The sequence below is a fragment of the Megascapheus bottae genome, chromosome 28, assembly GCF_031878675.1.
Source record: "Megascapheus bottae isolate mThoBot1 chromosome 28, mThoBot2.hap1, whole genome shotgun sequence".
Classification (NCBI taxonomy): Eukaryota; Metazoa; Chordata; class Mammalia; order Rodentia; family Geomyidae; genus Megascapheus; species Megascapheus bottae.
Genome location: NC_143536.1, coordinates 14,144,531 through 14,276,762, shown reverse-complemented (window position 1 = coordinate 14,276,762; position 132,232 = coordinate 14,144,531). Strand labels below are relative to the sequence as shown.

Genomic DNA, 132,232 nt, shown 5'->3' with positions numbered 1-132,232 from the left:
GGATAGATGAGGACATGATCCTTGCCATTTAGAAGTGGCTGAGATGAGTGGGAAGATGGACTATGCCTCGAGTCCAAATGTGGGTTTTGGTGATAGTGATAAACTTGGGATTGCAGGGCTTAGGTAGTCCTCAGAGAAGGTCATGTGGTGGGAATTGTAAGCACTGGGTAAGAGGAGGGTATCTCTAAGAATATACTGTGTCCCAGAGCCCTGAAGTTTTATGCAGAATGAGATGATGGTACTCAGTTTTGTCAAGGAAGGAGCAGGGATGTGCATGCCCAAAACAGGGAGCAGCCACTGCTCATTCTCAGCTATACCTTTACTACTAGCTCATTCAGTTGCCTAGATCAGTAGTCAACACACCCTGTTATACATCTTTCTCCCCTGAACCAAGTCACTATGAATTGAACAGACTCCCTTGACCTCATTAACCAAATCTTCACCCAGAGATGGGTAGTCAAAGACTGAGCCAATTCTTTATGGTCATACCACTTAAGTAGGTTGTCTTGGAAAGGATAGAGTTTTAGGGAAAGTGAGATCCAAGAAGACCTCTGGTTTTTCAAAGATTCCCCTGAACTCAACGAGGCTCATTTGTTGCAGTTGATATATGTAAAGGTGCTGGTGGGAACAGGGACCCAAAGGGTGGTGGACTCTTCTGGGCCTTCAAGGTTTTCTGTTTTTGTTTTTGTTTTTTGAGAAAGTGACAGCTTTCAGTCAGGGTTGAAATGCCGGAGGCAGGAAGTGGGTCAGCTCTGTGTCCTTCTCTTGGTTTGAGTCAGTTGGGTCAGTTACATGGCAGTTACTGTTCCTGCATAGCATCCATGGTGTGAGAAAAATTGGGAAATAAGAGTGCTTGGCTCTGGAGTGCAGACTCTGTTACTAAAATCCATCTCTCTGGAAAACCAATGATAATTTCTGTCAGCATTTTCCCTCAGTGTGTGACTCTGGGCAAGTCACTTCATTTGACGGTAAAAATAAAGGTCCCAGTAGGACCCCACAGGGCTGATATGGGGTGTGTGTGTGTGAATATGGAGCCTCTTTATAACCTGAATTCATACCCCTTTTCCATGACTTGCAGCCACCCAGATTTCCTCCCCTACATCTAGCTCACTCCTGCAAACAACAATACTTATGTACACTTAGCAAACACTAGCCACTTTTCCTCATTTACTATATTAAGCTTCACAACATACAATTATTTAGTAGTACTATGAATAGTCCCAAAACACTGGGCCAGAAATTGAAGCAACAGGGTGAAGTCTCACTCTCAGACTGATGTGGCCCTAAGTGGGACCTGGCCTTCTACTACCAGCATGTCAACCGTTGTCCAATTCTTCCAGGCTGCTCTGACAGTGCCTCAGACAAAGGCATTAAGGAGACCCAGGTGCCCATAGACTTTGAACTATCAGAGCCCCAGCCCAGCAGCCCCCTTCCCAGCTGATCTTGACTCATCCTCTAGATTTGACAGTTAAGGTGCTCGTGTTGGAATGTTGTGAGTTCTGAGGCAGTTGACAGTTAAGCAGACCACAGGGACTCAGGGCTTGGAGGAGGGGAAATGTGGGCTCTAGGCTGTTCAGCAGGGCTTTATCTGGAACAAAGGTGTGGTCATTTGGACCAGAGAGTAAAATTTAGTGCCAAAGTTAAATCAACATCTGGACTGTTCTGTAGGGCAGGGTCCTCTCTGAGTACAATGTAGATCTATTGCTAGTTTAGGGCAGGAGATTTGGGGAAATGAGAATCTATGGATTTAGTGTCAGGCTAGTCTATTGGTTCCAGGTGTTCAGAGACAAGGAACAAGTGTTTTTTTTGTTTGTTTTTTGCCAGTCCTGGGCCTTGAACTCAGGACATGGGCACTATTCTTGGGCTTTTTCAAGGCTAGAGCTCTACCACAGCACCATTTCTGGCTTTTTTTTTTTTTGGTATGTATGTGTTACCGAGTAATCGAACCCGGGGCTTCATACAAGCTAGGCAACCACTCTACCACTAGGCTAAACTCCAGGCCCATGCTGTTTCTTTTTGGTGTGGGCTTGAATTCAGGACATGGGCACTGTGTCCTATCATTTTTTTTAAAAACACTTTGAGCTACAGTGCCACTTCTCATTTTATGATGGCTAATTGGAGATTAGAGTTTCACAAACTTTTCTGCCCAGCATAGCTTTGAAGGACAATCCTCAGGTGTTAGTCTGCTGAGTAGTTAGGATTACAGGTGTGAGCCACTGGCACTGGCCAAACTGTTTCTTACTGTGCATTTATTATTGTCCATTGGTGTGATTTTGAGCTAATCAGTCTAATTCTCAGTGCCCTGAATAAGAGTCAGAACCCTGTTGATCTTACCTCACAGAATATATCAGATTTTTCCTTGAACTATAAAGAATGACGTTATGCTGTTGAGGAAAAATAAAGATTATGTCTTCCCTTGATTTGTCACCTTCCATGTATCCTTAAGACCATTACTGCTGACTGTTCCCCCTCCTTCTTACAAACACCTAATCATCAAAAACCTTTTATAGATGGCACTTATATGGTACCAGTTAACTACCCTCATCACACAATATTAATAAGTACATTTTAATAACCACTTAACATAAAAGAACAAAGAATTGAGAACATTGACATTCCCAGCACTTCTTGGTTTTGATCTCAGAACATCAGTTAATTATACTGCACTGTGCTGGCTTTCTCTTATTGGTCTTTGGGATATCTGAGTGTAAACTCGAATAGAAGATCTATTTTTGAAGCCCTACGGTGATTTTGGATGGCTCCCCTAGGCAGCTAGCAAAAAAGAGATGCAGTGGTTGGCCAGGAAATAAATTAATATTTTTACCAGGATGGTATCACAGCTTTCCTTGTAAATGTGCTTTCTAAGACTCCGTGGTATGGAGATGAGGAAAATAGTAATGATTCCTACATATGTTCAATTCATCTTGTATGCCGCAACTCTTTTCATCATTTCCCCCAATTCCACCAACCAGATCCCTCCACTAAATGACCACAGTGAGCACTGAAAAGGAATTTCTGGTTCAGAATTTTGTCCAGAGTTTATGTACAACTGAGGAAAAATAAAGTCAGCTGTGAGTGATCCCAATGGTGATATTGTCAAAGCCTGAGTGTTCTGTCATGTTGATTTCAAAAAGAAAATTAAACTGAACTTCAAAATTCATGAAAGGGACAGAGAAATTAGGGTAAGATGTGTTACAAGGAAGCAGAATAAACAGGGACACTTAGAGGTGTGATGATTAGAAAAAGGATAAACTACCTACAGCATAGACAAAGACTAGATATGAGAATGGTCAAGGTAGTGTCAGAAGGCCTGGGGTTGTCCCCGAGGGTCTAGGGAAAGTCCCATCACCATAGTCTTGTTCAAGGCTCACTGTGTTCAGTACTCTAGCTTTTGTCCCTTCCAGAGACTCTGGGGTGCCTCATTCCAGATTAATGTCAGGAAGACCGAGGGTTCACTTAACATCTTGTTCTTCAGGATACGTCATCCTATACACTGGGTATCACAGGGAAGTGAGCTGCTTGTTTGAACCCTTGGATCTCTGGAGAGAAGTCTCAGGACTTCAGGTGGTATTAACTGCCTCTGGTGATGGCCCTCCAAGTATGTCTTTATTGTCCCTGACACAGACCCATTGTAGGCATCTATTAACATAACTTTATCTTGTTACTCGAAGAATGTAGAACTGAAATCTTCAATAGAAATCTTTGAAAGCCTAACTTTGGAAATGACTACAGGAAAAATTGTGGGGAAGGGCCTTTGATTTTCTGCAAAACACATTATGCATCACAGTGTTAGTGAATGGGTGAAGAGTCTTGGGTAGTTGTGTATCAAGGTCATGTTTCACTTCCTCTCTTCTCAGGACACAGGAGCTTTTACAGTGAGTTGAAACTAAATATCTTCTAATCTCTCTCTCTTCTCAGGACACAAGAGCTTTTACAATGAGCTGAAACTAAATATCTTCTAATCTATCCCTAGAAGTGGCTTTTAATTAGATGTAATATGAAATGGGAGATGGGCAGGGAATTTGGCCTAGTGGTAGAGCGCTTGCCTTGCATGCATGAAGACCCTGGTTTGATTCCTTGGTACCACATACATAGAAAAAGCCAAAAGAGGTGCTATGCAAGTGGTAGAGTCTGGCCTTGAGAAAGCCCAAGGACTGTGATCAGGCCCTGAGTTCAAGCCCCAGGACTGATGAAAAAACAAAACAAAACAGGAGAATAATGAATGCTGCTATTGACTCTGATCCTGAGTGAAAAAGGGCATTTTTCCTACATCTTTGGGTCCACATTAGAACATTGTCTCCATGATCAAATACATGTGTGAAAAAGAGTAGTACCCAGCAGATTCCATCACAGCAAAGAAATGGCGCATAGAGGCCTTGACACTGCAAGCAGTGCACACAGAATGTGGTTATGGGAAAGATACGAGCCCATGAAGAGGTACATCATTACTTTCATATTTCAAAATGTTATGCCCTACTAGGAAACCACGCAGACACCTAGGCACAAAGAACAAAGACAGGTGTCGAGGTCCTTCATCCCTGGAACCTCTGGACTAGTAGGAGGGATGGGGAAAAACACGCCCTGAGCAGGATGAGCCACGAGAGGAGAGGGCCCACTGTCCTCCTGCGCTCAGCCTTCCTTCCCCAGAGCACGAACAGAGACACCACGAAGCTTCATCAAGGCAGGAAAATCTCTCTCCAATAAAACCCCCCCTCCTGAGGAAGTCCCTCCAGCTAATATCCCCTCACTCTAGGTCCCAGCAGAGAGTGATAAACAATAACTCATTTGTAATCAAGTCTTGCGCCCTGCCTCTTGCGCTTTGCCTTGTTTCAGCAGAAAGTTATTAGACATGGCGTTACTTGGCCCCCAACACTTGAACTCAGGGCCTGGGCTTTCTCAAGGCTAGAGCTCTACCACTTGAGCCACAGCACCATTTCCAGCTTTTTTTCTATGTATGTGGTACTGACGAATCGAACCTGGGTCTTTGTGCATTCTAGACAAGCACTCTACCACTAGGCCGAACTCCTGGCCTCAGGAAGCTTTTTTTTTTTTTTAATTGTATTTTATTGTCGGGGTAATGTATAGAGGGGTTACAGTTACATTCATCAGGTAGTGGGTACATTACTTCTTGAACATTGATACTCCTCCTCATGTTTTTCTCCAATTCCCCCCCACCATCTTGCTTTTCCCCTTCCTGTCCCTATTTCAAATAAACATCTATACAATATACCAGGTAACAAAATCAAATACAGTAACAATGTGAGATTAACCATAAGGGGAAAAAAAGAGAAAATAACTTCACATAGTACATTAAGAACAATAATCACAAAGTTAAACCTCTTGTTTCCATTTCCTAAAGTTCATTTCCCTTAGCCTCATCCTATATAGCCAAATGTACATAGCTTTTGAGCTATTATGATCCTCTGCTAGGAGAATCCTAGATGTGTACTAATTATTACAAATGAGGGAAACCATGGAGCCTATGTTTCTTTGGGTCTGGCTTAATATTTTTTCCAAGTCTTTTCATTTCCTTATGAATTGTGTGATGTCATTCTTTCTGATGGCAGCATAGAATTCCATGGTATATTTATATCACATCTTCATGATCCATTCATCTACTGAGTGGCATCTGGGTTGGTTCCATATCTTAGCTATGGTAAATAATGCTGCAGTGAACATGGTTTAGTATGACCTTGTTTGTGGACATTTGGGTAAATGCCCAGGAGTGGGATTGCTTGGTCATAGGGGAGCTCTAGGTTTAGCTTTTTGAGGAACCTCCAAACTGCTTTCCAGAGTGGTTGAACAAGTTTACACTCCCACCAATAGTGTAGTAGTGTTCTCTTTCTATGTCCCTGCCCGTATCTGTTATTGATCATGGCCATTCTAACTGTGGTGAGGTGGAATCTCAAAGTTGTTTGGATTTGCATTCTTTTATGGCTAGAGATGTGGAGCATTTCTTCGCGTCTATTGGCCATTCTTATTTCCTCTTCAGAGAAGTCTCAAGTCTTCCGCCCACCATTTAATGGGATGGTTGTTTTAATGGGAAGATTTGTTTTTGAGGGATTCAATTTTTTTGATCTGTAGGTATATTTTAGATATGAGGCCCTTGTCTTATATGGCCAGTAAAGATCTTCTCCCACTCTGTGGACTTCCTATTTATCTTGCTGGCTATGCCCTTTGCCATGCAGAAGTTCTGCAGTTTAATGCAACCCTATTTGTTCAAACTTTAATTTGTTGTCTTTATTAAGAACGTTTCGCCCTGTGCCAAGGAGCCCTATTCCTTCCTTGAAGTTTTCAGGGTACCTGCTTTTACCTCAATGTCTTTGATCTGTTTGGAACTAATTCTGGGGCAGGGTGACATATAAAGATCCAACTTTAGTTTTCTGCAGGGGCTTAACCAATTCTGCCAGCACCATTTGTTGAAGAGGCTATCTGCTATTTTTTTTATTCCCTTATCAAAGATTAGGTAGCCATAGTCTGTGGGTTGATTTCTGGGTCTTCAGTTCTATTCCATTGGTCTTCAGGCTTGTTCTTGTGCCAGTAGCAAGCTTTTTTTTTGTACTGTAGCTCTGTAATAGTGTCTGAAGTTTGGTATTGATATTCTCCCAGTGCTGTTCTTTCTGCTAAGGATTGTTTTTGCTATTCGGGGTCTTTTACTATTCCATATGGATTTCTGGATTGCTTTGGGAAGCTTTTTTTCCTGTCAGGAGCCATTTGGCAATTGACAGTATCCTTGGGCCACACAAAATTATCAATAGATGGCAGGGTTTTCTAGTGAGACAATTCTAGGTGACTTATAAGATGTCAAGCAAGGCCTAATTTCTTTTCCATCATTACAAAAATAAGCCTATAGGAAATGACCACAAAAGTTATTAATGAGAAGTAGGAAGAGGAGTCAGGTAAAACACAAGCCTATAGTTTTGATAGTAAATTTTTAATTTTGTCTGAGTACCTAAAAGTTTTGGATTGCCCAGAGTTCATACAGAACAGAGGCAAATGAAAGTGAGCTGTGGGTGATACACAGGTGATGGTCTTGTTGAAGGTGGTGCTTTTCATGGATTTCCTATAGGAATGTCTTAGTTTCATCAAGCTGCAAAAAAAAAAGAATTAAAACCGACTTCAAAATTCATGGAGGGAACAGAGAAATTAGGGTAAGATGTGTTATAAGGAAAAATAATCATGGACACTTAGGGTGCTGATGAGTAGAGGAAGGAGTGTAAACAAAGATAAGATATGAGAATGCTCAGGTAGTGCATGGAGGACTTGGGTTGTCCCTGAGGGACTAAGGAAAATCTCGTGATGACAGCCTTGGTTAGGGCCCACTGTGCTCCATCCTAGCTTCTGTCCCTCTCAGAGACTCTGGGGTACATCATTCCAGGTTAATGTCAGGAAGAAACCAGAGTTTACTTACTATCCTGGTCTTTAGGATTCTTATATTAGTTACCCTGGGGTCATACTTGCCTGGGAACTGGAGCTGCTTAGTGAACCCTTAGATCTCTGGAAAATACGGCAAGGACTTTGGGTATTATTCATTGCTTCTGGGGACAATGATCCTCCATATATCTCTGTAACATAGTCCCACTGAAGGTGTCTAATGGCATACTTTTATCCTGTTGCTAGACTAATCTAGTCTAGAACTGAAATCTTCAATCCATAAGTAGAAATCTTCTAAGGCCTAACTTTTGACATGACTACAGATGGAATTTTGGGGTAAGACCTTTTACTTTAAGCAAAATTATATAAGCCATCCTCATTGTTCACGGCTTTGTGAAGAGTCTAGGGTTGGATGTGCATCAAAGTCATTTTTTACACCCCTTTACTAAGGACAGAGAAGCTTTCACAATGAGCTAACACTAAATACCCTCTCATCCATCTTTAGAAGTAGCCATTAGTGAAAGCAGAAAGGGAGAATAATTAAAGTGCTGGAAAGATCAGGATGAAAAAAAGAGTATTTCTCCTACATCTAGAAGAACATTTTCCCAGGATGAAATATATGTGTGAAAATGAGTAGTGCCCAGCAGATTCCATCACAGACTGATTCCAGAGCCAAGCATGAAACTTCTTGTGCAGAATCCCCATGGAATGCTTATAACCTGCAGCATAAAATTTGATTTTTGTCAACAGCAGAGGCAGAAAAGAGTAGGTGTTCTAGGAAAGATCATCTTTAAACAGCCCACCAAGACATAAAACACCCTCAAAACCAACAGTCACAGCAACTCATACCATTTTGCCACTAAAATGTAAAAAGAACAACACAGAAGCCCCACATTTCCTTTTTGTCTATGATTTCTTTGTCCCAAGCAGAGGGTATGACTTCACTGTTCCTGAAACACCCTCCTATTGGATTTTACCTGGAACACAGCTGCCTACCCTCAATTTCATCATCACTGTAGACAACTTCTAAGTGTAGTATCTCCACCAAGAGCCCACACATCTGGAAGAAAATCAGTAGACAGAGTGGTTCCCTCTTCCCTGACTACACCAGGTGAAGGCACACTGCTTACAGAAGACTGACCTTATTTTTCCTCTTGCTCAGGACCCTGCCTACAGCCTCCATGGCTATAGTTCTGTAGTAGCAAAATAATTCCTTTGCATCAGAGACTGTCTCCTTACACAACCCGGAATAAGACTTACCTAAAGTCAAGGGCATACTTCCTGGGAAATCTGTGTATACTTACCACTTCTACAAGTTACACCTGCTACCTGTAATTATAGAAAACACTGGGGATTTGAATAGGTTTTACATTTTACCAAGGTTAGTTTTGTGTCACTAGTTTAGAAAACCAGATAGGGAATAGTGTTTCAATCAATGGTCACAACCAAAGCTGGTCCAGAGGACACCAGTAGAAAAGGCAACAGTGTTTCTCTTGAAGCATGCACTCCTCAAGTGTGGTTTGAGTGCCAAATACATTATCCTTTATTCAATAAGGAAAATTAATTCTGAGGGAAATGTTTCTACTATGCATTTTATAGTGGATGTGAGGACTTTGTCTTACATAGTGTATGTAATTTTCATCTTTCACAGAATAATATCCATGGTTAATTGTTCTTTCTAAAGTTGAGTGAAAGTAGAGCTTCATTGCTATTATGTAAGACACAGAAAATTGCTCTTGCAAAGCCCAGCAGCTGATACATGTTGTGGTCCTGTGTGGGATCTAGGAGGAAGCAGGAAATGTCAGTATGGAGGTGGAGCTTTCTTGCTGTGGACTAGGGGCTGGAGTGTGTGGCAGTGGGTGGACAGCAAAGATGGACTGAGCTGTTGCTCTAGAAGAGGAGCAACAAAGAAATGACACACAGAGGCCTTGAAATTGCAAGTAACACTCCCAGAATGTGGTTAGGGGAATGATATGAGCCAATGAAGAGAACATCATTCTTCTCTCCTGCCCGAAAACTCTTCCTAAGAGTTAATTATTATTATTATTTTTGGTTGGTCATGAGGTGTGAACTCTGGGCCTGTTTGGATCTGTCTTTGAAGACATCATTCCAGAACTTACAGATAATGAACCACAATGGGCTACATCTTCATGTGGTCTTTTCCAAGAATCTATGAGTTGGTCAGAAATACCAAGGGTAGGTGTATTTATGTGCATTTCAGATGAATGAAGATGCCAAAGTCTGGGTGAAAATATGATCTTGACAAAATATGATCTTTGGCAACTAAAAACATAAGAATGGTAAACTCTTTACACTAGGGCTAATGAACAATTTATGAATCCTTAAATTCATTGCATTAGCTCTGAGTGACAGTACATTCACTCCCAAGTACTCCTGAGTTGTCTTTCAAAGTACAATTGTGGGAGGTTTGGTCATCAATATTGGTATGTGAGTTACTGAAGAAAGCAATCAAACTCCTGGTACAATTATGGTGAGAATTAGATGACGAAACACATATTCGGTGTGTGTTTGTGATAGATTTTATCTTTAGGAAGTTATTGAGGCTCTGTTTATTTGTTATATACAAATATGTTCTAAGACAATTGTAACATATATACAGATTCACAGATAGATTCACAATAATGAAACACAATCACATAAAGCTCCAGCAACCTAAAAGACTGATAGGGAGCAGAAACAATTGATGCAGGAATCAAAGACATCATGAGTTTTCACCTAATCAACTTTTTTTTGCAGCCCTTGGACCATTTTTGGCTCATTCCAGTATGTAGAACTAGAATGGCATTTCAAGAGAGAGACTACCATATATATTTTAGTATCTATATCATTTTTTTCTCACATACTAAGTGAGGGATACTTAACATTTTCCAATTCTTCTGAGGCTGCCTGGAACTATATAGAAAGACAGGGTGAGGGCGCTGTTGTGCTGTGACTTGCTTACACAGTGTTTTAGTGATCATCAGGTGTATGAAAAAGATTAGAAAAACATTGACAAGTCAAAGTGCCTAAACAAGGAAAGGATGCATGTTTTATAGATGCTTTTCTCAAAGAATATATGTCTCAACTCCATTTTGATAATCAAGTCATAAATAATTTTTTCCAAGTAAGACCATCATTTCCAAAGAGGATGACAGCAAGCATAAGGTTTGTAACATAACACTGCCATTTACAAGCATACTGGGCAGCCAGTCGGCTAGGCTACCTACTGCTTTATTGTTTATTGTTAGCGGTTTACTGTCTGCATTGTTCATTATTGGCGGCTCTTGAGTCTGACCTCAGGCTCATATATTGTGAAGTGGATATGTATCACACCAGGAGCTCTATTTAGTTTCCTTATATTTCCATTGAGGTTTTGCATTTTGCCTGAGCTTGTGTGGACTACCATCTATTTATTTACATTTCCCAAGTTGCTGACAAGACAGGGAAATATCACCATAGTCCTCCTTTCATTGGCCAACATGACATTTCATGAACATTTTTTTTCCTGCAATGGCCTAGAAACAGTCTTCTCACCTCATTTCAGCCTCCTGTGTAGTTAGGATTACAAACAGGACCTGGTTTTCCTGGTTTATGGTTTAATTGCTGATCTTAATTTGATAGAGAAAGATGAAAAAAAACACTTCTATTTCAGACAAAGAAATATTGCCTTACCATTTCAGAGTGCAGTAACTCCTTGAGTATATCTTCTTCTAGTTTAAAAGTTGTCCTTTACACTAAGCTTTCCAGGACAGCTAGGAACACAGTTCACTGTTAATCATTGCTAATGCTATTCATAATTGACTAAAAAACCTGATAATTGGTTTAGCAGGCGGGTGGTGTGTGAGTGATTGCTCTAATAAGTAGATCTATTGTTAAACATTTTCCTCAATGAAAGGCAAAACTAAATGAGAGGTACGAAAGAAAAGAGAAACTGATTCCTGCCATTATATGAATGGCAATGTAATCTAACAAGAAATTGTCTGTAGATGTAACAGCTACTCATTGTTCCGGTTGATTGCTCTGGAGCTGAGATGAAAAATGTTCTAATACCATGAAGCAATCTAAACTATCATTATTGCTGAATGGCAATTAATACACACTGTTGAGGATATTCTGGCGTTGATTGGCAACCAGAAGCATTCAAATGAATAGTGTTTATGGAATGACACCAGTGAACACAACAGAATACAGACTAACAAAAATGTTCTCTTCCTCAATACATCATAAGGTAGTTTAGAATTCTAGAAATTCACAGACTTTCTGTTTGTACAGTTTAGGAAGCTATTAAAACAAAACAATTATCTGAACTCAGTAAAAGCAGCCAGCTTGGTGGCATGTTATTCTGAGGTTGTACCATGTGCTCTGTGGTTCTGTGGTCAGAATGAAAAGTAGCAATCACATCAGTGATGCAAATGGAAACTCTGACACCAAGTGAATAGAGGCAGGACTGCAATGAAGCTAATTCAGTAATGAAGCTGGACAATCATTTTTTTTGTTATGACTGATCTATATTTGTTTGTCTTGAAACATTTCCAACTTCCTCAGTGAAAATGCATTTTCAACTGACATTTCACAAAAGAAACTACGTGCAATGATTCTCTTGTAATTACCTGAGGTGAAAGAAAATATTGGGGCTCATCATACATAAAATACATAAAAGAAAAAGTAGCTGCTAGCAGTGCTGATTCATATTCCATCTTGTGCAGGGCTTTCCACATGTACATGTTCTGAGCCTCATTAAAAAAGATCTGGGGATGCCCTTGGAACTCCACCTGCAGCTGACAGGCAGGAATGGAAACTTCCAAGAATTGTAAATAGTCCCACAGTTGAGGCATGTCCTCATAAAATTAGAGTCCCATGAGAAAGACTTGCATGGTTACAATATTAAAGGAAGCTCAAAGGGCTGGGAATGCCTCAGTGGTGGAGTCCATTGTCTACCAAGTATCAGCCCAGAGTTTAAACACCAGACCTGCCCCACATAAAAGAAGAAAAATTAAGAAAATTCAATCCTCTTCATAAACACAAGTAATTTCTCAACTCAGGTAGAAATAAGAATAGCATTCATTCAATCAAGAATTTAAGTCTTCAATTTGGAAATAGTGTAAGTAGAGCAATGCAAAATTAGAAAGGAAAGCAAAACCCACAAAGGTCAATAAAAGTTTTTCAACAAAACCAAAAGATGGTACTTGAGATGATCAGGCAAATGGAGAAGCTTGGTTTATCCTGGCTACCTATGATGATTAGCTTAGCTAGTCTACTTCACCCAATTGCAAAACACCAATGACATTAACAAAACATACCTAGAAGTTTGCTTCTCAGTGTTTGTAGAGAAAATAGGATCAGGAGTGGTCTAAGCTAATGGAGTATTGATCTACTATTGGTGGGTTCAAAGGACAATGGCAATGGGGGAAAGGTAAAAGATAAAAGCTATGAGGTGGGATCTAGTTGAAGTAAGTAGATCAAGAGGGTGGAATTAAGCAGTAATGAATGTAATGGGAACAGCCCTATTGTGACACTTAAGACTCCAAAATATATTATAAAGCATAAATTACCAAACTCTTAAGAATGGAATCATTTGTTAATGTGATCCAACATTTAATTCATTAGCATGAAAAGTTAAATTTATACCAATTGTTCTACATGAATGCACCCAGCCACCATACTGGAAACAAACATATTCCTTGCCAGGGAAGTGGACTATTTTCATTTATCCATATGGGCTGTATATAAAGGCAGTAGCTCTGATACGATTACAACGACATGATGGAATCTCAAATGGACACTTATTTGTAAAACAGGTTGCTGTTCAAATAGCAAGAGAACCTATGATCCCAAACTGTGAGTAAAATATCTAGTGGGACAGATATAGGAATTTGGCATATTATTTAAAGCTGATGTACAGAGGGGTTACAGTTAAATAAATCATGTAATGAGTACATTTCTTTTGTACAGTGTTACTCTCTCCCCCACATTCTCCCAGTTTTTCCCCCTCCTAATCTGATTCCCCCAAGTTGCATGGTACATTTCCAAAATGGCGACTAGTGAGTATCACTGAGATTGTTTCACTCTTTATCCCACTGTTTCTGTGTCCCCATCCACTCATCAAATCAGATAAACTCACATGTAAGATAACGAGTACAGTAATCAAAAACAGCCACAAAGAAAATAAAACAGAAAAAAACTACAAACAGTACCAAAAAAACCCTTGTTTCAATTTCTTATAGTTCATTTTGAATAGCATGATTTAATATGCTAATGAGTCCTTCTAATAATAACCTCTTTGGGTCTCTCTCATTTAATTTGCCATGTCCAAGAAATTTTTGATTTTTTACTATTCATTGGGTTTACTTGTATAGGCACATTCTAATTTTTATAAATGAAGGAAATCATGCAACTTATGTTTCTTTGAGTCTGCTTTACTTTGCTTAAAGTTATTTGTCTTTCCACAGATGATATTTTCCTATCTTGGAGAATAGGTTCTGAAAGTAGATCTATATCAAATGAAATATCCTGTTCAACAGCGTATATCTCAAGAAGAAGATTCTTACCTAATATCACTGATTTCTGTATTCTCTTCTGTCAGAGATGATAACATTAGTTGATGGCCCCATTTCTTCTTTGAAGCTTAAGGTAAATGGCTGAAAGGAGGAAACAGAAGAATAAATAACTGCTATGGGAAGAGGGTGAAGGGCCCGACTGCTGTGTGTGTAGGATGTTGCTGACTTTCAGCCATGACAGTAGCATATACATGAGTCACTAGACCCACATAAGGGTCATCCAAAGAACACCAGCACTGGCTTCCTGCTAGCCAGGGTAATGTGTAAAGAGAGCGCCATCTTGGTGTGTGGACTTTTCCTCCCCGGGAACTTCTTTAGGATGCTGTTATTAAAAATGTGGGGAAAAGTGGAGCATTGCTTGCTCATATTTATAATCCTACCCACTCAGGAAGGAGGCTGAGATCTGAGGATAGTGTTTTGAAGGAATCCTGGCAAGAAAGTCCATGAGATTCTTATCTCCAATTAACCATTCCCCAAACTGGTGTGGCACTGGGGCTCAAAGTGATAGAGCACTACCCTCGAGCTAAAGAGCTCAGGAATAGCACTTAGGCCCTGAATTCAAGCCCCATGACTGGCAAAAAAAAGTTAGGGGGTGAGGTCAATATGGGACTGAATACACTCGTGTGTGTGGTAGCAAATAAACTTACAGAACCTTTTTGCTCCTTGGGCTACTCAGCCAACATACCCAACTCCACAGTGTAAGATCCTTTATGTTTTGGATAGATGGACTTTGAGTTTACTCCCATCTCCCAAGTCTTACATTCATCTGCTTCTACATCAGTATTTCTTAGGATCTGGAATGTATCAGTGTACTAAAGGGATCCCCAAACCAAGGCATCTCACTGGGTCTGAGGTAGCCTAGCACTTCTGTGATAGAGATGCAATGGCATCATGTGGTGGGAAACTCATTTTTTTCATTGGTAGGATATCTTTAAGGATGTCATATTTTTTCACGTGAAATGCAAATGCTAAGTATCATGTATTTTATTCTGCCTGTCCTGAGGCTTGAACTCAGAGCTCCAGTACCCTCCCTGAATTTTTTGCTCAGTGCTGTGCACTACCACTTGAGCCATAGCTTCATTTCTAGTATTTTTGAGGTTAATTAACTGGAGATAAAGAGTCTCACAGACTTTCCTACCCAGGCTGGCTTTGAACTGTGGTCCTCAGATATCACTCTTCTGAGTAGCTAGGATTACTGGTGTGAGCTGATAGTGCATAGGTCCTGAATTCAGTCCCCAGGACCAGAACACAAAGGCACAGGTATGTGTGCATGTGTGCACACATGCGCACATACACATGCATACACACACACACACACACAACTGAGGTGAAAAAAATTTTCCTCATTGTACCTTTAACTTTCTGGTTTAACTATTTTTGTAAAACATGGACTTCTTTGCTAAGTAATGTTCGACATTTAGATTCACTATTTTTACTCTAAAGGTGCACAAAATAAACTACAGTTGAGACTCTTGAACCATCTTCACTCCCAGAGGCTTCACTTGCATAGGCTATATGGGTGTTTGGATATTTGGTACTGTTTCTCAGTTGCTCTTTTATTTCCCCTAGGATGTGGTATTTGAACTCAGGGTCCGGACACTGTCTTTGAGCTCTTTTGCTCAAGGCTTGTGCTCTACCACTTTGAGCCACAGCAATACTTCCAGTTTGGGGTTGGTTAACTGGAGATATGGGTGTCATTGGGACTTTTCTGCCCAGGCTGGCTGTAAACCTTGATCCTCAGATCTCAGCCTCTAGAGTAGCTGGGATTACAGGCATAAGCCACCAGTGCCCAGTGACCGTTACACATTTTGATTCCACTAAACAGCTGCTGGGAGAGGCAGCATATTTTCTGTGATACCTGGGGGTTAAATTTATTTCACAGCCAACCATTGCATCTATTTTTTGCTATCTGCCTAGAGGAGCCACTCAAATCAGGGTAAGGCTTTTTTTTTTAATTGTCTGGGTGATGTAGAGAGGGGTTATACTTACATTCATCAGGTACTTGGTCATTACTTATTGCATATTGATACCCCTTCCCATGTTTTTCTCCCACTTTCTCTCCTCCGCCCCTCCCAATTATCTTGTTTTTCCCTTTCCCTTCCCTATTTCAAGTAAACAAATAGGCTTATATACAATATACCAGGCACCAAAGTCAGATACAGTAAAAACATGAGATAAACCATAAGGGAAAAAAAGAAAAGAGAAAATGTTACATAGTACCTTAAGAATAACAATCACAAAGATAAATATCTTATTTCCATATCCCAGAGTTCATTTTGGTTAGCCTCATCCTATATGGCCATATGTACATAACTTTTGAGCTATTGGATTCTCTGCTAGGAGAATCCTAGACATATACTAATTATTACAATAAGGGAAACAATAGACCTTATGTTTCTTTGCATCTGGATTAATATGATTTTTCCATTTCCTTACAAATAGGGCAATGTCATTCTTTCGGATGGCAGCATAGAATTCCATTGTGTATAAATACCACATCTTCTTGATCCAATCGTCTACTGAGGGGTATCTGGGTTGGTTCCATATCTTAGGTATGGTAAATAATGCTTCAACACACATCATTTTGCCGGTAGGTTTAGTATGGCCTTGTGTGTGGACATTTAGGTAAATTCCTAGGCATGAGATTGCTGGATCATAGGGGAATCACCATACTGCTTTCCCGAACAGTAGGGCTTTGAAAAATGCATATTCCACTTGGCTTTCAAAATATCTAAAAGACCAATAATAGAAAGTCAGCAAAACACAGTGTGGTTGATTGTATTGATGTCCTGAGCTGGGAACATCCACCACTAGGCATTTATCTTTCTCAATTCCTTCTTTTATTTTGTTTTGTTGGTCATAGGGCTTCAAGTCTGGCCCTGGGCACTGTCCCTGAGCTCTCCAGGTCAAGTCTAGTGCTCTATCACTTGAGCCACAGCACCACTTCAGGTTTTCTGGTGGTTAATTGGAGGTAAGAGTCTCATGGACTTTTGTGCCCAGGCTGGCGTTAAACCATGATCCACAGATCATGGTCTCCTGAATAACTAGGATTACAGGCACGAGCCATCAGTACCTGCCTCAGTTCCTTGTTTTTTAATGTTAAAATGTTAATAAAAACTGAGTATTATTGTTATATGGTAAAACAAATAAAAAATGAAGAAAAATCACTACCATCTACATGCTATCTATAAAAGGTTTTCAATTATTAAGTGCCTGTTAGAATCAAAATGATCTATTTAGAAGTAATGGTCTTGAGAAGCTGGTACATGGAAGGTGACAAATCAAGGGATGACATCTTATTTTTCCTCATCAGCATGGGTGCCACTCTTTACAAGAAAAATCTGATATTTCATGTGATGTAAGATAACCTAGGACCTCTGATTCTTATTCAGGGGACTGAAACTTAAATTGATTTGCTCAAAATCACAGCAGTGGACAATAATACATGCAAAGTAAAGAAACATAGCTGGGCCGGGGCACTGGTGACTTACACCTGCAATAGTAGCTACTCAAGAGGCTGAGATCTGAGGATCATGATTTGAACCCAGCTGGGGCAGGTATATGTAAGACTCTTATCTCCAATTAGCCACCAGAAAATGGGACACAGTATTGTAGCTCAAAGTGGTATAGTGCTTACACTGAGTGCACAGGCCCTGAATTCAACTTCACAACTGACAGATTAAAAAAGAGCTCACAGTTTGTTCCTTGGGGACAGGGATCTGTCTGAATACCTGGGACCATTAGATCCTGGCCTGGACACTAAATCCATAGATTCTCATTTTCCCAAATCTTCCTGCCCTAAAATAGCAATAGATCTTTGATATATTTACTGGAAGAGGACTTTGCTTTACTGAACAGTCCAGATGTTGACTCAAGTCTAAATTTGGCTCTAAATTTTAATCCCTGGTCCAAATGACCAAACCTTTGTTCCAGATAAAGCCCTGCTGAACAGCCTAGAGCCCACAGTTGCCCTCCTCCAAGCCCTGAGTCCCTGTGGTCTGCTTAACTGTCAACTGCCTCAGAACTCACAACATTCCAACACGAGCACCTTAACTGTCAATCTAGAGGATGAGTCAAGATCAGCTGGGGAGGGGGCTGCTGGGCTGGGGCTCTGATAGTTCAAAGTCTATGGGCACCTGGGTCTCCTTAATGCACCTGTCTGAGGCACTGTCAGAGCAGCCCGGAAGAATTGGACAATGGTTGACATGCTGGTAGTAGAAGGCCAGGTCCCACTTAGGGCCACATCAGTTTGAGAGTGAGACTTCACCCTGTTGCTTCAATTTCTAGCCCAGCGTTTATGGGAATAGAGTATGTACTGACTACTCTGTTAGTGAAGCTTAGCATAGCAAACGAGGGAAAATGACTAATGCTTGCTAAGTGTACATAAGTATTGCTGTCTTCAGGAGTGGGCCAGATGTAAGGAAGAATGGGTGCCTACAAGTCATGGAAAAGGGATGTGAATCTAGGTTACAGAGGATCTGTATTCATACACACCCCATATCAACCTTGTTGGGATCTACTTGGCCCTGTATTTTATAGTCAATGAAGTGACTTGCCCAGGGTCACACACTGAGGGAAAATGCTGACAGGAAATATAATTGGTTCTCAGGAGAGATGGATTTCAGCAGTTGAGTCCCTTATCTCATTCTCTGCACTCCAGAGCCAAGAACTTTCCCCTCTCTATTTCCCAATGCTGTGGTAGTGGTGGTGGGAGTGAGGTGGGGGGATTTGGAGACAGTTACAGTTATTGTCATAGAGGAGGCACAAGCCAAGAAAAGGATATATAGATGACCCAACTTCCTGCTTCCCAGGAATTCAATCCTGGTAGAAAGCTGTCAAACAACAACAACAACAACAAAAAAAAAACAAAAAAAAAAAAAAAACCACAACAGGACCAGGAGTTTGGCCTAGTGGTAGAGTGCTTGCGTAGCATGCACGAAGACCCAGGTTCAATTCATTGGTACCACATACATAGAAAAAAGCCAGAAGTGGTGCTGAGGCTCAAGTGGTAGAGCTCTAGCCTTAAGAAAGTCCAAGGACAGTGCTCATGCCATGAGCCCAAGCCCAGGACTAGCAAAAAACCAAAAAAAAAAAAGCAAAAAATAAAACTCTGAAAGGGCCCAGAAGAGTCCAGCCTGGGTCACTCCTCCTCTAGTACCTTTATAAAATATCACCTGCAACAACTGAGTCTCCCAGAGGTCAAGTGTACTTTCCTTTGAACCCTATCCTTTACCAGGCAACCTACTTAAATGGTACAACTTTACTGAATTAGTTCAGACTTTGACTAACCATTCTTAGATGAGGACTTAGTTAATGAGGCAAGGTGGTCTGTTCAATTCATAGTGACTTGGTTCAGTGGAGAATGATGTGTACCAGTGTTGACCACTGCTGTGAGCAACTGACTGAGCCTGTGGTGAAGGCATAGCTGAGAATGAGAGGTGGCTGCTCCCTGTTCTGGGCATGGGCATCCCTGCTCATGTCCTTGCTCAACAAAACTCATTCTGCGCAGACCTGCAGAGCTCCATGTCAGTGTAGTCTTAGATCCATCCTCTCCTTAGCCACTGCCTGTGATTTCCCCTACATGCCCTTCTTTAACTACCACCCAGGCCGTGCTATACCAAGTGTACCACTATCACCAAATGCAACCTCTCCTGACATGAGGCAAAGTCCATCTTCTCGCTCTCTCAGCAGTGCACCATTGGCAGGAATCATGTCCTCATGAACTCTACGGTATCCATTCTGAAATCCTTCTCTCCTAAACATGGCTAATTCTGTTTCTGATGATTGGGTCAAATTTGAACAGATACTTTCAGGATGCATTGGATCTGTAATTTGCTTATAATTGTAATATCTGTAGCTGGAGTGGTATCAACATTGTTCTGATGCAAAGGAAATGGTGTGATGGTATTTCACACAGAGCTATGCACTAGAAGGATGTAGGAGATGGTCCTCATGTCTACTTGAATTATTCATAAGAAATATTCAGATGAAGCTCCCTGGGCTTGAAGTTGGCTTTGCAGAACAATTTATATACTTGTCTTATCCCCTGAGACTTACATATCCATTGTATCATATACAATGTGAACTCCTAAAAACACTAGATTATGGTAAATATGGGACATAAAAGTTGCTACTCAGTCAATAACTGAAGGTCTTAATATCCAAGGCTGCCTTCTGTGAATGGAGAGAACAGTGTTTGACTAATGGGTGCTAACAGTGAAATCACTTGTCCCAAGTATTTTCTGAATCCTCGTGCTCACACAAAATTAGCACAAATGGGTATGGCAGTGCCCTCCCAGGTAGAAGATCCACGAGGGAATCACCAAAGATCTTTCTGCTTCAGAACAAACCAGGAGGCAAGGGAATAGGCCAAGAGAAATCGCTTGACAAATATTCTTTTATTCTATATGCATTTTAGTTGATGTACAAGTTCTTAAAAGCAGTAGATGCACTTGATAAGACTTCTATCATTCGAGAATATACATAGAAAGCTAAACTTAAGCCTGCACAATGTAAAATAAACTTTCTAGGTTATAACACGGGGGATAAGGAGGCTCTGTCCTTTGGCCTCGAAGCTTCATTTGAGCTTCTCATTTTTAAAAAAGTTTCCTCATCTGAGGCTCAGGACCTCAGGTCACTATCCTCTCTGGGGTCACTATGGAAATCTACTACATGTACTCTCATGGGAGATATGGGGGGAATTTACAGAGATGAAGGACAAGGGTTCATTGCAGAGGTGGGGAATTTTAACCCAAGTGGAAAACAAATACAAGTTAGCAATACTTGTATTTTAGATAGACAAGTGAAACTACCAGGGAATGAAATGGGTTCTCCTCGCTTTGCTGTCCTTCTCAAGTAAATCCAGCAGCTCTGCACAGGAATTTTAAATATAGAATGATACTGATAGTATTCCTCATGAATTATTCAGGAACATTAATAGATGTGGATAACGAGGGAAGGTAAAGGAGAGAGGCAGACAAAAACCAGTGTCCTCAGCATTGGAAGCTAACCTAGGACCTTAACCTCCACAAAGGCTTGGATCCAGGGGGAACTCAGGCCTGTCAGCCACCCTCTGCAATGGGTGTTTACTGTTTGCAGATTGACTCCTTGCTCCTCTTTTAGAGAAGCAGATGTCCCAGCACACCTAGGCAGTCTCAGGAGCTGCTTTCTTGACGGTGTTCATGAGGCAGAGAAGATGGTCATGGGAGGCTGTCTCTTTCTGGGGTAAAAAGGAACACATGCAACAAGCCGGAGCCTTGTGAGAAAGGTGAAGCTCTAAACTGCCCTCCATCCCTCCTCTCCATGTGATCCATGATACATCCCCTGTGTTAAATGTGACAGCTTCCTCCAGCTCTCTATTGCATGCGAATTATTCTCAACCAGCACCAAACCTTGCCTGTGCCTCTCAAAAGAAAACCACAGTGAGATGGTATTGATACTAATTCAATGATATTATTATGAAAACAACACTATTTCTTGGTTTAATGCACCACATGCTTTTATGAAAACAATATGGGAAACATTACTCTTTAAAATGAAAGAGATCGGGGGAAGGGTAATGGGGACCAAGACATGTGAAAGGGTATCAATGTATGTGAATTAATGCACCTTCTATCTGGCAAATATCATGTAACCCTTTTATTAATTACAATAAAAAATATAAAAAAAGTAAAATAAAATAAAATAACAGTAGCCCGTGTTTTAGAAAATACGCGTGAAAAAAAATAAAATGAAAGAGATCAAATGGCATTTGTTTTCCAATGTAAGAAAACATAATATACATAAATAAATGATATTCATAATCATAATACATCCCCAAGTGACAACATCTCACATTGGAATTGCCTTGCATTTCCACTGATTTTATTTTATCTGTGCTTGACATTTACATGCATATGAAAAGTGTAATCAAGCTCATCCTATATCCCCACAGGGCTGCTTGCAGGCTTGAGCAGTCTCATCTGGTCGAAACAGGTCTGAAGCAGTGTACTCTCCTCTACTGGATGTCACAATCCATTCAGTCTCCACTAAGCTGCTAAGCTGAAGTAAGTGGGCTACTCTGCCTGCATCCCATGCTTTTCCAAGTTGGCCTGAGAAAAAGTGTTCAAGCCCACCCCACATATATCTGCCATGCACAATGATAAAGGATCATTTTCCTGGCTTTATCTCTCATTCACATTGTTTTTTCTTCAAAACCATTGAAATTCTCAGTGCTTTCTATGGACTCTAAAAGCATAGGATTACTTGAGTGGTGATAAGAACATAAACAGTACAAGAGAACCTTATGTGAGGTGCTCAGAGGAGAACCCAGAGTCCCCTGCAGCAAGTGGCGACTTGCAGCTCAGTGCTCCAGGTAACAATTCAGGCTGCTAGACTAATTCAATGGCACAACCTGGGATCCCAAACCAAGGCTCAACTAAAAAGGATGAAAGTTGAAGCGGTCAACCGAAATGTTACCGAAATGATAACAGAACCTTCAGGGAGAGACTCATAAGATGGAAAGACGTAATTGCAAGAGCTCAAAGTAGAAGCTCAGAAACAACAATGAGAGATTAAAACAATATGACCTAAAGAGGAAACCAGTGGCTCGCAGGTGAGAGCTGCTTTGTTTTGTTATTAGAGATGACATCTTCTCAGTGACCATGAACACTGGTAAGGATGAGGCTGATGTAGGAAAGGAAAGTACTGAGGTGAAAATAAAGCTTCCCACCCACCAATTCATGGATGGATCACCCTCTCTGTTCTTTCATTTACACACCCTTCCTAAAGCCTAGAATGCTTCTCTGCTATGAGGGAGGTAGACTCTAATTTCCAACATACTTTCCTGGCCATCGAGTCCCACCAATATGACCAAGGGAGAACAAATGTGACATTCTCTTCCTTCAAGTTGCCCTCTGTCTCCATGATTCTTCTTACTTCCAACTTCCTCCACTAATTACTTCCTTTCTCTGAATAATGCCTGTTTCTTTCTCCCTGTCAAACAACTGCTGTCATATCATCTGCAATATTTCCATTTCTATTCATGCAAATATTCTTTCAATATAATATATAAACAGAGCAAGGAGCTATGTTTCCACAAATGCGAATCTTCATGGTGTCCTGCATCTCAGGATGGTGTTTCCATTTGGAATGGCATTCAATTGGCATGATATTGACTCAATAGGACTGAGTGTCTTTGTGGGATAAAGAGCAGGGTGTAGGAAAAGCATTTTGGCATGGCCTCCGGAACACTGAGCAGACAGCACCTGAGGAAGGGCAGGTCACTATCCAATGCCAGTGTCACTTTGACATCAGGATAGATGTGTGCCTCGATGATTCTCAGTACCCTACCCTTGAAGTAAATATACTATGACCTGGGCAACTCTAGTCTGTAATTGCTTATCCTCTGGCCAGCCAGACCAAGGAAAAACATCCCTCGGTGGAATGATTACATTTTTTACCCCTATTTCTAGACCTGGCTCCAGGCTTCATCTTTGACTGCTGGGGCAAGTTCCACTCCTGGAATACAAAATTGTAGTTGACCATAGAGTTCATGGCATGAAATATTAGCATTTTCAGAGAAGTTCAGACCAGAGCCAGGCACTGTAGAATACAGTGTGGAGTCACCCAACACAGGCTCTTGTGAGCTCATCACAAATCTGGAGCCCTGTAGACGCGAAAGACAAGGCAGGCCGGCAGCTCCAGTTTCTTGCTCCTTTGCCTTGCAGCAGACCCTGCTTTACTGAGAGACCCTTTTGATGCATGCAGAAAATCCCAGAATGGACAGGGAATGTACAGAGCAATGATTCAGAGAACTTCTGAGTCCAAAGCAGACCTGAAATGAAGACACTTTGATTTCCCCATAAGATTGCTTCCACAGAATGTACCTAGAGAGATATCCAGGGAGTCCTCTCTTTTTTCAGATGATTGCCAGAGGTGAAGTCTGGGAAAGTAGTCTTACACAAGAGAGAGAAGAGAGAAACCTCTACAGGGTTTCCAGGTTCTGATCACTATGAGTGAAAGAAGGATACTGGGTCTAACTGGAGCCATCCTGGCAATGTGTCGACCACAACCAGCTACAGTAGTTTGAGCCTTGTATTACTTTAGGCAATTCTGGAAAATACTGAATGGACTCCTCACACCAGTGCCATATGTCTGAATCATTAGAGATGAAAGACACAAGTTTAGAGCTAACACGACTTGTCCACGTCCCCTTTATCAGTGGGTGAGACAAAGACTTGGAACTATTTCATTACAAGAGATTTCTAAGGTTCCCACAGACCCATGAATAGACTGAGACATGAGGCCACTGTGCTGATGCAAAGACAAGGAACAGAAAGGTCGGGCCAGCTGGAGTAGGAATACACACTGGTGTTTCCTGCCTAGTGTGTGGATCTGAGCATAGCAGTGACCTGGGCCTGCTGCACAGAGAACCCCTCCTCCTGGAGCTGGTCCAAGAGGAGATTTGAGATTCCAGTGGAACAGGAAGGCAGATGTGGTAGAAGCTCCAACACAGCTTCCCACAATCCTCTAGCATTGCTGTGTGAGCACAGAAGGGCACAAGGCATTGCAGGGCACAGGTGACACAAATGCCTTGGGTAAGGTGTGCAGGGTGACAAAAGCCAAGCTTACATTGCTCCCTCACTTCTCCAGAGTGCTGAGCACACTCGCTAATCCCACAGAAAACAGCTTCAATCCCCCAGCTCTGGCAGTACCCTGTAGTCTAGCACTAGTGGGGAGGAATGGGAAGGAGGAGCAGTTATAAGTACAAAGAACACAGAGGGTGAGGAACTTCTCCTCATCCCCTGGCCCTGCCAGGGAGCTTTGTCTGGAGGCTTGAGATTGTGAGTAAGCAAATCTTGTTCCACCAGGTCTGGTAATAGCCAACTCGGAATCTCTTGTGCATCATTTCCAGAGAGTGCTGCCAAAAAAATCCCATGGCTTTGATGTTTGTGTGGTAAACAAAATACCTAGTCTTCTAGGAAAGATAACCATTTTCTACTACCATGGAAAGAAAAGACAATTACAAAGCCAGAACACTCAGAACCTCTTACTATTTGGTCACTGAAATGTGAGCCAGTCAGACTTGTGTACATCTTGTCTTTTTCTTTCTGATTTCATACCATACTTCCTCAGTCTCCAAAGTGGCAGCTGTGACCTGACAGCTCCTGTTGAGTCCTTCCTGGATTATGATCCTATTTCTGACCATCTTCCTTTGATACTGTTGGAGTCATGGATCTTCTGTATAAAGTCCTCTTTGGAAACATAAACAGTAAGGTACTTGGAAGTGATGCTCCCGTTGGTCCTGGTGGCACTTGTGGTCAGGGTGGCTCTCACACTGTCTTGCTTATTCCTCTGGGTTCTCACACCCATACTAGATCTGTGGAGTCAGAGCCTTCAACAGAACACTGCAGATGGTTTCATACATACATATGGGGAGGGGAACTTTTGAGCTCACCTGATATTTATGTGATCAGTTCAGCCTTCTCCTCAATTTCATCCTATTTTAATCAAAATTCCAAATACGATAGATGTACTTCAACTCATATGAGTTCAATGTACAGATCTTAGTTCAGATTTAAGTGGGAGGCACATGAAAGTGTTCTCTGGGGATGAGAATGCTCACTCTACTTTGTTGGATAGGAATTTCTGCTGCTAACTGAGTCCTGTGTTTTGGGAGCGCTGTGCCCATCTCCACATCCCTCTGTGAAGCAATGCAGTGGTAAACACTGGATTGGGACAGAAATCCCTGACATAGTGACTAGGAATGGGGTGATGATGACAGCAAACTTAAAACTAAGATTGTCAGCACTGGGACTAAGCCTGGCTTTATATTTTTCTTGTCCAGGATCAATCACCTAGCGCATTTTGTTTGTGTTGTAACTACATGAGGAACATCCGTACTAATCTGAGCTTTAGATTTTACTCTGGTGAGAACTGAAAGACATAATTTTGTCCAGAATATATTGGTAATGGATTCTTTTGCAAAATGTTTCACTGGCACCACATATGCACACTGACATTGTAGTGAAATGGACCCTCACAAATATATTGCCTGACAATTCCACATCTGTGCACTTCCAGGCACCTCCCAGATCTCACATTCACAACCACACACTACCAATATGGCATAGTAGGTGTGCGGAAAAACTGAAATTGTCATAGATTTTTCTTTTTTATTATCAGTCCTGCTCAGGAAAGCTCAGTTCTCTTTTCTACCAGGAAAGGTGAAATGAAATGTATTTCTGAACAGAACTTGGTGAGGAAGTCCAACCTTTCTCAGCTCTTTTGTTCTTTTTAGTGAGTTGGGAATATGTACAGTTCAGTGTGCTATGGAATCTACCTGCAGTCAGAGAAGAAAAGACACATTGATAAACAGGTCATGTCAAGTTCTCTTTGTACAGGGCTATCATTCACTATGGTGAGATTAGAAAATGAAAATGAAAGAGGGGGACTTGTATGCCTGGAATAAAAGTTTAGAAAAGAATACTACTTGGGAACACAAGAGAATGAGTCCAAATCAGGCAAAAGCACAGAGTTTAGAAAAGTGTTAGTAAACCCTCATCTTCCTAAAACCAACTTTATATCACAAGGGGATAGTATCATATTGATATGACTCTGATTAAAGGATATAATAGGGAAAATATGAGTCAGCACAGATAATTAGCACTAAAACCATGAAAGTTTTAGGCCAGGAATGTCATGTAATGGTCAAGTGCTTGCCTAGCTTGCACAAATCCCTGGGTTCAATTCACATACACAGAAAAAACCAGCAGTAGTGCTGTGACTCCAGTGGTAGAGCACTAGCCTTGGGAAAGCTCAGGGATAGTGTCTAGGCCCTGAGTTCAAGCCCCAAGACTGGAAAAAAAACCCATGAAAGTTCTGCATTTAATGGATAATGTCATTTCTGGAACACAAGAAATACTCATACAATGAGACAAAGCTGGGAAGGGCATCATTAACCAGAATGACAGAAACTCAGAAGTAAATGAACAGAAGCAGGAGAGAAAAGCAAACACTGAAATCAATACTGTAGTGAAAGAGAAACAAGTGAAGGGTTGTGTCTGACAAGACAAAAGAAGGCAAGTATTTTCAAAAGAAACTGAACAGGAGATAGTAAAAAATTGGGGACAAATTTGAAAAGCTGACGACAATCATAGAATGCTTCATGGATATAAAATGAAGTGTCAGAAAATGAAAAAAAAACACACAAAACCTCAAAACACCAAGAAAGAACAAAACTTTAAGTAACACGTAAAACATGTAACTCCATTGGGCCTCCTGAAAATAAAAGTGATTTGCAGCTGAATCTTCAGCAAACAATTCATATAACTTAAAGTGATAAATGAAAGCAAGTCATATTCTTTTGAATTCTATTTTGGCATATCCTCATAAAATTCTGGACTTAAAAAGAATCCTTTGTAATTTTGGGATAAACTAGTGAAAGACATACAAGAGAATGAAAAGGAACTGCTGACATTCAGAAAGAATGTGCTAAAAAGGACACAGAGCACTGAAGAGGAGCTCCTCCACAAGAGGAGACATAAGAGTTATAAATGAGGAACCAGCCAAGCTGTCTTGATACCCAAGCTCTCAGAAGGTAGGCCATTTTAGTCATGTGATCCCTTCCAGTGCAACAAACAAAATTCTGTCCACAAAATACCTAGAAAAGATCAGAGCTACAAGCCAATGGCAAGTACTAAGTGGGTAGTAACTGCCTTCAATAGAGTCAACATGAGAGAATGGAAATAGGGGACGTTACTAGGGTGACTGGATAGCAATAAAGTGTAGGGGTTTGTCCTAACCCAGTTGTGTATTAGAAAAAAAGAGGGAATACAAGTTATCATAAAAACACATGAATATATTTACACCATTAAAAAGAAGAACAAGAATTTTTAAAACCAAATTTAAACAATTTAACTATAGAATGATTTATAACATGTGTAGGACTAGTAGGATGGCAGCTTCAAGTTCAAGATTTTATGCCTTGGCTCTCCTGATTTCACTTGAAGAATCAGCACTATACATCCAACAGGGTTCCAAGTGGGGGGAGAGAGAGAAGAGACTATGAGGTAGCCTGAGTAGGTTAAGGGTCAGAAGTTTATTACCTGGACTTGAGCCCAGGTAATTTCTGATTTATGCTTAGAAGCACTAAGTCCTTGCCAGGAGGAGACTCTGATCTCAATTGGAAAATAACTCACATCATATTCATGTATGTTATGAACAACATACATATTTATGTGATCATATTGTAATCCACTGGGAAATGATATAAAGTAATCCTGTCTTTCATACCAAGACAGGAGAACTTACCTCTGCCTTTGTTTGGTCTTCCCTATTTGCCCTGGGCTGAGGAAGAGAATGATCGAGGTCCCATAGGCAACTAAGATGCCACAGATTGATTAATCACAGTGTTACCTGGGATTACTCACGATCATTAATTGGTGTAGACATCGGTCAAGAATAGAGAGGAAAGGACAGAGGCAGCAAAGGAATGATAAGTCTGAGAAGCTTTAGCTTCCCAACTAAAATAAATGTCATGAGTTTACAATTGTTGAATCCTTTATGAACACCAAGGTGCATGCTTGGCTTCAATGGCCAAGCCCAACTCCTCCCCTTCTCTGCCAACAACTGAACTAGATTTCCACTAGTTTGTAGATCACTTTCAAGATCTTTTCCTTCCACCAGCATGCCCAGATTCGCTCATATGTTTACTTCCCTCGTGGATTCTTACTTGATTAAAAGCATCCACTTTTAGAAGACCAGACTTTAAAGCTAGACTTTGTCTTCTAATTCCCAAATGCCCTTTACAGGATATTTTGTAAGTACAGAAGGTCTGAAAAAAACATTGAAATGTTACCATTTGCAAATAATTACTACTAACAGGAGTTTTTCCAGTCCTGGGGTTTGAGCTCAGGGCTTGAACACTGTCCTTGGGCTTTCCTGAAGGCTATCACTCTACCACTTGAGCCACAGAACCATATCTGTGTATGTGGTATTGAGGAACTCAGGGTTTCCTGCATGCTAGGCAAACACTCTATCAGTAGGCAAAACATAAAACTCAAATTTTCCATTTTTGAATTTTCTAGTGAAAACACAAAGATGTGCTGCTCCTGTTGACTTCTCTTCCACTCCTGGTGGCTACATTTTATGCCAAGTGCCAGGCCTGGGGTGCATGCCACACTAGCAAGCTGCTCCACCCCTCAGCACTCAGAGACAGCAGCAGCAACAGCTCATCTGAAACTTGGAGGTCTTGCGTGAGGACTTGAAGAGGAGACTTTTCTTCTGCTTCTTGGATGAGGTATATTCTGCAGGTGCTTTCTATCTCGGGAAGGAAGGAAGGAAGGGGGAAAAGATGAGGCTGTCTTCTTCCAGACATCCTGGCCACGAGTCAAAAATCCGTTCTATTTTTGTCATCTGCCTATTCTCTTAGGCAATTCCAGGTCCAAAGAAATCAATTTAAAGACCATGTTTAAATATAGCTATTCTATCACCAGATCGTTTCTCTCTCCCACCTTCTATTCCTTCCTTTCCTCCTAAATTAGTTCCTTGTTCCCAGGCATGGGGATGTCTTTGCAATAGTAGGACAAACATACCACATAGGTCACCATAGCCTGTGTTTGAGATTAGAGATCCTGGGATGGTAGGGGTCCAATCCCAGAGCTCTTTCAATCCTCTACTGCTCCACTTTGAGTAAAACACAGATTGTACCACTATGGAAAGCAGTATGACGGTTCCTCAAAAGACTAAACATAGAGCTCCTCTATGACCCAGCAATTCCACTCCTTGGCATTTACCCAGTTGTCCAGAAACAAGGACATACTAAATCCACTAGCACAATGATGTTCATTGTAGCACAATTTACCATAGCAAGGACATGGAACCAACCCAGGTTCCCCTTGGTAGATGATTGGACCACAAAGCTGTGGTATTTACACACAATGGAATTCTATGCTGCCATCAGAAAGAATGGCATTGCCCCATTTGTAAGGAAATGGAAAGACTTAGAAAAAATAATATTAAGTGAAATAAGCCAGACTCAAAAGGAACATTGGCTCAAAGGTTTCCTTCATTTGTCATAATCAGTAGAAACCTTGGGCTCTCCTAACAGAGATTTTACAATAGAGCAAAACCTAGATACATAAGGCCATATAGTATGATACTAAATGAAAGGACCTCCAGAATATAAAAACAAAAACCATATAATGAGTGATTGTTGTCCTTAATGTACTATGTTATCTCTCATCTCTTTTGCGGTTCCTTGTTACAGTATTTTACCTTGTTATCTGACATATTGTATGTATGTGTACTTGGTTATTTGAAATCAGATTGGGAAGGGGGAAAACAAGATGAGGGGAGGGGGTTGGGGGAGGGAAATGGGGACCAAGACATGAGAAAGGGTATCAATGTATGTGAAGTAATGCACCTTCTATGTGGTGAATATAATGTAACCCTTCTACTAATTACAATAAAAATATATGAAAAAAGATAAAAAAAGAAAAAATCATATTAAGTGAAGTAAGCCAGACTCAAAGGAACATAAGCTCAATGGTTTTGCTCATTTGTCATAATTAGCATAAACTTTGGACCCTCCTAGCAGAGGTTTACATTAGGGCAAAACCTAGATACATAGGCCATATGGAATGAGGCTAAATGAAAGGACCTCCAGGATATGGAAACGAGAGCCATATAATGCATGATTGTTTTAATGTACTATGTTATTTTGCATCTCTTTTGTTGTCCCTTGGTTATTCTCACATTGTTACAGTACCTTACCTTGTTATTTGATATATTGTATATAAGTTTATTTATTTAAAGTAGGATAGGGAAGGGGAGAAAACAAGATGAGGGGAGGGGTGAGGGGAAGGAAACGGGGACAAAAACATGAGAAAGGGTATCAAGGTGTCTGAAGTAATACACCTTCTATCTGGTGAATATAATGTAACCCTTCTATTAATTACAATAAAATATATTTAAAAAAACACAGATTGTAGAAAATAAGTGTTAGGTACGCCTGGAAGAAACGACTTCTTCCCTTGGTTCTCTCCCTACTGCACTGGGGAATTCCCCACTCAGCACCTGTAACCCTGGCAACTGGCATGCCTGGGGGCAGTGGTAGGTCCCCATCTGAGGTATTTCCCCATCCTCTGAGATCACATCCACTTCCACTATGGCCACACCCCTTCCCTCCATAAGCTCTCTTGCTCTTCCCAACTCCATCTTGGGCAGTGGCAGGAAGTCTGCTCTTTCCTCACACAACAAACCCTCTTTTCCTGAACTACATGGAGTTTCCTTTTGGCAGACCTTACAATAAGTACTTCTCAGACCTGAGCACGGAAACTAAAAGAAAATGAGTTCCAGGGCCTATGAGTGAGTGTTCTTGAACTTGTCCCCCATTTTGATGGTAACTCATTCCCATCTCTTCATCACAGAAGGACCATCCTCAGTCTGACTTGTCTCCCTCACTCTCAAAAGAGATTGAAAAGGTAGGCCCAGAAACTCACAGGCTTTGCAGACTATCCCAGACATTCCAGTGCCAACTACTGGTCCCAAGTGCAACATCCCCCACCCCCACCCTGACCCCTGACCCCAGACAGAAGATCTGAATTTAAAAAAGCAGAAGCTGGAGTCTGTCAAGTTGGTGGAAAGGTTAGAAGTTAAGCAGATTAAAAACTTGGAAGCTGAGGCAAGCATGGAGGGAAGGCAAACAAGGGGCGTACAGCTGCATTGCTTTGTCAGGGTTACCTGAAATGGTTCACAGTACAGGAAGCACGGACTGTCTGCCCAGGCTGGTGGCTCATACTATGAGAAGGAGGTGGAGGGATGACCCTAATTCAGGGGAAGAAGTGGGACACAAATGCTGGCAGTACAAGCCCCAGGACAGGTCCAAGCTGCACTTACACCCCATCCCAGAGACCACGTCCTCTATACCCCATCCACACCTTACCTCGACCCCTCCTTTTCTATCACGTATTTTGGGTGCTCTTCCTCTCCCTCAGATGCCCCCCCCCCTGTCCACCTTCCTCCCCCCCCCACAAACTCCTGCAGTCTACATACCGTCCATTCCCATTTCTTGCTTTGCACTATTCCAGTCTCCTCTGGCCTCTCTCCATTTCCTACCATGACATTCCCGGTTTCTTTTTCTTTTTCTTTTTTCTTTCTCATTGATATTTGTGCCTATTGCCTAAGGAAAGTAATTTATGCTTGCATTTCAAGGGGAAAATGGCCTTTGAGAGAAACAGACTCTTCTAGTTTTCCATTTTTTTTTTTTTTGGCCAGTCCTGGGCTTGAGCTCAGGGCCTGAGCACTGTCCTTGGACTTTCTCAAGGTTAGAGCTCTACCACCTGAGCCTCAGCACCACTTCCGGCTTTTTTCTATATGTGTGGTACGGAGGAATCGAACCCAGGTCTTCATGCATGCTAGGCAAGCACTTTAACCACTAGGCCAAACTCCCGGCCCTAGTTTTCCATTTTTTTTTATTATTTTTAAATTATTGTCGGGGTGATGTATAGAGGGGTTATAGTTACATTCCACACCCCCGTTTTCTATTCTACCTTGTCAGCTCCTTATCCTCGGAACACATCACACTCCTACTTCCGTTCCCTACCCCTTGCCGTCCTGTTGGGGTGACCACAAACACCCGAGTGTCCAAACCCTTCTTTCCCGACAAAGCCCTCCCCCCATAGGCTTCCCACTCTGGGGATTGGTCCCCCAGGGCCCTCGATCTTGCGAGATTTCGCCCACCTCCCTGGATCTCGCGAGATTTCGCCCGAGGCAGGCCTGGGAAGCCGGGCTGGGGATGTGCTGAGTCATCCTGGCTTCTCTTCCTCAGGTCACCGAGGCCGCTGCTTCGCCAGGCACGAGGCGCGGGCCGAGGGAGAGGTAAGTCACGCAGACCCTGTGGTGGTCACCACGGGCCCCCCGGGTCCCCTTTTCCGTGTGGGCGTGGGATATGGAAATGTGGGGTGGAAGCCGCGGAGCCCTGGCGACCACGTGCGGAGCGGGAGGCGGCCTCACGGGGAGGCGCCCCGAGGCCTCTGAGCTCAGCACGCGCCCCCATTGGCCGGCTGTGGGTGCCTGAGAAGTGGGGCGGCCGCCCCGGCGCCCCTGCGGGTGCTGGCCTCGCCCTGCTGGGGTCCCAAGATGGAGGCGTGGGGCGGGGGTGGGGTGGAGGGGGGCAGGACAGAGGTCAGTGCGCCTGGGGAGGGGACACCGTGACCAGCCCAGCCCCGCCACCTCAGATTGTCCTCAGGTCCCGCTGAGAAGCTGGGGTTGGGATTTGGAGTGCAGAACCCGACAGTCGACGCCTGAAATCCTGGCAATGAAGAGACTTTCTGAGCAGGAGGACCAGTCCGAGGGCAGTCCGGGGTACGTGGAGGGTGCTTCAGAAACCAAAACAGCAAGCAAGGAAAACGAACGTGATCCCAGTAGTGTAAAAATGTGTCCTCCTTAGGGCAGGATGGAGTGTGCAGTGTTTGGCTTTTTATTTTTCTAGACAGTTCTTGCAAGACTTTCTACAAAAGTGAATGTATAATGAAATTTGAAGAAGAAAAATGAAGGATTATTGTCCCTGGGTGCAATCTTGTCTGGATAAAGAGAGCCTGAGGTTGAAGAGTCACTGGCCTTAGGTGTAGCCTTTGGGCCTTTCATCATCTTAGTAAATCTCTGAAGCCCAGAGTCTGGGAGTCTTTTTTAATTGAGAGCCCCTTTTGTACCCATTACTGTAAGACCCCCGACTCAGCGGGATGTCTACAGATGGAGGACCCTTCCCAGGAAGCAACGAGACCACGCAATCGGATGCAAACAGCAAGAGGTTTATTTGAGTACACGGACGTCCGGGGCGACAAAGTCTCCTAGAAGACTTGCGCGCCGAGGCTGGGGAGAGGGGAGTATTTATGGGTAGCTGAAGCGTGGTTACAGAAGCAGAAGCATAGTTACAGTGTAGGGATTGGTTAATTCAAATAGGGCGGGGGGTTTATTCTGAACAGCGGTGGAATTTTCCTTTTTGGCTAGAGAAAGGCCTAGTGTCCTTCCTCTGGTCACAACATGTTTTTCACATACTCCTTATCCTACTCCTTATCCTGGAATTTTCTTGTTTATACAACTCCAGTTCTCGGTCACCCTGACCGTGAGCATCTTGCTGGTTATTTTTCAATTTCTTTTTATAACTGAACTGCAGCTGCTGCACAAAATGGAGTCACTCCTGCTAGCCTGGGAATTACAATTAGAGCTGTACATTTCTCAGAATTACAGTTAAAGCTATACATTTCTCATTCCCCCATTTTCTTCTGGTTCCTTGAATGGAATCTTTCATTCAACGAGGACTGTCTCTTTATCTTTTACTTGCTGATATTGCTGGGTGAGTACTAAGGCTTGAACCACTGATACTCTGTCTTTTACAAACTGGACTAACTTATTAAGAATACAAGGGCCAAAAGTGAGAATCAAAATGAGTATAATGAGTGGACCTGCTATGGTGGACAAGAGGGTTGCAAACCAAGGGGACTGATTGAACCAGCTTTCAAACCATCCTTGTTGGGAATGGAATTCCTTCTCTCTTTCTGCTAGTCTTTCTCTAAGTTTACTCATAGTTTCCCGTACAATTCCTGTCTGATCTGCGTAAAAACAACATTCCTCCTTTAAAGCAGCACACAGTCCACCATCCTTTAAGAAAAGTAGGTCTAGACCTCTTCTATTTTGTAGTACTACTTCAGACAAGGATGTTAAAGACTTTTCTAAGGCCGTAATAGACTTTTCAATTGCTTTTAAATCTGCATTCATAGCAATCTGTAAATCCATTAATTTGTCATTTTGAAGTAGGGCAGTGGTTCCGGTACTGATTCCAGCAGCTATTCCTCCGACTCCCAATAATAAGGCTAGGGTTAAAGTAACAGGCTCTCTTGAATATCTTTTCCTATTTTCATACAAATTTAGGACAGTTTCTGAGTTATGGTATGTAATTCTAGGCCAAATCTGGACAAGGACACAGTAATCTGAAGTCTTATTAAAAATTTTAGACTGTACACAGGGAGTCAGACCCGTGTTGCAGGCCCAATAGGTTCCTTTGGGGGCTACAAGGTAAGAGTCCCCGTTTATGATGATAGTCCGGTTACACAGGCCCTGATGGGATGTTGGTATTTGGCCAAGGCACGTACCCTGCCCTGATACCTCCGGAAGGGTCAACTTATAGCTGGGGGTAGATTGGCAGAGGTCAGGCGCCGTGGTTAAATTAGAGAAGTTGGCATTTAGGGCAAGTCCCTCATAATAAGGGGGGCTAGAGACCAAACAGAGCCAGCAATCTATGGCTTGGTCAGGGTTGGAATAATTGAGGGCTGTATAAGCCCCTTTTACTAAATTGATAAGTCTTTCACTGGTTCCCAGTTGGTGGGATGAAGAGGGCGAGGGCTCTGCTGAAGGGGAGTTTAAGGAGACTTGAGGCTCAACAGATTCCTTTAAAACAAGCAATTGACTGGGGGTTTTCTTGACCGGCAACACAGGATTAGGCCCGATTGGCAGAGTTTGAGTCTCAAAATAGAGTCTGATTTTGAATATGGCCCCCAGGTCACGTCCCCTTTTATACCAGCGAATTCCCCACGTCCGGCCCTCTATCCATTGGCTCGTGGGAATGGCTTTTCCTATTGATGAGAAGGTGATATTAAGGGGCATGCAGGTGGCATTTTTCTCACATTTGGTAGCCCAGGGGCGTCCTTTCTTTACACTAATCCAGTCTCGAGAATTTCGGACCCAATAATTATCCCCCGTAGTCTCACAGCCCCAAGCTGCACAATAATAGGATTCTATGTGACCGCATGTTGCCTGCTTACTCCGTGATCGGCCTTCCCGTGGGCACACATAGAAATCATTGGAGGCAAGGGCCTCCCTATTTTCCGGGCTGCAACATCCAGAAAATTCATCCGCCATACTGAACTCCCATGTACTAGGGCACTCGTTGATGGGAAGGGAAGCTGGGGTATAATTGGGGACATCCCATCCATTACCACCTATTCCAGCCACCAATTGACAGAAATCGGGAGTGAGGCTAGGCCACCAGGTGCCAGGGGTGTATATCCCTGTAGCGGCCCAGACGACGTCTCCCGTCTGGGATATTACCTGCCAGGTTTGGGCTCTGGGAGTATAGGGGCTCCCAGCAGCCAGAGACAAGGGGAATATACAGAGAGATATTATAAACGGGAGAGTCTTATCTTTAAAGGATTCGGGGTGCGCTGTAATTTCCATTCTGAAGTCTGGCTGGCAGCGTTGTCCTGTTGAGCCGCTTTTACATGGGAGGCGTGGACCCAGGCAGCGATCCTGTCGACTTTGAGGGCGGTGGGAGTTGTCAGTAGGACTGTGTATGGTCCTTTCCAGCGCGGTTCCAAATTCTTGATTTGGTGTCGTCGCACCCACACGGAGTCTCCAATTTGGAAGGGATGCGGGACGATAGGCCTGTCCTGCTGCTCCCGATATGCCGCCGCCAGGGGTTTCCAGACTTCCTTCTGGACTATCTGAAGAGCCTGTAAATGGGCCTGGAGAGAGAGGCTATTAGCATAATCAGAAACATAAGGATGGAGGAAGTTTACAAGAGGTGGGGGTGCTCCATACATAATTTCAAAGGGAGTTAGTCCATGGGGGCCCGGTGTGTTCCGGGCCCTATACAAGGCTAAGGGGAGTAGGGACACCCAATCCTTCACGCCAGTTGCTATGGCTAATTTAATTAAAGTCTCCTTTATGGTTCTATTCATTCTTTCTACCTGTCCTGAACTCTGGGGTCTGTAAGCACAATGCAACTTCCAATCAATCCCCAATAACTTGGCCACCAACTGACTTACCTTGGAGACAAATGCTGGCCCATTGTCTGTTCCTAATACTTGGGGCATGCCATACCTGGGAAAAATTTCTTCCAGTAGTTTCTTAGTCACTACTCGGGCTGTTTCATGCTTGGTGGGGTAGGCTTCTACCCACCCAGAAAAAGTATCTATGAATACTAAGAGATATTTATAGCCATACTGTCCAGGTTTGATTTCTGTAAAGTCAATTTCCCAATGAACACCTGGGCGGTGTCCTCTCATTCTGACTCCAAGTCCAATCTTGGCTCGCCCTGCGTTAACCCGAGCGCATGCAGAACACTGATCAGATACTCGCTGCAGGGCTTCATCTTTTCCCAAGAAATGGCCGAAGTTTTCTTGCCGGTCTATGAGGGTCTTCATTTTATTCTTGCTTAAGTGGGTTAAAGTGTGGAGATTAGAAATAAATTCAAAAGTCCACTTTTTAGGCCAAACTGTTTTCCCATTAAAAGTCCATTGTCCTTGTTTGGAGTCATAGGCCGCCCCCATTTTCTTAAGACACTCAATATCCTCTGGAGTGTATGGGAGTGGAGGAAGATTGCAGACAGATTTTTCTGTCATTGGGAGGACTTGCACTTGTGGAATTCTCTGACCCTGGAGTGCAGCTTCCCGGGCTGCTTTGTCTGCTAGGCGGTTGCCTCTAGCCTCCATTGATTCCCCCTTCTGGTGGCCCGGGCAATGCATAATGCTCAGTCTTTTGGGCAAGAATAGTGCAGTCAACAGGGCTATAATTTCTGCTTTATTCTTAATGTCCTTTCCCTCTGAGGTCAGTAAGCCCCTTCTTCTATAAATTTCTCCATGTATGTGAGCCGTAGCAAAAGCATATCGGCTATCCGTGTAAATGTTGAGTCTCTTACCTTCAGCCATTTGGAGGGCCTTGGTCATGGCAATGAGCTCGGCTTTCTGAGCTGATGTCCCAGGAGGTAGCCCTTCGGCCCAAATTACCTCAGTCTCGGTGGTGACAGCCGCTCCCGCCTTCCGCTCTCCGTTCTCCAGGAAACTGCTGCCGTCTGTGAACCAGGTGAAGTCTGCGTCTCGGAGGGGAAGATCTGTTAAGTCGGGCCGGGCTCCATGGACTTCTGCAAGGATCTGTGAGCAGTCATGAAAGTCTACTTCCCCGAGCTGGGGTAGTAAGGTGGCTGGATTGAGGGTGGTCACCGGGCCGAATCGAATCCGTTCTTTATCTAGGAGCATGGCCTGGTAGTGGGTCATTCGGGCATTGGAAAGCCACCGATCAGGGGGCTGTTTTACCAAGGCCTCCACGGCGTGTGGGGCCAGTATTGTTGTTGGTTGCCCCATGGTCAATTTACCAGAGTCTTTAACGAGGATGGCAATAGCTGCCACCATCCGGAGGCAGGGTGGCCAGCCGGAGGCCACTGGATCTAATTTCTTAGAGAGGTAGGCCACTGGGCGTCTCCATGGGCCTAACTTCTGAGTCAAAACTCCCTTGGCATATCCTTGCTTTTCATCCACAAATAATTCAAAAGGCTTGGTTAGATCAGGCAGGCCTAAAGCTGGGGCCCGTAGCAGGGCTTCTTTTATCTGGTCAAATGCCAGCTGCTGTTCCTGCTCCCACACATAGAGAGTTCCAGTCTTAGTAAGTGGGTATAGGGGCGCAGCCATTTCTGCAAATCCCGGAATCCATAGCCGGCAAAACCCAGCCGTGCCTAGAAATTCTCTCAATTGTTTGGGTCCTTTTGGGGCAGGAATATTCATAATAGCCTGCTTCCGTGCCTCTGTTAGCCACCTCTGCCCATCCTTTACCAAATACCCAAGGTAAGTTACTTGCCTTGAACAGAGTTGAGCCTTCTTAGCAGATGCTCTGTATCCCAGGTCCCCCAGGGTCTGTAAAAGTCTCTTAGTTCCAGACTCACAGTCCTGCTCAGTCCTTGCTGCTAGTAGGAGGTCATCCACATACTGGAGGAGTATTAAGTCAGGGTTCCGCACCCGAAAGCTGGCCAAGTCCCGGTGCAGCGCCTCATCAAACAGGGTAGGGCTGTTTTTAAATCCCTGGGGTAATCTAGTCCAAGTTAGTTGCCCCGAGATTCCCAGCTTGGGGTCCTTCCATTCAAAGGCAAAGAGAGGCTGGCTATTGGGATGCAGCTTCAAACAAAAGAACGCATCCTTTAAATCTAGTACAGTATACCAGTTGTGCGTTGGAGGCAAGCCACTTAGTAAGTTATATTGATTTGGCACAGTAGGGTGAATGTCCTCTACTCTTTTGTTAACTTCCCTTAAATCCTGCACTGGTTGGTAATCATTAGTCCCAGGCTTCTTTACAGGTAGTAGAGGAGTATTCCACGGGGACTGGCAAGGCACCAGTATCCCCTGATTTAACAGTCTCTGGATGTGGGGCCTTATTCCCACCCTGGCTTCTTGTGACATTGGATATTGCTTTATGGAAACGGGAGTAGCGTCAGCCTTGAGCATAACGACAAGGGGCGCTTGTTGCTTGGCCAGTCCCATTCCTCCCGTTTCTGCCCATGCCTGGGGAAAAGCTTGCAGCCAAGAGGCGGGTAGAGTTTTCCCACTTACTTCTTTTTCATATATTCTGTATTCATCTTCAACATTGAGGGTAAGTACATATAAAGGCTGCCCTTGGGGGCCAGTAACGTGGGCCCCATCTCCTTCAAAATGAATTTGGGCTTTTAATTTTGTTAATAGGTCTCTTCCCAAAAGGGGATATGGGCAATCAGGAACATGCAAAAAGGAGTGAGTCACCTTACCCGTTGCCAATTGTATTTTCCGGTCAGTTGTCCACCGATACCTCTTCCCTCCAGTGGCTCCTTGCACCCACGCAGACTTCTCACTTAGTGGGCCAGGTGAACGGGTCAGCACGGAGTGCTGAGCTCCAGTATCTACTAAAAAGGTGACCGGTTGCCCCCCTACAGTTAATGTTATCCTAGGCTCAGGGGGGGGGCTCCTGGCCTGGACCCCCCTAATCTTCCAGGGTTAGGAGGGAGGCCTGAAGTTTAGGCTTCCGAATTCCCTTAAACTTCTTCGGGCAATCACGAGCCCAATGTCCTTTTTCCTTGCAATAGGCACACTGATCTTTCTCAATTCCGCGGGGGCCCCGTCTGTCTCCTCCCTGTCTATCCTGCCGCTGTCCTGTCACTACTGTGGCCAGTAACTTACTCATTTCCCTACTTCTTCTTCTATCTCTAGCACTTTCTCTGTCCTCCGCCTCCTTTCTTAGTCGCTCATCTCTTTCTTCCTGAGTCTCCCGCTTGTTGTAAATACGCTCCGCCTCCCTGAGGAGTTCTTGGAGGGACAGGTTTTGCAAATTATCATGTCTCTCCAGTTTCTTTCTAATGTCCGGTGCAGACTGCCATATGAAAGACATGGCAACATTAGTAGCCTGTCCAAGGTCCTCAGGGTCATATGGAGTGTACACTCGATATGCCTCTTTCAAACGCTCTAGAAAGGCTGCAGGAGACTCCTCACTTTTCTGAGTCACTTGCTTAACCTGTGCCAAATTGGTGGGGCGCCTGGAGGCCCCATGGAGACCCGCGATAAGCAACCGGCGATAAAGAATTAGATGGTTCCTACCTTCAGGAGTGGTAAAATCCCAATTGGGACGCTCTAGAGGGAAAGCAGCATTTATCTCATTGGGCAACTGGGTGGGGCGCCCATTGTCACCCGGCACATTTTTCCGGGCTTCCAGGAACACGCGTTGTCTCTCTTCCGATGTTAGCAACGCCTGCAATAACTGTTGGCAATCATCCCAGGTGGGTTGGTGGGTCACTAGAATGGACTCAATCAGTGAGGTCAGTCTGGAGGGATCCTGACTGAAGGGAGGATTATTATTTTTCCAATTATACAAATCTGAGGCAGAAAAAGGCCAGTATTGCAACTGATTATTGGAGCCCACCCTTAAGGGGAATGCCTGGGAGGACGAGGACACCTGATCGGTCTGGAGGTCGCGGCGCCCTCTCAGTCTTCCTGCCACTGGGGAATGTATAGGGTCCCTAGGTGGGGGAACTTGCGGGAGTTCCCCTTCCACTACCGGAGGAGGAGGAGATCCCTGCCCTCGGTAGGGAGGGGGTTCCTCTGTCATGAGGTCCATCAAAATTCCCTCATCTGGGGGTAGGACCTTAGGCTGTTTCTCAGGTTTCTTTTGTTCTTCAGAAACGAGGGTTGGGTATAGAGAGGACCGTGAAAAAAGAGGAGGAGAAGGAACTGGGGAAGGGTGAGGGGGAGAGGATAGGATGGGTGCAGAAGGGGTTACAGCAGACGTGGGTCCGGTAAGAAAAGGCTTTACCCAAGGGAGAGGGTCAGAAACTAAACCCTCCCAGGTGACAATATAGGGGACCTGGTCCGGATGGCCATGGGGTCCAGGTTCCATTATTTTAGATTTGACCTGTAAAATAACAGACATGTCAAAAGTGCCATCTACTGGCCAGCCGACTTCAAAAGTTGGCCACTCAGAAGAACAGAAAGTCATCCATCTGTTTTTGCGGACTTCCACTGACAGATTGCTGGCCACGGTCCGCACATCCTTCCAATGCTGTAAGGTTAAACTTAGAGGGGTCGTCACAGTCTGTCCCATGTTAGTCGTCAACTTCAGTCCCGTCACAATTAAGACAAGAAACAAAAATACACAACAGACAAAAATCTTCACAATACGGCTTCTTTCCAAAACCGAAAGTAAACTGGTGTTTGGAAGAAACCCAGACGTTTCCCTTATCAGCTGGACTGAAGAGTCCTCAGACTGGGGCGAAGCCCCAAAAGGGGAAACCGGACGGGTCAGAAATCTGACCCCAGATGCCTCAGGGACGTCTCCCAGGGCTGCGGTCGGGAGTACGAGCTCGTCAGCTCCTCCACGGGTCCGCCAGATACAGATTGACACGGCCGAGTCTCAGATTCCAGAAATACTCTTAACATAAGACAAGACATACAAAAGACAACAGAAATTTGCTGGCCAGCTTACCTCCCGGAGGTGGGTCGGTGGTCCCTGGGTGGGGGTCTCCTATCCCGGACGAGCCCCCAATTGTAAGACCCCCGACTCAGCGGGATGTCTACAGATGGAGGACCCTTCCCAGGAAGCAACGAGACCACGCAATCGGATGTAAACAGCAAGAGGTTTATTTGAGTACACGGACGTCCCGGGCGACAAAGTCTCCTAGAAGACTTGCGCGCCGAGGCTGGGGAGAGGGGAGTATTTATGGGTAGCTGAAGCGTGGTTACAGAAGCAGAAGCATAGTTACAGTGTAGGGATTGGTTAATTCAAATAGGGCGGGGGGTTTATTCTGAACAGCGGTGGAATTTTCCTTTTTGGCTAGAGAAAGGCCTAGTGTCCTTCCTCTGGTCACAACATGTTTTTCACATACTCCTTATCCTACTCCTTATCCTACTCCTTATCCTGGAATTTTCTTGTTTATACAACTCCAGTTCTCGGTCACCCTGACCGTGAGCATCTTGCTGGTTATTTTTCAATTTCTTTTTATAACTGAACTGCAGCTGCTGCACAAAATGGAGTCACTCCTGCTAGCCTGGGAATTACAATTAGAGCTGTACATTTCTCAGAATTACAGTTAAAGCTATACATTTCTCATTACCTTGTATTTTCTCATCGTTCATCAGTAGAATTGGAAAAGATAGCTTTTTATTTTAAATTTTATTTTGGTCTTTAAGGTTTGCCAAAAGGAAACTCCATGTGGTTCAAGAGAAGAGGGTTTATTTAGGGAGGAAGGGAGGGAGAAAGGGAGAGGGAGGGGGAAGGGGGGAGGGAAGGAGGGGGAGGGAGAGAGAGAGAGGGAGGGAGGGAGGGAGAGAGGGAGAGAGGGAGGGAGAGAGAACAGACTTCCAGCTGCACAAGTTGAAGTCATGCGGAAGATCTAGAGATGCCTTCTGCTAGAAGCGAGAGATTATATATGGGGGGCTCACAGAGGAAATTCTTCAGACTGGGGTACCTCACACTGCTTCCAGATATGCCAGCTGCCAAAGTTACAGTGCTGGGCCAGGATTTCCAGGGTGCACAGGAGAGAGCCAAGGGAAGGAACCATTTCTCCCAGGCAGACCTAACATTCCTATCTTCTGATAGTTATAAAGGGGCGCTGACACTTTCTGGCTACTTCCTGCTGGCAAGGGTCATCGGGGAAAGGTGCCCCTTGGGGGAAAAGGTGAAGATGTTGTTCATGCAGGAGAAGGCAGCAGTGACTGTTCCCTGGTAGTGAACCTGTATCCCTGGATGAAGTCTTATGAGGCCAAGTCTGAACAATAAGAAAGAAAAAACCTGTGTGATTTAGAGATAACGAAAGTAATGAGGTGTAGAGGAACACAGAGGAGAGCTCATGGAGAGGGAGACAAGGGAGAACATTACTCACTCTCATATTCTTCAGAGATACGGAAAAGCTTTACCTTGGTAGGTCCGGGAGGAGAGCAGTCATACCTTGGTGTCAACATTGGTATAGGAGGCGCAGGAGCAAAAGCAGTAGCCCTCTTTACTCTTGACAGATGAATCCACTGTGGATGTCCATTGAGCTTAACTGCAGTAGGAGTGGTCAGTAGGACCTGGTGTGGGCCTGTCCACTTAGGACATAAACCAAATGGATTAAGGGTCTTAAGAGAGACTTGATCCACAGGCAATATTGGAGAAGGGAAAGGGCCTTGGAGGGGCTGCGGAAAGCATTCATCAGCATGTTGGCATAACATGCGTCTAAGAAAAGTTAGGACAGGAAGATAATCCATTAGTGGAGCCTTTGTGCCATCAGTGAGGAAATTTCCCAGGAGAAAAAGTCTTCCATACATTAGTTCAAAGCGGCTAAGAAAGGTAGGGCTGCAGGGGGAGGCACGTAAATGAGTGAGAGCAAGAGGTAACAGTTCTGGCCAGGATTGCTGGAGTTCTAAAGAAAGTTTGCTAAGTTGTGTTTTAAGGAGAACATTTGCTCTTTCAGCCTTTCCAGAAGACTGGGATCTATAAGGGATATGAAAGTTCCACTGGACATTCAAAGAGGCTGCTACCTGCTGGGTCACTTTGGAGACGAAGGCAGGTCCATTGTCAGGTTGAAGTGACCTGGGTAAACCGAACCTAGGAATCATTTCTTTTTTTTTTTTATAAGTACAATACATCTTTTTATTTTTTGTTTTTCTGGTCGTGGGGTTGGAACTCTGGGCTTGGGAATTGTCCCTGAGCTCTGTTTTTTTTTAATATTTGAAATTATTTTTGTAATGTATTAATGTAATATATTAATTAAATAGAAGGATTACATTATATTCGCCAGATAGAAGGTATATTTCTTAACAATCAATGCTACCCCTTCTCATGTTTTTGTCCCCTTTTCCCTCCCCCTCCCATCTTGTTTTCCCCTCTTTCCCTAACCTAGGAATAATTTCTTTTAGTAAGACAGAAGTGACAGTATCAGCATTCTCTGATCCATCCTGAAAAAGTATCTACCATAGTTAGAAGGTGTCTTTGTTGCTTACATGGGGGCATGTGAGTGAAATCTATCTGCCAGTCTTCTCCTGGGGTATGTCCTCCGGAGTTGGTGAGTGGGGAATGCAGCCGGTGAGAGACCACCCTGTGGGGAGGTAAGGGAACAAGTAGGGAAGGTTTGGATAATAGTTTCTAGTCATGTAATTAGGCCAGGACAATAGATAATGATTTCAGAAGGTGGGAAAGAGGCTTGTGTCCTATGTGTAGGGCCTGGTGAATCTGAGACAGGAAGCTGTCTGCTTGTGTTTTGGGAAGAACTAGTCATTTTCCCAGGGTCCTCCATCCCGGCACTTCCTGGAAGGCTCCCCGTTGAGTAAGTTCCTTGAGCTCCTGTGGGGTATAAAAGGGTTGAATCAGAGGCAGTACCAGGAGTAGGGGAGCTGGAAGTTGTCTCTGGGCTGCTGGTTTGCCTCCTGCTCTGCCTTTGAATTACCTACCCTGATGATGTCTGGTCCTGTCCCATGACCCCGGCAGTGAATGATGGCTACCTGTTGGGGAAGAGAACCTGCTTCTAGGAGCTTTAGAATAAGTGGAGTATTAGTGAGAGGGGTCCCTTTTGTAGGCAGGAAGCCATGCTCCTTCCAGATGGGGAATGGGGAATATGACAGGCATATTTTGAATCTGTATAGATGTTAATCCTTTGACTCCTAGCTAGGGTTAAGGTCCTAGTTAAGGTTATAAGTTCTGCCTTTTCTGAGGTGGTGCTGGGGAGAAGGGGGCTGCTTTCAATAATGGTGCGATTATTAGCAATAGCATAGCCTGCAACCCGACTGCCCAGGGAGACAGATGTGGAGCTGCCATCAATATACCAGGTGTCTTCAGGGTTAGAGAGAGGTATGTCCACGAGACCTGTAAAGTGGCGTGTGAGTTCTGCCAAGGATGGAAGTAAAGTAGCTGGATTAAGAGGAGGGCAACTTTCCAATGAGAAGTTGGGATTTTCAATGAAAGTGGCATGAAACAACTATAAGCGGGAAGGGAAAAGGGAGGACAGAGCTTTATGAGATAAAAGGTCCTTTAGTCTGTGGGGAGAACATATGGTGGTGGGCTGGCCAAAAGTGAGTTTTGTGCTTTCCTGGGCCAGAGTAGCTGCTGCTGCCAGAGCTCGAAGGCATGCTGACCAGTCTTTTACCATTGGGTCCAGCTGTTTTGAGAAGTAGGCCACAGGTTTAAAAAATGGGCCTGACACTTGTCCAAGAGCCCCAAGGCCAATTTCCTGTCTCTCAATGACATAGAGTGTAAAGGGATTTTTAAGGTTGGGTAGAGCCAGTGCTGGAGCCTGAAGAAGTGCCTGCTTCAGTACTTTAAATGGGGTGTCGATGGGATTTGTGTGGTTTAGTAGGCTCTTGTTGGGAGCCTTTGGCTGCCTTATAAAGAGGTTTGGCCAAGGTAACAAAGTCAAATACGAAGAAAGAATGCCAGTCCCAGGAAAGAATGTCCTTGGTTTGAGAAACAGAGAGAGATTCAATGTAGGCTTTTCTGTCAAGAGTAATTCATATCTCTGTGGGAGTTATGGACAGACCCAGATATGTTACCTCTGGCTTTGTTATCTGGGCCTTGGAAGAGGAGACTCTATATCCTTTGGACAGTAGAAAGTTAAGGAGGTCATCTGTATGTTGATGAGCCAGCTCAAAGGAGGGGCTGCAGAGCAAGAGGTCATCCACATACTGAAGGATGACACTAGGAGACACTTGAAGAGAAAGAAGATCTCTTGCTAATGCTTGTCCAAAAAAAGTGGGGGGCCAGGAGTTTGGCCTAGTGGTAGAGTGCTTGCCTAGCATGCAGGAAGACCCAGGTTTGATTCTTCAGTACCACATACATAGAAAAAAGCTGGAAGTGGCGCTGAAGCTCAAGTGGTAGAGCTCTAGCCTTGAGAAAGTCCAAGGACAGTGCTCAGGCCCTGAGCTCAAGCCCAGGACTGGCAAAAAAGTGGGGGCTGTCTAGAAACCCCTGGGAGAGGACTGTCCAGGTCAGCTGTTGTGCCTTAAGAGTATCCGGATCTGCCCAGGTAAAAGCAAAGAGGTCCTGGCAATTGGGGTGTAAGGGGATTGTAAAGAAGGCATCTTTTAAATCCAGTGCTGAGAAGGAGGTGGTGCCAGTGGGTATTTGTGAAAGAATATATGGGTTAGGCACTACTGGATGGATAGGAAGGATTGCAGCGTTGATAATGTGCAGATCCTGTACCAGACGATAAGTTCTTTTGGGCTTAATCACTGGTAAGATAGGAGTATTGAAGGGGGAGTTAGCAGGTCTGAGAAGTCCTTGTTTAAGAAGATGAGGGATGATGGGCTCCTCCATTGTGATGTTTGTGGAAGCCAGTGGCCCTGGGCACCATCAGTCTTCCACCAAGTCGAGTACCTTGAATGACTTGGGCTCCTCCCTGTGTAGATGGCTGGCCCCCCTTGTAGAGATGAGGAGGGGCAGTCAACTCCACAGTATCCCAGCTGTCCATACCTTGGGCAGGGTCCAGATAGTGGTTGTGGAGTAGGGCAAGCTCTTGCCCAATGACCTTCCTTGCCACACTTAAAGCATGGTACATGTGGTATAAGTTGGGTGTCTCTTCTTTGAGGAGCCCAGAGAGCAGCAGCCAGGAGCTGGTAATTTTCTCTATCATTGGCAGCCTATCAGCTTTTTCCTAATCTTCTCAGTTATTGAAAACCTCAAAGGCCATGCTCATCAGATCTGGTTGGGAAGTTTGAGGGCCATTCTCAGCATTTTTAAACTTTCTTTTAATATCAGGAGCTGACTGGGAGATAAAATACATGCTAAGGACCATTTTGCCTTCCCTTGACTCTGGGTCAAGCTTTGTGTAACGCTGGAGTGCCACTGTGAGGTGATCGAGAAATTCAGCTGGGTTTTCAGTGGGTCTTTGAGTAACCTCCCTTAATTTATCATGATTGACCGCATAGTGAGCTGCTTTCTGGAGGCCAGCTACCAGGCAGGTTACCATCCTATTTCTCTTAGCCCTTTCAGGGGCATTATTTTGGTAGTCCCAATTGGGCTCTACCTTGGGCACAGCTGTTGCCCCTACTGGGAAAGTATTGTCTAGATGGTGGGTTTCATCAACAAGTGCCTGGGCTGTGGCCCAAAGCCTTTCCTTTTCTTCAGAGGTAAGGGTGGAGGACAGGATTGCATATAGGTCATGCCAAGTGAGGTCATAGATCTGAACAAGATATTTAAATTCTTTCATATAATTAATAGGGTCTTGGGAGTATGATCCTAGTCACTTTTCAATCTGGAAAAGATCTGTCATTGAAAGGGGGCATGCACACGAATAACCCCTTCTGCCTCTGCCACCTCCTGCAGAGGATATAAGGAGGCTGGTGGAGGCTGTGAGCTACCAGGCCAAGATCAAGTGTGAGTAGCAGGTGAATAAAAAGGGGATGAAGGAGGAGGAGAAGGTGCAGAAGGCTTAACAAGGGGAGGAGGAGCAGAGTCTTCAATGTCAAATGAGGGATCGAACACTTCAAATCCAGAAAGGAGGCTCCAGGCTCTTAGGCGATTTGGCAGAGACAGGTTGCCCTTGTGCCAAGAGGATAGGGAAAGTTGGGCAGGACTGACTGAGAGAAGGGCAAGCACAGAGAGCAAAGAAAGCCTGAACATACAGAACTTCTGGCCATTTCAGAATTTCACTGGGGGTAGAATTTGTAGTAAATTCTAAATGAGTCATTTAAAAAATTTTTCCTGCATTCTGAGACTCCTGAGTTTTAATTACCTATTTTTTCCATAGGAGGTGGAAAATGAAAGTTCTAGATTTGTGCAAGAATGCTCAAAGGGCCAAAAAAGAGAAGAGAAATAACAGTACATTAAGAACAACAATCACACAAGATAAAGCTCTTGTTTCCATATGACTTTGTTACCTGGTATATTGTACATATGATTATTTGTTTATTTGAAATAGGAAAGGGAGGGGAGAAACAAGATGATTGGGAGGAGCTAGGGGGAAGGAAATGGGGACAAAAACTTGAGAAGGGGTATCAATGTGTGAGAAGTAATGCACCTACTATCTAGGAAATGTAACTAACCCTTCTATACATTACTCGGACAATAAAAAAAAAGAATGCTCATGAGAATTTTCCTATAAGGTCTGAAAACAAGGCTGATCAGTGCTTATTGTCTGAGGCCAACCAGCCCAAGACAAAGAAGAAAAAATGTAAATGGTTCTGGCATTCATACAAAACAGTGTTTGGCTCCTTTGGAGATTTTCACAGACTTCTGCCATGAAGATGGCAAATGTGGTGAATTTCCCATTTTCTCATTGAAAAAGTTAAACAGAAAAAAGATGCAGCACAACTCTGCTGTATTTTAGAAACGCCCAGGAAAAACACTATGATGTTCCTAAAAATGGTGCATCGAGACTCTTACAGCTACTGGAAATGAGAGATACTTGAGAACTGTCCATCCTCAGGAAGTTTGCTCTTGCCCTGGGCTGGATGAGGAAGCCACACAAACATCCTCTACAACACAGCCCCCCTTTCCTCCTTGGAGGAGTAGGAACAGTGGGTCAAGCAGTTCAGTTCTCATTTGCTCAATCTGCATTATTTCCAGGAATTATGACTTGTGTTTCCTCCCTCAAAGGCCTTTTATAACACAAGCTCATGTGAGTGAGGGTGTGATTGCTCTGTAGGCAAGACCAAGCCCTTTTTCGTGGCAGGAATAATAGTTGTTAGCTTCTCTCTGTCAGCCACAAGCAATTCCAGAGTGAACAAGTCCTAGAAGCATTCTCTTCTTCCCAAATATAATGTCATATATCCGTGAAAGTAAAGATTAGAAGTTGTCTTTAGTTGCTTTTGCATGACTTGTTATAGAACAGCATAGAATGTAAATTATAAAGAAAAGAGACTGATTGTGCTTTATAGTTCTGCATGGCAAAGGACGTAGCTAGCAAAATAGCCCACAGAGCAGAATATCTTCACTAGCCATACAACAGACAAGAGTCTTATATCTAAAATATACATACAGCTAAAAAATTAAATATTTTAAAAACAAATCCTCAAACAACCATCCCATTAAAAGGTGGGCTAAAGATTTAGACTTCTCTGAAGAGAAAATAAGAATGGCCAGTAGACACATGAAGAAATGCTCATCTCTGGCTGTGAAAGAAATGCAAATCAAAACAACTTTGAGATTTCCACCTCACCCCAGTTAGAATGGCCGTCATCAAGAAATCTATTAACAGGTGTTGATGGGGCATAGCCAGAAGAGAACACTACTACACTGTTGGTGGAATGTAAATTTGTTCAGCCACTCTGGAAAGCACTATGGTGGTTTCAAAAGACTAAATGTAGAACTCCCCGATGAGCTAGCAATCCTAGTCCTTGGCATTTATCTATAAACAAGGACATAATGAAAATTACCAGCTCAGCCATGTATATTAAAGTATTATTTACCATAGCTAAGATATGGAATCAATCCAGATGCCCCTCAGTAGATGAATGGATTTAGAAAATGTATTTATACAAAATGGTATTCTGTGCTTCCATCAGAAAAAATGACATCACCCCATTCATAAGGAAATGGAAAGACTTGGAAAAAAATATTAAGTTAAGTAAGCCAGACCCAAAGAAACACAGGGTCCATGGTTTCCCTCATCTTTAATGATTTGTATACATCTAGGATTCTCCTAGCAGTGGATCACAATAGCTCAAAAGCTATGTGCATATGGCTATATAGGACAATGTTAAGTAAAATGAACTCTAGGATATGTAAACAAGGCTTATCTTTCTGGTTGTTTTAATATACTATGTGAAGTTATTTCTTTCCTCTTTTTTCTCCACATGGTTTATCCCCTTTGTTACTGTATCTGACTTTGGTACCTGGTATATTATATATACATTTATTTGTTTATTTGAATTAGGAAAGGGAAGGGGAAAACCAAGATGATGAGACAAAGGATAAAGGGTTAACCAAAGTAATGATGATATTCACAAGATAATATGTTGGAAATGAACTTTACACCTTGGAAGGGGTTGAGGAAGGGAAAGTGGGAGAAAAACATAGGAATGGGTAACAGTGTGCAAGAAGTAATGTACTCACTACCTTATGAATGGAACTGTCACCGCCTTTATACATCATCCTGACAATAAAATAAAATTTAAAAAATCAGAGTATTATGGCAAAAATCAAGTATGAGTACTCAAGGTAGCTCCATTGCATAATGGATAGCACATTGGACTTCTAAGCATGAATACTCAAGATACATAACCATCTTAGGATGGCACACACATTTAGTTCCAGCACTTTTTTTGGTCACTGCTAGCTTGAACTCAGTGCTTGGGCACTGTCCCTGAGCCCTTTTGTTCAAAGCTAGTGTTCTTCCACTTTGAGCCATAGTGCCCTATCCAGTTTTCTGGTGGTTAATTAGAAATAAATGTCTTGACAGACTTGCCTGCCTGGGCTAGCTTTGAACTAAGATCCGCAGAACTCAGCCTCCTGAGGACTATAGGCATGAGCCTCCAGTGTCTGGAAATGCCAGCACTTTTTTTTAAATTGTAAATGAACGAGTTGTTACTGCATAAGTAAGGTACATTTCTTTTTGGTCACTGTTATCCCCCCTCTCATTTTCTCCAGCTTCCCCCTCCCACTTCCCTCTTCCCCAAGGTGTGAAGTTCATTTCCAACATACTGTCGAGTAAGTGTCATTGTTGCATTAGATCATCATTTGCCCTATTGTTCCTGTGACTCCTTTTGCTTTCCATGGATCAGATAAACTTACACACAAGACAAAGCTACAGAAAGCTAAAACTAAATAACCACAAGTAGTATATAATAAAACCTTATTTCCTAGTGCAGGGTGACAAAGAAGGATCCAACTTTAGTTTTCTGCAAGTGCTTAACCAGTTCTGCCAGCAACATTTGTTGAAGAGGCTGTCTTTCTTCCATTCTATTTTTTTGGCTCCCTTATCAAAGATTAGGTGACCATAGGTCTGTGGGTTAATGTTTGTGTCTTCAGTTCTAGTCCATTGGTCTTCCGGCCTGTTCTTGTGCCAGTACCAAGCTGTTTTGGTCACTATAGCTCTATAATAGAGTCTAAAGTTTGGTATTGAAATTCCTCCTGTGCTGTTCTTTCTGCTAAGAAGTGTTTTTGCCATACAGGGTCTTTTATTGTTCCATATTGTCGCGATCCCCTCGGCCGGCGAAGACAGATGCAACAAACAGGACTTCTTCTCAAGCAACGTTTTATTCAGCAAGCTCGCTATCGTTTCTCTCTCCCGTCTCTCTCCCGTCTCTCTCTTCCCACTTCCTCTTAACCTTGCCTTATAAAGCTCTCTTAACCAATCAGACTTTTGCTTCCTCTTATAAACAAGCCAATCATACAATAGCACGCACATAGCACACTTTGGGCAGGCCCTAATATGGCAGCAGGCAGACTTCCGAGCACGCAGGAAAAGCGTGACTAGGCATTCTATTTCCTTAACTTCACAGATCAACAAGTTCACAATTACAAGTCAAACAGCAGAAACGGGCGCCATCTTGTAATGGCGATTTACTGGCTACCTACATCTCCCCCTTTTTTGTTTAAAAGAGTAACATTTGTAACAGGAAAGGCATGAGACCTGCAGAACCTCCTGTCATTCCCACTACAGAAGCAAGAGACCATGTCTGTCTTAGGTTGGGGAGATGCCTCTTGATCCTTACCCGTCATGGACACAAGATACTTGAGCATCGTGGTCTGTCTTAGGTTGGTATCAAGACCAATCTCCTCACTTGCCCGTCTTTGACTACTGGTCCAGCATGCTTAACCATACCTGGAGGGTTGTTCCAAGGTAATAGCCAATAATGCCTGTTTTATTACCAGTTGATCGCGCTTCCTTTGCCTCAGTATCTGGCTGCGCAATGCAAACACAATCCAACACAAAATTCCTAGGCCCATACTCAACAGTACAATTAAAGATACACATCCTGCCCATTCCTTAATCCAATTAAAAGAGCTGGAGACCCAATTTACAAAATCTTCCACAGTAGCAATATTTACCCGCGTGGTATTAACAGTCATAATTTCGTAGCGCAATTGATTGGTAAGATTTTCAAATTCCTGAGACCAGGATTCCGTCAACATTTTCCCTAACCTTCTAGACAAATTCGCTGCATGAGAAAGATTATCATAAGTCAACAAAGTAATACATAATCCACTACCCATACCCACACAAGCAAGTTGAGCATAATGATACATAAGATCCAGCTGTTCCTGTAACAAGTCCACTCTCTGATTTAATAACATAAGTCCTCGAGCAAGATGATGGTTGACTTGTAATTGAGTGTCCATCGCCTGAGAGACTGCTTCAGATAAAGTATTGACGGCTGTGGCAGTCTGGACTGTGGTAATTAGAGTGGCCGCGCTGGCAGTGGCTGTGGCAATCAGTGACGAAATTAAGACGACCAACGCTGTAACGCCAAGATCACGTCTGGGTCGCTTTAGTTTCACAACTAAGTCCTTTTCTTGCACTCGGACCGGAACAGGAACAAAGGTAGGCATCCTCATAACTACAGCAGAATCATATTCACTAGCATTCCAACATTGGCTCAAATGGCAACGATTATTGGAACAATTTAACAAGAAATCCTCAACATATTGAGAAGAAAAAACCAAAAACATAAAAGGAGGCCAAACACACACAGGGCTGGCTGTATACTTTGCTTTAAACTTACAATTTTCTTTTAACGTCACATTAAACATGGAAGCACCAACAATTTTGCTATTTTCTATATTGTTATATTTTTTAGTTAGCATATTAATTTGAGATTTTACTGTACTATTGCAATACCAAACTTCCCCTGATTTTAAAAAAGCTAAAGCATTACTAGCAATACAAGCATACCGACCACAAAGTAGCCATACATTAAAAGGATTTTCTGGGTTTTCCTTAGGTCCCTGAAAATTATAATCATATTTTAATTCAACATGTGAGATATTTGCAAAAGTGACTATTTTAGGAGAAAAGGTAAAGCCATTATTTAAGCTGGAATACGAGGGGCTTTGACATCCCGTCCACTCCCAGGGCCAAGTCATGCGACTTGTACATCTAGGATAAAATACAGGAGGGGGGTCTTCTAAGATGTCAAAAGAAGAGGGGGGAACAGTGGCAGAAAACCCAACAACCTGAATTTTAGAATGCTCATAAAACGAGGAACTATTAAACATACCCACATTTTGGGTGTGAAAATAGATGCAGGGACCAATACTATTATTAAGGGTAAAGCATAATGAAGAACTTAAATTTACAAACAGGGTAAAGTTCCCTAAATCATTAATAAAAGGCACATAAGGCAATTGCCATGAAGAGTTAGTAGTAAAAATATATGGAGGGGCCGGGAGTTTGGCCTAGTGGTTAAAGTGCTTGCCTAGCATGCATGAAGACCCGGGTTCAATTCCTCGGTACCACATACATAGAAAAAAGCTGGAAGTGGTGCTGAGGCTCAAGTGGTAGAGCTCTAGCCTTGAGAAAGTCCAAGGACAGTGCTCAGGCCCTGAGCTCAAGCCCAGGACTGGCAAAAAAAAAATATATATATATATATATGGAAAAACTTTGGAGGTACTAGTCACGGGCATCGGTAATGGGAACGTCTTCATTATGGCCCATAGTAGGCGAGGCTCCACCAGTGGGCAGATTAGTGCTATGAGCAGTATCTTCTTTGTGCTCATTTTCTTGCGCCTTTCTCACCAGTCGTTCCGGCACCCAAATAGGATCCTGTGAGTCCTGTGGAAACACACAAACTGCTCCTCGTACCCATGAGAGCACGGGGTCTGGCCCATTCCATTGGCCAGTTAATATATCCTTCCACTTTACCAATCCCTTGAATTGCCCTATAATTGGAGTGGTGTGCCACTCCGCGGCAGAATGGCCTTGAATATCCAAATTTAAAAAATTTATAGTAAAAAGGGCTAATGAAGTTCTTTCTTTAGGTGTCCTATTATACCCAATTCCCTCTTTTTGTTTTTGTAAATAATTTTTTAGGATGCGGTGAGCTCGTTCCACAATACCCTGACCCTGAGGGTTATAAGGCAATCCATGGGAAAGCTGCACTCCCATGGTTTGGCAAAAGGCACCAAATTGTTTACTAGTATAGGCAGGACCATTATCTGTTTTAATAAGATAAGGCATTCCCCAGGAAGCCCAAGCTTCCAAACAATGAATAATTACATGATGAGTAGTCTCTCCCCCCAGAGGGGTAGCATGAATAATTCCTGAACATGTATCAACTGAAACATGTAAATACTTTAACTTCCCGAATTCTGTAACATGAGTAACATCCATTTGCCAAATTTTTAAGGGAAGTAAGCCACGGGGATTGACACCTAATGGCACAACTGGAAGATGGGTAACACATTTTGGGCAATTTAATACAATTTTTCTGGCGGCTTGCCGAGACAATTTAAACCGAGATTGCAGGGTGCGAGCATTAATATGAAATTGACTATGAAATTCTTGGGCCTGCACTTCTGGGGTAAATACAGCAAAAGCCATTTGCATACGCGTACACTTATCCACTACATCGTTGCCTAGACTTAGGGGCTCAGGCAAACCTGTGTGGGCACGTATATGCAATGGGAAAAAAGGGGCTTTGCGAGCACAAATTAATTCCTGCAATTGCATAAACAAATTACATACAGTGCTACTTTTACTTATGGGTCCTGCAGCTTCTAAAAACTGCAAAGCATTAACTACATATGCAGAATCAGAAATAATATTAAAAGAAAAGGAACAATTTCTAAATACAGAAACAACAACCTGCAATTCTATTTGTTGTGCCGACCCAGGCTGAAACTGACATAATACTGGTTCCTGACCCTCAACCAAATAGGCTCCCAACCCATTTTTGGAACCATCAGTAAAAATATTAACTGCTCCGGGTATGGGTTGCTTGGCAGTAATTATAAGGAAAATAACTGGATGTTCCTTAAAGAATTGTAAAAGAGAACTTTTGGGATAATGATTATCAATTTTCCCAATAAACATACAATTCAAAATAGACCATTCATCAATGGTGGCATTTAAAACTTGAACTTGATGGGCATTATATGGGACTATAAGAAAATTAGGCTGATAGCCGAAATGTTGTATACTAAATTTAATTCCTAAAATGGATAAATTGGCAACTGCTGTGGGATAATATTCAATGGATTTGGTGGGGGACATTTTTCGGATGGATCCACGCTAAGGGTCCATCCTGCCACAACACTCCTGTAGGCTGCTGAAACGAGGCTAAAATAATTAAAGAAATTTCGCCCCGGTTCTATTCTTTGTAAAAATGTCAAATTTAATTTTTCTTGTAAAATTTCTAAAACTTTTCTAGCCGCAGGGGTCAATTCTCTTGGTGAGTCCAAGGAACCTTGCAATAAATCATATAAGGGCTTCAATTCACTATTACTCATAGGCAAGGAGGCTCGAATCCAATTAATATCCCCCAAAAGTTTCTGAAAATCATTTAAGGTCTTAAGATGGTCTTTTCGCAGTTGCCATTTCAAAGGCCTTATTTTTTGGTATGTTATTTTACTTCCTAAGTACTGCACTATCCTATCCTTCTGTACCTTTTCTGGGGCTATAAATAATCCTCTATTTTCCAGGCAATTAATTAATATGGCAAAAGCCTTATCCAATATGTTTTGATCTTTGGAAGCCAACAAGATATCATCCATATAGTGCAAGCACCGCACCGATGGAAACTTCTCCTGAACGGGAACTAAAGCTGCATGTACATACAATTGACACAAGGTGGGGCTATTGGCCATTCCCTGAGGCAGCACAACCCATTCAAAACGCTCATCTGGGCTCTCTTGATTTATAGAGGGTAGGGTGAAAGCAAACCTACAAGTATCCATACTGTTCAGCAGAATGGAAAAGAAACAATCTTTTATATCAATAACAATTATGGGCCATTCTCGAGGCAAAGTAGAAAGTAAAGGCAGTCCTCGTTGAACAGGCCCCATGATCTGCATTTGGTTATTGATTGCTCGCAGGTCATGTAATAGTCACCATTTTCCAGATTTTTTCTTGATAACAAATATGGGAGTATTCCAGGGAGATACTGAGGGGCGGACATGTCCTAAATCCAACTGTTCACGTATCAGGGCTTGAGCTGCAAGTAATTTTTCAGAGGGAAGTGGCCACTGAGGAACCCACACAGGTTCCTCTGTCTTCCACTGAATGGGTATGGTCTCAGTGGCCCCTAAGAAAAACCCAGACCCTGGTGTTTAGGAAGTTGTTCTACTGAGACAGGAGAAGTACGTCCCTGTAATTGTTTTCCCAATCCAAGACCTGGTTGGTAACCCATATTTGACATGATTTTTTCTGCTTTGCTAGGAGCGTCATTGGTAAGTTTGAACTTCATTTGTCTTAGGATGTCTCTACCCCAAAGGGATATGGGTATAGAGACCACCTAGGGCTGGAAAAGTCCACTATGTCCCTCCTGATCCTGCCAGTGCAACATAGCCGCACTCATGTTTGGGGTAGATGCATAGCCTAATCCCTGTAACGACTGCGAAGCGACCTGTATTGGCCAGGCTCTTGGCCAATCCTGATTAGAAATAATACTTTTATCTGCTCCAGTATCCAGCAATCCTAAAATAGACTTTCCATTTACTAATAGTTGTAGGACAGGTCGTTCCTCAAGCTCCATGGATACATAGGCTGCATTGCCTCCAGAGGATCCAAAACCTTGATTTCCTCGACTAATGTTTTTTGCAGGGAATAGTTTATGACAGCTAGGAAGTAACAATAATTGAGCTATGCGGTCCCCAGGCGAGATGGCTGAAATTCCCCGGGGGGATTCCACCATGATTTTGATGATACCTTGATAGTCAGAATCTATTACTCCAGGGTGAATTCTAAGGCCTTTTAGGGTGGAAGAGGAACGGCCAATTAAAAGACCCACGGTACCTGTAGGCAGGGGGCCCTTGAGATCGGAGTCCACTAACTAGACTCCCATTTTTGGGGTTAATATGAGTCTGGTGGTGGAACAGAGGTCAAGTCCCGCTGACCCAGGAGTGGCTCTCCTCGCTGGCTCGGATGCCGAAGGGTTGGCCATGTCTCTGTTACTGGCCTGGAGGCAGATGTCATTGCCCCATATATTTGAGGGCCCTGGGGACGTGGGCCCTAGTACTCATTTTTTGAACTCTGTTGGTTGAGTGGAGGCAAAGGTCGCCCTTCTTTGTCCTTTACCGACCTGCATTCACTGGCCCCTTTCTTGCACTGGGGGCAAAGACCTGGCAAAAGGTGCCCTTGAGGCTGATTTCCTGCATTCCCTTTACTATTTTTCTCCGGGCAGTTTTTCCTCATATGACCTGGCTTACCGCATTTATAACAGACATTACTTCCCTTTTGTCCCTGTCTTGTCATTTGTACTACGGCGGCGGCTAAACCAGCATTGGTAAGGGGTCCTCCAATCTCTCTACATACTTTCATCCACACCTCAATACCTTTTCCTTTGTATGGGGTGATTGTGGCTCTGCATTCTTTGGTACACTGCTCAAATACTAATTGTTGGATAAGGGGCATGGCCCTATCTGCGTCTCCAAAAATTTTTCCAGCTGCAGCAACCATTCGGGCGACAAAATCTGAAAAAGGTTCTAAAGGCCCCTGAATGATTTTAGTGAGATTTCCTGCAACTTCTCCTCTATTTGGAAGAGCTTTCCATGCCCTAATGCCTATCTGGTTAATCTGGCCATAAACATCAGCGGGGAATCCATTCTGATCGTTAACAAAATTTCCCAACCCCAATAGCATATCTCTATTCCAATAGGGCCTTCCCTCATTTGCATTAATTGCAGCTTGTTCAGTAGCATATTCCATAACAAAAGCTCTCCAGTCCAGGTATTGCCTGGGGCTAAGACAAGCTCGAGCAAGCGAAGCCCAATCTGCCGGGGTCATGCAGTGTCTATTAAGGCTCTCTACCTGAGCTACAGTAAAGGAGGCCCCCACTCCGTAGGCACGGACTGACTCGGCCAGTGCTTTAATGGTTTTAAAGTCTATAGGCTCATGGTACCTCTGATTATTGGGTCCTTCAAAAACTGGGCATCCTAGACAAAGTTCCTTTTGTACTTGCTTCCACACTTCTGGAGCTCGGGAGCGTCCAACACCCGCAACAGGCGGGGGAGGAGGAGGAGGAAAAGCGCCTCGAAATGAGGAGCTTCCTGTCCTGCATTAAGGTCCGCTCTCTTGTGCGACCTCTTCCAGTCTGAGATAACACTAAGTCGAGATACTGCAGCTAACACAGGCTCGTCCGGATCAGACTCTTCCTGCATGTTTTCAGGTGGCAAGGGGGGATAAATAGAAGGAATCTTTCGATCCTCCCCTGAGTTCTCGCTCCTGGATTCTGACCTTTCCTCCTTAAATTCCTCCAATGCTATTTTTCCTTCCACTAGTGCGCCAGAGCAGCGCTCATCAGACAAACAGCTCCTAACTAGTTTCCAAATGGGTTTTACTCCGGGCCCTAGACGTCCTTGATCTGCCGCGGCGTCCAAGTCTCTCCCTAATTTATCCCAAGCAGGCAATGACAGATTACCTGACATAGAGAACCAAGGGGCTACCTCCTCCACATTAAGGAGGAAAAGTCTCAAAGTACTTTGTTTCACTTTCAAATTCTTAGCGCGCAGTAGCGCGTCAAGAGCAGTCACTAACTGTGAAGATTCTGAGGCTCCCATTCCAGAACCCTTCACCACTCTCTCTTTATCTACAGAAGAGAGCAAAATAAATTGGTCCCCCTTACCTGGGACTTACCGGTGCACCACCTTGAGTTCTGAAGTCCCCGTACGGGCCACCAGTTGTCGTGATCCCCTCGGCTGGCAAAGAAAGATGCAACAAACAGGACTTCTTCTCAAGCAACGTTTTATTCAGCAAGCTCGCTATCGTTTCTCTCTCCCATCCCTCTCCCATCTCTCTCCCGTCTCTCTCTTCCCACTTCCTCTTAACCTGGCCTTATAAAGCTCTCTTAACCAATCAGACTTTTGCTTCCTCTTATAAACAAGCCAATCATACAATAGCACGCACATAGCACACTTTGGGCAGGCCCTAATATGGCAGCAGGCAGACTTCCGAGCACGTAGGAAAAGCGTGACTAGGCATTCTATTTCCTTAACTTCACAGATCAACAAGTTCACAATAACAAATCAAACAGCGGAAACGGGCGCCATCTTGTAATGGCGATTTACTGGCTACCTACACCATATGAAGTTTTGGATTGCTTCTTCTATTTCTTTAAAGAATGACATTGGGATATTGATGGGTATTGTGTTGAATTTGTAGCTAGCCCTTGGCAAGATTGACATTTTCATGATGTTGATTCTTCCAATCCAGGAGCATGGGAGTTTTTTCCATTTTCTCAGTTCTGCTTTAATTTCCTTTTTCAGGGTTTTAAAGTTGATGAGTGGATCAACAAGATGTGGTATCTATATACAATGGAATACTATGCTGCTGTCAGAAAGAACGACATCTCCCCATTTGTTAGGAAATGGAAAGACTTAGAAAAAATCATAGTAAGTGAAGTAAGCCAGACCCAAAGGAACATAGGCTCAATGGTTTCCCTCATTTGTCATAATCAGTAGAAACTTGGGCTCTCCTAGCAGAGATTCACAATAGAATGAAATCTAGATAAATAAGGCCATATAGTATGACGCTAAATATATGGACCTCCAGGATATAGAAACCAAAGCTATATAATGAGTGATTGTTGTCCTTAATGTACTATGTTATCTCTCATCTCTTTAGCTATCCCTTGGTTAGCTCATATTGTTACAATATTTCACCTTGTTATCTGATATATTTTATATATGCTTAATTGGTTATTTGAAATAGGATATGGAAGGGCGGAAATCAAGATGAGTGGGGAGAGAAGGGAGGGAAATGGGGATCATGACATAAGAAGGGTATCGATGTTTGTGAAGTAATGTACCTTCTATCTGGTGAATATAATGTAACCCTTCTATTAATTACAATAAAAATATATGAAAAATAATGCTAATCTATGTTGGTTAATAAACTTTCTAGTTACTGGCAAAAAAACCACTTATTTCCAATTCTTGGAGTTCATTTGGATATGCCTCAGTATGTATGGTCATATACACTGAGTGATTGGGCTACTGTGATCCTCTGCTAAGAATATCAGGCATATTCTAGTAATTACAAATGAGGGGAACCATGAAACCTAAATTTCTTTGTGCCTGGATTGCTTCATTTAATATATATTTTTTCCAATTCTTTCCATTTCCTTGCAAATGGGACAATGACGTTCTTTCTGATGGAAGCATAGAATTCCTCTATATATACATACCACATTTTCCTGATCCATTCATTTACTGAGAGGTGTCTGGTTGGTTCCATATATTAGCTAGGGTAAATAACACTTCAATGAGCATAGTTGACCTGGTGGCTTTAGTATGTCCCTGTTTGTGGACATTTGGGTAAATGCCTAGGAGTGGGATTGCTGGGTCATAGGAGAGTTCTACATTTAGTATTAAGGAACTACCATTAATGTTTTCCAGAGTGATTGAGCAAGTTAACACTCCCACCAACAGTGTAGTAGTGTTCTCTTTTGGCTACGTCCCCGACAGCATCTGTTAGATTTCTTGATGACAGCCATTCTAACTGGGGTGAGGTAGAATCTCAAAGTTGTTTGGATTTGCATTTCTTTTATGGCCAGAGATGTGGAGTATTTCTTCATCTGTCTACTGGCTATTCTTTTTTTTCTTCATATATTTTTTATTGTAATTAATAGAAGGGCCACCCCACATTCACCATATAGAAGGTACATTACTTCACAAATATTGATACCCTTTCTCATGTCATGGTCCCCATTTCCCTGCCCCCTCCCCCAGCCCATCTTGATTTCTCCCCTTCCCTATCCTATTTCAAATAACCAATTAAGCATATATAAAATATATCAGATAACAAGGTGAAATATTGTAACAATATGAGATAACCAAGGGACAGCTAAAGAGATGAGAGATAACATAGTACATTAAGGACAACAATCACTCATTATGTAGCTTTGGTTTCTATATCCTGGAGGTCCATACATTTAGCGTCATACTACATGGCCTTACTTATCTAGATTTTGTTCTATTGTGAATCTCTGCTAGGAGAGCCCAAGGTTTCTATTGATTATGACAAATGAGGGAAACCATAGAGCCCATGTTCCTTTGGGTCTGGCTTACTTCACTTACTATGATTTTTTCTAAGTCTTTCCATTTCCTTACAAATGGGGAGATGTCATTCTTTCTGACAGGAGCATAGAATTCCATTGTGTATAAATACCACATCTTCATGATCCAATCATCTACCAAGGGGCATCTGGGTTGGTTCCATATCTTTACTATGGTAAATAGTGCTGCAATGAACATCTTTGTGCTAGTGGCTTTAGTATGTCCTTGTTTCTGGAGGATTGGGTAAATGCCAAGGAATGGAATTGCTGGGTCATAAGGGAGCTCTATGTTTAATCTTTTGAGGTACTGCCATACTGCTTTCCATAGTGGTTAAAAAAGTTTACACTCCCATCAACAGTGTAGTAGTGATCCCTCCTGACCACATCCCCACCATCATGTTATTAGATTTCTTGATCCTGGCCATTCTAACTGGAGTGAGGTGGAATCTCAAAGTTGTTTTGATTTGCATTTCTTTTTATGGCCAGAGATGTTGAGCATTTCTTCATGTGTCTGTAGGCCATTCTTATTTCTTCTTCAAAGAAGTCTCCTTTAAGTCTTTGGCCCATCTTTTAATGGGATGGTTGTACAACTCTTTTTTTTAACACATATATTTCAACCTGGGAACAATGTTCATCTAGTATGGTTTCAGAGATGTGGGAGAAATGTTCTTTTTTTGTCTTTTTATTGTAATTAATGGAAGGGTTACATTATATTTGCCGGATGGAATGTGCATTACAGACATGTTCTTTTACACTCAGATATTTTGAGGTCAGAGTCAGTAGCAGCACTTTCATTATTCTCCCCTTTCTGGTTACACCTCATTAAAGGCCGCTTCCAGGGTCTGGTGATAGAATATTTAGTTTTAGCTCATTGTAAAGTTCCTCTGTCCTGACAAGAGAGGAAATGAAACTTGGTTTTGATACACATCTACCCTATACTCTTCACACCATCACTAATGCTAGCATGAGTTATGTAATTTGTAGAAAGTTCAAAGTCTACCCCCAATTTTTTCTTGTCATGTCCAAAGTTAGGGTTTAGATGATTTCTACCTTTTTAGTGAAGATTTCAGTTCTAGACTAGATTGTTCTAGTGATAGAATAAAGTATGTTAATAGACACTAGAAGAGGATCTGTGTTACAGATATACACAGAGGCCAATCAATGGGAGGACCTACTACCACTCGAATCCCTGTGACTGCATTCTACAGTGACCTAAGACTTCACCAAAAAAGTTCTACTACAGAGACAGAAATAAAAGACCTTAGACAACAGGATGGTAAGTGAGCTTATGTTTCTTCCTGATATTAACCTGGAATGATGCACCCCAGAGTCTCTGGGAGGGACTGAAGCTAGGACGGAGCACAGGGAGCCCTGCCCAAGGCTATAATCATGGGATTTCCCCCTAGATTCTCAGGGAACGCCTAAGGCCTCTGTGAACTACTTTGGGCATTCGCATATTTTGTCCTGGTCTATGTCCACTCTAGGTGGTTTATCCTTCTCATAATCATGTTTATTCTGCTTCTTTGTAACACATCTTACTCTCAATTCTCATTTTAATTTAAAATTTGTTTTTGCAGTTTGATGGAGCTCCTTCAACATGATCACCACGTGTGGTGTCACCTACAGCTGTGTTTCTTTTATAAACTCTGGGCAAAAGCAAATATTTTAGGTGCTCAGACAAAATTAAAAGTATTTTTTTTGGTCAAAACTATAGCCTAGTTTTTAACCTGGCTTCTCCTTCCTTATTCTCACTGATAACTATTGTGGTCATTAACTGTTTGCTACCTTTTTTGGAGATGGCAAAAGAAATGACATCTGGTAAGTCACCTAGAATTATTTCACTGGATCCAGAAAATAAATCTGTGATGATTTATAATTATTTTTTGTGTAAGACATAAGGGTTCATGTATTCACTCTCTTACAAGACAGGGAAAGACTCATCTTTCTAGACAACCCCAGGCAAAATATTAAAAAGGCTTCATTTCAATAAAAATATTTGGTATGCTGGAGCAGACCTAAAATATACCATGACAAAAAGCTTTGGGATGTGTAGCTCAACTGGTAGACTGCTTGAATGACCAAGAATTCTTTTGAATGTCAGAAAACATTCAGTGCAAATGATACCACAGAGAAACAATAGACTGCATGTATAATGCTAAGACAAGGACATACTTAAAGAGGAAATAAGATGGGCACTGGTGGTTGAAGCCTGTAATCCTAGCTACTTAGGTGGCTGAGGTTCAAAGCCAATGCAGGCAGGAAAAACTGTGAGACTCTTTTTTTTCTAGTTTCATCCACTTCCCAGAAAATGCCATTATTTTATTTTATTTTATTTTTTTGCATTTTTTATTGTAATTAGTAAAAGGGTTACATGATATTTGCCAGATAGACGGTGCAATAATTCACGTACATTGATACCCTTTCATATGTCTTGGTACCCATTTCCCTCCCCCCCCACACCCCCCACCCATCTTGGTTTTCCCCCCTTCCCTATCAAATTTCAAATAACCAAATACAAATAAATTCAATATATCAGATAACAAAGTGAGATACTATAACAATATGAGATGACCAAGGGACAGCAAAGGAGATGAGAGACAACATAGTACATTAAGGACAACAATCATTTGTTTCGATATCCTGGAGATCCTTTCAATTAGACTCTTATCTCCAATTTAATCACCAGAAAAATGGAAGTAGAACCCGGGGCTCAAAGTGGTAGAGCATTGGCCTTAAGAAAAAATTGCTCTGTGCCAGTGCTCAGGCCCTGAGTTCAAGCATCATGAGTGACAAAGAGGCAATAGATTCTGTTGTATTTCAACACTTTCATGTTTATAACTGATTATTTTGATAACAAAAATTAGTAACAAATGGTTTAGAAAAATAATTTATTGGGACAAAGTCTACTTCATGGGGTATAATATTTTCTAATCAAATGAGAAATTTGCCAGAAATACTGGGAAATTTCCAGCCCTCAGACCACATATAACTTGAGAAATCATATGGTACATGTGCAGGCACATATGCTTCTTGCTGTTTACCTGAATCAATAATTTTGTGCAGCCCAAGAATGATGTGATGAATTGCCAAATGGCTCTTTCGTGACAAAAGCTTCCTCACTCCTGCCTATAACAACATAATTTGGTGCTTCTAAATGATTTTAGAAATGCCATGAAAACATTTCAAACATGAGAGGAATGATGTAGGAGAAACACTCTTTTTCAGTCTGAGATCAGCAGCATTTTCTTTTTTTTTATTTTTTATTGTAATTAGTAAAAGGGTTACATGATATTTGCCAGATAGAAGGTGCGTTAATTCACATACATTGATACCCTTTCACATGTCTTGGTACCCATTTCCCTCCCCCCCCACACCCCCCACCCGTCTTGGTTTTCCCCCCTTCCCTATCAAATTTCAAATATCCAAATACAAATAAATTCAATATATTAGATAACAAAGTGAGATACTATACTAATATGAGATAACAAGGGACAGCAAAGGAGATGAGAGACAACATAGTACATTAAGGACAACAATCATTCATTATATGGCTTTTGTTTCACTATCCTGGAGGTCCTTTTAATTAGCTTTACATTATATGTCCTTATGTATCAAGATTTTGCTCTATTGCAAATCTCTGCTAGTAGAGCCCAAGGTTTCTACTGATTATGATGAATGAGGGAAACCATTGAGCCTAAGTTCCTTTGAGTCTGGCTTACTTCACTTAATATGATTTTTTCTAAGTCTTTCCATTTCCTAACAAATGGGGCGATGTCATTCTTTCTGACAGCAGCATAGAATTCCATTGTGTACAAATACCACAACTTGTTGATCCACTCATCAACTGAGGGACATCTAGGTTGGTTCCATATCTTTGCTATGGTGAATAGTGCTGCAATGAACATTGTTGTGCTAGTGGGTTTAGTATGTCCTTGTTTCTGGATGGTTGGGTAAATGCCAAGTAGTGGAATTGCTGGGTCATAGGGGAGTTCTATGTTTAGCCTTTTGAGGCACTGCCATACTGCTTTCCATAGTGGTTGAACGAGTTTGCACTCCCACCAACAGTGTAGTAGTGATCCCTCCTGGCCACATCCCCTCCAGCATCTGTTGTCATTCGTTTTCCTAATCCTGGCCATTCTAGCTGGAGTGAGGTGGAATCTTAGAGTTGTTTTGATTTGCATTTCTTTTATGACCAGAGATGTTGAGCATTTCTTCATGTGTCTATAGGCCATTTTTGTTTCTTCTTCAGAGAAGACTCTCTTTAAGTCTTTGGCCCATTTTTTAATGGGATGGTTGTTACTTTGGAGGTTAGTTTTGGAGTGATTCAATTTTTTGAGTTGTTGATATATTTTAGATAAGAGGCCTTTGTCCGTTGTTTGGTTGGTGAAGATCTTCTCCCACTCGGTAGGCATCCTGATTAGTTTACTAGCTATGTCCTTTGCCATACAAAAGCTCTGCAGTTTAATGCAGTCCCACTTATCCAGCCTTTCTCTGATTTGTTGTGATTCTTGGTCCTTATTAAGAAAGTTTCGACCTGTGCCAAGGAGGCCTAGTGTATCTCCTATTCCTTCCTGTAGAGTTTTCAGTGTGTCAGCTTTTAACTCCAGGTCTTTGATCCATTTGGAGTTAATTCTAGTGCAAGGTGACAAAGAAGGATCCAACTTTAGTTTTCTGCAGGTGCTTAACCAGTTCTGCCAGCACAACTTGTTGAAGAGGCTGTCTTTCTTCCATTCTATTTTTTTGGCTCCCTTGTCAAAGATTAGGTGGCCATAGGTCTGTGGTTTAATATCTGGGTCCTCAGTTCTATTCCATTGGTCTTCAGGCCTGTTCCTGTGCCAGTACCAAGCTGTTTTGAGGAGTATAGCTCTGTAATAGAGTCTAAAGTTTGGAATTGAAATTCCTCCAGCGGATCAGCAGCATTTTCATTAGTCTTTCCTTTCTAGTTCCACCCACTTCCAGGGGGTGGATGACAGGATATTTAGTTTCAACTCATTGTAAAAGCAGCTTTGTCAGAAGAGAAGTGATCAGGGCTTGGTGGCTCATGCCTGCAACCCAACTACTCAGGAGGCTGAAATCTGAGGATGGTCCAGGAGCAAAGGTCTCTGAGATTCTTATCCCTAATTAACCACCAGAAAACCAGAAGTAGCTCTGTGGCTCAAAGTGGTAGAGCACTAGCCCTTATATGAAGAGCTCAGGCACAGTGCTCAGGCCCTGAGTTCAAGCCCCAAAAGAGAGAAGTAAAACATGTCTTCTTTAAACATCTACCCTAGACTCTTCTTCACCCATTCACCAACAACACTGGGATGAGTTATATAATTTTGCAGAAGTCAAAATTCCTGCCCCAAATTCCTTTTATAGTCATTTCCAAAGTTATACTTTAGATGATTTCTACCTTTGTATGGAAGATTTCAGTTCTAGACTAGATGAATTCAGTGGGTCTGTGTTACAGAGATGATGGAGGATCATCCTCAGAAGCATGGATTTCTTGGTATCCCAAGTAGGAAGTGCCAGTCCTTCAAGTAGAGATGAATGGAGAGAAATATATGTTCATAGATTTAAATACTTTTGTTTACTCTGCTGTCAAATCAACTGACGGTTTCAACAAATCCTAAAGTTCTAGAACTGTTTGGTGTTTTTTTTTTGCAGAAATTGACATGGTGTTTCGGAATTGAAATGGAAATGCAAATACAGGAAAATAATAAGTTTAGAAAACTCATACTTTTTTTTGGTGGGTCATGGGGCTTGAACTTGGCCTGGGCACTGTCCCTGAGCTCTTCAGCTCAAGGTTACTGCCCTATCCTTGAGCCAAGACCCAATTCTTATTTTCTAGAGGTTAATTGGAGATAAGAGTCTCAGGTCCTTTTGTTCCCTGGGCTAGCTTTGAACCTTGATCCTCAGATCTCAGACTCTTGAGTAGCTAGGATTACAGGCATGATCCCTGCGCCCAGCAAGACTCATAGTTTTTGGTTTTTAAATTGAACATATGATCATCATGTGATGCAACACAATCATAGAAAACTTTACTAGCATGTCACCATTCCCAGGTGACAATTAAATCCTTAACTATAAAGCTACACTAACAAAATTACATGATACTGGCATAAGGTTAGACATATATAATAAGGGAATAGAGTCCAAAGTGCAGAAACTCCCATATTTTGTTCAGCTGATTTTCACCAAGGGTGGAAAAATCTCTAATAAATAAAGGTACTAATGGCAGTAAAATTACATTACAATACTTTCTATATCTTAGTATATCTTTAAAGAAGATATACTTACTGTCAAGGGAACATACAAAACCAGAGTTAGTATCACTAGTTCTTAGGGAAATACAGACCAAAGCTACAGGGATTCTGGGATGATTCTAATGAAAAAAAGGGGGGAAATGTTGGCCATGAAGTGGCTAAATTGAAGATTTAAACAATCCTGATACAATATGGAGAAAACAGTTTGGAAATTCTTCAAAAGATAAAGAGTCCAGGAATCCTAATCCTAGGAATATACTGAGGAAGCATTTTAAGGTACACACAGAAACGTGCACACAAATGTTCATGGCAGCTAAATAACCAAAATAACAGTCAACAAATGGGAACACTGAGCAATATATCAAGAAATAAACAGGAAATACTGTTCTAAATATAGAAGGGAAAGATGATATATCTCAACACAGATGATTCTTGAAAACAATTTCCATATTTGTTATGATCCTGAACAAAAGGCAGTTCATATCATTCTCCAGTTAAGCCCCAAAATGCTGAAAGTGGAGCTGGGGCCCAAGTGCTGGGACACTATCCAGAACAAAAATAAGCTCAGGAAGAAAGGAGGGAAGAAAAAAATTATCAGAAATTAGGATAAGAGAAAGATTTGGATGGGGGGCATAATAAAAGTATTTTGTGGACAAATTAACTGCCCTTTGTGATGATGGCGCTCCTGACATGTCAGCATCCTTGTTAACACAGCCCCACTATAGGTGTCTATTAACATATTTTGTTACTAGAATAATCTAGTCCAGGATTGAAATCTTCAATACAAAGGTAGAAATCTTTGCAGATTTGTTTTGAGAGAATTAGTTTTTTGAGCTGTAGGTATATTTTAGATAGAAGGTCCTTGTCTATTGTATGGCTAGTGAAGATCTTCTCCCACTCTGTGGGCCTTCTGTTTATCTTGCTAGCTTTGTCCTTTGCCATGCAGAAGCTCTATCATTTAATGCAGTCCCATTTTTCCAGGCTTTCTTTCATTTGTTGTGTTTCTGGTCCTTTATTAAAGTTTTGACTCTTACTGAGGAGCCCTAGTATGTCTCCTATTCCTTCCTGTAAAATTTTCAGGGTATCTGCTTTTACTTCAAGGTCTTTGATCCATTTGGAATTGATCCTGGTGCAAGGAGACAGATAAGGATCCAACTTTAGTTTTCTATAGGAGTTTAGCCAATTCTGCCAGCACCATTTGTTGAAGAGGCTGTCTTTCTTCCATCCTATATTTTTTGCTCCCTTACTGAAGATAAGATGGCCATATGTCTGCAGATTAATTTCTGGATCTTCAGTTCTATTCCATTCTCTTAAAAACAATTCTGCAAAGAAACAGCCATCCCATTTAGAGATGGGCTAAAGACTTAAAGACTTCTCTGAAGAAGAAATAAGAATGGCCAATAGACACATCTGGTTATAAAAGAAATCTCTGGTCATAAAAGAAATGCAAATGATTTGAAATTTGATAGGGAAGGGGGGAAAACCAAGACGGGTGGGGGGTGTGGGGGGGGGGAGGGAAATGGGTACCAAGACATGTGAAAGGGTATCAATGTACGTGAATTAATGCACCTTCTATCTGGCAAATATCATGTAACCCTTTTACTAATTACAATAAAAAATGCAAAAAAAAAGAAATGCAAATGAAAACTTTGAGATTCCACCTTATCCAAGTTAGACTGGCCATTATCAAAAAATCTAATAACAGATGCCAGTGGGGATGTGGACATAAGGGAATGCTACTACCCTGTTTATGGGAATGTAAACTTGTTCAACCTTGCTGGAAAACAGTATGGAAGTCAAAAGACCTAACCGAACTTCCCTATGACCCATCAGTCCATTTGGCATTTACCCAAATGTCCACAAACAAGGCCATACTAAACCTACCAGCACAACCATGGTCACTGCTGCATTATCATAGCTAAGACATGGAACCAACCCAGATGCTCCTCAGTGGATGAATAGATCAAGAAGATGTATTTATACACAATGGAATGCTGCCACAAGAAAATATGACATTGACCAATTTGTAAGGAGATGGAAAGCCTTGGAAAAATATTAAGTGAAAAGCCAGACCCAAAGGAACATAGGTCCCAGGATTTCCCTCATTTGTAATTAATGTCTAGAGTTCTCCTCGCAGAGGAATGCAATAACTCAAAACTATTTACATATGGCCATCTAGGATAACATAAGTGAAATGAACTATAGAATAGGGAAATGGGAATTATTTTTGTGATTTTCAATGTACTATGTAAAGCTTTTACTTAACTCATTTGACTGTTTTCCTTATTGTTTATCCCCTGTTGTGGTTGTATCTGAATTTGGTACCTGCTGCACTGTATACACATGTATATGTTTATGTGAATCAGGGAAGGGAAGGGGAAAACAAGATGATATGACAAATGACAGAAGGGTGAACCAGTGTAACAGCGATGTTCACAGAATAATAGGTTGGAAATGATCTTTACAACTGGGGGGGAGGGAAAGTGGGAGAAAATCATGGGAAGGGGAAACAATGTTCAAGAAGTAATGTCCTCACTACCTCATGATTGTAACAAAAGCAAAAAAAAATTTCAAAAAAGCAAAAAAAAAGTAGAAATCTTTGAAAGCCTAACTTTGGAAATGACTACAGGAGGAATTTGGGGGTTAGGACCTTTGACTTGCTGCAAAATTACATGAGTCATCCAACAATTAGTGATTGTGTGGAGTCTAGGGTGGATGTGTATTAAAGTCATGTTTTCCTCCATCTCTTGTCAGGACAGAGGAGCTTTTACAATGAGCTGAAACTAAATGTCCTTACATTCATTCATCTAAGTGGCCTTTGAATGAGGTGTAATCATAAAAGGGAGAATGAAAATGCTGCTACTGACTGTGATCTTGAGTGAAAAGGAGTATTTCTATTTCTACTAAATCTCTAGGCCCACAGCTGAAAAACTGTCTCCAGGTTCAAATAGATGTGTGAAAAATAGTTGTGCCCAATGAGGAGCTAAAAAGTGCCCCCATTCTGAGGCAGTAATCTTTTTGCTGTTTATATAAACTATGAGTAACCCAAAGGGCACATAAATTAAAGAAACAGAATTGTGGTGCCCATAAGTTCCAGGAACTGACCTGTGTTAAAATTAACCAAAACATGGGTAAATGCAAGGGATGGCATTTGTTTTCTAAGCCATAAAACTACTCCCTGACAATTGAATGGTCCATTAGCCCAGGGAGCTCCCTGATCCCTACCTTATCTCACTCGACCCTCCGATGGCTGTAAATCTGTGCTTTTTGCCTTTAAAAAGACTGTGTAGACACTGATTAACAACTCCATCCCAGCCTTACAGACGAGTTCCCTGCCTGGCTTGTACCCGCAATAAACCTTGCTTTTGCATTTCGGATGCCTCGATCTCGGTGGTTTTCTTTGGGGACCTCTCATCAGGGCACAACACCTAGCAGTTTCTATCACAGATTAATTCCAGAAACTGAACATAAAACTTCTTGTGCATAAACTTTTGCATGAATGTTGAGGTGTGGTAACAGCAGAGGTGGACAACAGATCAAGACACAAAGCACTCAAAATCCACAAACGCAGCCAGTCATACCATTTTGCCATGAAAATGTAAAAAGAACCAAACCCCACACATACTTCTGTTTCTGATTTTTGTCCTCCCTCAGTCTCCTAAGCAGAGGTTATAATCTCACTGCTCCTGAAACCTTCTCCTCCAATTGGATCTTACCTGGAATACAATTACCTACCTTCAATTTCATCAGCACTAGAGACAACCTTTTTTTTATTATTTTTTGCCAGTTGTGGGACTTGAACTCTGGGTCTGGGTGCTATCCCTGAGCTCTTCAGCTCAAGGCTACTGCCCTCCACTTTGAGCCTAAGCTCCACTTCTGGTTTTCTGGTGGTTAACTGGAGATAAGAATCTCCTGGACGTTTGTGCCTGGGCTGGCTTTGAACTGTGATCCTTAGATCTCAGCCTCCTGAGTAGCTAGGACTACATGCATGAGCCACTGGGGCATGGCAACAACTTCTAATACCTCCATCAGTGTACCCACATCTGGAGGAAACCAGCAGAGTGATTCACTCATCCCTGACTACCCCAGGTGAAGGCACAGTGCTCATAGATTAGCCTCATTTTTCCTGTCACCTATGGCACAGCCTAGAGCCTCTGTGGCAATTGTTCTGTATAGCAAAATCATTTCTTTACATCAAAGACCCATTCCTTCCTAACACAACTCGGAATCAGTTTTCTCAACTAAGCAAATTTGTATGTAGCATTTTCACAAATCTTATCCATTGACCGTAATAAAAGAAAACACTTGTGAGGATTAGAATAGGTTTTACCCTTTACACAGATCAATTTTGTGTGATTGCCTTAGAAAACCAGATAGAGAGCAGTGTTTCAATGGTCACAACCAAAGCTGGTCCAGAGGACACATGATTTTCTTGAAGCACGTACTTCTCAAGTACGGTTTGATTTTCAAGTACTTTATCCTTTATTCAATACTGAGGGAAGTGCTTCTGCTATGCATTTTATAATGGGTGTGAGGACTTTAATTGTCCTAGATAGTCTTCATATGATTTCGTATGAGAGTCTCACTCGACATTACCCCACTATAGAAATTACATCTTTCAAAGAATAATGTCCATGGTCAATTGTTCTTTCTAAAGTTGAAAGTAGAGCTTCAGTGGTATCTAAGACACAGAAAGATTTTCTTACAAAGTCAAATTCTTGGTATTTCTTTTGTTCCTTTGTGGGATCTCAAAGGAAACTAAATGTTCGTATGTTGGCAGTCGGTGCCTTCTTACTGTGGACTTGGGGCTGGAATGTATGGCAGGGGGTGGACAGCAAACATGAACTGAGCTGTTGCTGAAAGAGAGGAGCAGCAAAGAAATGAGACATAGAGGCCTTGAACTTTCAGGAAGTGTGACCTGAAAATGTGGTTAGGGATCTTATTGCAGATCCAATGAAGAGGCCCATCATTCCTCTTACATGTTTGAAAACGCATCTAAAGTTCTGATGATTTCATGACGTTTCTAAAATTCATTTACAAACACCAAGTTCTGTTGTTATAGGCAGGAGTGGAGAAGCTCTTTTCTATCAAGAGTCATCTGGCAATTGATAATGTCATTCTTGGGCAATACAAAATTATCAGTACAGGTAGATAGATGTCCAGCAGCATACATGTCTGCACACATACCAAATGATTTCTCAGGCTTTAGACAGTCTGAGGGCTAGATATTTTCCACTATTAATGGCAAATTTCTCATTGGATTAAAAACCATCACCCAGGAAGTAGACTTCACCCCAGTAACTATATCTAAACCATTTATCACTAATTTTTGTTATGAAGATAATTAGATACAGATTTAACAATATTGAAAAGCAACCATTTAATAACAATACACTGTTAATTTGTTAGTCATGGGGCTTGAACTCATAGCCTGGTCATTGACCTTTTTGTTCAAGACTAGTGTTCTACCACATTGCGCCACAGTTCCACTTCCACTTTTTTCTGGTGGTTAGACTGGAGATAAGAGTGTCAAAATTTTTTCTTTCCCTGGTTGGATTTGAACGTCAATTCTCTTTAAGATGTCAGCCTCTTAAGTAGCTAGGCTTAGAGGTATGATCCACCAAATTTATTTCCTCTTTGTGTTTGTGTCTTATAATTGTACACATACTCCATTATTTCTCTGTGGTTTTTAATTGTATTGTATGATTTCATACATACAAAATCATCTTTTGTTGGTTACTTTGGTTTGAAGTCAGGCCAGCATTCTACCAGTTGAGCTACTAAAACCCATTTGCTATAGTTACTTTTTAGGTAGGCCTAGCACCACAATACTCACATTTTTGTTGAAATGAAGCCTTACTAATACGTTGCCTGGTGTAGTTTAGAGTGATGAGTCTATCCTTGCCTTCCATATAGGAGAGAAATTACATGAGCCACGATGCCTGACACCAAAAGTAATTTCAAATCATCATAGATTTCTCTTTGGATAAGTGAGATGATTCTTTGTAGCTTACCAAATGTCAAAAAAGGTGTAGCTTTTCCATCACCACAAAAGGTAGCATACAGTTATTGATGAAAAGTAGGAAAAGGAGTCAGGTTTAAAAAACAAGCTGTAGTTTCGATAACTTTTAATTTAGACTGAGCATGAATAAAATGGTTTGGTTTCTATTGGTTTTACCCAGAGTTGATCTTGAACTGAGGAAAAGAAAGTCAGCTGTGGTTAACACTTGTGGTTGTCTTGTTGAAGAATTTCCTACAGGATGTCTGAGTTCCAGAAAACTGCAAAAAAAAAAAAGAATTTCAAAATTCACAGTGGTCATATCTCTGAATGGTTAACTCTGGACTGAGAATCATTGCGGCTGGGTCTGGCTTGCTGCCGGAGACTCCATGTTCTTCTCTGAGTACCTTGCATAAGGTTCTCTTGTTCCATTCTCTCTTCACAGGGTAAAGCATCCTTTTTCTTTCTAGAAGAAATGGATGAATTTCTAGCCAATATTAACATACCCACACTGAACCAAGAAGACCTAATCCAGCTAAACAGACCTATTTCAAGCACTGAAATAGAAATGGCAATAAGAGACCTTTCCATCCAAGAAAAGCCCAACGTCAGATGGATTCACAGTGGAATTCTATAAGGCCTTCCAAGCAGCGCTCACACCAATACTCCTTAAGCTCTTCAATGAAATCGAAAATGAAGGCTCTTTGCCAAACTCATTCTACGAAGCTACTATAACCCTCATCCCAAAACCAGACAGAGATTCATCAAAGAAAGAGAACTGTAGACCCATGTCTTTGAGGAATATTGATGCAAAACTTCTCAACAAAATACTGGCCTACCGTCTACAACAACTTATCAAAAAATTATACACTATGATCAAACAGGATTCATCACAGCGATGCAAAGCTGGTTCAACACATGCAAGTCAATTAATATAATTCAACACATCAACAGGAGCAAGAACATGAATCACATGATTGTCTCAATAGATGCAGAAAAGGCATTTGACAAGACCCAACACCCTTTTATGCTGAAAGCTCTGGAGAAACTAGGAATCCATGGAACATTCCTCAGTATAATAAAGGCTGTGTATGACAAACCCACAGATAGCATTATACTTAATGGTGAAAAGCTAAAGCCATTCTCTCTAAAATCAGGAACGAGACAAGGATGTCCACTCTCTCCATTCCTCTTTAACATAGTATTAGAATTCTTAGCCAGAGCAATAAGGCAAGAAGCAAGCATAAAGGGGATCCAAATAGGGAAAGAGGAAGTGAAACTGTCCCTCTTTGCAGATGACATGATTCTGTATTTAAAGAACCCTATAGACTCCTCTCTCAAGCTGCTTGAGCTGATTCAAAACTTCAGCAATGTAGCAGGGTTTAAAATTAACCCTCAAAAAATCCTCTATGCCAACAACGAGAGGAACGAGGCAACAATCAGGAAAGCAACTCCTTTTGCAATAGCCTCAAAGAAAATAAAGTACCTAGGAATTAACTAAGAATGTAAAGGACCTTTTCGGTGAAAACTTTAAAACCCTGAAAAGGGAAATTAAAGCAAAACTGAGGAAATGGAAAAACCTCCCATGCTCCTGGATTGGAAGAATTAACATTGTGAAAATGGCAATCTTGCCAAGGGCTATCTACAAATTCAGTGCAATACCCATCAATATCCCAATGTCATTCTTTAAATAGAAGAAGCAATCCAAAATTTCATGTGGAATAATAAAAGACCCTGTATGGCAAAAACACTTCTTAGCAGAAAGAACAGCATAGGAGGAATTTCAATACCAAATTTTAGACTTTATTTCAGAGCTATAGTGACTAAAACAGCTTGGTACTGGCACAAGAATAGGCCTGAAGACCAATGGAATAGACCTGAGGACCCAGATATTAACCCAGAGACCTATGGCCACCTAATCTTTGATAAGGGAGCATTAAACTACAGAGCTTCTGTATGGCAAAAGACATAGCTAGCAAATTAACTAGAAAGCATACAGAGTGGGAGAAGATTTTCACTAACCATACAATGGACAAAGGCCTCATGTCTAAAATATATCAACAGCTCAAAAAATTGAATCACTCCAATCTAATCTCCAAAGAAATGGCCATCCCATTAAAAGATGGGCCAAAGACCTAGAATCTTCTCTGAAGAAATAAGAATGGCCTATAGACACATGAAGAAATACTCGACATCTCTGGCTATAAAAGAAATGCAAATCAAAACAACTCTTAAGATTCCACCTCACTCCAGTTAGAATGGCTGGGATCAAGAAATCTAATAACAGATGCTGGTGGGGATGTGGCAGGAGGGATCACTACTACACTGTTGGTGGAAGTGCAAACTCGTTCAACCACTATGGAAAGCAGTATGGCAGTTCCTCAAAAGACTAAACATAGAGCTCCCCTATGACCCAGCAATTCTACTCCTTGGCATTTACCCACTCGTCCAGAAACAAGGGCATACTGAATCCACTAGCACAATGATGTTCATTGCAGCACTATTTACCATAGCAAAGATATGGAACCAACCAAGATGTCCCTCAGTTGATGAGTGGATCAACAAGATGTGGTATTTGTACATAATGGAATTCTATGCTGCTGTTAGAAAGAATGGCATTGCCCCATTTGTAAGGAAATGGAAAGACAGAAAAAAAATCATAGTAAGTGAAGTAAGCCAGACTCAAAGGAACATAGGCTCAAAGGTTTCCCTCATTTGTCCTAATCAGTAGAAACCTTGGGCTCTCCTAGCAGAGATTTACAATAGAGCAAAACCTAGATACATAAGGCCATATAGAATGATGCTAAATGAAAGGACCTCCAGAATATAAAAAAAGCCATATGATTGTTGTCCCTAATGTACTATGTTATCTCTCATCTCTTTTACAGTCCCTTGGTTATCTCATATTGTTAAAGTATTTCACCTAGTTATCTGATATATTGGATATATGCGTATTTTGTTTTTTTGAAGTCTGATAGGGAAGGGGGGAAAACAAGATGAGGGGCGGGGGTGGGGGAGGGAAATGGGGACCAAGACATGAGAAATGGCATCAATGTATGTGAAGTTATGCACCTTCTATCTGGTGAATATAATGTAACCCTTCTATTAATTACAATAAAAATATATGAAAAAAGAATTTTCTTTTTGAGTCTATAAAGAACACTGTGAATTACATTGGTTTTGAAGATGTGGAATGACAATGTGAGTACGCAGGGAGATGACAGAGTGTAAGTCCCGGAAGTTCATCCTGAGTGTGGCAGACAGTGTGGAGTGGACTTGAATGCTTTCAGGCTACCTTGGGAAAGCATCCAATAGATCTGGGTTCACTGTCATGCAGGCAGAGCAGCCACTTGCCTCAGCTTGGAAGTCTGGCGGGCACTGAACTGATTGGACATCCAGTAGAGGACAGTACACCATTTCACTTAGCTTTGACCAGATAGGAACTACTCAAGGCTGCCTAAAGTCCTGTGGGGATCTGGTGTAAGCTTGATTAGACTTTTTATATATGTCATACATATCAAGCACATTACAAAGTAAAATCTGTGGAGAGTCAAAGCAATTCTAATATGGGATATGGTTGCTTGTGAATATATCTATCATTACCATTTACTTGTGTATATTATACTTTCCACATTGGTGAATACATGCCCTTGGATTTATTACATTTTAAACAGTAATGTTTCCTGTATTTTCATTCAAGCATGAGGTACATTAAACTATGAAATAGAATGTTATTCTCATTATGATATATAATTATCAATACCATCACACAGTGGTTTTTGAGAGGCACAGCAACGTTTGGTAGTGGTAATGAATTATTTTCTTGCAATAGAGAGTTGTAGGAAGCTGTCACATTTAACACAGGGGATGTATCATGGATCACATGGAGAGGAGGGATGGAGGGCAGTTTAGAGCTTCACCTTTCTCACCAGAGCTCCTATTTCTTAGAAGGCTCCGGCTTGTTGCACGTGTTCCTTTTTACCCCAGAAAGAGACAGCCTCCCATGACCATCTTCTCTGCCTCACGAACACCGTCAAGAAAGCAGCTCCTGAGGCTGCCTAGGTGTGCTGGGACATCTGCTTCTCTAAAAGAGGAGAAAGGAGTCACTGTGCCAACAGTAAACACCCATTGCAGAGGGCAGCGGACAGGCCCGGGTTCCCTCTGGAGCCAAGCCCTTGAGGAGGTCAAGCCTAGGTTGGCTTCCAATGCTGAGGACACTTTTCTGCCTCTCCTTTACCTTCCCTCATTATCCACATCTATTAATGTTCCTGAATAATTCATGAGGAATACTATCAGTATCATTCTGTATTTAAAATTCCTATGCAGATTTGCTGGATTTACTTGAGAAGGGCAGCAAAATGAGGAGAACCCACTGCATGCCCTGGTATGTTCAGTTATCTGTGTAAAATACAAGCTGGTATTTCTTTTCCAATTGGGTTAAAGTTCACCCCAGTGAGCCCTTGTCCATCTCTGTAAGTATCCTCCCCTCCCCCCACACCCTCCCCTGAGAGTGTATGTAGTAGATTTCTAAAGTCACACCAGAGAGAGGATAGTGACCTGAGGTCCTGAGGCACAGATAAGGGAAATTTTCTAAAAATGCGAAGCTCAAATCAATCTTCACTGTCAAGCACAGGGGCGTCCTTAGTGCTTCTCCCCCACTTTTTCTTTGCCTGCCACGAGGTATGTTTCTCATTAATCATACAAATAATGGTCTATAACATCCCAGGGCAAACCGAGAATTTGTCAGTCCGATGGGGGGAGTGGTGTCCCCGCAGGGACTCCCAGGCTGATGGTGTTGGCATGGAGTGCCTGGGGTTCATGGTGCAGGCTGGTGGCTCTTCTTCCACATCAGGAGGTGTCTCCGAGATGAGCAGGGGTGGGGTGGCGTGGGGGGGACTCTCTGGGTTCTTAGGAAATCACACTCTGCTTTTCCTGTTCAATGGTCTTTTTGGTCAGCAGGGTGTTCTCCTGCGTCTCTGTTTTCTTCAGCTTGGCCTTATCAAATCTGGCGATTTCTCCCAGGTCGGACTTGTCTGCCATTTTCTTAAAACAGTTCTCAGCGTCTTGCTCTGGTGCTTCCACTCCTGCTGCAGCAGAAGAGACCTTATCCCCCATTTTTTAAGCTAGAAACAGTTTATTTTAAATTACACAGACTTAAGCTTAGCTTTCTATGTATATTCTATAATGAGAGAAGCATTTTCCTTAAATCAAGTACATCACATGCTTTTAAGAACTTGTATATAAACTAAAACAAAGAAAAAAGCATGGACAAAGGCAGATCTTAGTGAACCTTTTTTTTTTGGTGTACTATGTGTGAAGATATTTCTCTTAGCCAATTTCCAAACCTCTGTCTCTCGGGCTTTTCTACACTGCCATGCCATGATCCCTGCCATTTGGGCATCACTGAGAGAGTGGAAGGATGGAGCACGCCTCATGTCAGCAGAGTTGGTTTTGGTGATAGTGGTACACTTGGGATTGCGGGGCTGAGGAAGTCCTCAGAGAAGGCTGTTTGGTGGGAATCACAAGCAGAGGCTAAAGAGAGGATACCGCCCAGAGCAGACTCTAACCCAGAGCCCTGCAGGTCTCTGCACAATGAGATGATGATACTAGGTTTTGTTGAGGAAGGACATGAACAGGGATGCGCATGCCCAGAACAGGGAGCAGCCACTGCTCATTCTCACCTATGCCTTCCCTCCTGGCTTGGTCAGTTGCTCAGATCAGTAGTCAGCAAAGACCTCATTCTCCAAGGTGGTCCAACAGACCATCTTGTCCCCATTAATTAATTGTTTTCCAGGGGAAGTTAGTTGAAGACCGAACCAATTCATCATGGTTATACCATTTAAATAGGTTGTCTTGGAAAGGATAGGGTTTTGGAAAGGAAAATGGGATCCCCCAAGACCACCAGCTCTTCAGAGTCTCCTGAACTCTTACTTGTGGTTGATATATAAATTACTGAGGTGGGGGAGGGACTCAGGGTTTCAAGAATGTGGCAGCGTTCCCTCAGGGTTGAGGCACAGGAACAATAAAGTTGTTCAGCTTTATGTCCTCCTCTTGGCTAGGGCCTGCTATATGGCAGTTACTGTTCCCCCATAACATCCTGAATATGAGAAAAATTGGGGAATAGAGTGAGGTATGTCCTTGGCTCTGGAGTGCAGAGCATGAGCTAAGCGACTCTGTTACTAAAATCCATCTCTCCACAGAACTAATTACATTTCCTGTCAGCATTTTCCCTCAGTGTGTGACTCTGGGCAAGTCGCTTCATTGACTGTAAAATAGAGGGCCCAGTAGGACCCCGCAGGGCTGATATGGGTGTGTGTGTATGTGTGAATGCAGAGTCTCTGTAACCTGAATTCACATCCACTTTCCATGACTTGCAGCCACCCAGATTTCCTCCTCCACATCTCGCTCACTTCTGTTGACAGTAATACTTACGTACATTTAGCAAGCATCAGCCACTTTCTCTCATTCGGTATGAAACTTCACAACCAAAAAGTATTAAGTACGTACTATTAATATTCCCATAAACGCTGGGCTGGAAATTGAAGCAACAGGGTGAAGTCTCACTCTCAGACTGATGTGGCCGTAAGTGGGACCTGGCCTTCTACTACCAGCATGTCAACCGTTGTCCAATTCTTCCGGGCTGCTCTGACAGTGCTTCAGACGAGTGCATTAACAAGACCCAGGCGCCCATAGACTTTGAACTATCAGAGCCCCAGCCCAGCAGCCCCCTCCCCAGCTGATCTTGACTCATCCTCTAGATTGACAGTTAAGGTGCTCCTGTTGGAATGTCCTGGAGCTCTGAGGCAGTTGACAGTTAAGCAGACCACAGAGACTCAGGGCTTGGAAGAAGGCAAATGTGGGCTCTAGGCTGTTCAGCAGGGCTTTAATCTGGAACAAAGGTGTGGTCAGGGATTAAAATTTAGGCTTAAGTCAACATCTGGACTGTTCTGTAAGGGAGGATCCTCTTCTAATAAAGACACTGAAGATCTAGTGCTACTTTAGGTCAGGGAGATTTGGGAAAATGAGAATCTAAGGATACTGGTCTAGGCCAGGATCTAGTAGTCCCAGGTGTTCTGAACAGATGTGAGCTGTTTTTGTTTTGACAGTTGTGGGCTTGAATTCAGGGCCTGTGTGCTGTCTGGCATCTTTTTTCCGCTCAATGCTAGCACTCTACTTTGAACTACAATGCCATATCCAATTTTCTACCTTACTCTCACGTCACTTGCTCCACTGAAGCCTCTCAGAATTAAGGTGGTAGAAGAGTCTCAAATGTAGTTTATTCTGTGTACCTTTAGAGACAAAAAATAGTGAAATCGTATTCTCTTAAGTAACAAATGGTACTTAACAAACTACGTAATGTTTAGAGATTAGAGGTGCAATGAGGAAGAGTGTCTTCAACTCAGTTTTGTGTTGGTGTGCGTGTACTGGTCCTAGGGCTTGAATTCAAGGCTTTGTGCTCACGACTGGGCCTTGACTAGGATACACAATAGGTACCTGGCTTATCTCAGTTTTAAATAAATCTTACAGATGAATATACTTGAAAATTGTAGAAAAATCATTTTGAAGTGTTCTACTGCCACAGAAAGCAAAGAGCTATGTGCATTTTCCCATATTGGTGTATGCTTAAACACAAGACCACAGTTCCATACAAATGACCCATCCTGCTTCAGCTTGTCCCAAGTGCAAAAAGCAAAATGCAACTTCAAGTTCTTTTAATGGGCACAAATATATAGAAGATCCTAAAAAGGCCCTCTGTGAACTAGAAAGTACACATGCTGAGAAAAAAACTTACGTATCTTTCTTTTTCTTTTCCCATTTGGTTTAACCCTGTAGTCAGTGTTTGATTCTGGTACCTCATATCTTATATATACATTTGCCTGATTTGGGGAAGGGAAAGGGAATAACAAAATGGTAAAATAAAGGACAAAGGGTGAATCAATGCAACAATGACACAAGATGCAAAGTTGGAAATGAGCTTCATAATGGTGGGGGAAGGGGCAAGGGGAGGAGGGAAATTGGGATAAAAACAAGGGAGGGGTAACAATGTTCATAAATAAATGTACTCATTACTTATATAACTGTAATTCTTCTTATTCCAATTTTAAAAAAGAGACTATTGAACAAGAAAAAAAGAAAAAGCTAACCTATAACTAAAATACATGCTACAATTAGGTAATCTTTCTTTTCATTTGAATTTCAAATGCTAATAGATAATGGGAATGGCACACAACTCTTCAAACAAGTTTTCCACATATTATGGACCTGTAGAGTTGAGTTTTTTGGCACCCACAATGGAGGCCAAAGCAGTAATTGGGAAGAATATGAATCCCAGCCTGTTCAAGAACATAACCTCACTTCCCAGTGGAAGTGGAAAATCATAGCCAGCTCTGTTCTCCAACGTGGAGAACTTTCAAGTAGTAACCTACAATTCAAAAGCCTTCCTATGATTTTACATAGCATCCAGATGTATTAGCTCATTTTTATTCTATCACTTTGAGCTTATGCACGGTTGAGCTTTTGTGCTCCATGTTAGTGCTCTACTACTTGGGCAAGAGCTCTACTTTTGGCCTTTTGTTGCCAAATTGGAGGTAAGAGTGGTATAGACCTTGCTGTCCATGCTGGCTTCAACAGGCAGTTCTCAGATCTCAGCCTCCTGAGTAGCTAGTGTTACAGCTGTAAGCAACTAGCACTCAGCCTCACTCTCTTTTATTTGGGAAATATACATTATCAACTATACCTGAATCTTTCTGCCCTGCACAAATTGTGTTGTATGCATTTTGTTTGATATATCTGGAATCTAACTCTTGTCTCTTTTGTTTTATAACCCCACATTGCTGGAATTACTACTCCCATGATTGCCTGGTGATTTTTTTTCTACACTGTTCCTTTTTTTAATTTTTATTTTTATTGCTATTCTAAAAGTGATCTGCAGAGGGGTTGCAGTTACGTAAGTCACATAATGAGTACATTTTTTAGACAATATCACCCCTTTCCTTTCTCTCTCCCAGATTTTCTCTCCCAGGTTGTTTAGTTTATTTTACCATAATGTCTAGTGAGTGCCACTGCTGCATTTCTTCACTCTCTGTCCATTTTATTTTATGTCTATCTATCTTGTACTGAAATTGAATTGATGATATAATTGCTGGCTTGATGGAAGGACAAAGGAGTGCGAGGAACTCTGGAGCAGATTGTGTGCAAGCACATAGATTTTGTGTGGAAAATTGCTAGAAGAATACATTTTAGCTTGGTTTTCAGTCAGGATCTAGCTGTTTGTCCGGGGCCAGCCACAGACCACATTCCAAGGATCCCCTGTAAACACTGGGAACACAATCAAAAGTAAAATGATGAGTTAATATTTGGTTAAGAAAGACAAAAAATCCAGGAATACATAAAAATGAATAGAGATGTAATAAAGAAGCCAGGCACTGGTTTTTTCATGCCTATAATCCTAACTACTCAGTAGGCTGAGATCTAAGGATCATAGTTCAATGCCAGTAGAAGAAGGAAAGTCTCTGAGACTCTTTATCTCCAGTTAAACACTAAAACAAATAAAACCTGCAGTGGTGCTCCAGCTTAAGTGTTAGAATGCTATCCTTGAGCAAAAGTCATTTAAGGACAGTAGGACAGTGCCTGTTCAGAGCCCAGGACCAGCCAAAAAGAAAAAAAAAGTGATTTTGTCAAAAAAAGCTGTTAGATGGGTGATTTTGTTAACATTAACAAAATATCTGGCAGGAACAACTTTAAGGGGTGCTCATGGTTTCTCAGTCCATCATGGCAGAGGGTGTGGCAGAATAGAGTAAGATCACTTTAAGCAGTCAGGAAGCAGAGCGAGGAGAGCCATCTGAGGTTATAGTGATTTGTTATTGAGCTGTACCTTATATTCCATATGTCACTTTTATAAGTCTACAAATTGATACAGATTCACCATTGCTACTTAGTTCCATCAAATGTCATCACATTGAGAAAAAACCCCATACCCAGTGCCAGTCTTTGTTCCTACCCTCATCTGGGTTCTGATATTATCTTACTTTCTGTCTCTATGAATTTTTCCTATTATATGTATGTATGTAAACAAAATGAGATGGTGAATTGCATTTTATTTTCCTAATAGAATAATGTACTCATAATAATAAATTGTTTTCAAGATGCATCTATGTTGTATTGGAAATGTGGCTTAGTGGTAGAGTGCTTGCCTAGTATTCGTGAACCCCTGGGTTTGATTCCTCAATACCACATCAATAGAAAAAGCCGAAAATGGTGCTGTGGCTCAAGTGGTAGAGTGCTAGCCTTAAGCAAAAGAAGTTCAGGAGCATGAGTTCAAGCCCCAGAACTGGCAAAAAAAAAAAAGAAAAACAATTCATCTATGTTGAGAATATATCATTATCTTCCCCTTCTACAGCTGAAAATTATCCATTGTATAGATAGAACAGCATTTCCTGTTTATTTTGGGATATATAGTAAAGTGTTCCCATTTGTTGACTGTTATTTTGGTTATTTGGCTGCCATGACCATTTCTGTGCAAGTTTTTGTATGTACCTTAAAATGTTTCCTTGGTATATTCCTAGGATTGGGATTCCCAGATTCTTTATCTTTTGAAGAATTTCCAAACTATTTTCTCCATATTGTATCAGGATTGTTTAAATCTTTCAATTTCTCCACTTTATGGCCAACAGTTTAATTTTTTTCATTAGAATAATCCCAGAAGGTGTGAGGTGGAATCCCAGTAGCTTTGGTTTGCATTTTCCTAAGAACTAGTGATACTAACCCTGGTTTTGTGTGTTTGTTTGACAATTAGTATATCTTCTTTGAAGCAATATGAAGCATTTTTTCATTTAAAGTTTGATTGTTTGACCTTTAATGTACTAAGCATGGTAATTTTACTGCCATTAGTGTGCCTTTATTTATTAGAGACTTTTTTTCCACCCTTGGTGAAAATCAGCTGAACAAAATGTGGGGATTTCTTTCTGAACTTTGAACTCTGTTCCCTTAGTATATATGTCTAAACTTTATGCCAGTATCATGTAATGGGGTGACCTTAACTTTATAGTTAAGGATTGAACAGTCACCTGGGGATGGTGACATGCTAGGGAAATTCTGTATCTCTGTGTCACATCACCTGGTGATCCTATGTTTAATTTTAAAATCAGAATGGATCAGTCTTCTAAACTTACTTTCCTGAATTTTTTTCTGTGTTTGCTCCCATGCATTTCTATTTCAATTTTGAGACCACCATATCAGTTTCTGCAATAAAGGCAGCTCAGAATTTTATAGGGATTTTTTGAAACTGTAAATTGATTTGACAGCAGTACATCTAAAGAAAAGTATTTACATCAATGAATGTATGTTATCTGTCCAATCATTTCTATTTGAAACATTTGTATTGCCCAGTTGGAATATCAAAACTTCGTGTATCTATTGCTGAACTTAGACCTGTGTAGGCTCCTGTGATGTCATTGTCACAACCAAGATACCAATATAATTAACAGCTTTTAAATTTCCTTATTTCTGCTTTGCTTTTAGCAGGGCACTTAATATGTGATATGTGTTTGTGCGCACGCGCGTGTGTGTATGTGTACATGTACGTATGTAGGTACTGATGCTGGGGTTTTGAAGTCATGGCTGGGGCCTGACTTTTGTGCCCAAGCCTATCATTATGACCACATTTTTTCATCTATTTTTTATTGTAATTAATAGAAGGGTTACATTATATTTGCCAGATAGAAGGTACATTAATTCACATATATTGATACCCTTTCTCATGTCTTGGTCCCCATTTCCCTCCCCCCACCACCTCCCTCATCTTGTTTTCCCCCTTCCCTATCCAATTTCAAATAACCAAATACAAATATATCCAATATATCAGATAACAAAGTAAGATACTGTAACAATATGAGATAATCAAGGGATAGCAAAAGAGATGAGAGATAACATAGTACATTAAGGACAACAATCACTCATTATATGGCTTTTGTTTCTATATCCTAGAGGTCCTTTCATTTCGCATCATACTATATGGCCTTATGTATCTAGGTTTTGTTCTATTGTGAATCTCTGCTAGGAGAGCCCAAGGTTTCTACTGATTAGAATAAATGAGGGAAACCATTGAGCCTATCTTCCTTTGAGTCTGGCTTACTTCACTTACTATGATTTTTTTCTAAGTTTTTCCATTTGCTAACAAATGGGGCAATTTCATTCTTTCTGACAGCAGCATAGAATTCCATTGTGTATAAATACCACATCTTGTTGATCCACTCCTCAACTGAGGGACATCTGGGTTGGTGCCATATCTTTGCTATGGTAAATAGTGCTGCAATGAATATTGTTGTGCTAGTGGATTTAGTCTGTCCTTGTTTCTGGACAATTGGGTAAATGCCTAGTAGTGGAATTGCTGGGTCATAGGGGAGCTCTATGTTTAGTCTTTTGAGGAACTGCCATACTGTGTTCCATTGTGGTTGAACGAGTTTGCACTCCCACCAACAGTGTAGTAGTGATCCCTCCTGGCCACATCCCCTCCAGCATCTGTTGTTATTCGTTTTCCTGATCTGGCCATTCTAACTGGAGTGAGGTGGAATCCTATAGTTGTTTTGATTTGCATTTCTTTTATGACCAGAGATGTTGAGCATTTCTTCATGTGTCTATAGGCCATTTTTGTTTCTTCTTCAGAGAAGACTCTCTTTAAGTCTTTGGCCATCTTTTAATGGGATGGTTGTTTCTTTGGAGATTAGTTTTGGGGTGATTCAATTTTTTGAGCTGTTGATATATTTTAGATATGAGGCCTTTATCTGTTGTGTGGTTGGTGAAGATCTTCTCCCATTCTGTAGGCTTCCTAATTAATTTACTAGCTATGTCCTTTGCTATACAAAAGCTCTGCAGTTTAATGCATCTCCACTTATCCAGCCTTTCTCTGATTTGTGGTGTTTCTTGGTCCTTATTAAGAAAGTTTCAATCTGTGCCAAGGAGGCCTAGTATATCTCCTATCCCTTCTTATAAAGTTTTCAGTGTGTCGGCTTTTACCTCGAGGTCTTTGATCCATTTTCTAGTGCAGGGTGACAAAGAAGGATCCAACTTTAGTTTTCTGCAGGTGCTTACCCAGTTCTGCCAGCACCACTTATTGAAGAGGCTGTCTTTCTTCCATTCTATTTTTTTGGCTCCCTTGTCAAAGATTAGGTGGCCATAGGTCTGTGGTTTAATATCTGGGTCCTCAGTTCTATTCCATTGGTCTTCAGGCCTTTTCTTGTGTCATGACCACATTTTATATATGACATTTTGAGTCACAGCTCCACTTGTGACTTGTCTTTGGTAGTATAGTGGAGATAATAGTCTCATAGACTTTCTTGCTCAGGCTGGCTTTGAATTGGAATCCTTGAATCTCAGTATTCTGAGTACCTAGATGTGAGCTAATGGCACCTGTCTACATCTGCTTTCTGAAACACAGCTAATATGAGCTACCTGGGAGGAAGAAATCTTGGAATGCGGTCTATGGTTGGCCCATGCAAATAACCAGATTCTATCTAAAAAGCAAACTAAGTAGGACGAAGGATGTGACTCAAGTGGTAGAATGTTTGCCTAGTAAGCATGATGCCTTGAGCTCAACTCTCTACAGTCCAAATAAAACCTAAACAAACAGTGCAGTACTGTTAATTATGGGTACAAGGTTGCACAACTAATCTCTAAAACTTCTTCATACAGTTTAACATCATACTTAAGAGCTAATTCCCTTCATCTTCTGGTCATAAGAACCACCATTCCAGCCTCACTCATACAACTTAGAAGATTATGATTTGTTATTTCTTGTCACTGTCATTTGTTTAGAAATAGTGTTTCTTCTTGAAAGGCACAACTGTTTCTATGTTTTTTTCTTATGTGAGTTTAACATATCTGGAAAAAAAAAGAAAAATGGTTATTCTGCCGTTATTATGTTTTTTAAAGCAAATCACCTTCCCAAATGATACTTCCTACTCCTAGAAGGTAAAAGTTACTTCAGGGTACTTGAAGTGGCAGACTTTTATAAGATGAAATCATGTTTTCCATTTCTGTCCATATGTCAGATGTAATTTGAGGCATCTTAACAGAGGTATGAGCTAGACAGCCCTCCTGTTTTTAAAAACCTGAGTGTAACTGTACATAGGTAGGGGCATCTGGATTTCATGCAGAGCCTTTCTTCATGAGTTTATTGGATAATTTTACTTCCTTTGAGAAGTCTTTATTTAGCTCCTTTGCCCACTTTGTCACTGAATTGTTTATTCTTTGAGGGTTTAATATTTCACTCTCTGTATGTTCTGTATATTAGGCCCTAGTCAGATGGATAATTAGCAAAGATGTTTTCCTATTCTATAGGCTGACATTTAGCAAACTCATTTTTTAAAGCTGCATACAATATTGTTTTTCAATTCTGTCTCTGAGTTGCTGAGCCCCTGAACTCTACTTGAAAGTTCCTCCCTGTTCCGGTAAGTTCTAATATTCTTTCTGAACCACCAAGAGAGTGGACCAAGATAAGATATGAGTGCTCAAGGTAGTTCACGATGGTCTTGGGCTGTCTCTGAGGATCTAGGGAAAAATCCCATGATTGGTCCAAGGTCCACTGTGCTCCATCCTAGCTTTTTTTTCCCCTCTCAGAGGCTCTGGGGTGTGTAGTATCATTCCAAGTTAATGTCAGGAAGACACTAGGGTTGACTTACTATCCTTCTCTTTAGGATATTTCATAAGTAGAGCTGTGTGTTTGACTCCTCCAATCAGTAGAGAGCAGTATTAGGACTTTGGGTGCTATTAACTGCCTTTGGTGATGATGGCGCTCTTAACATGTCAGTATCCTCCTTAACACAGACCCACCAGAGGTGTCAATTAACATACTTTATCTTGTCACTAGAAATCTTCAAAAACCTAACTTTGGAAATGACTACAGGAGGAATTTTGGGGCAGAACCTTTGGCATTCGGCAAAATTCCACAACTCATCCCACTATTAGTGATTGGGAGAAGAGTCTATGGTGGGCATGTATCAAAGTCATGTCACAAGTGCATGAGGTTTTCTTGATCCAGGTAGGACTCACTGTTCTCAAAAAGAGGACAGCAAGCATAAAGTTTATAACAAGATGCTAACATTTGTAAATGTCCTCTGCTACCAGCTGATGAAAATCTATTTTTCTATCATCCCAGAAAACACACTGCAATGCCTACATCGATTATCTTCTCATCTGTATGGTTTATGTAGTTTATACTGGTATATCTCAAACATCGGAGTTTGAACTTTGGGGCCTACACACTGGTGAGGCTGTCTTTCACCACTTGAGCAAAGTCAGAAGCCTTTTTTGTTTTACTTATTCCTCCAATTAGGGTCTCTCTCTTTTTTTTGCCTGGACATGCCCAGGCACCAATATTTGCAATTATACTTCCCAAGTACCTGACAAGACAGGCCATCTAGCTATCCTTTCATTGGCTAAGATGACATTCATGAAGGTTTTGCATAGGATAACCTAGAATCACTTTTACTGAGTAGCTAGTATTACACATGTTTTATTTGCTTGTCTTAATTTAAAAAGAGAAAGAAAAGTCAGTTGCTGGTGGCTCATGCCTATAATTCTGGCTACTGAAGAAGCCAAGATTTCAGTATTGTAGTTCAATGCCAGTTGTGGCTGGAAAGTCTGTAACACTCTTATCTCAATTTCATGACCAGAAAACTGGAATTGGAGCTGTGACTCAAAGTGCTAGAGCACTAGCTTTGGTGAGAATGCTAAGGGATAATGCTCAGGGCCTACACTCAAGCTCCGAGACTAAGAAAAAATATAATAAAAAATAATAAAGGGAGAAACAAAGGTTTCCTCCATCTGTTCAAGGAGCAGAAACTTCTCAAGTAAATCTTCCAGTTCAAAAGTCAGCCCTTTCACAGACCTGTTCAGGACATGTAGAAGCATACTTTAACTGTTAATTATTGTAAATATTACACACAATTTACTCCAACAGATTAAGCCACAGGGTGGACTAATTTTACAGTGTACTATTTATATTGAAAAGTGTAAATAGAACTGTTGATAGAGTATTTTCCTCAATGGAAAACGCACAGGAGAGGTAAGAAAGAAAGGGAAAGGAATCCCCTCAAGCATTTACCTAGTGACATTATGAGCTAACAAGAAATAATCCATAAATGCAACCAGAGTCTCATATTTTTAAGGAGCATGGACATAAAAGGATCTAAAACCTGTGAAACAGTCTGCTCTATAATTTATGCTGAACAACAATTCATACAAACTGACCCCAAAGCATTCAGTGAATATTGAATGAATATTCATGAATATTTGTCATGGAGTGATACTAGTGAAAAGAGCAGAATACAAACAGAAAAATTTCTCTCCTCCTCAGTAGATCTTAAGGTAGTTCAAGACTTTGGAAATTTGCTGAAGACTTGTATTTCTTCAGTTTAGGAAGCTGTTATTCAAGAAAACAGTTGTCTGAACTCAGTAAAAGCAGCCAGCTTTGTGGCATGTTGTCTTGAGCTAGCACCATGTGCTCTGTGCTTCTGTAATTAGAATTAAGAGCAAAAACATTCATGGTGTAAATGAAAAGTCTGGTACCAAGTGAATGGGAACAGGACTACAATGAAGCTAACTCATGGACTATTTCCAAGACAATTATTATTTGGTCTGTCTAACTGGCCTATCTTAGTCTGCCGTTGAAACAAATCAAACTTCCTCAGTGAAAATAAACTGTGTTTTTTAAGCTGAGATTTGATACATACAATTGTATGCAATGTTTTTCCTTGTGATTACCTGGGGTAATGGATAAATATTGGGGCAAATATTAAGTGAGAAACATAAAATACAAAGGGTGGCTTTTGACAGATGTGATAGATACTTCTACATAGTTCCTCTTAGGCAGGACTTTCCATACATACAGGGCACAGAATATGATTAAAATTCTCTAATGGGAATGTCTTAGTAAACTCAATTCCAGTTGACATTGAATCTCTGCACAGGTAGTAAGGGAAGATTCAACACCCAACACCCAACACCAAAACAGTCTAAATCTCATAAGGAGCCTCTATCTTCTTTAATATGTAGCAAGATCAGCGGGTTAGCCTACGTTGCAATTTCATCTATCAGTTTTGAGGACTGAAAAAAAGGGATTCCTAGACTTGATTCTATAAAAACATTCAATTACATTACCAGTGTTTGCTGACCTTGGATCTGAGCAACTGACTGAACTGGTAGGGAAGGCACAGCTGAGAATAAGCAGTGACTAGTTCCTGTTAGTGCATGAACATCCCTGATCGTGTTCTTCCTCAACAACACTCCATACCATTATCTCCTCCTGCATAGATCTGCAGGGCTCTGCATCAGAATCTGCTCTCAGAGACACCCCCTTCTTAGCCACCTTCATACAACTCTCTCTGAGGACCATCTGGGCCCTGCTATCCTAGGTGTACCACTATCACCAAAAGCCCTCTCCTCCCACATGAGGCATGGTCCATCTTCTCACTCTCTCAGTGGTGCACGAAGAGCAGACATCATGTCCATATGACATCTATCCTGAAATCCTAGTTGCTCTCCTAAACATTGCTAAATCTACGTTCCGAATGATTCCTGCCAAATTTGGACAAACTTTCACGAACAGAGGGTCTATAATTTGCTTGTCTATAGCATCTGTAGCTGGAGTGGCATCAGCATTGTTCTGATACAAGGGAAATGGTGTGGAGGTGTTTCACTCGGGTCTATGCTCTAGAAGCATGCATAGGAGATGGCCCTCATCACTACTTGAAATATTCAGGTGAAATATTCAGCTAAACTCCCTGGGTTTGAAGTTTGCTTTGCAAAAAAATTTTTTTCCTGCTTCATCCCCTGAGACTTACATAGTCATTGCACTCTGTATAATGTGGAATTCAAATGCACACTGGGTTATTGTAAATATGGTACAAAAAGTTCTTATGCAGTCAATAATTGAACTGTCTCAATCTCCAATGCTGCCTTCTGTGAATGGAGAGAATGATGCTTGACTAATGGGTGATGAGAGTGAAATCCCTTATGCCATGTATTTTCTGAGTCCCAATGATCACACATAATTAGCACAAATGAGCATGGCAGCGCCCTCCCAGGTAGAAGAATCAAGAGAGAGACTTCATAGGACTTCCTGATTCAGAAGAAAGCTGGGGCAGGGGAATAGGCCAAGGCCAAGAGAAAGCTCTTAACAAATCTACCAAAAAAAACCCAATTCACTAAGTTCCACCTTTGTCCATATTTTTATTCTATATGCATTTTAGTTTATATACAAGTTCTTAAAAGCAGTGGATGTACTTGATTTAAGAAAGACTTCTATCATTAAACAATATACATAGGAAGCTAAACTTGTCTGCACAATGTAAATAAACTGTTTCTAGCTTAAAAAGTAGGGAATAAGCACTAAGAAGGCCCCTGTCCTCTGACCTTGAAGCTTGGTTTAAGCTTCTCATTTTTAGAAAAATTTCCCTCATCTGAGGCTCAGGACCTCAGGTCACTATCCTCTCTGGGCTCACTCTGGAAATCTACACTGTCATGGGGGGTGTGGAGGGAGGAAGACACACAAGGGCTCACTGGGGTGAATTTTAACCCAATAGGAAAGGAAATACCAAGATAGATAGCAACACTTGTATTTTGGACAAAGATAAGTGAAGCTGCCAGGGCATTCAATGCGTCCTCTTCCCTTTGCTGTCCTTATCAAATCACTCCAGCAAGTCCACACAGGACTTTTACAGGCATAAAGTTACGGAGGGCTTTCTTCCTGAATTATTCAGGAGCATTTCTAGATGTGGATAATGAGGTAAGACAATGGAGAGGCAGACAAAGCCCAGAGTCCTCAGCACTGGAAGCTAACCTAGAGTCTTGACCTCCTCAAGGGCTTGGCTCCAGAGGGAACTGGGCCTGTCTGCTGCCCTCTGCAGTGGGTGTTTATTGTTTGCAGAGGGACTCCTTGCTCCTCTCAGACAGGAGCAAATGTCCCAGAATACCTAGGCAGCCTCAGAGCTGCTCTGCTGACAGTGTTCCTGAAGCAGAGAGGGACAATGGAGGAATTCTATGTTTCTGAGAGAAAAAGGAAAATGTGCAATAAAGTTGTGCGTTCGAAGAAATAGGAGCTCTGATGAGAAAGGTGGAGCTCTAACCTGCCTTTCGCCACCATTCTCTATGTGATCCTTGAAAACCCCCTGTGTTAAATAAATATGACAGATTCCTAGAGCTCCCTACTGCGTGCAAAGAATTCTCTACCAGCACCAAACCTTGCCTGTGCCTCTCAAAACAAAATCACTCTGAGATGGTATTGGGACTAAATATTATAATAATAACATTCTATTTCATGGTTTAATGTATCTCATGCTTCTATGGAAAGAATAGAGGAAACATTACTGTTCAATATGTAATAAATCCAATGGTATTTGTTTCACAATGTGGAACGCATAATACAAAGTGAACGGTAACCATATCCACAATATATTCACAAGTAATCATATCCCACATTAGAATTGCCTTGAATTTCCACTGATTTCATTTTGTATGTGCTTGACATTTACATGCATATGAAAAGTCTATACAAGCTCACTCCAGATCCCACAGGACTTCATGCAGGCTTGAGCAGAACTGATCTGAAATGGTGTGTGATCCTCTATGGGATGTCGCAATCTTTTCAGTGCCCACCAGGCTTCCAAGCTGAGGCAAGTGGCTGCTCCGCCTGCACGACAGGGAGCCCAGATCCATCCCATGCTTTGCCATGGTGGCCTAAGAGAAAGTGGTCTTGACCACCTCACACTGCCACACACAGTCGGTACGGATGAACTTCCTGGCCTTAACCAGTTTCGATTCCCCTTCCCACTCACATTGTTCTTCCTCTTTTACAAAATCACAGAAATTCTCAGTGCTCTCTATGGATTCCAAAAGAAAAGGATGCCTTGGCCTGTGAAAGGAAAGGAATAAATGGCACAGGAGAACCTTATGCTCAAAGCAGAGCAAAGAGGCCTCTGCAGCAAGGCAGACTCAGCTATCATTTGAAGCCCGGTTCTCCAGCTGAGCTTCATTTAGGGTTGCTCCGAGTGATTCAGACGTACAACCTGGTGTCTGGAACTGAGGCACGACTAGAGGAAGAGGGTTGGACCATGGGTTCAGAGGATTTCCATTGCCCAGATAAGAACAGAACCTTCAGGGTAAAACTCCTAAGATGAAAAGAAGCAAAGGCAAGAGCTCAAAGTGAAAGCTCAGCCTTACCAATGAGAGAATTTTTTTTAAATGGCATGAAGGGGAAAGCCCATCTGGCTTGCAGGTGGGAGCTGCTTTGCTTTCCAACTAAAGAGGACATCTTCTCAGTGACCCACGTGTTATGTTGAGGTTGACATAGGAAAGAGTTGAGGTGAAAACCCAGGCCCCTCCCTCTCCATGGAATGGCCACCCATCTCATCACTCTCTCTGTTTTCATCTACACCGTGTTCTCAAGGTCTAGAATGTATCTCTGCTATAAGGGGGGAGGTAGACTTTTCATCTCCAAAATACTTTTCTGGCCCTCTAATCCTACCAGGAGTACCATAAGAGAATATATGTGACATTCTCTTCCTAGTCCAAGTCCTATCATGCGGCGCCCGGCACCCCTGACCAGCAGGGAAGAACGGACACCACCCGAGGATCCTTCTCGTATCACGCTTTTAATGAAGAGCAACTTGGTTAAAGGGAGAGCTGAAGCAGAGGGGCCCTGGGCAGGGAAATGCAACTGCTTATATAGGCCCAAGGAACAAGGGGCTCTCTACCATTGGCTGCTCTGTTGCTAAGGCCGTTTTGAGACTCGGGATTGGTCACACCCTTTTTCATCATGCGCAGACTGAAGAGCAACTTGATACTTAGTAACGAGTAAAGGCCTCGCACTCACATACCAAATAAGTTACAAGGAGCGAGGCAGGAAACAGGTGCCATCCGGCTCCCCACATCTCCCCCCTTTTGTTTTATAGCAGCAAGCCAAAATGCCTGTTGTGAAGAGAGTAGAGGTGCTGTCCTCCAAAGTAAAATTCGAGGTCCTATTCTAGAGGAGTGACCCAGGAGGCCAACCCTGGATCCCTCCCCTCCAGGTTCTCTATCCCCTTTGTGGAGATGGGCTAGGGGCGCAAACCCATATGCTGACGCACATGCTCTCCCTGACCTGTTAGGGTCAGGAGTGGTACTTTGTCCAGCATTTCACAACTCTTGGCTGTCCATACTCCTATTCCTCGTGCAATAGACCGAGGTCTCGAGGGTGCAAAGGCAGTACAGGGTAGTTTCAATTGGCCTTTAAAGCTGCAAGCTATACCTGGGGAGAACATCCTTGCTCTAAAGCAGTGAGTGCATGAGCAACCAGTACTCTATCCCTTCTATTGCGAGATCTCATGCGACAGAGCAACCAGAGGCTAGAGACACAAAATCCACAACAGGCTGCAACAAACACTCCCAGCCCAGCCCACTCCTTAACAAATGACAAGGAACTTTCAATCCAATCCAAAACTTGTCCTGCAGTTATTGTGACCCTGGTCTGATTGATCACCATAATTTCTGATCTTAGACGTGCTGTTAGGTCCTCAAACTGTTCCGTCCACTGTTCTTTTAATAACCACCTAACTTTCTAGGCAAATTTGCAGCATAGGAAAAATTATTATAAGGTAGGGTTGTTACACACATTCCAGAATAACTGGCTGCACATACAAGCTGAGAATACCTATACATTAAATCCATTTGTTCCTGCAATAAGTCCACCCGTTGATTGAGAATCATAAAACCACGATACAAGTGCTGATTAGTCTCCGTCCGCGTCTCCATGGCTGTTGACCCTGCGGCTGACGGCAAGGGCCGCCGCTGAAGTCACTGCAGTCATCGAGGCATTAGTCACGGGCATCGGTAATGGGAAGGTCTTCATTATTGCCCACATCATTTTTTCCTTGTTGCTCTTTCCCCTCTGTCTCTTCGTCCAAAGTCATGGCAGCAGAAGAATTATTAACAGGATTATTCCCAGGACTTTGTTTCGCATCATCCTCTTTGGGCGTTTGATTTTCTTCCAATATTCTTACGAGGCGCTGTGGTACCCAATGGGGGGAATCTTGTCCCTGTGGAAAAACACAAACAGCTCCCCTGGATCTCTGAATTACAGGATCCGGTCCATACCATTTATTATCAATGACATTTCTCCACATTGCTTTTTGTATAGATGGCATCGCCATTTTATTAGCATGCCGATCAGCGGCTGTTTGTCCTCTATCATCCACTGTTACATAATTTAGGGTAAACAGTGCAATGGCCAGTCTTTCTCTGGGGGAGGCATCTCGGCCTATTCCCTCCTTTTGTTTAAATAAAAGTTGTTTAAGAGTCCTATTGGCACGTTCCACAATTCCCTGACCCTGGGGATTATAGGGAAGGCCAGTAGAATGAACTACCTGCATTTGAGTGCAAAAGGAGCGAAATCCAGCAGAGGCATAAGCAGGGCCATTATCTGTTTTTAATTTTAATGGTTTTCCCCATGCTGCCCAGGCTTCCAAGCAATGAACTTTGACATGGGACACCCTTTCCCCAGTAAGGGCAGTGGCATGCATTATGCCAGAGAAAGTATCCACAGAAACATGAACATATTTTGTCCGGCCAAACTCAGGCACATGAGTAACATCCATTTGCCATAAGGCGCTAGAGCAAAGTCCTCTAGGATTAACCCCGATTATAAAAGAGGGGTGATATACTACACAGGATTGACAAGATTTAACAATTTCTCTAGCCTGTTGGCGTGAAATGGAAAACTTATATCGAAGGGTTTTTGCAGAAACATGATAAAGTTGATGAAAATCTCGCGCTAATTGAACAGAATTATGGGAAAGGCCCACCAGGGCTCTGGCAGTCAAATCCACTAAGGCATTGGCCTCTGACATGGGACCAGGCAAGCCAGTATGTGCCCGAATATGACCAATGAAAAAAGGATTTTTCCTTTGTAAAATTAAACTCTGAAGTTGGGATAATATATTTGAAACTGTACTGCTACCTTTTATGGAGGCTGCGACTTCCAGGGATGCCACTGCATTAACTACATATTGTGAATCAGAATATAGGTTAAAAGGCTCAGGAAATTTCCTGAATACTTCTAAAACTGTTAGACATTCAACTACTTGTGGAGTTTCTGGTTGAAAATTTAAAGTTACTGGCTCTTTTCCTTGAACTACATAGGCACCTTGGCCTGTTTTTGACCCATCTGTAAATATAATTAGGGCATTACTCAGAGGCAGTTTTTTCGTAACTTTGGGGAAATACACCCAATCTTCACACACAAAATTCAGCAGTGGATGTTTGGGATAATGATTGTCAATTATATTTGGAAAGGAGCACACCAAAACTGCCCACCAGTCAACAGAGGCAGCCAATATTTGTACTTGTTGCCGGGTATAAGGAATAATTAATTTGTCAGGAAATTTTGCAAAGTGAGTCAAACACGCCTTGCAACCTGTAAGAGCTAGCAAAGCAACTAATTCTGGAAAATACTGAATAGTTTTTAAGCCATAAGAATTTCCATGCAACCATAACAATGGGCCTTCTTGCCATAATACTCCTGTAGGATAATTCTTTGTTTTAAATATGCACAGTAAGATTGGTGCTGATGGATTTACATGCAAGAGTTGTGCATTTTCTATGGCCTGTTCAAGACGCTGAATGGAACTCTTAGCCTGAACAGTCAATTTTCTAGGTAAGGTAACATCCGGGTCTCCCTCCAATAAGAAAAAGAGGGGCAACAATTCAGAGCGAGGGACATTAAGAAAATTTCGCACCCAATTTACGTCCCCCATTAATTTTTGAAAATCATGAAGGGTATGCAAATGCTTTGTTTTCAAGACGACCTTTTGGGGTGTCACAGCTATGGGAGAAATTATGGAACCTAAAAACTGAACCTTTTCTGAAAATTGCACCTTTTCTGGTGCCAAGTTTAAGCCTGCCTTTGCAAGGAGTTTAGATAATTTACTAAATACTTGAAAAAGGATATTCTGCTCAGGGGCAGCTATTAGAATATCATCCATATAGTGAAGAATTCTAACAATGGGAAATTGCTGTCTCACAGGGAAAAGAACTGTGTCAACATATAGTTGGCATATTGTAGGGCTATTAGCCATTCCTTGTGGAAGAACCCTCCACTGAAATCGTGCATCAGGTTGTTCATGATTAACAGAAGGCAAGGTAAAGGCAAAACGTTCTCTATCCCTGGGATGCAAAGGAATAGAAAAGAAACAGTCCTTAATATCAATAGATATAATGGGCCACTTTTGAGGCAAAGCAGAAAGCAGTGGGAGGCCGCGTTGGACTGACCCTAATATTTGCATTTGAGCATTAATGGCTCTGAGGTCATGCAGTAGTCTCCACTTGCCTAAGGTCTTTTTAATAACAAAGATAGGAGTGTTCCACGGGGAAACAGAAGGTTCTACATGCTCCAATCGTAGTTGTTCCTGTACCAATTGAGTTATAGCCTCCAGTTTCTCTTGGGACAGGGGCCACTGAGGCACCCACACCGCTTTATTTGTTAACCAGGGTATGGGTGTTGGACCAGCGGAGGCTAAACTTTCAGTGACCCCCAAGAAAAACCCAAACCTCGTTTATCTTTGTTGGCAACTGGCTCTACAGGGGTATGTCGGCCCTGTAAATGTTTTCCTAATCCACCAGTAGGGACAAAACCCTGATTTCTCATTATAGTTTGTACCGTTGAAGAGCAATCAGTGGTTAGAATTGAACCCATTTGCTGTTGGATATCCCGGCCCCACAAATTAACTGGGACCTGGAGGACAAACGGCTGAATTTTTCCCTTTTGACCTTCCTCCGTGGACCAGGTCAGCTGTTTTGCGCTGACCCGAGGAGTATCTGCATAACCTAAGCCTTGCAGGGTTTGTGAAGAAAATTGTAGGGGCCATGTCTTTGGCCACTGAGTTATTTGGATGATACTCCGGTCCGCTCCCGTGTCCACCAGACCACTAAAGGTCCTACCTTCAATTGTTAATGTTAACATGGGACGGTTATTTAAGGCCATGGACAAGCAGACAAGGTCTGCTCCTGAGGTACTTAAACTTCTTTCCTTTTCTTGTCTAGGGAAAATTTGATGATGGGAAGGCACCAAAATTAATTGGGCAATTCGATCTCCAGGGGCCACCGAAATGGCTCCTCGAGAGACTGAACAGAGGACTTGGATGACTCCCATGTAATTAGGGTCGACAACCCCAGGGAACACCATAAGGCCTTTCATAGTGTTAGAGGCACGTCCCAACACTATCCCCACCATTTTTTCAGGTAGGGGGCCTATTAGGTCAGTTGCTATGAGCTGAGCCCCCATGTCGCCAGTTAAGACCACTCCGGCGGTGGCACGGAGGTCCAACCCTGCAGATCCTGCGGTTGCTCTGCGGGAACAAATGGCTGTTGGAGATGAGGTGAAAGCCTCTGATAAGTTTCCTGGCACCCAATCCCCTGATTTTGCGGGCCCTGGGGCAATGGGCCCCTCTGCCCGTTTTTTGGCTCCAAGGCCTGAGGTTGCCGGATAAGCTGTCCATTCACATCTTTAACGGATCTGCACTCATTTGCCCAATGTTTTCCCTTTTTACATCGTGGACAAAGTCCCGGTTCGAGAGGGGGCCTCTGCTTTAAATATTTTAAATTGGGACACTGTCTCCTGAAATGTCCTGGCTGTTGGCAATTGAAGCATAATCCTGAATTAATTCTAGTAGTCTCAGCTGCCGCAGCAATAATTTTATCCAAGCTCACAGGGGCTCCCACCTCCCGACAGGTCCTAATCCAATCTTGTAAGGGCTTATCTCTTATAGGAATAATAGCCTTTTGGCATTCAGGGAGGCTTTGTTCAAAAATAATTTGTTGAATTAAGAGCATGTGATCCTCTGGGTCCCCAAACAATTTCTCTGCAGTTTCTAGGACTCGCCCAACAAAATCTGTAAAGGGCTCGGTAGGTCCTTGAACAACTTTGGTAAGGTGACCACGGCGTTCCCCTCGACTGGCAAGAGATTTCCAAGCCGTGTAAAAAATATTATTAATCTGTTGATAAACCTCATTGGGATATCCAGTCTGGTCTGCTGCATAGGGGCCTTTTCCTAATAACATTTCGGTTGACCAATTGGGGTGGCCTGCCAGTGTATTTTCCCTATGTCGGGTAACGGCCAAATCTGCTGCAGAAGCACAATAATCAAGGTACTGGCCATGCGTCAGGCAAGAACGTCCAATTTCGTACCAGTCTGTGGGAGTCATGCTGGTAGTCTGCAATCGACGAACCAAAGCAATGGTGTAATTTGCAGAATGACCATAATTTTGTACAGCGGCCATGAGATCCTTTAAAGCTTTATAAGAAACTGGCTCAAAAACTCTCTGTCCCGTAATGGGATTTTCAAAAACAGGAAAAGCAGAGGCCAACCGAGACCAGGTGCAGGCCTTGATAAAGGAACTTCCCTTTGGGACGTAGGGGGGTGGGGCAGAGGGGGCAGGTCGGGCCTGGCCATTGTCTGCACCAAATCCTCCCCTGAGGCTGTATCTGTCAGCCTCATACTCGGCAGCCTGTTCCTCTAACTCCTCCTCTTCATTTGAACTTAGTTCCTCCGGGAGCCCATCCCCCTCATTTTCTGTGCTTTGATCTGACTCTCCTGCATCCTGATAGAGGGAGCTCCTTGGTCCCTCCTGTTTTTTCTTTTTTCTTCTCTCCTCCTGTTTTTTCTTTTCTCTTCTCTCCTCCTCCTGCACTGTACTTTGTGAGGGCTGCAGTCCCTCAATTCCATTCTTTTGTTTTCTCTTACATTTTACCCCACACTTGGTGGTCCCTCCTTCCTTGTACGATGACTCCGAGAGACTATCCTGGTGCTTAATTAATACCTTCCTCCCTTCTTTAATAATCTCAGTATTTCTGCCCTCCTCCAAACAAGCGCGCACCATTCTCCATATGGGCAACGTGGCGCGGGAGACCCCTCCCTTTTCTAGAGCTCTATCCAGGTCCTCGCCTAATATATCCCAACAGGCCAGTGAGAGATCTCCAGACTCCGCAAACCACGGGGCGTGTATCTCAATATCTGTTAACACTCTATGTATTGTGCCGCGGGAAATTCTCAGCCCACGCTGTTTAAGAAGGGCCTGTAAAGGGGCACAGAAGTCCCTTATACGGCACACACTTCCTGAAGAGTTACCCATACTGATGTTTAAAGACCGAGTTAACACAAACCACAGAGGAAGAACGATAACAAGCACCCAGACAGGAACTTCTCAGAACAACATACCTAGAAGGAGTCCTCTTCACGTGTCAAGTTCTGGATCCTCTTCGGCCCCTCCGCAGGTCCCGGGTCTCGGCACCAGTTGCGGCGCCCGGCACCCCTGACCAGCAGGGAAGAACGGACACCACCCGAGGATCCTTCTCGTATCATGCTTTTAATGAAGAGCAACTTGGTTAAAGGGAGAGCTGAAGCATAGGGGCCCTGGGCAGGGAAATGCAACTGCTTATATAGGCCCAAGGAACAAGGGGCTCTCTACCATTGGCTGCTCTGTTGCTAAGGCCGTTTTGAGACTCGGGATTGGTCACACCCTTTTTCGTCATGCGCAGACTGAAGAGCAACTTGATACTTAGTAACGAGTAAAGGCCTCGCACTCACATACCAAATAAGTTACAAGGAGCGAGGCAGGAAATAGGTGCCATCCGGCTCCCCACACTATCATCTTGGACTGCAATATAATTGGAGGAAAGGTTAAGGATAGTCTCTTTCTCCTTCCTAAATCAGGACTGTTTTCCATTGTTCTGGGGTTGTATGAATCCCTTGGTTATAACCACAGCTCTTTCCTTTCTTTTCTTTTCTTTTTTTTACAAGAAGAACAGAATTTTAGTATCAATATTCAAGTCTGAGATTTCCTATTTACAGCAATTATGTTGGCCTACTACAGTATAAACATTTGATTTTCTATACACACAAACCCTACAATGTAAACAGAGCAAGGAGCCATGCTGCCACAAATGCAAATCTCCATGGTGTCCTGCATCACAGGATGGTGTTTTTATTTGGAATGGCATTTAATTGGCACTATATTGACCCAGTATGACTGTCTGCCCTTGCAGGGTGAAGAGATAGGCTTAAGAAAAGCATTTGTTCATGGTCTCTGAACCCCTGTCATTTATTGTCGTGGGTGATACCCCCTCTAGGTCAACCCTGAGTAGAGGGCACCTGTAATACTGAGGGAGAGCAGGTCACTGGATCCAATGCCACTGTCACTTTGGTATCAGGATAGGTTTGTGCCTCGATGATTCTCAGTGCCCTACATTTGAGTAAATGGAAGGTACACTGTGGCCCGGTCCACTCCAGTCTGTAACTTCTTATCCTCTGGCCAGCCAGACTAAGGAAAAACATCCCTGTGTGGAATGATTTGTTTTACTCCTGTTTCTTTAGGTGAAAAATGGTGGACCTGGCTCCATGCTTCATCTTTGTCTGCTGGGGGGCAGTTCTGCTTCTGAAGCACGAAGTTGTAGTTGGCCATATCGTTCATGTCATAATAACCTTACCATTATCAGGGAAGTTCAGATCAGAGTCAGACACTGTAAAATAGTGTGGTGTCTCCCAACACAGGTTCTTGTGAGCTCATCACAAATCTGGTCATGGCAGGCCTGCAGCTTCAGTTTCTTGCTTTACAGAGAGCCCCTTTTGATCCAGGTGGGAAATCGTAGAATAGATAGGATATGTATGTTGAGTGATTCAGAGAATTTCTGGGCCCATAGCAGACCTAGAATTCAGACACTTTGATTTCCCCATCAGATTTCTTGCACAAAATGTACTCTAATGGGATATCTAGGAATTCTTCTCTATTTTCCAGAGGTAAAAGTCCTGAGAGGTTTTACATAAGACAAGGAAGATAGAAACTTCTACAGTGTTCCAAGGTTTGCATCACTATCTCCATGAAATAGGATACTGGCCTGACTGGAGCCATCTTGGCAACATCGTGATCACAGCCAGCTCTGACTGTGAACGGTTTATGCCTTGTATTACTTTAGGTGATTTTAGAAAATACTGGATGAACTCCTCACACCAATGCCATCTATGTGAACCATTAATGATGACAAACACAAGTTTAGGTCTAACATGACTTACCTAAGTCTACTCATCAGTAAGTGAGACAAAGATTTAGAACTATGTAAAAAAAGGGATTTCCAAGGTTTTCACAGACCTACTAACAGGCTGAGACATAAGGCCACTGAGCTGGTGTAAAGACAGGAAACAGAACAAGTAGGAATACATTCCCAACTGCTTCCTGCCTAATGCATGGATCTGAGAGTAGCAGTGACGTGGGCCTGCTGCACAGAGGCCCCCTTTTACCGGAGGTGGTCCAGTCTCCAAGATGTAATCAGTGGAACAGGGAGGGCAGTTGTACCATAGGCCCAACAGCCCCTTCCCACAATCCTCTAGCATTGTTGTGTGGCCATAGAAGGGCACATGTCCTTGTAGGGCACAGATCACCCAAATGGGAGGAAATTTGAGACTTTAGCCTTGTGTAATGTATGAAGGGTGACAAAAGCTAAGGTTAGGGCCAGGAGTGTGGCCTAGTGGCAGAATGCTTTTCTAGCATGCATGAGGCCCTGGGCTCAGTTCCCTGGTACCACATACACACAAAAAGCCACAGTTGGCATTGTGGCTCATGTGGTCAAGCGTGAGCCTTGAGAAAGTCCAAGAACAATGCTCAAGTCCTGAGTTCAAGCCCCAGGACTGTCAAAAAAAAAAAGCTAAGGTTACACAGCTCCCTCACTTCTCAGGGTGCTGAGTACACATGATAATCCTATAGAAAATAGCTTCAACCCCCAGCAGTGGGAGTGTCCTGTAATCCAGCAGTGGTGGGGGGGGGGGAGGGATAGAAAAGGAGGAGCTGCTGCAATTGCAGAGAGTACAGAACAGTTTTGTCTTGAGGGTTGAGATTGCAAATAAGTAACTCCTGCCCCACCTGATTTGCCAAACCCCAACCTAGAATCTCTTGCGCCTCATTTCCAGAGAGTGCCACCAAGAAAAACCCATGGTTTTGATGTTTGCTATGGTAAACAAAATAGTCTCCTAGAAAAAAATCATCTTCTACTACCACAGAAAGAAAACAATTACAAATCCAGAATATTCAGAACCTCTTATGATTTGGCCATTGAAATATAGAAAGAACAAATCAGAATTCTGCACATCCTGTGTTTTTCTTTCTGATATCACACCACATTTCCTTAGTCTCCAAAGAGACAGGTGTGACCTGACAGCTCCTGTTGAGTCCTTTCTGGATTATAATCACATTCCTGACCATCCTCTTCCCTTGATACTGCTGGAGTCATAAATACTCTGCACAAAGGCCTCCTTAGAAACAAACCATAAGATACTTGAGAGCAATGCCCCCAGTGGTTCCAGGGAGACTTGCGGTCATGGTGGCTCCCACACTTGTTTATTTTTCAGGGTTCTAAAACCTAAACAGGCCTGTGGAGTCTTGAGCTGTCAAAAGAACATGGTTGCAAATGGTTACATACATTCACATGATGGGGGAGCCTTTGAACTCATTTATACCTATTGGATCATTCCAGTCCTTCCCCCAATTTTATGGCACTTTAATCAAAATTCCAAACATGGTGGATGCACTTTGTCTCATATTCATCTGAGATGAATATCCAGGCACATGAAGGTGTTCTCTTGAGATGAGAATGCTGCTGCACAGGAATATCTGCTGTTAACTGGACCCTGTGTTTCAGGACCAAGGGGCCCAACTCAAATAACAACCTTTTGTGAACTAGCACAGTGTCAAACACTGGTTTAGAAGCAGGAATCTCTGACATAATGACAGGAAACGAATGGTAGAAGGATGAATGTAACCTGAAGCTAAGAGCATCAACTGTGGGTCCTTGCTTGGCTTCAAATATTCCTTTTCCAGGATCAAATATCTAGAACATTTTCTCTGCATAATAACCACTTAAGGAGCAGTGATATTAATCTAAGCTTTACATTTAGCTCTGATAAGAACTGTACAAAATGATTATGTGCAGACTATACTGGTAATGGATTCTTTTATAAAATGTTACAGTGGTATCGCATGTGCCTATAGATTTTTATAGTGAAATGGACCCTCACAAGTATTATTTTTGCCAGTCCTGGGCTTGAGCTCAGGGCCTGAGCACTGTCCTTGGACTTTTTCAAGGCTAGAACTCTACCACTTGAGCCTCAGCACCACTTCTGGCTTTTTGCTATGTATGTGGTATGGAGGAATCGAACCTGGGTCTTCGTGTATGCTAAGCAAGCAAGCTACCACTAGGCCAAACTCCCAGTCCTCTCACAAGTATTTTGACAAACATTTCACACACAGTAACAGACATATCCCAGGCCTCCTATTGACAACCACACACCTCTAATAGCGCATAGCTGCTTTGAGGGAAAAGTTGAGTTGCTCAGAGGTTTTCGTTTATCACCACTCCTGCTCAGCTCAAGTTCATTTCTCTTTTCCAGCGGGAAAGTTGAATTGACATGGATTTCTGAACAATCTGGCAAGAAAGTCCAATCTTTCTCAGCATTGTTTCCTAGTGAATGAGTTGGGAATATATACAGTTTACATGTGCTGTCAGAGAAGACAAGACACAGTGAAAATCAGGTCATGTGCCATCTTGTTGGCACAGGGCTATTGTTCACTAAGACGACATTACACAACAAAAAGGGAGGACTTGTAACCCTGAAATAAAACTTTACAATAGAATTCTATTTGGAAACACAGACCAACCCAATTTAGGCAAAAGCACAAGAAAGTTTAGAAAAGTTTTGGTAAACTCTAATGCTCTTTAAATCAATTTCATAACAAAAAGGGGTTAGTAACATATTGATATAACTTTACTACAAACTGTAGTAGGGAAAACATGAATAACCACAGACAAATGGTACTAAAATCGTGAAAGTTCTGAGATTAGATGGAATGTATTTAATGGGTTATATCACTTCTTGAACATAAGAAATACTCATGTAGAGAATAATGCAAAGCAGGAAAGGGCATCATCAATTGGGATGAACAGCAAAAAAGCACAGAACAAGCAAAACACTGAAATCAATCCAGCAGTGAAAACTAAGAGAACTTGATGAAGGGTCGAGGCCTGCAAGATAAAGAAGATGGTGAGGGAAGGTATTTTCAATGAAACTAAATGGGATAGTAAAAGATGTGGGACAAATTTCAAAAGTTGAGGACAATGATAGAAAGTTTCCTGGATAAACAATTGAGGTGCCAGAAAATGAAAAAAAAATACACCAAGAAAGAGTTAAACTCCAAGCAAATTTTAAAACCTGTAACTCCACGGGTCCTCCTGAAAATAGAATAGCTGGTTCTTCAAAAAACAGTTCACATAATTGAAAATGATGAAATAAAGCCATCCATAGTCCACTGAATTATATTTTGGCATATCATATCCTAGTAAAATTCTGGACTGCAAAAAGAATCATTTGCCATTTGGGGATGGATTAGCAAATGATGTACAAGAGAATGAAAAGGAACTGCTGAGATCCAGAAAGAAACATGTGAGCTAAAGGGGACACAGAGCACTGAAGATCCACAAGGGAAGACATAAGAGTCATAAGTGAGGAACCAGCCGAGCTGGCTTGGTATCCAAGCCCGAGCTAGGCCATTTTACTCATGTGATCCCTTCCAGTGCAACAAACAGAATTCTGTCCACAAAATACCTAGAAAAGATCAGAGCGACAAACCAATGGCAAGTACTAAGTGGGTAGTAACTGCCTTTAATAGAGTCAACATGAGAGATGTGGGAGAGAATGGTAATGGGGGAGGTTACTAGGGTGACTGGATATCAATAAAGTACAGGTGTTTGTCCTAACCCAGTTGTGTATTAGAAAAAAAGAACTGAATTAAAATACACAGTGAGGAAATACAGGTTATCATAAAATACACGAACATATTTGCATCAGTAAAAAGAGAACAAGCAAACTGGGCTTGTGGCTCACGCCTGTAATCCTAGCTACACAAAAGGCTGAGATCTGAGGATCATGGTTCAAAGACAGCCAGGGCACAGAAGTTCATGAAACTCGTATTTTAATTAACCACAAGAAAACTGTAAGTGGTGCTGTGGCTTATAAGGTGGTAGAGTACTAGCCTTGAGCTGAAGAGCTCAGAGACAGCACTCAGGCCCAGAGTTCAAGCCTCACAACTGAATGAGAGAGAGGGAGAGAAGAAAGGGAGGGAGGGAGGGAGGGAGAGAGGGAGGGAAGGAGAGAGAGAAATGGGCATTTAAAATTTTTATTCTGTTTTTTAAAAAAATATTTTTCATAATTGTAATTGATAGAAGGGTTATATTATATTCACCAGATAGAGTGTGCATTACTTCACAAACATTGATACCCTTTCTCATGTCTTGGTCCCCATTTCCCTCCCACCACCCCCGCCCCTCATCTTGTTTTCCCCCCTTCCCTATCCGATTTCAAATAACCAAATACGCATATATACAATATATCAGATAAGAAGGTGAAATACTGTAAGAATATGAGATAACCAAGGGACAGCAAAAGAGATGAGAGGTAACATAGTGCATTAAGGACAACAATTACCCATTATATGGCTTTTAGAAGCAGGAATTTTTAAAGCAAGCTTAAAGAATTTAAAATCGGAATTATTTATACTGGGTGTAGGACTAGCAGGATGGCAACTCCAGGTTGAAGAATTTGTCTCTCTCTCCTCAAAGTTCACTTCAGGAATACACACAAAGGGGTTCCAAGTAGGGACACAGAGAGAATGGAATATTGGGTAGCTTGAGTATGTGGAGGGTCAGAACTTCATCAGCTTTGGGAAATGAACTTGAGCCCAGGTAATTCCTGACTTAGCTCTGGAAGCACCAAGGCTTGTGGACTGAACCCTAAGTGCAGTCTGTGGACACTGTTCCTAATCTTTGCCAGCAGAAAATCCCCCTGGGTCACTCATGAGCAGCTTTAGCAGCTATTGCTCTGATGGTGAACTGGACTTGGAGGAACAGAGTGTGATCCCCTCTCAGCTGGCCTGCTGAGGAGAGTGAGAGCTCCTGACCCAGAATGGAGAAACACCACTGCCCTGCCTACACTAAACACATGTCCACCCTCAGATGGGCTGGTTAGACGTGAATCGTTCCTGGGGCCGCTTTTTTCTGAGTATAAGAAGTATTTCCTCAATACCACCACAAATTCTGGCCTATAACTTGCAACTCAAAGCACAACAGTGGATGGTGTATCCCAGTGTGGACAGTTGTGTGCACATGGGTTTGGGTCCAATCTCCAGTGCCAAAGAGAGACAAAGGAAACCAAAGGCAAATCTCACAAAGGGGGTGAAATTGGTTGAAGACACCATAAGCATAGATACGATTATTAAACAGTGAAAATTCAGAACGTCAAATGCTTAATGAAAACGAAAAACTTAAAGGAAAACTGAGTAATCAGATAAGAGAGTTCTAAAAGAGTAGTTGCCAGATACAAAATAGGATACAAAAGAGTCAGAGAAAGGATGTGACTCACATCCTCCCCGTGCCTTGAATCATTGGAAGAGGGTTCTCCATACACCTCAGCTGTGACAGTGACAGCATCATCTGAGCAATGAAGAGAGGTAAAGTCCAAATGATTAATGTCCTCCTATTTCCCTGGAATCATGGAGATTTTTGCCTCACGTCTGAGCTCCTGGCTTCAGTCAGCTTCAGTCACTTCTTCCACCCGAAGGCTACAGAAGTGTGCAGGAAGCCCAAAGGAATATTTTCTATCTCCTTCCTGGTCAGTGATCAGTCACAACTGGACAAAGAGGCAGAATGGAAAGGGATGCTGTAAGAGCTAGAAAGGAAGAAGACTGGGATTAACTTCTCATTCACCTCCTGACGAGGTAAGAACAACTGTCTACATTCACCTAGCACCTGAGAGCCAAGCCTGTGCCAACAGACTCCTTCCATTGTGAATCTATCCCAAGACACATCAATCAGTGAACTCCAAGGCTGTGATATTTTCCAGATGCAGAATCAGGAAAAACAAAACGCATGGAGAATATCATTTTTAAATAGCAAAGAAAATAAGACTGCAAGATTCCATGCCTTTGATTATCCCAAATTTACTCCTATGTCACTAATTTCAAAGGTCATACATATTTCTTGTTCTTTGTATTCTCTACTCCTTTTGTCTGCAGAGCTGAAGCATGACCTGTACCTCCCAGGAATCTTTACCGTTGGGTCCCAGCTCCAGAGGATTTCTTAACCTGCAGAATCTTCCTCCTCATTTGTTGAATCCTATCATCTCATATTACAAGGAACAGTGTCAAGAAATTTATTGGATAGGGTACCTTACTTCTTTCTTTTTTAGGCTAGATTATACTATGTTCTCTGAAATATTTGAATATGGTTTGGTCTGAAAGTTCATATTCTGGAGGCTTGATGATTAGCGTGCCAAATGTTTAGAGATAATGAAACCTTTCAGAGGTAGTTTTCCACACAAAAAAAATCTAGATCAGTTGGGGGTCACCAACCTAAGAAGTGATTAATGTTGGTTTTTTTTCTTAGACCCTGATCACACTCTGGAGTATATGCATTCTAAAAGCAGCAAGCCTCTGAATCCCTGGTGATTTCTCTTCTACCAAGTTATCTGTCTCCTTGATATGTACAAATACATATTGCAAAGGAATTTACCTTCAGGCTCACAGCCCATAAAAAGAGACAAAAATTTTCTACTCTACTCACCATGCAGGGCAGCCAATTGCTTGTGACTTAGTCCATTCTCAGCGTCATTTCCACTACCTCCTTTATCCACCTGTAATGAGAGAAGGAACTGTGAAAATGAGGTAGTCTTGTGTTCTGTGCATCTATGCTTGGCATTAGTCATTTTTGCATTCTTTGACAATTGTACATGTTTAAGGATTAAAAATGTGTGTAAAGTTGATTGTGTTAAATCTTGTCATTACTGAGCAGGTTCCCTCCAGTCTCTCCTCAGTTTTTTTTTCATTCCAAGATAGGTATTTATAACCTGAGTCACAATTGCACTGTGAAATTTTTAATGTTGTCCACAATCAGATCTCAGCTGGAAAAATATGTCTATTTATAGTCCCTTTAGGAAAAATGGATGTCATTTATCAAACACATGTTTACATGACCATATTGGAATCTATTTGACAACAAAAAGTAAAGCAATACTTGAATTTCACACAAAGACACTGCTGTTTACTTCAGCTTTCAGATCCTCCTCATTTGTCCTGGCTTGAGGAACAGATTCCTGCGTAGTCTCAGAGGAAACCAGGAAGATGACACAGATGGATGGTCAGTAAAATGACAGTGTCGCTTGCAATTACTTAGGATCATTCATTAGTGTGGACATGAGATAAGAATATAAGGAAAGGAGGGAAGTAGAAAAGAAATGAGAAGCATCAAGTAACTTCTATCTTTCCAGCTAAAGGAAACCTATTCAGTGTGTGAGTGTTTAAAAGGTGTGTGAGCACTAACGTCCATGCTGGGTTTTACTGACTAGATCTAACTCCTCTTCTTTCCTTTCAGAAGGTGAGCTAGATTTCCATTATCTTGTTGATCCCTTACAAGATCTTTTTCTCCCAAGAAAAAATTACTCTCACACATTCACTTTCATACATAATCTTCTCTTTTACTTCTCTTTTTTTTTTGGGTGGGGGAGCAGTCCTAGGGCTTGAACTCAGGGCCTAGGCACTATCCTTGGGCTTTCTCAATGCTAGCACTCTACCACTTGGGCCACAGCACCACTTCCAGCTTTTTCTATGGATGTGGTACCATGGAATTCAACCTGGGTCTTTGTGCATGCTAAGCAAACACTCCTGGTCTTACATAATCTATACAGGGTTAAAATTAACCATTGTTCTCATGCTGGTTTTAATTTTAGGCTATTCTCCGTAGCTTCACATTATCCAGATAATTGTGTAACGGAGATGATCGGACAACACTGAAATGCTATCATCTGCAAATCTTCAACATATGATTTGGTTTCTTCCCCGACTTGATTTTTGTAGACAAAATGTGTTAGTGTCAATAGAGCCAGTGGCCCCAGCTCACAATATACTCCAAGAGTAGACATTTCTGACAAGAGGAAGAAATAGATGCTTGTCTGTCCTGGAGATTGAGTCCAACTGGGCTGTGTCCCAGGATTGCATTTAAGTGGCACTCTGTGTTCTTTATAACCATACCTAATCCTCATATGCTATTGAATTTGAGTGTTTGCAATGCTTCTGAAAATCACACTATAGATACAATTAAATAATTCCATGATGCTAGCTATGAGCAAGTGCTGAAAAGGCCACTGTCACTGCTACATACTCATCTGCACTGCTCTCGTCCGTGCCTCATCGCACTCACACCTGGGAGATTATCCTAATCACACTCTGTAAGTGTGAGGTTAACGATCAGAAAATTCTGTTCTTATTTGTACCATGAGAATATGACCACTGTAACCACCTGAAATGTGATCACTGCAGCTCACCTCTCTGTGAGCACAGGTAGGCAGAACACCCTGACGTGGTTACTGTGTATCCCATGACAAAATAGGTTATGGAGAATAGTAACTCAGAAGATCAACACTGGGCCCAGGCCTGGCTTCCCTGGTGGTTTTCAATATCAAGCTGTGAACCATGTGTCTCCGGGTCATGATCATATTAGGAGTGAAATCCTATTTTTTTAATTTATTTTTTTATTGTAATTAGTAAAAGGGTTACATGATATTTGCCAGATAGAAGGTGCATTAATTCACATACATTGATACCCTTTCACCCATTACCCTAGAGTGAAATCCTATTTAACCATTAGTTTTAACCTGGGGAGGACTTCATGAATTCATTATGTGCAGTGTCCATTCGTAATGGCTCAATTTTCCAAATTTACATGGGCATTGCAGTATAAAGGTTCTGAAATGTTTTGGGGACTAAGAGACACTTTCACAGATAGTGAGTTCCCATAGGCACAGTTACAGACAATCTTCATTCACACAGCCACACTCCACCAAAATAATACAACTGCTTCCAGGGCCAAAATGACACGTTCAGATTTCTTCCCTGTAGTCCAAACTTTCTCAACAGTTAAGTATTTCCTAAGCCTGGGAGTGAGTTGAGCATACATACAGTTTTTAGACAATGGCATCCATCTGCAGATAGAGAAGAAAAGACACTGTGAGGACCAAGCAGGGCAGGTCCAGTCCAGTCTACAAACATCTATTGTGTATTATGGCCATATTAACATAATAAATGGGAAGGTCTGGCATTTCAGTATACACCTGAAATGAAAGTTTCCTAAGGAAACAGAAATAAACGGATATAGGACAAAAGCACCCTTAAGGATGGCCAGAAGATAAATTTTACTTCTAAAGAGGAACAGAAAAAACAACAACTATGTCATTCCCATTCAAAGGTACTACAGAGAAACCATAAAACAGTACAGAATAATACTACTAAGACATGAATTTTCAGGGAATGTACTGTAATGTAATTCCTGAGAAAGACAGAATCAAAGGTCAACAAAATAAATCCCAGGAAATAGGTATTTTAAAATATTAGAGTCAAATCAAGAGAAAAGTAGAATGAAGAAAGGAGGGGAAAAAGTAGTCAGAATTTAGTAAAACAAAACAAGTGTATACCCTCCAAATTAAGAAAAGTGAGTAAAGCGGGGTGAGAAGGTTCAAAGGGCAACATTGTATTTATAAACTGCCTTGTTGAATGCCATCTCCTTTGTACAATTACTTAAAGATAATTAAATAAACAGATAAGGAAAATATCATACAGATAATGATGTAGTGTTCCAGACAAAATTAAACCGAATGACAGACTCAGAACTAGAGAGACAGACATGTGCAAAGACAAAGAAAACACTGAACTAGGTTCAGTAGGGAAAGTAAGATAAGCTCAGTGAAGAGTTGAGACTTACATGAAAGAAAAGAAGTCAGCATTTCCAAAGAAACTAAACAGGGTAGTTGAACGTTTCAAATGAAATCCAAAATTTGAAGATTGGGTGGACAAGCAGTTGAAGTATGAGGAAAGTGAAAGATACCAAAGCAAAGGCACAAGCAAATAATAAAAACCATAACATCATAGTTTCCGATGGCAACAAGCTAGTGGTTTTAAATTGTTTCTTTAAGAGACAGTTCCCATGACTGGAAATGATGAAAAGCAAGCCATATTCTAGTAAGTCATATACTAGCATGTAATAGTGTAGTAAAATCTGGGGTTTAAAGTGGATCCTTCCAAATTCTGATGAGCAATGATATACATGAGAATGAAAAGTTTATCCCATTTAGAATGAAACCCTGTGTGCCCTAGAGACACAGAACAAGCGTTGAAGACCCACAAGAGGAGATAGGGTGAGTGTGGATTTGATACAAAGGTGCTAGTTTTTGGTGTAAAGGCCTTGATTCCCTAGCCATGTAGGAGCTGAGTAATATTCCTTCCATGACCACTACTGGTGAACAGACTGAATCCTGTCAACAAAATGGATGGATAGATGGCAGGTCCAAAGTGGGCAGTTATTGTGTGCAATGAGGCCAACCAACACTATTGTGATCCTCTGCTAGGAGAGTCTTAGATGTGGACTAATTATTACAAATGAGGGAAACCATGCAGCCTATGTTCCTTTGGGTCTGGCTTACTTAATATGATTTTTTTCCAAGTCTTTCCATTTCCTTATGAATGGGATGATGTCATTCTTTCTCATGGCAGCATAGAATTCTATTGTGGATAAATACCACATCTTCTTGATCCATTCCTACATTACCAAAGCATGAAGAAAGCACATATTCCTTGGGCTTGTAACTTCTACTCTCTGCTTTGCTCTCCAAAACCAGCACATAACTTCTACCTCTCAGGAAAATTTAACATTGAGTCTAGACTCCAGAGGCCTCCTTCCTACAGGGTCTTCCTCCTCCCTAGTGGAATCATATGGTCTCACATTCCAGGCTTTGGACATGTAAATATTGCTGAGAAATTTATTAGAACGAGGACCTCAGTTATTCCTTTTGCATCAGACTAGATTGTTGTGTGCTTTGTGTTGTTTGGATGTGGTTTGGCCCAAAGGTTCATATTTTGGAGGCTTTGCTTCTGAGTGTGACCATGTGAATGATGATGAAAACTTTCAAATGTAAGACCTCACAAAGATAAAAGTTTATTTATCCAGGTCCGGCATTGCCTCAGGAAGTTTTATGTAAATGTAAATCAAGCCTGGGATTCATGGGGTTTTCTCCCATATCATGTAATCTCTCTCCCTAATTTGCACAAACAGATATTGTGAAGAAATCTGGGATCGCACTGGCTGTCCACAAGAAGAGACAAGGCACTTCTACCCTTCTCACCATTCGAATCAATCACTTGCATATGGCTTACACCATTCTTGTCATTTCCATGCCTTCCTGCATCCCTTATAATAGCAGAAAAGGAATAATTGTGAGAGTCACTGTCTCTGTCCCTATGAGAACATCAGAAAGCAGATGAGAAATTAATCAAGTCAGGAGAAACCAAAAGTTAACAGTAAAAGGATTGCTACCAATGAATATACGACTTTCACTTTTTTTTGTTTTTGCAAATACAGAATTTTTATTGAAAAGGAAAAAAAATGATATCCTAGACAAGGGTCATTGTGATGTATTTTGTAATGTTTATTGTGGTCTATAATCACATGTGGTATTCATATTTATACCACGTATACCATGCATATTTTTGTGATATAATTCTCAGGAAAAAACTAGATTATAAAAAAAGCAACGCCATAGATCACAACAAGACAGGCCATCTTACTTCTTGTTTTTTTGTTGTTGTTGTTGTTTCTTCATTTGTTTCACACTGAGAAAGAGAATTGATTGAGGTCCTGCAGGCAATGAGGAAAACACAGATTGGCTGTCAATAAAATAACACTGTTGCTTGGGATTATTCGGGATCCTTAGTTGGTGTGGATGTGGGTCAAGAATAGAAAGGAAAGGAGAGGGGTAGGAAAGAAATGAGAAGTCTGAGAAGTTTTAGTTTTCCAGTGTAAATAAGAGTTTATAACTGTTAAATCATTTATGAACACCAACACGCATGCTTGGCTTCAGTGATCAAGTCCAAATCTTCCCTTCTCTTTCAGAAATGGAACTAAATTTCTACTAGCTGTGTCTCACTTTCAAGATCTTTTCCTTCCTCCCAAATGCCCACATCTTCTCCTCTCCTCTCTTCTCCTCTCCTCTTCTCTCCTCTCCTCTCCTCTTCTTTCTTCTCCTCTCCTCTCCCCCAAATCTTTCTCTCTCTCTCTCTCCTGGATTCTTACTTGACTAAAAGCAAGCTCCTTTAGAAGACTGGACTTTAAGAGCTGGATTTTGTTATTTAGTTTCCAAATCCCTATATGTCCCCCTGCACCAGAATCAACTCCAAATTGATCAAAGACATTACAGTAAAAGCAGATACCCTGAAAAATTTATAGGAAGGAATAGGCACAGATCAAAACTTTCTTAATAAAGGCCCAGAAGCACAAGAAATCAAAGAAAGGTTAGACAAATGGTAGAGCTCCTGGGTGGCAAAGGACATAGCTAGCAAGATAAAGAGCCCACAGAGTGGGAGAAGATCTTCACTGGCCATAAGACATGTAGGTATATCTAAAATATACCTACAGCTCAAAAAATTAAATCTCTCAAATACAAATCCTCAAAGAAACAACCATCCCATTAAAAGGTGGGCAAAAGACATAGAGACTTCTCTGAAGAGGAAATAAGAATGGCCAATAGACACATGAAGAAATGCTCCACATATCTGGCTATGAAAGAAATGCAAATCTAAACAACTTTAAGATTCTACCTCATCCCAGTTAATATGGCCATGATCAAGAAATCCAATAACAACAGATTCTGGTGGGGATGTGGACATAAGGGAATGCTATTACATTGTTGGTGGGAGTGTAAACTTGTTCAACCAGTCAAGCAGTGTGGTAGTTCCTCAAAAGACTAAAGCTAGAGCTCCCCTATGACTAAGCAATCCCACTCCTGAGCATTTACCCAAATGTCCACAAACAAGGTCATACTAAACTGTCAGCACAACTATGTTCATTACAGTATTATTTTTCATAGCTAAGATATGGGACTAATCCAGATGCCACTCAGTAGATGAAGGGATCAAGAAGGTATAGTATTTATACACAATGGAATTTTTTTTTTGGTAGGTTATGGGGCTTAAACTCTCACTGGGCCTGGACACTGTCCCAGGTTCTTCAGCTCAAGACTACTGTCCTACCCCTCCAGCAGCAGCCCCACTTCCCCTTCTCTCGAGTTTAATTGGAGATAAGAGTTTCATGGTCATTATTGCCCGTGCTGGCTTTGAACCATGATCCTTAGATCTCAGCATCCTGAGTAGCTAGAATTACAGGCATGACCTACGGCACCAGGCCTTACACAATGGAATTCTATGCTTCCATCAGAAAGGATGACATTGCCCCACTCATAAGGAAATGGAAAGACTTGGAAATGTGAAGCAAGCCAGACCCAAAGAAACACAGGCTCCATGGTTCCCTCATTTGTAATAACTAGTATACATCTAGGATTCTCCTATCAGAGGATCACAATAGCTCAATAGCTGTGTACAAATGACCATATAGGATGATGCTAAGGGAAATGAACTCCAGGAAATGGAAACCAAGATTTATCTTTGTGGCTGTTGTTTTTAATGTACTATCTGAAGTTATTTCTTTTCTCTTTTTTTTTCTGTCCTTGTAGTTTATCTCATGTTACTGTATCTGACTTTGGTCACTGATGTCTTGTATATGCATTTATTTGTTTACTTGAATTAGGGAAGAGAAGGGGAAAACCAAGATGATGAGACAAAGGACAAAGGGTGAATCAAAGTAATGGCGGTATTCACAAGACAATATGTTGGAAATAAACTTTATAACTTGGGAGGGGGTGGGGGAAGGGATAGTGGGTGAAAAACATGGAAAGGGGAAACAAAGTTTGAGAAGTAATGTGCTCTCTACCTTACAAATATAACTGTAATCCCTCCATACCTCACCCTGCCAATAAAATTTAATAAGAAGATAAAAAGAGACAAAAACATACTGAAGTCTTTCTCACGGTTAAGTATGCTCAAGTATGGTGAACTGAAAATGTCTGTGGGTCTCTCTAGAATGCAGATTCTTACCTGAAAACCAGGACTGCCACTATTGCTGAGTTGAAGACCATAGTCAGAGAAGCAAACTTGCGAGCCACTTAGCTCTCACTGGCAGAAGAGGGCTATTCGTTCACAAAAAGAATAGGAGTGTATATCTGAAAGGAGAGACAGAAGAGAACCTCTATATAAAAATGGAAAATTAAAAGCAATCACAGAACGGGCGTTTGGCCTAGTGGTAGAGTGCTTGCCTAGCATGCACGAAGACCCAGGTTAAATTCTTCATTCTTCACGGACAGTGCTCAGGCACTGGGTTCAAGCCCCACGACTGGTAAAAGAAAAAGCAATCACATTTTGGGCTGACAATATGAAAGTCTCCACTAGAAAGATGATCGGTGTTTCTAGAATGAGAAAGTGTCTCCTCATGCAAGAGCCTGCCTGTACCTATCCATCAGAAAGAGGGAAAACCCTGGCATGACACTGTGATATCTACTGCTGGCTACTGGGCATGGGTACAATCCCAGCGCTCTTTCCATTTACTATTGTTCCCCTTAGAGTGAAACACAGATTGCAGAAGCAAAGTACTTTCCAGACCCCAGCAAGGAAGCTAAATCCAAATGACAACGAGTTCCAGGGCCCATGAGTGAATGTCCTTGAATTTGTCTCCCACATTGCTGATAATTCTCCCTTCCCCTTTTCACCAGAGAAGGATCATCCTTGTCTCTCCAGAAGACTGACTTGCCTCCCTCACCCTCAAAAGTGATTGAGAAGATAGTGCCAGACCATCCCAGAACTGCTGCCGGTCCCAAGTGCAAAATTCCCCTGGTAATCAGGACAGGAAGTGTAACCAGGGTGCCTGTGTCCCTCTATATCCAGTCAATTTTTTTTTCCAACAGATATTTTTTTGCTGGTTAAAGAAGCAAAAACATGGCAGAAGACTTGAATTTAGGGGAAGCAGAAGTTGGAATCCACCAAATTGGCAGAAGTGGTAGAAGTAAAGTAGATCAAGACTTGGAAAACCCAATCCAAAGGGAAGTGGAGGCAAGCATGGAGGGAGGGTAAACGAAGAGAATGCAGCTGGGTTGCTTCAAGTCAGGGTGAGCGAAAGCTGTTCGCAGTGGAGGGAGCGTGGTCTGCCCTGGGCGTGGCTCATATTATGAAGAATCAGGGGGGACACAAGCCCCGGGGTAGGCCCAAGCTACACTTATACCCCATCCCAGAGACCCTGTCCTCTTTATCCCATCCACGCCTTACCTCCACCCCTACTTTTCTATCACCTATTTTGTGTGATATCCCCCTCCCTCAGATGCCCCCACCCTTTTCACCTTCCTCCCCCACCCTAGCCTCCAGCCCCACCCTAACTCCTGCAGTCTACACACCGTCCCTTCCAACTTCTTGCTTTGCACTATTCCAGTCCCCTCCTGACCCTCTCCATGGCCTACATGACACCCTCGTTTTCTCTGCTACCTTGACAGCCCCCGTCCTTCCCACACATCACACTCACATGTCCTCACTCACTCCGCCCTTTAGATCCTCACTGACTCTGCCCCTCCCTGCTCACTGACCCCCCACCCCCACCTTCTCACCAGACTTCCTTACTGCGTCTGAGTGTTTCTTATTACTCAAGGATTCCATAAAGCCAAAACAGCTCATCTTTTATTGCAATCTAGTCTGGCCAAAGCATAGGCTAGACAACTGGTCGTAACGGCCCCAAAATGGAAGTTTCAATCATAATATTCTCAGGAATTTAGACAGTTTCTGCCAACACAATGATAAGTGGCCAGAGGTTCTAGATGATCAGGCTTTCTTTGCTCTTCATGCTTGCCCTTCTCTCTGCCAGTCCTGCCCAACTTTCCCTATCCTCCTGGCACAGGGGCAGCCTGTCCCTGCCAAATCACCGCCTCTTGCTGAACCTGAAGTGTCTGATCTACTATTCAACATTGTAGACTCTGCTCTTCCACCCACACTGAACCTTCTGTGCCTTCTCCTCCCCCTTCATCTCCTTTTTACCCTGAAGCTCACACCAGATCCCAATCCTGTACTGGTGGCTCCCAGCAGCCACCATGCCCTTTATTTCCTCTGCCAGGGGTGGCGGGGCAGAGGGAGTTATTCATGTGCATGGCCTCTTTTCAATGGCTGAACTTTCCGAGCTTAAGAAGCAACAGGAATCATACTCCCAAAGACTCTAATAATTATACCAAAGAGTTGAAATACCTTGTTCAAACTTATGAACTCACTTGACCTGACTTCTATCCAGTCCTGTCCTCTACCCTTACCTCTGAGGAAAAGGAAAAGGTGTGGGTTGCAGGCTCATCATAACAATGTCTTCCCAGTAGGGGCAATGTCTGTGCCCAGGGAACAGCCCAATTGCGATGACCAAAATAATGCTCCTGGAAGGGTTAGCAGAAAGTGGACGGTAACTTATCTGGTTGTTGGCCTCCGGAAGGCAGCCCACCATGCGGCCAACGATGATAAACTAAAAGAAATTACCCAGAGACCCTCTGAAAACTTGGTCAAATTTCTTGATCACCTCACAGTGGCACTCCAGCCTTAGACTGAGCAGGACCTGGAGTCAACGGAAGTCAACAAGTCCTTGATATCCCTTTTATCTCCCAATCACTTCCTGATATTAAAAATAAAAAGGTTGAAAAAGGCTGAGGATGGTCCTCAAGCCCCCCAAGGAGATCTGGTGAGCACGGCCTTTAAGGTTTTTAACAACTAGGAGAAAAAGAAAAAAAGCTGAGAAGGCTGCCCATAATAGGAAAAATTGCCAGCTCCTGGCTGCTGCCCTTTGGGCACCCAACGCACGCCACCCAGACCATGCTTTACGTGTGGCAAGGAAGGCCCCCCGGCAAGAGCTTCTAGACCCTTGCCAAAGTGTGGACAGCTGGGACACTGGGGAGTGGACTATCCCTCCTCATCTCTGCAAGGTGGGCCAGTCCCTCCCATGCCCCCCACACATGGGGAGGAGCCCAACTTAGCCAAGATACTCAGCTTGGCAACAGAAGTGTGATGGTGCCCAGGGCCGCTGGATCCCCCCAACCACAAGGGAGGAGCCCAGAGTATGTCTCCAGGTTGCAGGCAAGCTACTTGTATCCTTTCTTTTGGATGTGGGAGCCAGTTATTCAGTGTTACCTGAGCATTGCAGCCTGTCTTTTCCCTCCCAGATCTCACTGGTGGATGTAGATGGCCTTCTTACTTGCTCTGCGACTACCCACGGAGGATAGATAACTTCCTTTTTTACATTCCTTTCTAATCTTACTCTGCTGTCCCATATCCAAGGCTCCCTCAGCCGCTTAAAACCCTGTTCCTTCTCCCCCAGTTTTGCCTGAGGATCAAGTCTTCCTCAAGACCCTTAATCTGTCTGGTTTACATCCTAAGTGGACAGACCCTCATCAGGTCCTGCTGACCGCTCCCACTGCAATTACATTCAGTGGACAGACACCAGGAGCCATGGCTCACGCCTGCAATCCTAGCTACTCAGGAGGCTGAGATCTGAGGATCGAGGTTCAAAGCCAGCCTGGGCACACGAAAGAATGTGAGACTCTTATCTCCAATGAATCACTAGAAAACTGGAAGTGGCACTGTGGCTCAGGGTGTAGGGTAGGAGCCTTGAGATGAAGAGCTCAGAGTGCCCAGGCCCAGAGTTCAAGGCCCATGACTGCCAAAACAAAAGAAAATCAAACAAAAATCCTCAGCGGACAAGCCACAGTGGTTTCTTCTGTCAATCATATAAAAGGCTCCTGTTCTTGCCCCTTCTATATCGATGATGACTCCAAGGTATGCCTGCTCTTCTCTTGGACCTGCCAAGGTAAAGCTGTCTCACGTCCTTGAAGCTGATGAGACCCTTGCTTCGTAAGACTTCTTTTGCATTTCATCCAAGGATGCATATGCACGGTCACCACCAGGGAACTGTTGCCGCTGCCTTCTCCTAGATGGACGGCGTCCCCACCTTTTACCCCCGATGTCCACACCGCTCGTCAGCTGGATGTAGCCAGAAAGAGTTGGTGCCCCTTTATAATTATCAATAGGCATGAATGTTAAATCTTCCTGGAAGAATTGTGCCCCCCTAAGGTGCTGGCCTCATTCTAGGATCCCAAAATGGAGGCTTGGGGGGTGGGGGTGAGATTGAAGTGACATAGGACAGTAGTCAGTGCATTTGGGGGAGGGGGCACTGTGACCAGCCTAGACTGGCCTCTGGTCCAGCTGAGGGTTACGATTTTGAAGTGCAGAACTTACTTACTAGTAGGCACCTGTAATCCTGGCAATGAGGAAACTTTTTGAAGAGGATGACAACTTCGAGGGCAGTCTAGACTACATCGAGGCTGTCTCAGCAACCAAAATTACAGGAAAGTAAAACAGAAGCAAACATATTTTTTTTTATGTCATCCTCTTTACAGAGAAAAAGGGAGTGTGCAGCGTTTGACTTGTTTGTAGACGCTTCTTACAAGACTGTTTCTACAAACATGAATATGTAATGAGATTTGACTCTGAAGAGAAATAGAGTCATTGCTCCTGAATGAGAGTGGCATCTTCTCTGCTCCTGGGCTGAGTGAAAAGAGCCCGAGATTGGAGAGCTAACTAGCATTAGGTCTAGCCTTTGGGCTTGTCGTCATGCTGGTAATTCTTTCAAACCCAGGCTCAGGGACTTTTCTTTTTTTTTTTTTGTAACATCCAGTCAGTTTAATATAAAATGTCTTTAATCATCTTTGAAAACATTTAAAAAAACAATTTTCAGCACTTTTAATAAAAAAAAGAGAACTGAAATGCTACTGCAATATCAACTACTGTCATTTCAGCAGGTACAAAAGACAACAGAACTCTGGGGAAGTCTGACCTTTTTGCACTCAATGAAAACATGAAACAGGGCTTGTTTCTGTCGTGTATGGTAGAGTAAAGCACATTGTAGTACAAGACTATTATTTGAAACCTCAGATGCACTGCACAAAAAAAACCCCAAAAAGCACTTTCCTTCTTTTCAGTTCAAAAGTCAGTGCTTATTGCAATTATATGCAAAATTATTTACTTCATGAAGTCTTATCATGATCAACAGTATGCAAAATGTTTGAAACCTCAAAATGATGGAAATAAACCAAGAAGAGAATGTATTCAACAACTAAGCAGAATTAGTAAACATAAAAAAGTAAATAACTTGTGAATAACTATGTTCACCTGGTTAACAAGGAACAAGTTTCAATACAGCCAAGGGGGGTAAAAAGTGGTTACAGGAACTCCTAGTTCTGTACAAGGTAAGTCGATAACACACATGCACATTTGTGAGCATGAAGCAAACTAAACTTAATTCTTCCTGCTGGAATATTCTCGTGTAAGAGAATAAGAAATAGAAATATCTCATTGAGATCAATGCACATTGCTACATAAGACAATTTAATCTGTCACTTGGATGACATTTTTGTCTTTTTCATAATGAAACACATTTAAAAAGTTTAATCTGTGGACTGTACTGGTTGCATTTATCCTAAGAGATGTGCCTACCACAGGTTCAACAAATTTAGTGCAATAATATGAACCCCAGAAAGTTTGCTGGACAAATTCAGCCAAATTCAAAGAGTTTGCTGCAATACTATACATGAGGGTAAAAATCCTCCAGTCTCTAATTTTTTATTAAAAAAAGATTTTCATTATTTTATTAGTAGGAAGCTAATAATGTAAACAAGGGATTAGAATGGCCTCAAAATCTCCTTTTCAGAGTATCTCATATAGAAAGGCTCCCATCATTTTTTGAAAAGTCACACAGTTTCCTTTGGGTACTGCATACTTTGGTGCGATGTACAGTGAAGAAATACCTAGCATCTAGAAACAATCTAACAAAGCATTAAATCAAGTTAACAGCGAACACACGCAAATGCCAAGAACGAGGACAGAGTCACAAATAAACCTCTGAGCCAACCCTAGCACCATTTATTTATCAAAATATGTTAATACCCTACCTTTCAAATTTATCCAACAGTGAAACCTTATTAAATGAAACCCTTCATCGCATCTATTAAATATTCATTGATTGTAGACATCTGATCAGCTTATGAATTAAGGTAAAGAAAAGCTTAGCTAGAGCTAGGTTCAAGGTAGTATAGCAAATGGTCTAATGTTTGCTTTCAAAACTTAATGTCAATTAAAAAACTCTCTTTAGAGGTGATCTTGAAACTCACCTAAATGGAGCTGTCTACTAGCGAGTAGCTTTGTGTCAACATGAAATTCATAAATATTTCTTATAAAACAAAATGGGAGCTATAGAGAGAAACATTTTAAAATAAATCCTGAGTGCTTTGCTTCTTTTGCAAATGTGTTTATCACAATAAATAAATTAAGCATGTAATAAAACGATCCTCTTTTTCAAGTACTATTATTATCCCCTTTGTTTTATCAGAGATATAAAGATTTGTGGCTTCAGACCTTTGGTGGTAAATGTTTTTTTGTTTTGTTTTGTTTTTTCTTTGGCTCGGCTTTTAATGTTACCTCCTTCTTGCCTTTTTTTTTTTTAAACGGATCCCATAATCAAATTTTACTACCACGTTCAGGAGGAACAAGGGAGTCAGTTAGCAAATCCAAGAGGAAAAAAAGCTGATTACTGTAGAGTAGCATAGTGAAAACATTTCAAAAGTAATCTTCAATTAAATTTCAATATGTACATGCAGACTTTGCGATGAAACTAAGAAAATGCTTTTCCTTTTCTTCTAAAAATCCTCTCCACTGGTAAATAGTAAATCTTGAAACATGAACAGTTATCCAACACGCCTCTGCTCATTCTATTAAATGACAACATCTAGAGAGGTGTGTGTGTGTGTGTGTGTGTGTGTGTGTGTGTGTGTGTGTGTGTGTGCATATACCCATGCACATTAGCTCCATGTTAAAACCAGCATTTAAAAATCAGATTCATGCAAGGTCACAGATATAGCTACTTGTTTTCCTCTTAAAATTTTTAGTGCAGCTTTAACTTTCCTTAAATTAGTATTTGCTTTTCTATCATCTTCTAAGTAAGCCCTTCATTGTGGGAATGAATGGTACTGAAGCCCGAGGAAAGTCCTACAGAGATTTTCCTTCTACAGTAGCTTTAATGCTTCAAGCCTCAATATTTATTATCACCTGAATATGATCCATGTCAAGGAGGACTCACTTGTCTGCACTTCATGGGGGCAATGATTTCAGACCTACAAAACAATGCAGACGTGAGGAGAGCCTATACCTACAACTGATGCAATCTTCTAGATTCTGTGTTTGCAACTGATGAATTAAAACGAACTTACATAACATAAAGCCCTAGACTGCTCTTGTAAAAGCTGGGAAGCCAATTCTTGACTAGAAACAATGTGATTAAATGAGGGGACATCAGAAAATTTAAAACCTAATACTTGGTCTTCTACAGCCTACTGTCTTCAGAAATGTGTTCAGAACTGAGGCGAGTCTAACCATTTCCTACTGACGAAGAAACCACTTCTGCAGCAAACGCTTTTAAAATGTCACAATTAATAATAAGTGTTCCTGCTGCGGGAGGCACTTCCATTAAGACAAATACAATCCATATGTCTTTAGATACAGTGTGCTACATATAAAACACAGTTTAACCCAACATTTCAACAGCAGGATGGCCCTTGCTTTCTATCCATTCAAAGCCGGATGAAGCCATTGAGTTCACGGATTCATTGCAGATCTGTTGAAACAAGGGGTCATTCTTTAATTCTTCCAGTGTAGCTTCGTCATCTTGTCTCAGGGACTTTTCTTAATAAACAGAGATAGCCTTTCAGCTAAGAAAAACAGCTAAACGGCATTGGGCTTTTTATACCCCAAATGCTCTATCATGTCATCTTCTCTAAGAATTGGGGAAGAGATCATTTTATGTTTAATTCTATTTCTATCTTGAAATAGTTGTACAAAGGAGTTGTCATTCACCAAAGCAGTATACAAATACAATGACTTGATCAATATCACCACTTCCGTCATTCTCTCCCATGCATCCCAACCCTACCCCTCCCCCTCAATTTTCTTAATTTTTAGGATATGCATTAAATTTTATGATTGAACCTGTCTTAGCTAGAATAGATCCCAGGGCATTTGAATGATCATGGAACACCATTGAGAACAGTGCAGCCAACCACAAAATGTTAATAGTTCACATTATATATTATTTCTGCTGCATCATTTTCTCTTTCCTCCACACCATACTCAAGGTCTCCAGAATTATCAGCCATCAAGAGGGATTCTAGCCACCAGATTCTCAATAAATAAAACTGGTGCCTGAATTCATTTGTCAATGACTCATTTACTTATTTGAGCTATATGTGCTTTATTTTTTTTTCTTTTCAATAGCAAATTTGGTCAGGGGGTCCCATGTCACACACCAGGCTGTGAAGATCAGGGTATATGAAGATGATGGCATGGCTAAGTGGGAATGTTCCTGACCCAAGCCTGTTTATGAATGACACCAACAATAGGCAAATGCCAAGCCATTGGATGATCTGCTGCAGTGGTGAGGTGGGGGAGGTGTCTTCTATGATCTGGAGTACAGAGTTGAACCATGTAGACTTTCAAGGCATCTTTCTTGAGTAAATTGTGCTGACAACCAGTAGATGGGTTGGAGACGTAGGCACCCTATCTGTCTTTGTGCTAATTCCATACAACCTATCCCTTCATTTAGCTATGCACTCCTCTCTGCAGTGAGAATAAGTGGCTCAAAATTTTGCTTCTCTGACTATGGTCTTCAAAGCAGCGATAGTGGCAGTCTCCATCTCTCAGGTAAGAATCTGCATTCTACCAAGACCTACAGGCAATTTCAGTTTATCATACTTCGATAATTTTGTTGCTCAGCCATGAAAAATACTGCAGTATTTTCGCTGTTCCTATGTATTGTCAATGTTGAAACCCTTCAATGTCAGAGTAATGGCTACAATTTTCCATCCATACATCAACTAGTCCCTGAATGGTTTGAGCTAATTTATTTTTCTTTTTTTCTCATTTTTTTTGTCAGTCATGGGACTTGAACTCTGGGCCTGGGCACTATCCCTGAGCTCTTCAGCTCAAGACTACCACCCTACCCCTTGAGCCACAGTACCACTTCCGGTTTTCTAGTGGTTAATTGGAGGTAAGAGTCTCATGGACTTTAGTGCCTGGGCTGGCTTTGAACCACAATCCTCAGATCTCAGCCTCCTGAGTAGCTAGGATTACAGGTGTGAGCTGCCATGCCTGCCTGGTCTGAATTAATTTCTAAGGTGTTTCCTGGTCCTTAGAGAATGAGCAAGGCCAGACATCTTCACTTCTACTTCATTCTTAGGTTCATCTTTACAGTAGCTCTCAACTGCAGCTTCGCTTCCTTGAGCCTAGAAAACATGTTGGGAGCATTTTTTTCACAGAACTGACACAGCTGAACATGTGCTCGCAAATCAGGTATACTGGCTTTATGACTACCTAGGCACACAGGCCAACTGCTCACTTTAGAAAGGGTTCTGACGTATCTACCATTCTAGGAATAGGGAAAAGAAGAGGAAACTCCCACGAAACAAATGACTATTAGTTGTGACAAATGACAACTTGTTCTCTTAGTGTGCTTGGACAACAAGGGTACAGTAGAAATACTTACAACTGGTTTTCCAACTAGGTGATGGGACCTCTATTCTCAATGTATCATCTTAGTTGCTCATTTGTGCTGAAAATGTTGAGATGAAGGGAAAAACATAGAAGGGCAGGGAATTTTCTGTTCATTTAACATTTTTTCTCATATGTTTTTTATTGTAATTAATAGAAGGGTTACATGGTATTTGCCAGATAGATGGTGCATTAATTCCCATACATTGATACCCTTTCACATGTCTTGGTCCCCATTTCCCTCTCCCCACCCCCATCCCTCATCTTGTTTTCCCCCCTTCCCTATCCAATTTGAAATAACCAAATACAAATATATCCAATATATCAGGTGACAAAGTGAGATACTGTAACAATATGAGATAACCAAGGGACAGCAAAAGAGATGAGAGATAACATAGTACCTTAAGAACAACAATCATTCCTTATATGGCTTATGTTTCTATATTCTAGAGAACCTTTCATTTAGCGTCCTACTATATGGCCTTTTGTATCAAGGTTTTGCTCTATTGCAAATCTCTGCTAGGAGAGCCCAAGGTTCCTACTGATTATGACAAATGAGGGAAACCATTGAGCCTAAGTTCCTTTGAGTCTGGCTTACTTCACTTAATATGATTTTTTCTAAGTCTTTCCATTTCCTAACAAATGGGGCAATGTCATTCTTTCTGACAGCAGCATAGAATTCCATTGTGTACAAATACCACATCTTGTTGATCCACTCATCAACTGAAGGACATCTAGGTTGGTTCCATATCTTTGCTATGGTAAATAGTGCTGCAATGAACATGGTTGTGCTGGTGGATTTAGTATGTCCTTGTTTCTGGATAATTGGGTAAATGCCAAGTAGTGGAATTGCTGGGTCATAGGGGAGCTCTATTTTTAGTCTTTGAGGAACTGCCATACTGCTTTCCACAATGGTTGAATAAGTTTGCACTCCCACCAACAGTGCAGTAGTGCTTCTTGGCCTTTTGGCTAAGATCAAGTGTAGTATCTGTTCTTATCAGTTCATTTAACATTTTATAGTGAGAATGTGTGTTCCAATTTCTGAAATATAACAGGTACTATTACTATCACTGGCACACTTGGACATGTAAAGTACACTTCCTTTAATATGTAGATTATGGTGTACTTTTCCTTAAACCACAATTTCATAGTCACGGAACAGAATAGTAATTAGTGGGTCTGGGATTCAGTTTTGAAACAAAATGGCTACTGCCCAGTGGCCAACTGTCAGGCAGCTGAGCTATTCATAGCTGAGACAGTTGGGAGGAGGTCAGGCTGATATCTACAGTGTCCTGAGATGGGAAACATGGCCTGTTGCTGCAGAGGTCTGTAAATCCTGACTTCCTCAATGCTGACTCTAAGAATGGTCCAGTTCCATTTTCCTTTATCATGACATCCTTGCGTGTTGTCATTATCTTCGATACACATTTCTCTACTGATTTTTAAATGTGTTTCATAATTTTATTGTTATTCAGTTTATATTTTTTATTCTTCTGTGCAAGTACCTGCCTTCCACAGATTTCCTAAATTAGAAAAAAATGTGTATTTCCTAAAGTCAATCTTGAAGACACTACCTTGGAGAAGAGACACAAAGGAGCACATCCAAACTGCTTCCATCAAATCTCAGATCAAGAGAACACTGATAATCAGTTTAGCAGGAGATGGTCCATGAAAGGAGAATCACAGGTTGCACTTCTGAATGCCAAAGTCAAAGCAAATTTCTCAGCATTTAATGATTCCTGCTATATTAGCCACTTGGGAAGTAGACTTGGGAGATTGTGTCTCATAGCCAGTCACATATTCAAGTTATCCTAAAACGTTGTGATCCCAGTAACCAAAACAAGCACAAACAGGAAGACCACAGTCTACATCAGCTCATGGGTAAGAGAGACCCTATCTCAAAATATCCTATTTGGGACAGCAATAAAAAAAAAATCAAAGAGGAAGAGGCTGTTTAGTGCTTGAGCACTTCTGCTGCCTCAGGCACTATATCCCAGCTATTAGACTTCTTGAACAAATATTCTTTAGAAAGGAGGGTGAGCTCTGGGTTTAGTTTCAAAGGACTGGGAGGGCATGAGTGTTCAGCAATAGCCATTCCAGGAAGACCACTACATTCCTGCCCCAGATTCACTACTCGTCATTGTTCTGACTCTGATGTAGTCATTTCAAATCTCTGAACTCTCCTTCAGAGACGGATAAGATGCAAGTTGTATCCCTTGTTCATCTTATGCATGGGGCTGGCGGGAAGTGATAGGAAAGAAGAGATTTTTGTCATAAGCACCATGATATCGACTGATTCCCTGGACCTAGCTCTTTTGAAACACTATCATGGATCTAGCAGATTCTTGAGGATATTTGGTGATGAGAAACTCAAGGCACTCTTTAGATCTTTCTTCTAACTCTTAAGACCTTTCTTCTAAATATTTCGCCATTGTCATTTTTACTTGATGAGAGTAACAGTGAGATTAACATTACCCATACTGCTTTAATTTACTTTTCTGACTTTGGTGCCAGGAAAGTATTGCCCACACATCTCTAGTGGGTTTTACTGCACTTTCCACTGGATAATTTTCCTAATGCCTTTACTAGTGGAGAATGCTGCCAAGAACATTGGAACTATAGAAACTCACATAATCTGTTTCATTTGAAATCTCTATGCATGTTTGTTAGCTATCACCACCAACTGAGCACTCAAATACTACAATTGATTGTCTTCTTCCTAGAAAACTACAGATCTAGACTCCGTTTCTGTGATGTCCCTGTTTTGAGCTCCCAACTGTAAGAGAGGTCCTGCAGCATTGATTTTATACTGATTAATTTCACTGTTCATAATATCACTCACAACCATCCCTATTGTCCTCAGCACAAATGAATGCTAATGATAAAGTGTCAGATATGATACTGATGTGCAGTGCACACCTGTACATAAGTATCACAGATACTCCAGCATATCTGCAATTTTCATGGGTTAAAACAGTGTTTTAGTGTAAATAAATCATTTTTATTAACCTCTCAGCCGGTGCCAGCAGGACATCAACATCTGAATCTACTGTAGTACATTAGACAGGTTGTTGTTACGGCTGTGAGGAACCCTCACCTGGTTAAAGTCATCAAGTAACTCAGAATATTATGGAAGATGAATTTGTCTATGGCTACCTAACAGTGGGGACACTGAACTAAAGCCAAGTGAAGATACAGGGGAAATTTAGTCATTGTGTCCATTCATTGGTGATGATTCTAGAATAAACAGTCCTAGATTGAAAAGAAAACCTTAACTGTATGAGGCTATTCTCTTCTATATTTAATGTGTGCAAATTTAAATTCATAAATCAATTATGTAATCACCTAAGGGAAGATCCAGTTACATTACAACATTTTGGACATGAAGAATTTGGGGGGCTGGAAATGTGGCTTAATGGTAGAATGCATGCGTGAAGCCCTTGGTTCGAGTCCTTAGTACCACATAAATAGAAAATCTTGAAATGGCTTCAGTGATAGAATACTAGCTTGAGGAAAAGAAGCTCAGCGACAGTACCCAAGTCCTGAGTTCAATCTATAGAACTGGGGGAAGAATTTCCAGATGGCAATTATTTCTCAATTTGCAGAAACTTTTCAATTTGAGGCAGCTTGTCAATACGTGTTTTTATTTTCTAGATCCCAGTGGGATGCTAGGCAGGAAGTCTTGCTCTAGCGTTTTCTCTGTATTTTACAATAGAGGTTTCAAGTCTTAAATTCAGTTCTTTGATCTGGAGTTCACCTTTGTATAAGGTGAGATAAGGGTTCTCATTTCAGTCTCCTACATACCAATCGTTTTCCCTAGACTATTTGTTGAAAATGCTGCACTTTTCTTCTTTTTCAAACAAAAAGAATATGGCTACTTTCTTCATAAGGACCAAGAAACAACAAATCAGAGAAAGTCTGGATAAGTAGTGTAAGGGTTGAGAAGCTCGCCGCACAAATGAAGACTCCAAGAGACATTCTCTCATGCAAAAAGCAAGGGGATTTATTCACCATGCATGCATGGGGCTCACTGAACACACAGGAACAGAGAGCCCCGAGCACAAAGCAGGCAAGGTTTTTATAGCATTTTGCAAACAAAAAAGTTCATACAGAGTTGAAGGGGGCTGGAGCATTATGTGCACATATACCATCTGCACAAACAACCGTCTCCGGAACCTTGAGTCCTTATCTATGTTTTCCTGCAGCTGCAAGTTTTACAATCGATAATCAATCACTTCTCAAGGCTCTGCCTGTTTTTCAGTGTGGGAAACTTTAACCTAAGCTTCCTGTCTTTCAGTCTTGTAGGTTTTTCTGAAATAGGCTGACATTTTGAACTAATTCTCAAAACTTAATTACACATGGTTAATGATTATAGGCTGTGGCTGGCAGTTTTATCTTTGGTCAGCCCATAAGTTTTAACTCTTGAAACTTTTGAAACTTTTTAACCCTTTAGGGGGGCTGTATTAAACTGCAGAGCTTCTGTATGGCAAAGGACATAGCTACCAAATTAACTAGAAAGCCTACAGAGTGGGAGAAGATCTTCACTAACCGTACAATGGACAAAGGCCTCATATCTAAAATATATCAACAGCTCAAAAAATTGAACCACTCCCAAAGTAATCTCGAAAGAAACAACCATCCCATTAAAAGATGGGCCAAAGACTTAGAGTCTTCTCTGAAGAACAAATAAAAATGGCCTATAGACACATGAAGAAATGCTCGACATCTCTGGCCATAAAATAAATGCAAATCAAAACAACTATAAGATTCCACCTCACTCCAGTTAGAATGGCCAGGATCAAGAAATCTAATAACAGATGCTGGAGGGGATGTGGCCAGGAGGGATCACTACTACACTGTTGGTGGGAGTGCAAACTCATTCAACCATTGTGGAAAGCAGTATGGCAGTTCCTCAAAAGACTAAACATAGAGCTTCCCTATGACCCAGCAATTCCACTACTTGGCATTTACCCAATTATCCAGAAACAAGGACATACTAAATCCACCAGCACAACAATGTTCATTGCAGCACTATTTACCATAGCAAAGATAGGAAACCAACCCAGATCTCCCTCAGTTGATGACTGGATCAACAAGATGTGGTATTTATACACAATGGAATTCTATGCTGCTGTCAGAAAGAATGACATTGCTCCATTTGTAAGGAAATGGAAAGACTTAGAAAAAATCATATTAAGTAAAGTAAGCCAGACTCAAAGGAACATAGGCTCAAAGGTTTCCCTCATTTGTCCTAATCAGTAGAAACCTTGGGCTCTACTAGCAGAGATTTACAATAGAACAAAACCTAGATAAGTAAGGCCATATAGTGTGATGCTAAATGAAAGGACCTCCAGGATATAAAAACAAAAGCCATATAATGAGTGATTGTTGTCCTTAATGTACTATGTTAGCTCTCATCTCTTTTACTGTCCCTTGGTTATCTTATATTGTTACAGTATTTCACCTTCTTATCTGATATATTGTATACATGCATATTTGGTTATTTGAAATCAGATAGGGAAGGGGGGGAAACAAGATGAGGGGCGGGGGTGGGAGGAGGGAAATGGGGACCAAGACATGAGAAAGGGTATCAATGTATATGAAGTAATGCATCCTCTATCTGGTGAATATAATGTAACCCTTCTATTAACTACAATAAAATATATGGAAAAAAAGGTTATGGCTGTATCCATGTAGCTTAATTCCTAGGACCATTATTCTGTCCCCTAGATCTTTGTGTCTGCATCTATGCTGGTAAAATGCTACTTTTCTTTCAATCCCTCTGCACTTTGACATCCAATATTTTTCTGGTCGTGGAGATTGAATTCAGGGTGATTTGCTAATAGACTAGTGTTCTACCACTAAGACAATGTTTCTACTCTGCTTTAATATCTCCAGCATGGTTCTTTATTCTTAGGAATGTTTTTGATCCTAGATATGCTTTACACTTCCATACCAATTTTAGGAATTCTCTTTTATTTCTGTGAAGAATGTCACTTTGATGAACATTGC

General features: G+C 41.9%; 1 protein-coding gene, 3 long non-coding RNA genes and 1 pseudogene across 12 annotated transcripts; 3 read left to right on the top strand and 2 right to left on the bottom strand.

The window, feature by feature from the left end:
- Window positions 1–6,932: 6,932 nt before the first annotated feature.
- LOC150045252 (uncharacterized) lies at window positions 6,933–14,156 on the bottom strand. Its single transcript, XR_016532996.1, has 3 exons — window positions 13,923–14,156; window positions 11,047–11,126; window positions 6,933–8,703 (listed from the first exon to the last, which is right to left on the bottom strand). It is a non-coding gene; the product is annotated as an uncharacterized LOC150045252 (long non-coding RNA).
- A 14,977-nt stretch (window positions 14,157–29,133) lies between these two features.
- Window positions 29,134–62,542, top strand: LOC150045251 (uncharacterized). 2 transcript variants are annotated; one of them, XR_016532995.1, is made up of 4 exons: window positions 29,134–29,211; window positions 32,743–32,792; window positions 33,152–33,278; window positions 62,460–62,542. It is a non-coding gene; the product is annotated as an uncharacterized LOC150045251 (long non-coding RNA). The 2 variants fall into 2 exon arrangements; XR_016532994.1 differs by lacking the exon at window positions 62,460–62,542 and adding an exon at window positions 43,648–43,931.
- A 9,539-nt stretch (window positions 62,543–72,081) lies between these two features.
- LOC150045250 (thymosin beta-10-like) lies at window positions 72,082–80,327 on the bottom strand. 8 transcript variants are annotated; one of them, XR_016532993.1, is made up of 3 exons: window positions 80,069–80,327; window positions 73,742–73,842; window positions 72,082–72,419 (listed from the first exon to the last, which is right to left on the bottom strand). XR_016532993.1 is itself a non-coding variant. In XM_090320538.1 (2 exons), the coding sequence occupies exons 1-2, from the start codon at window positions 80,008–80,010 to the stop codon at window positions 78,470–78,472; spliced, it is 192 nt and encodes a 63-aa protein (XP_090176664.1). In that variant the 5' UTR covers window positions 80,011–80,327; the 3' UTR covers window positions 78,123–78,469. The 8 variants fall into 8 exon arrangements, 4 of the variants coding, with proteins under 4 accessions (XP_090176664.1, XP_090176665.1, XP_090176667.1 ...); XR_016532991.1 differs by lacking the exon at window positions 72,082–72,419 and having other exon boundaries at window positions 73,675–73,842; window positions 79,998–80,327; XR_016532990.1 differs by lacking the exon at window positions 72,082–72,419 and having other exon boundaries at window positions 73,675–73,842.
- A 26,458-nt stretch (window positions 80,328–106,785) lies between these two features.
- Window positions 106,786–109,444, top strand: LOC150045249 (uncharacterized). The gene is made up of 2 exons (XR_016532997.1): window positions 106,786–108,849; window positions 109,071–109,444. It is a non-coding gene; the product is annotated as an uncharacterized LOC150045249 (long non-coding RNA).
- Window positions 109,445–127,169: 17,725 nt separating this feature from the next.
- On the top strand, window positions 127,170–127,370 carry LOC150045248 (U2 spliceosomal RNA; annotated as a pseudogene).
- The last annotated feature ends 4,862 nt before the right edge of the window (window positions 127,371–132,232 follow it).